The 134,510-nt window shown below is 36.7% G+C and overlaps 15 protein-coding genes and 1 pseudogene across 21 annotated transcripts in view; 8 read left to right on the top strand and 8 right to left on the bottom strand.

The window, feature by feature from the left end:
• Positions 1-3,897: 3,897 nt before the first annotated feature.
• Positions 3,898-10,329, bottom strand: LOC125197532 (transducin family protein / WD-40 repeat family protein). Its single transcript, XM_048096290.2, has 8 exons — positions 10,103-10,329; positions 9,358-9,624; positions 7,239-7,719; positions 6,916-7,072; positions 6,086-6,130; positions 5,774-5,939; positions 5,128-5,498; positions 3,898-4,466 (listed from the first exon to the last, which is right to left on the bottom strand). The coding sequence occupies exons 2-8, from the start codon at positions 9,568-9,570 to the stop codon at positions 4,148-4,150; spliced, it is 1,752 nt and encodes a 583-aa protein (XP_047952247.1). The 5' UTR covers positions 9,571-9,624; positions 10,103-10,329; the 3' UTR covers positions 3,898-4,147.
• A 9,201-nt stretch (positions 10,330-19,530) lies between these two features.
• On the bottom strand, positions 19,531-22,893 carry LOC125195708 (cyclic nucleotide-gated ion channel 2-like). Its single transcript, XM_048093879.2, has 8 exons — positions 22,729-22,893; positions 22,068-22,656; positions 21,572-21,787; positions 21,187-21,494; positions 20,991-21,102; positions 20,640-20,876; positions 20,478-20,564; positions 19,531-20,165 (listed from the first exon to the last, which is right to left on the bottom strand). Exons 1-8 carry the CDS (start codon positions 22,875-22,877, stop codon positions 19,680-19,682), a joined length of 2,184 nt encoding a protein of 727 aa, XP_047949836.1. The 5' UTR covers positions 22,878-22,893; the 3' UTR covers positions 19,531-19,679.
• A 14,053-nt stretch (positions 22,894-36,946) lies between these two features.
• On the top strand, positions 36,947-39,549 carry LOC125196476 (EID1-like F-box protein 2). 2 transcript variants are annotated; one of them, XM_048095008.2, is made up of 4 exons: positions 36,947-37,094; positions 37,168-37,213; positions 38,386-39,156; positions 39,363-39,549. In XM_048095008.2, the coding sequence occupies exon 3, from the start codon at positions 38,395-38,397 to the stop codon at positions 39,136-39,138; it is 744 nt and encodes a 247-aa protein (XP_047950965.1). In that variant the 5' UTR covers positions 36,947-37,094; positions 37,168-37,213; positions 38,386-38,394; the 3' UTR covers positions 39,139-39,156; positions 39,363-39,549. The 2 variants fall into 2 exon arrangements, with proteins under 2 accessions (XP_047950965.1, XP_088925839.1); XM_089069713.1 differs by having other exon boundaries at positions 39,360-39,549.
• A 1,134-nt stretch (positions 39,550-40,683) lies between these two features.
• Positions 40,684-43,107, bottom strand: LOC125192398 (membrane-anchored ubiquitin-fold protein 2-like). Of its 3 annotated transcripts, none has more exons than XM_048089937.2 (5): positions 42,950-43,107; positions 42,232-42,562; positions 41,276-41,440; positions 41,017-41,108; positions 40,684-40,935 (listed from the first exon to the last, which is right to left on the bottom strand). In XM_048089937.2, exons 2-4 carry the CDS (start codon positions 42,362-42,364, stop codon positions 41,053-41,055), a joined length of 354 nt encoding a protein of 117 aa, XP_047945894.1. In that variant the 5' UTR covers positions 42,365-42,562; positions 42,950-43,107; the 3' UTR covers positions 40,684-40,935; positions 41,017-41,052. The 3 variants fall into 3 exon arrangements, with proteins under 3 accessions (XP_047945894.1, XP_047945895.1, XP_047945896.1); XM_048089938.2 differs by having other exon boundaries at positions 42,232-42,383; positions 42,950-43,102; XM_048089939.1 differs by having other exon boundaries at positions 42,232-42,436; positions 42,950-43,097.
• A 4,796-nt stretch (positions 43,108-47,903) lies between these two features.
• LOC125196907 (nuclear transport factor 2-like) lies at positions 47,904-52,269 on the top strand. Of its 3 annotated transcripts, none has more exons than XM_048095572.2 (8): positions 47,904-48,035; positions 48,747-48,934; positions 49,369-49,666; positions 49,746-50,153; positions 50,345-50,466; positions 50,651-50,716; positions 51,801-51,864; positions 51,953-52,269. In XM_048095572.2, exons 2-8 carry the CDS (start codon positions 48,749-48,751, stop codon positions 52,171-52,173), a joined length of 1,365 nt encoding a protein of 454 aa, XP_047951529.1. In that variant the 5' UTR covers positions 47,904-48,035; positions 48,747-48,748; the 3' UTR covers positions 52,174-52,269. The 3 variants fall into 3 exon arrangements, with proteins under 3 accessions (XP_047951529.1, XP_047951527.1, XP_047951528.1); XM_048095570.2 differs by having other exon boundaries at positions 51,950-52,269; XM_048095571.2 differs by having other exon boundaries at positions 48,723-48,934; positions 51,950-52,269.
• Positions 52,270-52,786: 517 nt separating this feature from the next.
• Positions 52,787-56,580, bottom strand: LOC125194251 (LRR receptor-like serine/threonine-protein kinase RPK2). Its single transcript, XM_048092371.2, has one exon. It carries the CDS (start codon positions 56,347-56,349, stop codon positions 52,957-52,959), a length of 3,393 nt encoding a protein of 1,130 aa, XP_047948328.1. The 5' UTR covers positions 56,350-56,580; the 3' UTR covers positions 52,787-52,956.
• A 1,539-nt stretch (positions 56,581-58,119) lies between these two features.
• On the bottom strand, positions 58,120-60,404 carry LOC125193016 (ureide permease 1-like). The gene is made up of 6 exons (XM_089055981.1): positions 60,028-60,404; positions 59,781-59,925; positions 59,149-59,439; positions 58,993-59,081; positions 58,550-58,924; positions 58,120-58,476 (listed from the first exon to the last, which is right to left on the bottom strand). Exons 1-6 carry the CDS (start codon positions 60,262-60,264, stop codon positions 58,309-58,311), a joined length of 1,305 nt encoding a protein of 434 aa, XP_088912107.1. The 5' UTR covers positions 60,265-60,404; the 3' UTR covers positions 58,120-58,308.
• Positions 60,405-69,080: 8,676 nt separating this feature from the next.
• On the top strand, positions 69,081-74,744 carry LOC125196952 (Transducin/WD40 repeat-like superfamily protein). The gene is made up of 13 exons (XM_048095618.2): positions 69,081-69,333; positions 69,482-69,582; positions 70,397-70,503; positions 70,681-70,716; positions 70,814-70,899; positions 71,480-71,544; positions 71,622-71,732; positions 71,830-71,952; positions 72,733-72,876; positions 73,509-73,754; positions 73,834-73,869; positions 73,961-74,057; positions 74,326-74,744. Exons 1-12 carry the CDS (start codon positions 69,177-69,179, stop codon positions 74,051-74,053), a joined length of 1,305 nt encoding a protein of 434 aa, XP_047951575.1. The 5' UTR covers positions 69,081-69,176; the 3' UTR covers positions 74,054-74,057; positions 74,326-74,744.
• Positions 74,745-77,293: 2,549 nt separating this feature from the next.
• Positions 77,294-83,567, top strand: LOC125194258 (uncharacterized). 2 transcript variants are annotated; one of them, XM_048092384.2, is made up of 10 exons: positions 77,294-77,471; positions 78,222-79,597; positions 79,781-79,863; positions 80,125-80,183; positions 80,391-80,583; positions 80,726-81,963; positions 82,131-82,179; positions 82,270-82,499; positions 82,632-82,745; positions 83,039-83,567. In XM_048092384.2, the coding sequence occupies exons 2-10, from the start codon at positions 78,283-78,285 to the stop codon at positions 83,259-83,261; spliced, it is 3,504 nt and encodes a 1,167-aa protein (XP_047948341.1). In that variant the 5' UTR covers positions 77,294-77,471; positions 78,222-78,282; the 3' UTR covers positions 83,262-83,567. The 2 variants fall into 2 exon arrangements, with proteins under 2 accessions (XP_047948341.1, XP_047948340.1); XM_048092383.2 differs by having other exon boundaries at positions 78,219-79,597.
• A 4,490-nt stretch (positions 83,568-88,057) lies between these two features.
• LOC125197054 (UDP-glycosyltransferase 83A1-like) lies at positions 88,058-89,949 on the top strand. The gene is made up of 2 exons (XM_048095753.2): positions 88,058-88,564; positions 88,933-89,949. Exons 1-2 carry the CDS (start codon positions 88,081-88,083, stop codon positions 89,817-89,819), a joined length of 1,371 nt encoding a protein of 456 aa, XP_047951710.1. The 5' UTR covers positions 88,058-88,080; the 3' UTR covers positions 89,820-89,949.
• A 4,269-nt stretch (positions 89,950-94,218) lies between these two features.
• On the bottom strand, positions 94,219-96,896 carry ACOS5 (acyl-CoA synthetase 5). Its single transcript, XM_048091216.2, has 6 exons — positions 95,996-96,896; positions 95,748-95,907; positions 95,019-95,624; positions 94,809-94,954; positions 94,588-94,655; positions 94,219-94,510 (listed from the first exon to the last, which is right to left on the bottom strand). The coding sequence occupies exons 1-6, from the start codon at positions 96,413-96,415 to the stop codon at positions 94,288-94,290; spliced, it is 1,623 nt and encodes a 540-aa protein (XP_047947173.2). The 5' UTR covers positions 96,416-96,896; the 3' UTR covers positions 94,219-94,287.
• Positions 96,897-97,025: 129 nt separating this feature from the next.
• Positions 97,026-101,112, bottom strand: MPPBETA (Insulinase (Peptidase family M16) protein). The gene is made up of 9 exons (XM_048091217.2): positions 100,369-101,112; positions 99,701-99,865; positions 99,437-99,574; positions 99,204-99,355; positions 99,008-99,116; positions 98,572-98,670; positions 98,362-98,427; positions 97,571-97,678; positions 97,026-97,468 (listed from the first exon to the last, which is right to left on the bottom strand). The coding sequence occupies exons 1-9, from the start codon at positions 101,023-101,025 to the stop codon at positions 97,382-97,384; spliced, it is 1,581 nt and encodes a 526-aa protein (XP_047947174.1). The 5' UTR covers positions 101,026-101,112; the 3' UTR covers positions 97,026-97,381.
• Positions 101,113-108,117: 7,005 nt separating this feature from the next.
• LOC148928629 (uncharacterized) lies at positions 108,118-109,979 on the bottom strand (annotated as a pseudogene).
• A 589-nt stretch (positions 109,980-110,568) lies between these two features.
• On the top strand, positions 110,569-112,146 carry LOC125196905 (small ribosomal subunit protein eS19z-like). The gene is made up of 4 exons (XM_048095569.2): positions 110,569-110,703; positions 111,251-111,341; positions 111,513-111,690; positions 111,796-112,146. The coding sequence occupies exons 1-4, from the start codon at positions 110,617-110,619 to the stop codon at positions 111,869-111,871; spliced, it is 432 nt and encodes a 143-aa protein (XP_047951526.1). The 5' UTR covers positions 110,569-110,616; the 3' UTR covers positions 111,872-112,146.
• A 10,595-nt stretch (positions 112,147-122,741) lies between these two features.
• On the top strand, positions 122,742-124,383 carry LOC125192680 (transcription factor TCP2-like). The gene has a single exon (XM_048090308.2). It carries the CDS (start codon positions 122,890-122,892, stop codon positions 123,613-123,615), a length of 726 nt encoding a protein of 241 aa, XP_047946265.1. The 5' UTR covers positions 122,742-122,889; the 3' UTR covers positions 123,616-124,383.
• An 8,442-nt stretch (positions 124,384-132,825) lies between these two features.
• The window catches only part of LOC125193500 (Bromodomain transcription factor), a 1,806-nt gene continuing 121 nt past the window's right edge, over positions 132,826-134,510 (top strand). The window contains exon 1 of the mRNA XM_089057350.1: positions 132,826-134,510. This exon is cut by the window's right edge and continues 121 nt beyond it. Coding sequence (XP_088913476.1) covers positions 133,254-134,414 — 1,161 coding nt within the window. The 5' untranslated portion in view covers positions 132,826-133,253 and the 3' untranslated portion in view covers positions 134,415-134,510.

The following is a 134,510-nucleotide window of genomic DNA, read 5'->3' as shown; positions in this document are numbered from 1 at the left end:
TAGTATGTGATGCTTAGTATATGGTAGTCAATTGCAATTTTATTCCCTGTGTTCGATATCCCGGTACTGACCTTTAGCTATACTAGATCTATCTTGTATGCTTGCAGGTATTTTTAGTGCTAATAAATAGTGCATCAAGTTTTTGGCGCCGTTGCCGGGGAATATTATTGCTTTAAGCTGATATTGTAGAACGGTTGATAATACTAATTTGGAGTGTAATATTTTGTATAGTTTTGTTTTGATTTTTTCTTTTTTTTTTATTTTTTTGAAAGGAGCACGAAGCGCAACAATGGATTACTCTACGCCCGTATGGAAGATGCAATTATCCGCTACAACATTTGATATGTTCCGTAGGGCGTAGGTGAGATATAAACATTTGATTGCTTCCTTGTTTTTATTAGTTTTATCCTCCGTAGAGCTGATGTTTCTCCTCCGTAGAGCTGATTTTTAAAAGAAAAAAAAAACTATAAAAAATTCTTTTCTTTTAACTTTTTTTCTCGTTTATTTTTTTCCTTTTTATTCTTTTTACTTCTTATTTTCGTTTTTTTTTTCCTTAAAAAATCTTTAAAAAAAAGAAGAAGAAAAACTAGAACCTTCTTCCCTCTATTTTTATTTTATTTTCTCCACATAATTCTCCCACACACACTTCAAATTCACATCATTTAATAAAATTCTTTGTACTCTACCGATTATTCATGTGCTTAGCTGTCAATCAATACAAGGTACGTTCTCTTTTAATTTCTGAGCTTTGATCTTGAATTTTTTCATTGAATGAATTTGTTGTTGATATATATTGGGAGTTTGGATAGGAGTTTGATGAGTGACGATTTAATTGGGATTTATTCTTGGTGAATTTGTGAGTTGGATTTTTATAAGAAATAATTGTTGGGTGTGCTTGAGTATGTTTGATCTTTGGTGGATGAAAATTGAATATTACTTTGGTTTGATTGATGATATACATAGTTCATGTTCATAGCATTGCGAAGCTATTTTATCTTGCATGAATTGTGTTTTTTAAGAGCTTAAATTGTTTCGCCGCCGGAAACCGGCGGTTTTGAACCGGCACCGGAACCGGCGGTTTTTTGAACCGGAACCGCCTAGGACCCTGCCGGGCCGGTTCAGGTTCATGAAAATATTGAACCGTGAACCACCGGTTCCGAACCGAAACCGACGGTTTTTGAACCGTGTGCACACCTATCTGGTTCATTTGCTTTTGGGAAACTGAGTAAATTTTGTTGATTCAATAAACTTAATACTCCCTCAGTCATTAACAAAACTGTCAAATCTGCTCACAAAATTCATTCTCATTCACATTTTAGTACTATAAAACTAATTTTTTTCAACTCATTTTTTATTATACTATCTCTTAAAATTCGTGTTAAATTCGTGTTGATCAACATATGACAAAATTTAAGAGATGGAGGATGCAGTACTAAATTTCGTGTCGTCACATGATATCGAAAGTTTACATAGTGATACTAATAAATACTACTCCCTCCATCCCACAAGAGTTATTCGCTTTTGGTTGGACACAATTTTTAATGCATATTTGATAAAGTAAGAGAGGTAGAAGGAAAAAGTACTCCATCCGTCCGAACTAAGTTGAGTCGTATTCCTTTTTGGGATGTCCCAACTAAGTTGAGTCATTTCATTTTTTAATAAAAACAAAACATCCAATTACTCTTACTTTATTTCACTATCTACTTTATTCTCTCTTTATCTCTCCTACTTTATTCATGTCTCCTATTTTTCAATACAATTTCTTAATCTCCGTGCCGTTTTGTCTTAACTTAGTTGGAACGGAGAGAGTAATTAAAGTACTTATTATTAGTAGAAAATGAGTCTCATCTCTTTAGAGAGAAAATAGTTTCCAAATTTAGAAATGATATATTCTTGTGCAACGGATTAGAAAGGAAAGAGTAATACTCTTTTGCGACGGAGGGAGTATAAAAATTCTTCAAAATTATGTAATTAACTGACTACTAAAATTATGTTGTGGTGACCAACAATGCCGATTCAACACAATCGTGGACTATAATAAGAAGAAAAATATGAGTAGTAATTGTTATTAGTTCAACAGATAAAGGAAATCTCCTCAACAGTACCTTTCAGCGAGAAATCTACAGTACATAGCACGAGTGCATCAAACGTATAATTCATTTTCCCCCATATCTCGATTTCTTTATTAGAACTTGCATGAAAACATAGATACAAAATAAAAACCGATTAACAGCAAATTATGTATAACCTCTCACCTTAATAGGACTACTTGTCAATAGTTTCTATATGATTCGTACAACTTATCAGGCATAACGTACTGCGGGTTGAGGCCTTCCATTTCGATTTTCAAAACGTGAAGCACCAAGTGACCAAATAACCTTCTCGGTGGCTTGGATAGAGGCACAACAAACTCCAACATAAATCTCAATAATACCAAAATTATGAATGCTACTATTTGATAGTACCTCCATAATTTCTTCATTTTCTTGAATTTCGAATGTGTGTGATTGAATGGTGTGTGATAAACATGAAAATAGATGAACCTGGAACAAGGGCCACAAATTTTAGTGGACTAGCCTGAGGCCGAAGAGAAATTACACTCATTTGGACACGTGAAAGATGGAGATATGCAATGGCTAAATGTTAAAAGATCATTTGACTCAGCGAGATGGATTGGAGACTTTATTTGTTATAAAAAATGAACTTATTTGGCTAAATGCTCAAAACATCGTTTGACTCGGGGAGATGGACTGGAGACTTTATTTGTTGTTAAACAAAAAAACTTATTTACGACCAAGACTTTGAACGGCCTTGTCGTACCAAAAATACTAAATTTTTGGAATACTGCGATTTTGATACGGTATGATATCGGTAAGGTAACGATATGATTTTTCATATACCGCGACATACTGAAATTTGATATACACCGTGAAAGATAAATATAATTATATACTTAGAAAATAGAATTTTATATATTTATAAATTATAAAATCTATTATGAAATATAAATAAGTATAATTATATATCATATATTTTATAATTTATAATTTATAAATTATATTCTAAAAACTCAATATTCTATTTTCATTGATGATAAAGTAAGGTAAGGTATACCGCAAAAGTATGATATACCGAATTTCATTATGACATACCGGAAATGAGGCACGGTATCGGTATTGAAATTCGTCATACCGAAAATTTTGGTAAGGTATAGGTATGAGTTATTTTCATACCGAATTTTCAGTAATGCATACGATGTCAGTTTCGGTAAGATATATCGTAATTACTCACAACTAACCGCAATAATACCATCACTATTATAATGAGTAGGTTGTTGAAAAAATTATACTACTGTACTTAATTTTATTTAACTTTTAATTTGATGTTGAAAATTAATTATAAAAATAATTAATTTTAATATTTTTTCCAATTTTTCTACTGAGTCTAGCTTTGATGAACTTGTATCATATATGACATTTAAAAAGTTCAACTAAGACAACACTACCCATAAATATTCACTTTTCGAAAAACTTAGCGAATAACTCAACTACCTCTCAATCTGCAAAATCAACAAAATAAGTACTCCATTAAAACCTATTGCAGTTACAGCTAATTTTCAACTTCGTAGGATGGATCAGAATCTAAAATTATGATTTTTTTCTAGTAATTTATCCTATTATAAAAGGGTCAGTATATTAGCGATTCAGGCTATTAGACTTCTTTGGAAAGCAACATAAATACACAAATAAGAAGAGAATAATCCACTAGATACCTTGGCGAATTTTAAGGATTAGTGATAAGACTCTCCTTGTGAAGGAAAATGTAATACCAGTTGATGAGTTGCGAGATTTTGAACCAACATTTATCAATCTAAGAACTGGCTTGTAGCTTGCAAAATGACTGTTCAATTATACTACCTATTCCATACTCATATTCTCATGTAGTAATATTTGTACACAAAAATTGGCACCGCTGCTATGCCCTTACAACTTTGGCTATGGGCTAAAACCTAGACAAAATAAGTGGGACAAACATGCCCAGCATCACATTTAAGAGGAACAGTCACGGTCTAAAATAACACGCACCTGCGGCACATACAACACTTCACCATGTCTAAGCATCGTTGAACAGGTTGTATTTCATTTGCTCAGATGATTTTGTGCAACCCAACGTTCAAGTCTGAAGATATGGAGATGAGGAGAGGGAGGGTATGGTGCCATGCTGCTTTGAAGACTCGTTTGTGATGAGCTCGTATTGACTGCGATGGTTTGCGAGCATTGTATCGAATGTCAAAGACATGGATTACAGGGTCAGCTGACCCGGATGTTATGTACAAACCATCCGGCGACCAAGCCTGATTAACAAGAGCCGACTGTGAATCACTGCGCTCTTGAGACCACCCAAAGGCATGAATCTCCATTTGCCTCAATCTGATGTCAAACAGTCTAAGCTGTCTCTCCGGAGTCCTGTCCAAGTGAAATGCTCAGTCACTTTAGTACGGTCAAATAAACCAGAGCCAAATAGACCTATTTTGACATTAGCAAAAGAATAACTCAGTAAAATCATTGCCTTTGATGTGGTTGACTGTCAAAAATTGCTTGACTAGTGTTAGGCTTTCAAGTGCTAAAGTTTCCATGTTTTTCACTTATTCTGGAAACATGTCCAGAATATGGCTTGCAAAATTTAAATTTCAAGCAATTCTAATCAAAATTTGAAAAGTGAGTGTAGTTTTCTTTAATTTCTACCTATTTCTTCACCTGCAAAATTTGACTTTTGCCTAAACAGTTACCTAGCAGACCTCTCAAATTCTCATCCTTACCTAGCAAACCTCTCAAAATCCACACAAGCCCATCAGCATTTTCATGTAGAACAGTGTCCAAACTTTCTGTTAGCATATTTGAATCACTAAAGTGAAGGGCTAATCTTGAGATAGAGATCTATAATATTATTACAGTATGACAGAGTTGAACTAAGCCAATTGTCTTAGAGTAAGATCTGAAGGACCCCTTAAAAGTTGATGATGACCTTAAAATTACTAAAATTCTAGGTGTATGAATGGAGGCAATACAGATAGACATATCAAGATTACTGAAAATGTGGAAGGAACTCTATAAGGCATAAACTTACCCCGTTTGAACCATAAAGAGGTTGAAGTCGCATGGATTTGGTAGAACACTCATGCATTTGCTTTCTATCTGATGTTTATAATCTGCTCTGGAAGTTGTTACATCATACCCGATAATCCGCTTGTCTACACCAACAGACATCACAATCTTTTTTTGCTTCATTCCGGCAATCCCCATCACAGCAGAGGAGTGAAAAGATTTGTGCAATGTTTTAGGTGTCCATGAGTCTTCTTCGGCTTTCTCAGTCCAAAGAACGACACCATGATCACTTCCACCAGTTACGAACAATTTATCGTCCCAGGGCATGAATGCAATGCTGTTGATAATTCCCTTACTGTGGGGCTTGTCTTCAAGAAAGTGCACACGTGTTCTCTGTCAATTATAATTTTCAGATTAAAGTTAGAATCAATCTAAAATTCAGACTGCCATACAACGTCATGTGAAAATATCTTGCAGCCCATTCATGATCAGCAAGCAAGATAACATAATAGCAAAATTAAAGATATACATATAAAATGAAAATGAAAATAGTAGGATGAAATAAGACGATCTGAACATTAACAACCAGCTTGCAGCAGAAAAAAAGTGAACCAGCAGATTTGTAATCAAATAGTACAAACTACAATAAATTTGAATTAAGATGCTACCTCTTTTCCCTTGTTTAGATTTAAAATCGATATCTGAGAATCACCACCATCCGCACTATAAACTGAAAAAAGTTTTAATCCAAGAGGATGCCATGCTATATCTTCTGGCCATCTCCTCTGCTTGTCAGATAGACAATCAGTACTACTCAAAAGACTTGCACTAGAACTGCAATTTTGTTAAATAAGAGAAAAAAGTCAAATTAAAAAACTCAAGCTAGTCAATCATATTGTTTACAAGAGCATAAAAGGATAGGAAATTCTGAAGCAAATACAAAATAAAGTGCAAACAAATTTCAAACATAAAATACAGACCCTCGGTTTTGTACTTGCCACAGGTTGACTACTCCATCCAAGGCACTGCAAAAGCATTGACTAACGAGGTTAAAACTACAGAGGTTGTCAGGGATACATTCTACTATAACGCATGCCACCTTTCAAAACTATGCAGACCAAAAAAATTGACAAGCCAAATTTTTCGCTATTATGAAATGCCCAGAGCATATGAGAAACAAGCAATGATAATGCCACCCGAAAAAAAATGTTACAGGATATTGAACTGTTTGAACAGTCAAACCCATTAAACGAGAAAAAACAGGGTAATTGTGGTGTACATTTGTATCAAATCAAAGAGGTTTAACAACAAAAGAAAATGAAATAAATGATTAACTAGGCTCGCCCAATGATGTCGTTACTACTAACTCAGGGGAAAAAAGTACAATACCAGAATATTTTGTGATCAAGTAGCATTCTAAAATCAAATGAGCAAATTGGTTTAGCTCATATACTCTATGTGGACCCCAAAACATACCAAGATCCACTAAAATTAGGTATATAGCCAGCAAAGTGATATAGTATACGATGTATTAACTTGGACTAGAAATTTCAACATTCAAACAACAAAAATACTGCACATAGTTATTTAATGATTAAAGTTTAGGATCTGTAAACCATAGAAAAATTATGCAAATATCTGTAAACATTAATTCAAGAAGAGATGACAAGAGTATATGCATGAAAATTAACATCATCCTATATCCTTCCTGGCTAAAGCGCTTAAAGTATAAAAGTATACATGCTACATTTTTCCCTAGTCCTACTTGATAATTCTAATAATTCTCTTACTATATAGGGCATGCAATTACCTGGTAGCAAACAATTGATCATTTGTTGGACAGAGAACAAGAGTTCTTTGCTTTCTTTTGTGTTGACTAGGTAAAAGTGTCCCATGCTGACAGCGTACGGTGACAGGTGAAGAGCTTTTGCCAATCAACTTGATTAGATCTTTAAGTTCAGTCTCCTCTGTAATTTACAGAAATAGTCAGAAGAACAAGATTATTATAAAAATATGAAAATTATTTAATGAAAGCTCAAAATCAATTAATCACTAGGGAACCAATTTCAAAAGAATAAGCATACAGAGCATGAGAATTGATCAATGCAAGAGGATGCAGCAGAGAAGACAAACCATGCTTCCTCTTTGTACTTTTTGGTTGTGTTGTGGAATCCAGCTCAGATGATATTTTAGAAGCTTTTTCTCCCTTGGACTTAGCCGGGGTATTGACTAAAGTTGGTGTCGGTAATGCAGAATTACTGGGATGCTTGTTTGCAGATTCCTTTGTCTTACGTTGGGAAATGTTTGGAGCCACAGAAGGAATTAAAATTTGTGGTCTTGACCGAGTTTGGTCAGGAGAGGAACCTTCGTTTCTGTATGGAGGGCTGGATGGTCTTCTGGTAACATTCAGATTATCTCCAGAGGCCTTTACATCATCCTGGCGTTGAGACTGTTTTTGAGAACTTTCGGGAACCGTCATAGGACTTTTAGATCTTTCAACATCTAGCTCTTTCCTTCCATTAGTTAATTGTTTTGAAGCATTTGAGGTCTTCTGTCCTCGATGGCGCGCCAATTTATTTTGGGTATCCTCCAGCTTCCTCTCTGCTTCTTCAAGCTGCATGCCCATTTGTAGGGATATTAGTCAACGAATTCTACTTCATGGTAGAAGAGCTATTGTAGAACAACATAGACAAATATAGTACTAATACAAACTTGCAAAAAGAGGGGGGCTGTGTTTGTTGGATAGAGTCCCAAGTGCTTGATCTGTTCTTGTTAAATTTTATTTAGCTACATTCGCAACAAGGCCAAGTTATATAAAGAGTTCATCTTCAAGCAGTGTGAAGGTCCATTAGGGTCAGAATGAATAGAAAAGTTGGTTGGGTTCAAGGTGTCAGTGGTGGCTCTCAAGTCTCAACACAATGAACGCATTGAATTCGAAACATTTTTGTACTCTCTTAGGGATTGGAGGAGTATTATGCTGCAGTAAGTAACATGTTCCTCAGAAAACCCCTACAATTTTACCTTTTTTCACTTTTATAATAATAACAGCAATGATAATGGAAGTCTTCTCTACATTATTCTCACTCTTACTTTCCTCTCTCCCAATTTATTAAATAGCATTCTCCTAGAACGAGTGCTTAAAAGAAGCGCCTCGCTTATGGTGGGACGGAGGGAGTATGTTTTATCAACGAAAAAGCAAAACAAAATCTAAACATAATCCACTTTAGTAGAATATGCCATCTAGTAATAAACATAACAGCATTAAATCCAGTCTGCCACAGGAGGTCTTAGAATCAGATGGAATGCTTCCTATGTAAGCAGAGATGTATTCAAGCAACAATACAGGAACATTGAGAAACATGTGTTGAAAAGGTAAAGTTCAAGTTACTATCCCACTTAAACCATTATACAGTGAGTTAGTAAGTTCAACATTAATCCAGACCTACTGTTGAATAGAAGTCTCTTTTGAAAACTAAAGCTGGAGTCTATAAAAAACTCACCCTGAAGAATCCTTCTCACACTCAGGCAAGCTACATAATACTGAAGCTTGCCAGGTGGATTGATAATTTCTATAAATCTGGCGCAGTGAGAGAAGTGTATATAAGTTGAATGCAATCTCTTCAAAAATTTCAGCTATTTGAAGATATCATCATTTAATATTTTCAACAGCAATCAAGAATACACCTCAATAAGGCCATGGTATCATTAAAGTTCCAGAGAAACCAACATACCTCCTTCAAAATCCATGAACATTATATTTTCATTGTCCAAAACGTTTCAGTGTATAGAAATAACTAATTTCCCAACCAACCTACAATATGATATGAGTTCAACACTAAACAATGCAATTGCAAAGTCAAAAGTGGATCCAAGATCAATCCATATTCTTAACTACTCTTTCCACAAAAAAGAAAAAAGCATATCAACTCCTACCACATTGTCAAATCCCACTCTGCAAGCTCAGCCGAAACTACACAATGATTTTTAATCATATCCCAGAATGTCAGTGAAGTGATCCAAATCATTTTTATGTATCATATATATCAAATTTCCAAGGCTCCAAAACAACTTATTCCATGCACATGTAACTGTAAAGTTCATAAATAGAAACAGTATGTTCTTTACCTACATTACCTTTTCGTTATCCTTTGATGTACAAAACAGTCCAATAGAAACTACTAATAAAGTACTAATCTTTTGTGAACATCCACAATATCATACTCTTGAAAAAGTTAGAGGAACAAAGGAAAACCTGAGCGTTGTAGTAAGTAATGCGCTGGCGCAAGTGGTCAACTTCTCTGGTGCGATGTTCTATCAGGGCCACAATCGCTTCTTCCTGCTCATTTCTGATTCGCTCTTTCATTTCTTCATCATTGTTTTCCTCGTCTTCTTCGTCTTGCCCGAGTTTTTGCGCTGTTTCTTGAGGCTCGATTTTGGGCTTCTTCAGAAGGGGATACCCGTCCATACTCTCGATTAAGGCGATTATAATTCTTTGTTTGGTTTCTACTTTAGTGTATCTCTGGATTCTCGGATAAAGCCAATGAGAGAATTGAGTGAGTGGGAGGATACGGTTTGATATTCAATTTGGAGGATTTGTAGGTAGGGTTCAGATTTAGAAGAAACAAAAAAAAAATAACATGTATGAGTGGTGGATTGGGGATTCCTATTAGAAGATTTTCCCTTCCGACCTTTCAGTTTTTGCGATTGTTCCTGAATAATCGGAAGAAATTGGCAATATTGGCACTTTCCCGCCAAGAACAATCCTATCACATTTTCAACTCAAAAAATTCGCTGTTCCGTCTCAGTTCTTTTCAAAACTTGCTGACAAATTCTCGCTCTTTTACTGGAAAGTTGATAGCGCGGAAACGATAACAGCAAAAAAACGAGTTTTAGCAGTTTCAAATTCGATTGAAACTGCTTTTGGATTTAAATCTTTAAATTTGGTTGTCGATAATAAATAACGCACTAGTTAAGAAGATAGAGAGATAATGGCATACTAGGCGGCGGCTGCGTGTTGGCGATGGATGGAGACGCGCAGACGGCGAGAGGTGCCCGCGTAACGAGTTAAGTGAAATGCGATAGGCGGCGGTCGACGAGAAAGAATTGGAAGAAGGACGGAAATGGAAGTAGAGAGGGATGGTGAATTATGTCGCAGAGGCAAAGGATTGGCAATGGCGGACGAAGAATAGAGAAAAAAAGGCACAGGGCTATTTGGGGCTAATATAAAATATTTGTGGGTTTATTTCAGAAAAATTTAGTTGTCTTTAAATTTAAAGAATCAGCACAAATTTAATACTTCCTCTGAGGATCCATAGTAATAGAGTCATTTTGTTATTTTGGTAAGTTTCATAGCAATAGAGTTATTTCCCCTATTAGTAAAAGTCAATACATTTTTCCACACATATTTTACTCTCTCTTACTTTTTTCTCTCTTCATCTCTTTATCTTTTTCATTTTCCACTTTATTCCCCCTTTACTTAACTCACCTAACACAATTTTTCTTAATCTCCATGCCAAAAAAAAACGCATCTATTACTATAGAACGGAGGGAGTAGGAACTAGTATTAACATTAAAAACAAAAACTAATATCTTTATGGTACACCTTAAAAAATGTACTTATCTCTCCATTCAGGGTAAATACGGTATACATTATCGAAACCACCATACCGTATACATTATCGTAAATTCAGTATGCAAAAAAAAATCATACCTTTACCTTACCAAAATTTTCGGTATACTGAACTTCGGTATACCTTATTTTCGGTATGGTGAGTTTCCATACTGATATCGCACATCATTTTCGGTATTAATGTAGCCAGTCGTACCAAAATTCGGTATACCATACTTTTTGCGGTATACCTGACTTTCAACATCAATAAAAATAGAATATTTGAATTTTTAAAATATTATTTATTTTATAATTTAAAAAATTATATATTAAATATATTTTATTCATAATGGTATTTATATTTTACAATAGATTTTATAATTAAAAATATATAAATATATTTTATATATAATTATATTTATATTTTACGCTATATACCTTAATTTACGGTATATAACAAATTTCGGTATACCGGGGTACCTTACTTTTTCCAACTTAAATTTTTCAAACATTTTTTTTAAATCTCATATCCAAAAGAAACGTCTTGCTTATAACTGGATAAAGGAAATTATATCATTATATTTTAAAAATATTCTTAAATTAAGTCTATCAGTTAAATTACTATATATTAATGTATGCCATGAGAGAAAATATTTTCTTGATATTAATTTTACAAAACATAAAATTATTATGAATAAACTATAAATAACTAAACTGGAACTTTCCGGCGGTGCTCATCGGACAAAAGTCAACCTCACATAGGTCTATCACAACCCGACATTCTTGCTTGTCGTTGTTAGACTGACCGTCGCACTTAGTTGCCTTCCCCTCTGCAGAACACAAACCAATCGAAAAAAGAAGAAAAAAAAAAAGAAAGAACATCTCTTCTATTCTCCACCTTTAGCTCTTTGCCACCACCGTTGGCACTTTCTTCAGATCTGCCTCCTCAAGATCCACAATAGTTCTCCTCAAGATCAGCCTTAGTTCAAAGGTAGGATGTATAGCTACCTACCTGCATATTTAGATCTATGTTTAATTCGCTCAGATCTATTTTTTTATTTTAACTATTTTTTCTTTATATTAACCCCCAACACTTTATTAATAATTTATAAAAATTAAATAATTTAATGCAATACACTTATTATTATATTTTGTATGTTAAATTATTAATTTCACATTCTCAATTAGTCAACTGAAATGAGAAAAAATATCATTATATGCATTTTAAGAATTATAAAAAGGGTTGAGGCAAAACACAACATTACATAAATTTGAAAAATAAATTAATCATACAATATTACGTTAAATATAAGTTTATAACAATAATAAAGTTGTATTAAAAAGGCAATCGAACTTATGTTCAAAATATAATGCAAAAATAATTAACCACAAACTATTTTGTTCAAAATAAGAAATAATGATTATAGAATTTTGCTTGAAAAATAAAAACTCATAGATTTTGAAAAACTCTTTTATTAACATTAATATAGTCAATAGAATAATCTTTGACATGAATCTTGTACAGGATACGAGAAGAGTTAAAGAATAAAAATAAGTTATACATACAAAAGTGAGAAGAGTCTATAAGAAAAATAAAGATGGCAGTATATATCTATTATACTTGTGAGATTCACAAATTTGATTTCTTTTTATATGAATGTTCCAGATCAATTGATATAGTGGTATTTTCATATGTATATCACCTATACATTAATGGTATTTTAAATATATATAATTTCATCTTATTTTGTAGTAATGTACACTACATTTAAATAAATATATTTACATACTATATAGCTTTAATATTAAATATAAATAATAAATTTAGTTTTAATATTGCATACGATAATTTTAATATCTAAAGGATTATAAAACATATTTAATAAATCAGTTATTGAATTAAAATAATTTAATTTTAAAAATACATACTATTATAATTGTTCCAAATCTTGATTGGGAAGCTATCATTTAATTGGACCAATTTTCTATCCAATGATTATCATTTCTCAAAATGACCAAAAGGATAAACAAAAGAGCTTTATATTTTCCCTCCAAAAAGGGCAATATTGACTTTCCATCCAACTCTCCCTTTTAGTAGCATAGATGGTTCAAGTTTTATTGGGTTCATGTCCTTATTAGGTTAATTAGTAAAGAACTCGATAATTTCAGGTTGGGTTCCGGTTGGATACGGGTCAGATGTGGATAATCCATTAAAATATTTTTAACAAATTATACATTTCTTAAATTCTTATAAATTGGGTTGAAATCATGTAAAACAAAATTTTATCACCTAGACCAGGTTTTAAAATCAGATTTAATCGTCTAATATCAAGTTCGGGTCGTTATCATGTCGTGTCAACACATGTCGTTAGCAAGTTTGTGTTCGGGTTTGAAGGTAGTAGGTCGGGTTTGTGTTTGGATTGACAGTTTGGTTTGTGTTTGGATTTGTCACCTCTAATCCTCAACTATGAATTTTGTGGGTATGGTTTGTTTTTGGTTGTCTACCAAAATTAGACCACAAAAAATATACTACTAACTATACCATTTTTGGTTGTCTACCAAAATTAGAACAATTCTTAAAAATGAAAAGTTTTAAACACTACTTACACTTTAATAATATGAACCTCATAATTCACTAACACTACTTTCACCATATTTTCGCTCATGGTCTCTTGCGTTACTAATTGCGTATTAAAACTCTTGCCATCTACTACAATTCTATTTATTTTTTATGAACGAAGGTAGCATGTGACAATATGGAGATTTTCTATTCATGTGATCCAGGTTTTTTTTGGCTTGTTTTGTAGTATTCTCGTTGTCCTATCGAAAATGACTTATTTTCCTTTTTGGTTTATCTCAATTAAGATGACGACTCATTACTGAAAATATAAATACTTTTATCTCTACTTTATTATCTATTACTTACCTGATTCTCTCTAATAATATAAAATAAAACTATACTATAAAATTTCATGTCACCTAAATAAAGAATACCTTCCTCAAGGCTGAGGGAGTATATGACAATGGGGAGTTTTCTGTTCATGTGATACTAGTTTTGTGGAAGCAAATACTTGTATAATCTAAATTATAATTGGTATGGAAAACTGGTGGAAAAGTTATGATTTTTTGGCAAATTTTAGGCTTTTCATTTTTATTTTTTTTGTATAATCTAATTATAATTGGTAGGGGAAATTGTCGGAAAAATTCTGAGTTTTTGGCAAATTTTGGTCATTCCCATTGTTTTTTAAAAATTAGTCGTCAACATACCAATTTAACTTTTTTTCTATGACAAAAGATTATGGTTTTTAAGTTGTAATATATATGTTGTTGATTTAATGCACATGTGTTTTAATTTTGAAATTACTGACATGGTTACGCAAGAATTTTGCAAATAATATAGTATTAGATATATTTTCACTCATTTTAACTCTGACGGAAATTTGAAAAATGTTAAATTCATTTTTTTTCCACTGATTTTTAAAATCAAATAACAATCCAAAATTTGACCAAATTCAATATTACAATCCAAAATTTGACCAAATTTATGATTATTCTAATTATTTTCCCTAGAGTTAGATGTAAAAGATGTGTAACTATGAATATCTTTCTTGTCGTGTCTATTTCATATCTAAGATCTTCCATATCGTGTCCATTCCGTGTCAATAATACATTGTTAATAGCATTAATTTTTTCGGATGTATCATCTATCATGTATGTCCTACACATATATGTACCTTCCATTCGCTTTAATGGAACACTTATTTTTCATTATTATTGATTAGTAATCCATTTGTCACATTAAAAATAAATATTTTTCTTTTTGGATTGTCCTATTAATATATAAGATCTCATGTCGAAAAACAAACATTTCATATTGTTATGGATGGGAAGCTATGCGTGGTGTCTAAGATAGCATCTTGAGGGTGCATGAGAAGGAGTCGAAGGGATTAATGCAGCATATCAAGAAGAGTTCAAAAGTTAGTTGGGGAGACTAGCCGTTGGAGCGGTTATCTTCTCGGTTGTAACAGATTTGAGTGAAGCCTCTTTCACTCAATGCTTTTGGTATAAATAGTATAGAGCTTTGATATGAGTTAGTAATTCTAGTAGTTGTATCTCTCTTCTTGAATCTTCAATAAAAGTTTCTCTCCTTCAAGATTCAATTGAGTTCATCTTTTACACTATCAACCTCTTACTTGTTCGATCACTTTCTTGGCTCACTTTCATCAATTGGCGCCGTCCGGTGGGAAGCTAAGATCGATTGAAGGCGATGGTTGCGCGGTTAGAGGCAGAAAAGTTCACGGGCAAAAATGATTACGGATTGTTGAAGATGAAGATGAAGGCGATTCTCATCCAGCAAGGATTGGCTGAGGTGCTCACTGCCACAAAAGCCGACGATAAGGAGAAGTCGCCCGCTCTTGACGAGAAGGCACAAAAGAAGTTCGATGAAATGCAAATGAGAGCTCACAGTGCCGTTATTCTATGTTTGGGTGACAAAGTGTTGCGCGAGGTGCAGACCGAGACCACAGCCGCTGGCATCTTGAAGCGGCTTGATGAGGTTTATATGGCCAAGTCTCTCGCAAACCGTCTCTACATGAAGCGGAGGCTATATTCATACAGCTTTGCGAAAGATAGATCCATTGTTGAGCAGTTAGAAGACTTCAGCAAGTCGATTGATGATCTTGAAGCAGTCGATGTGAAGATCAGTGATGAAGACAAAGCAATCCTAGTCTTGAATGGCTTGCCTAACTCATATGATCAGATGAGGGATGCCATCCTCTATGGGCGTGATAAGCCCATTACATTAGCTGAAGTACATTCTGCTCTCATGGAAAAGGAATTGCAAAAGGGATCAGTGAAGTGCCAAGAGCCCCAACCAGAGTCTCTCATTGTCAAGAAGTTCCACAAGTAAAAACAATTCAAGAAAAGGGTGGAGGACTCAAAGGCTGAAGGATCTGGGATGAAGGAGACCCGCTCTTGTCATTGGTGCAAGAAGCCGGGGCATTTGAAGAAGGATTGCTATGGTTGGAAAAAGAAACAAGCTACTGAAAATCAACCTCACAGCAATGTCATCAGCAGTGAAGGGGAAGAGCCTGCTGAGGTGATGAATGTGATGGAGAGTGGGGAGAAAAGCTTATGGATTCTGGCTGCTCTTTCCATATGTGTCCAAATAAAGGTTGGTTTCTTGATCTTGAGGAATGCAATGGATCTGTGTTGTTGGGTAATAACAACACTTGTGCAATCAGAGGGATTGGAAGCATTAAGCTGAGAATGTATGATGTCTCTGTAAGAATCCTATCTGATGTAAGATTCATTCCTGAGGTTAAGAGGAACCTCATTTCCCTTGGAACTTTGGATTTCTGTTTATTTCAGAAAATGGAGAGATGAAGGTCTGTAAAGGGGGTGAAGTTAAGATGGTGGCCAAGAGAATGGGCAGCCTATACTACTTGCAGGCCAAAACTATCTCTGGAGAGTCTCATGCAGCCACCAAAGATGATCTAAGAAGCTGGCAATACAAGCTAGGACATCCAGCTGAAGGCACCTTGAAAGCACTGGTGCAAAGGAAGCTGATCCATGTTGGAGATCATGCAGAGCTGGGGCCTTGTGAGGATTGCTTGCTGGGAAAGGCCAAGAAACTATCCTTCCCAACAGGTAAACATTCTTCAACCTCTCCACTGGATTATATTCATTCAGATTTATAGGAGCCTGCTCCAGTGAAGAGTTTGGGTGGAGGTAGGTACTATATGTCTATTATTGATGACTTCTCTAGAAAAGTGTGGGTTTATATCTTGAGGAAGAAGTCAGAGGCCTTCACTACTTTCAAGAATTGGTGTAAGGAGATGGAGAATGAGAAGGGAAGATCTCCAATGGTGCTCAGAACAAATAATGGTTTAGAGTACTTGTCTAAAGAGTTTGATGTTTTTTGTCTAGAGAAGGGCATAAGGAGGCACAAGACTGTTCCTGCCAACCCCCAACAGAATGGGGTAGCAGAGAGGATGAATAGAACGTTGCTAGAAAGAGTGAGGTGCTTACTGTCATCCTCTGGTGCTGAGAAACACTTTTGGGCAGAGGCTGCTTCTACTGCAACATTCTTGATCAACAAATGTCCATCTTCAAGCATAGGTGGCTCTATACCAGATGAGATGTGGTATGGTTCAAGCCCTGACTACTCAAGATTAAAGCCATTTGGGTGCAAGGCATTTGCACATCAAAGACAAGGAAAGCTTAATGCAAGGGCAGTACAATGTGTAATGCTAGGATATCAGAAGGGTGTGAAAGGCTATAGGCTCTGGTGTGTTGAGCCTGGGAATCAAAAGATTGTTGTGAGTAGAGATGTGGTCTTCATTGAGGACCAGATGCCCTTCCTGATCAATAAGCAAGCAGTGAGTTCTGGTCAAAAGACTCATTCTGAGGCTAGTTTTGAGGTGGAGTCTGGGATTTCTTCTGATCAAAATGCAGATGGCATATTGGAAGATTATGAGGAGACAGTAGAGCCTCAACAGGATCAGCAACACACTTCTCAAGATTATCAAATTGGCAGAGATAGGCCAAGGAGAGCTAATGTGAAGCCACCAGCAAGGTTTAGTGATTATGAGATGATGTTTTATGCTCTTCACATAGCTGAGCAGATAGAGTTGTCTGAGCCATGTTCTTACACAGAAGCCATTAATGGGCCAGAGAGAAAGCAGTGGTTACAAGCTATGAAAGAAGAAATCCAGTCTCTTTTGAACAATAAAACTTGGATTCTGGTGGACAAAGCAGAGTTCAGGAAAATTATTGGTTGTAAGTGGGTGTTCAAGAAGAAGATAGAAGCTGCAGATTCTCAGAATGTTAGATTCAAGGCTAGACTTGTTGCAAAGGGTTTTAACCAGGTGGAGGGAGTGGATTTCAGTGAAATATATTCCCCTGTGGTCAAGCATAATTCTATCAGAGTGTTACTAGCAATTGCAGCTAAGAAGAACTGGGAGCTAGAGCAGATGGATGTTAAAACGGCCTTCCTAAATGGAGATTTGGAAGAGGCTATTTACATGACCCAGCCTGAGGGTTTTGTTGTGCCTGGTGCAGAGGATAAGGTGTGCTTGCTCAAAAAGAGCATTTATGGTTTGAAACAAAGCAACAGACAGTGGTATCTCAAATTTGGTGAAAGTCTAGCAAGATTGGGATTCTGCATGTCTCTCTATGATAGTTGTGTATTTGTGAAGAAGGAAAAAGGAAGAGCAGCTACATACTTGTTGCTATATGTAGATGATATGCTCATCTCTGGGCCTGATGCTGAGGAGATCAGAAAGATCAAGGCTCAGTTGAAAATGGATTTTGAAATGAAAGACCTTGGAGTTGCCAAAAGAATACTTGGTATGGATATTGTCAGGGATAGAAGCAAGAAGAAGCTATGGCTGTTTCAAACTGACTATATTTAGAAAACATTGAAGAAATTCAAGGTTGAGAACATGAGAAGCACCTCAACCCCTTTGGCAGTTCATTTCAAGCTCCAGAAAGGTCAGAAGGCAGATAGCCCAGAGGAGAAAAAGGAGATGCAGCTGATCCCATACTCCAATATTGTTGGGAGTTTGATGTACATGATGATATGTACTAGGCCTGATATAGCTCATGCTATTAGCCTCACCAGCAGATACATGGCTGAGTTTGGCAGACAACATTGGAGTGCCTTGAAGTGGACCTTGAGGTATCTGAAAGGAGCTGATAAGTTAGCTATTTTGTTCACTGATCAAGGTGGAGCTGATGGGGAAGCTCTGATTGGCTTTTGTGATTCAGATTTTGCAGCAAATCTGGACACAAGAAGATCTCAAACTGGTTACATTTTCACTTTGTTTGGAGCTGCTATATGCTGGAAGTCTAGTTTGCAAAATGTAGTGGCCTTGTCTACCACTGAAGCTGATATATGGCTCTCACTTCAGCTGTGAAAGAGAGTAAGTGGTTGCTTGGGCTGATATCAGAATTCGGGATAGATCAGCAGAGTGTTGCAATCCACTGTGACAACAATGGTGCTTTGTGCTTAGCTAGACATCAGACATTGCATGAGAGAAGCAAGCACATAGATGTCAAGTTACACTTCATCAGAGATGAGGTGGAGAACGGGAAGATTAGGGTGGTGAAGATTGGGACTGCTCACAACCCAGCAGACATGCTCACAAAGCCCTTGAGCAAAGAAAAGTTTGACTACTGCTGCAGATTAGTAGGCTTGCTTCCTACAGGTCTCTGATAGATACTATGCCTTAGACAAGGTGGAGATTGTTATGGATGGGAAGCTATGCGTGGTGTCTAAGATAACATCTTGAGGGTGCATGGGAAGGATTCGAAGGGATTAATGCAGCATATCAAGAAGAGTTCAAAAGATAGTTGGGGTGACTAGCCGTTGGAGCGGTTATCTTCTCGGTTGTAACAGATTTGAGTGAAGCCTCTTTCGCTCAATGCTTTTGGTATAAATAGTATAGAGCTTTGATATGAGTGAGTAATTCTAGTAGTTGTATCTCTCTTCTTGAATCTTCAATAAAAGTTTCTCTCCTTCAAGATTCAATTGAGTTCATCTTCTACACTATCAACCTCTTACTTGTTCGATCACTTTCTTGGCTTACTTTCATCACATATTTAATAGGACGGAGTGAATATATAATTGATTAGTAGTATAATTTTTATCATTATTATTAATTTTTGTATTTTAAAATGGGGATCAATAATACTATTCAAAGTCTTGGGATATATAGGAGTACGCAAGTTCTAAACGCCTCGTAATTTTTAGCTTAAAATTTAAGAAATACTCCGTACTTGATAAAATTTATGTTTTCCAACTCTCCAATTGGATTGTACTTCGAAATACCATATCCATATATAACACCAGAACAATCGGATTTATAAAGTCGAAATCCTTACAAAACAATACTACTTAGTTTCGAAATTCGAATTCATGATACAAGAATGAATCAATTTTCAACTTCTTGAAGCAGTTGGTCTCACTCAAGATGATCGTGAGGCCTGATCGACATAAAGAAGGCGGCATACTGGCGGAGACGCCGATCGCTATCATCTCCGGTGGAGCGAAAGCTCAGCGTCCGCCGCGTTCTGTCAATGTAGCGCCGCCAAGCCAGCTGGATGTTGACGGCGGCCCAAGTCCTCCAGTTGGAGGAGTAGTACCTGGAGGTGCGTGTCAGCCTCTCGTTGGCGAATTTGTAGCGAAAGTGATCGGTTATGTATCTCAGATGTTTGGCTTCCAGGGCGAATGCTTCGGTGGACTCGATGCACGTGAAGGTGGCTGAGGAAGCCGGGAGTCTGTCCATGAAAGGGCGGCGGAGGCACCATGACATGAGCTCGTCCCCAAAGAAGCCTCCGGGCTCTAGCATGCTTGTCGCCACCACTCCCCGGCTTAAGTTTTGGCTGCTCTGCACACGGCCCCGGACAATGAACACCATCCGTGGCACCGGGTCTCCTTCTCTTATGATCTATTTGATGGAAGATGTAACATTTTTAAGACTCTTTTGCTACTATTACTAGGAGCAAAAGTAGAGCAGTACTCACATAAGTTAAGGACATTTTGATCTAGAGTTATATGATAGGCAAAGAATATCCAAGTCATAATGTATCCAACCAAATACGCCAATATTAATGGATTTCATAGTCTCTAAATACTTCTACAATTTGTACTTGATGGATATCAAATTTAATTTGTTTAAGTATCTTATTCTTTAATTATTAATCATCTATACACTGTAGCGAACTTCCAGGATTCGAATATAAGATGGAACGGACGTTACCTTTTCATTTTTGGAGAACACGAGGGGTTGAACACGGTCGCATATGTTGTCGAGGATCAGGTCATCCAAGTTGTGGAATATCGGTACCTAATTAAACATGAATCAAATTGTAAACTGGAATGCTTCAAGAAAATGCAATTGTTTTGTAGTCAAAGAAGTCACCTTTTTAATAAGATCAAGGCAGAGGAAGCGTTTGATGTCTCGCCTAAGCCCTTCAGGCAAGTCTTTAATGAGTTCCATCTCATCATCACACCCCAGAGTTGCCCATTTTTGATGCTCATAACGCCGGACTCTTTGCCTCAGCTCCGAGGGCAGCTGTCTCCGCTTCATCCACCATTCCGTGTCACGGATCCTCAGTTGCATCTTTCGCTTTTTGGCCATCACGGCGTGCAAAAATACCTATGGTACATGAGAGTTGAATAGGTTTGTTAGAAATCCAACAAGTGGGATCCTTTAATTACTAACAATCCAGTCCTACTCAAAATTTATCCAAGGATAGATTTGCACAGTTACCTGAATATTACCAATTAACAAGGTGAATAGCATGAGGCCACTGAGGACAGTGCATATACTGAACATCACTTCCAACCAATGGCTCGTGGGCTCCAAGTCATTTCCGAAGGTGCTGCAATCAAAACACCATTTAATATTTAGCAGCAAATCCTAGTGACTAATTATTTTGTTGTTGCAAGAGCTATTCAATTATCACCTCAGAGTCATCAATCCCCAGAAAATGGGATAGAGGATCTTCACAGCGATGGAGTTGCTCGAGACGACGGGGAGAGCCCACTTGTATATCCCATACTGGAACGGTCCGTTTACATCCAAACACAAGGGCTTTCTCATGGTGGAGTTACCACCACAGGGGATGTCCATACTCCCTGATTTCAGTATCTGATAGCAAACCTCCTCCGAGCAGGACAACGACAGGTTACACGTTTTACTCATATCACAGCGTTTCTTCAGGCACGATGCCACACGCTGTATGGCTAGAACATACCAGCATCCACCAGCAACCTGAAAAATACAGACAATGAATGTATAACATCCTTTTTCAAGTAACTATACAGAATTTTATCTGGATATGAACTTACATGAGAAGCAATGAAGTATGCTATGAGATTAAGGCCAAAGCCCCACCAAATTGTACCAAATATATACCCTGTGACCTTTTGCATTCTTCTCATCAAACATAGGCAGTGATAAACCTTGGGAAGGAACTGGAACAAGAAGATGAGTAGGAGAATGGTCATTATCAGCTTTATCTGCTCGTCTCTTATCAATCGCGGTACGAGTAGCCAAAACGCCGCCTGCATCAAAATCAAAAACCAGATTGTAAGGCCAAGAAGCCAAACATTCAAGGTATAAAACAACGATTTCTGAAACCAAATTTGTCACATCCAACTCAAAGCACAATCTCGTAGAGATTCTCCTCTTGCTGTTAGATTAGATGGGTCATTGAAGCAGAGTTTTCAAAAAGAAAATCTAAAATTATAGAAATGGAAGAGTAGTATATTTCAATATTTGAAATTGATCAATCCTAATCTCGGTATAGTATTTAATTAAAACAAAATGTAGTAGTAGTATGACCTGAGGCAGGGGCAGAATAACAAAGACATCAAACCAGAAGCCTTTGAGGGAGCGGAGGTAGTGTGCGGCGATGACACGTGGGTCCCAGACGAGCTTGCCGCAGCCGATGACGAGCGACTCCCGTGACACGAAGGCGAGGCGGAACTGCAGCCAGAGGTGGACCAGGTGCACAGCGTCGACGCACGTGCGGAGAATGGCGACGGCGGCGGCCAAGCCACCGTCCATGTAGAGGCAGGGCGATCCGCCCCGGCCGATGGAGAGCGCGTAGAAGAAGAGGGGGTCCACCGCCAGCGCCATCCCACGCGCCAGCAGAAACGCCCTGTTCCACCGCTGCACGCGCTTCGTCCGCGGGTCCAGCACACCGCCCTGCCCCTGGCGCCGCTTCTGCTTCTCCGGCCGGTTCTTTATCGGGAGCAGCGAGGAGCCGGCCGAGGCCTCCCACTCCGACTGCCCGGCTCTCTCGCAGCTGGTCGAGTGGAACACCGGAACTCCCACTTGAGTGCATTCGTAGCACTCGCCGGAGCCCGAGAATTGGTAGTCCTCGCCGTATTCTGGCTGGACCGATTTCCGCCGGAATAGTCCAAACCACCTGCGCTGAACAAAGTTGAGTTTAGCTAAATTAAATTAAATTGGGAATTAATTAAATAATGAATTGAAGAACCTTGAGATGGGGAAGGGGAGGTGAGGCATCTTGGTGGGTAGGAAACCATTTAATTTGGTGCAAGAAGAAGCAGAGATAATGAAAGTGGAGATTGGAGGTGTGTGGTAATATGTAGGGAGTGATAGAGTTGATGAATGGATGTGAATCATCCATCGGCCATGTTGTGTTCTGTTATGAGCATGTTTTGATGCTGACAATTGGTAGGAGGCTTTGTGGAGACGAGGTGAACGTGTAGGACATGCATGTCTTTCTCTTTTTTTCTTACACTTTTGTGGGGTTGGCCATTGCTTAATAATACTTCAAGTAAAAAAAAGTTACTGCACTGCAGTTTTTAAATTTGATGTTGCAACTGTCATATAAACACTAGTTCTCGGATGTATTGGCAATTGGCATTGATTTATTTTGACGACTTGTGTGTACATTTTGGACTAGAGGTTAATGACGAAGTACTTCTACCTCATCTATTCAATTCGATATGTGTGATAGCATTTCAAGGTTCACAAACTTATTATGATCTAAATGAACTTTTTATATGTACATATATTATGTTTCAAAATGTATAAATTTTTTTATTGAACACGCATTCTAGTGCATAATTTGTAAAAGAGATATTGGTCCCTAAAATCATGAACTTTGGTCAAAATGTATTTCCCATAAACTTTAAAATTGGTCTAGACTATCACAAACTTTGCACTTTGTTTTATACTATTTCTCACGGCATGTCTATCACCATATTTGACTAATTCATGAGACTTTTTTTTATCATACATGACACAATTAAATCAATGTGGTTTTCTCCGTGACTTTTTATCATACTTACTTGTTATGAACTTAAAAAATGGTTTAAAGAATCATAAAACGTATCATGGTTGTCCACGTAAAATAAGATTTTGATGAAAATATCTTATTTGGATTAGTATTAAAGTGCAAAGTTTGTGATATTCTAGACCAATTTTAAAATCCGTTGGAAATATCAAATTTTGGCCAAAGTTCATGATTTTAGGGACCAATATACCTTTGTAAAATAAGAGAGTAAATAAAATTAAAAGTATTATTAGTAGATAATGATATACGTATTATTAGTAGTCTAATTGGGTATATTAAATTAGAAAGTTTACACTAAATAATAACTGGATAAAAAGAAAATATAGTTCCTACTGACAAAATAAGTATTTTACTATAGTAATGATCTCTTCCACAATAATACATTATTGTATATTACTAATTGGTTTCTTAGTATGAATAAAAAGTGATTAGATCTTTCATCAAATAATAACTGGATAAAAAGAAAATATAGTTCCTACTGACAAAATAAGTATTTTACTATAGTAATGATCTCTTCCACAATAATACATTATTGTATATTACTAATTGGTTTCTTAGTATGAATAAAAAGTGATTAGATCTTTCATCATTTTATTACTAAATGTAGAAAATGTTAGAGTTTCAACTAAATCACTTAACAAATTTAGCCGTGAGATAATAAGTTTACTACCATAATCAAATTTGGTTCAGTTAACTAACAAATTTCACTGAACAAGCTCGAATGAGCTATTTTATGGGATAGGATCCTCTGTGTGCAAAGAGCACAATAAGAAATACTTTAGTGGTTGTTGTTGCATTTCAAGCACAATTTTGAGTATTTTAATCACAGTATTTTCTGTTGTGCTCTTTGGCACAACAGAGGATCCTATCCCGCTATTTTAGCCGTATTTTAAATAACTTGCGTTTATTAACAATCTTCATGTCATGTTTTCGAAATGTTTTCGAAATGCATAGAGCCGTAGAGCCGTCACCCATTGTTTATATTTCAAAATGATACTCTCTATCTTATTTAAAATGGCCATTTTGTAAGATGAGATGAGATTCTATATAGAATTGTTAACTGTATAGTTAAGCAAAAATAAATTAAGTAATTGATACTATTATAATAAATAAATAAAAAAGAAATTTATTCCAAAAACAGAAAATGACCAATTTGGTCTGGACAAATAAGAGCATTCCCAACAGTTTCCCTAAAACCTCCCTTATTTCTCCCTAACTCCTGCCACATCAGCGCCACATCAGCACTATAATTTATCCCCAGTTTTAGCCAACTGCTCCAATGGTTTCTCCCTTATTTATCTCTAACTCAACATTTCATTTTTACATCATCACTAATTTAATTGTTTTATTTTTGTATATAATAAAGCTAGCTAATTTAATTTATAAGACAAAACAAATAATAGTAATAAAGTTCGTTGTATTAAACACGGGTAAACATTACAACGACGAAAATTAATTAAAAAAAAATAGTACAGGAATGGGAAAAAAAAATTCAAAGTAAAAAAATTCAAGGGCGGTGGGCGCGGTTTCTATTTGCCCACAATTCTTCGATCATATCGTGTTGTAGTGCTCGATGGGCCTCCTTCTGGTGTATGTCCATGAACGCCTTGAACCGTTCATGTTCGTTGTACGGTACACCCCGGCGGGCGGACTCGGACTCGGTTGAGCCACCGTGACTCGATGATGCAACACTGGGAGCGGGAGGTACCTCCTCTTCGGAAGAAGAATGAGATATCTCCTCGTCGGACCGAGAATGAGAAGACGATTCAGAATTCATTAAATATAGATGGAGAGAGAGAAAATAAATGAAGAGAGAAAATGGATGAGGATGAGGAGAGAATGAAGAGAGAAAAGGGATGAGGATGGGGAGAGAATGAAGAGAAGGTGTGTATTTATAGGGGGGAAATTAAAAAAAAAAAAACAAAAAATATATTTATCGCCGAATTATCGCCCACAGTGGTCGGCGATAATCTGGCGATTTTTCGCCGGTTGGCGATAAAACGGGAGGAAAAATCGCCGAATTATCGCCGACCTCTCCCATTGGTCGGCGATAACTCGGCGATAGACGGCGAAAAAACGCCGACTTTTAGCCGGCACCATTGGGAGTGCTTTAAAAAAGAAATATAATCATCTTGAGTGAGAAAGGAGAGCGTCAATTATTAGGTCCTTTTGTGATATCATAAGATCTATGATTGAATTTGATTTGAATAACTATGAAACTTTATACTAATTCATTTGGGAGTTATGTTTCACTAGGATGGTGAGATTTATATTGCTCTATCTATTGTTTGGAAGGAAAGATAAATTATCTTGCTAGTTCATGTAATCCCCATTTTCTGCGTATTAAATTACCTCTATATGACTGTATCTTCCGACTTCCTCCATCGGGAATTTTGTGAGATTCTTTTCTTATATCACAATTTAAATTTAAAAATAAAATAATTTATTAAATAAAAAAGTAAAATTATCTGATTTATGTATACAATTAAAACAACCACTCATGTCCACCTATTTATATAAAACTAAATAATTTATCTAATTTATTAACTAATCAACTAAGCTACTAAACATAGGGACGAAACATAACTAAGTTAGTATAACGTTTTTTCTCCGATTAATAAATTGAATGTTAAATCCACCATAAAATAAATAAAAAATAATTAATAACAATTATTAAAAAATTAACTTACGATCATTTAATATAAGTAGTCTATTATAGTACCCATTTAGAAGTACTACGCGGAGCGCACTCGGAGATGACCAAATTTTAAAAATTTAAGTCAATTTTTTAACTCGGGGCCTGCTTTCTTCCCAAATTATACATTTATGCTTTCGAAATGTAGTACATTTAATGAATAATATATTCTTAATGAGGGCAATTATGTATTACAAACATCTCGTCGCTTTCTTCCTATGTTTTTAATTAAGTGTTATATTCTTCATAAGTATATCCAATTGATTCGATTCGACTTATAATTAATTTTGGGAGGCCGAGTATGATTGCCTAATTTATTTCAATAGCATATAGTATCTCTTAATTTTTACAATAATTGAAATTGAAACAATAATGCAATCATTTATAATCTTGGAAAAGATTTTGATGTGCTAAATGACAATTATGAATTATCGGTTATATTATCATGAATTTGAATTATCAATTATGTGATCGATTAGTTTCGATCTCGACCACCAGAAAATAAAAAGGAAAACAAAAAAAAAATTGAATGATAAAAGGAGGAAAAACGGGACACGATATATGCATGTACAGAAATTACTTAAGTCCGGTCCATTGATGTGGATGTCGCACTGATCGGCAGTTAAAAATAAAGATCTAATAACATATGTTATGAGAAACAATATGCTACATATTTTATGTGGGCTTCTTATATGAGCACCACTCTCATTTGACACACATTTAGCGTTGTTCGTTTCGATTTATCTATTTAGTTTTATTCTAATACATTAAAAAATGTTATTACAATTTTTAATTTCACAAAACTCATAAAAATCAAAGCTCGATTTGCTCGATTTCTCTATAATTTAAAACAAATGAATAAAATATTAACTCAAGCTTTGATTTTTATGAATTTTGTGAAACTAAAAATTGCAATAACATTTTTTAATGTATTAGAATTAAACTAAATAGATCACTCGAAACGAACGACGCTAAACGTGTGTCAAATGAGAGTGGTGCTCACATAAGGAGCCCACATAAAGTATGTAGCATATCATTCCTCCTCCATATGTTCTTTTTATTTATTTACTTATTCTTGTACTAGTACTATTTTTCTACGTGAAAAGATATATATTTTTAAAATAAAATATAAGTACACAATACCTCTTAATATTTAAATTGGATCGGGTTGGTTTATTGAGTCGATTCTATTTTTAGTGATATAATAACTAATAGTATATCCTTAATACATAATTTTGGATATTTTTAATACTATTATTTTAAATTAACTCAATATAGTATAACTGTAAAATAATGTTATAACTGTAAAATAATGTTATTACTTAATATAGTACAGTATATACTTACTAGTATATGTTATTTCAAATGAATTTTCATTTAATAATTTTAAATTCTATTTTTTTTTTTTTGTCTTTTGTGTTGTTCTTCGAAAGCATATTTCATTTTATTGTTGAATTTTCTAAAATAATTATAATTTGATAAAATATCCACAAAATATCTCAATATAAGTGAAAATATTTAAAAATTTGAGCATTTTCCTAATCACACGATTGAATTAGTTAGTTAAATAATAATACTAATAATGATTAAGCATTTTTATTTAACGTTACTTTTCTATTTTTTTTTTATCTTAACTTCATTCTTTTTTCATTAAATATACAAAAATAAATTATTTGAATATTTTCATTTTTGTTTATTTAGAGATGAGTATTTTTACATTAAGAAAATCAAAATTCAATTAAAATGGATATCCCAGTATATTCAGAAATGATTATGATATAATTATGTAATTTATAATTATTCTTAATCTTTATTATACTTTGTTTTATTATACTTTGTTCGAATGAAGAAATTAAAGATATGGAAAAGGTTCACATGGTACCTAATATGACACTGTTGTCCAAATTGATTTTAGCAGTGCTCAACGACATTACTGTTGAACTCCGTTCCGACTAAAAGTTTTCGAAACCAATGGAATGTAGTTTTTAATTTTAAATTTCTTGGAATTTTTAATTTTTAAATTATTAACAACATACTCCTCTGTCCCGAAAAATATGAACTATTTCCTTTTTAGTCTAAAAGTACGAATATTCTAATTTTGTAAACTCTTTTATCTATATTGAGGTGTGACTCATTCTCCTCTAATAATACTTTAAAAAAGAATTTCTATCTATCTCTCTCTTCTTTTACCAATTATGCACTAAAATCGATGACAAACCAAATGTTCATACTTTTCATGGACTGAGAGACTGATAGAGTATAAATTTTAGGTCCCGTAATGTTTTCTAATGAAGTAGTTTAGTTATTTATAATATTATATATGTACCTTTAATTTGTAATAAATAAATGAAAATTTTAAATGAAATGAAGGAGGTATGATATGAAGCATAAATTGGGAAGAATGGTGATTGTAAGTGAGAAGACCCATCAAAATTTGTCAGCAAGAGAGAGCCGTATGAAAACTGGCCTTTGTGTATTCATGTGAGCTGTTTCTCAGCCTCACCAATAATTCATTTTTGTATTTATATATTGATTTTGCCTATACATATTGTTATCCATCGAAATCGCGGTTGGCATGTTTCTAGATTTCATAGAATATACTACTTACCATTCTTATATTTACACATGCTACTCCTTAATTAATCATGTTTCGAAAAAATCATCATTCATTAGGAAGAGGTAGGTTGATCGATTTGAAGGTAGCCCCCACTGGAGTCTTTGCCCAACTCAATTATATATGTACGAGTTTCTATTATTCTATTAGCATGTGTAACTAGTATTTTTTTCCATATTTTAAAAGATTGATTGATACTAGTAGTATATCACATTTGTCCCTGACTTTATTCTTATAGGTCTTATCAATAACATGTGATTCATCATTTATATATATGTCCAAGTTATCTTAATTAAATTTTATAATAACATGTGCACAAACAACTCAGACCATCAAGTACTAGTACTCCTATATTGCATTTTTGCTTCACCATTTTTTGCTGTTGCTCTATCTTGTATTCTAGCTAGTATTTTATTTCCATATTCCATGTGCTAGAGGTTTATATTTTGGGCTTGGATATATGAAGAGATTGGACTAGAGATCAGTTTTTTTTAATATAATTAATAGTATTAACGAATGAATATTCTTTTCTTACAAAATAATAAGTGGGCAATAGATGAAGATAGACTGCAATTATTTTTCCTATTTTATCTTTTATTGCAACATTTTACCAGATACAAAACTGAGAAATCCCACTTTAAAAAATATTATACTACCTTGTACTTGAAAAATACTCACTCTGTCCTATGAGAGTATGCATTTTTAGTTGTACACAAGTTTTAATGTACAATTAGTAAAATAAGAGAGAAGAGAAAAAAAAGTAATTGAGTTTACAAAATAAGAAAATGCATATTCTTGTGGGACGGACTAAAAATAAAAGAGTGCATATTCTTATGGGACAGATGAAATATAAACTATTGAAATGACATGAGTTTTAATGCATAGTTGGCAAAGTAAGATAAAATAATTAGTAAAATAAGATAAATGAAGTATAATGGGTGAAGTAATAGAGGGGAAGAGAAAAATAGTGGAAGTAGAGTTAGTGGATTGTGGGGTTTATATCTTAAAATAGAAAGTTTTTATTTTAAGGGATCGCCCAAAATGAAAATAATTCCTATTTTTAAGGGACTGATGTAGTAGTAGAACTTGTGTCCCACTTTTATGGAATATGAATTTATATTTAAAAGGTGTAATAATGTAGTGGAGTGTGGAGTCAACTTAACAAAAATGAAAAAAAAAAGTAAATGAGATTTTGAATCTTCGACAACACGAAACGACAAATGTGAACATTTTTTCATGAACATTATCTTCTATAAAGGTTAGTGATAGTTATATATATAATCAAACCTAATAATCTCCTAACAAAAATATTAAAACCATGGTAATTGAGAAAAGAAAAGTGGTAAATACGTCCCAATAATAAAACAATGATTGAGTAGATTGATTGGGAAAAGTTAAACAACTAGTTGAAAGGGCACCTGTCATTTGGACTGGTCTTTCAAGTTAGCGATCTCCGTACACTTCTTGCAAGTAAACGTACATCTCTTTTCCAATTTATTTTGGACATTTTATAAGTAAATATTGACGGTTAATAGAAATCACACACTATAGAAGTACTCTACGGACTCAATTCTAGATGAATAATCATGGGATAATTAGTTATAGCTAATACTTTATGATTAAAACAATTTCACAACTTAATTCTAGATTGTATCTTAGTATTATTTTATTTTGAAAATCGAACACCACCTACTAGTAATAACTATTTAATGGCTCATGATACGATTTCTTTTTATTGTTTAAACTTCTCTACTAATACTACTACGAATATTATAATACTATTTATTATTATTTCCATGGGAAACAACACGTTATTGTAACTATAGATTGTTTCATTAGAAAAGAGAAATAAAATATCGAGTAACAAATATAGAACCGTCCCTTTTGTCCAACTTGAAGAACGATAAATGCTAAGATGTGAACTACGAAGGTTCCTTCCGATTACGAATATAAATTATACTTCCACTTCAATTAAATTTTGTCAATTTTATTTTTAAAACGAATATTAATAAATACAGTACTATGTAAGGCCATGTTTGGTTGACGGGAAAGTAAAGTTGGCAAGAAAAATGATTCCTGAGAAAATGAATCACGAGAATATGATTCCTAGTAACTTCACTTTGCTGTGTTTGGAAAATATCAAGATTTTAAATTTATATTTAATTTAAACACCAAACTAAAAATATACTTATTATTTTTTATTTATAAAAAAGAATAATAATGTAAAATTCTTAATAAACTATTAATTACAAATAATAATAATTATATTATTATATTTATTATTACAATGAATAGTTTAAATATGGATTATCTATCATAATAGAAAATAATACATATAATTATAGTTTGAAATATTATACTCATTTATAATAATAATAATAATTAGTATTATAATTATAATTATAATATTTAAGGATGTTATAAGTGAATAAATTTAATAAATGAAAATTACACTATAACTTTATTGATTAATTATTAATTTATAAAAATAATAATTATTATTTATTATACGATTTATATTATATAATTATATTTTAATTATTTAATAAATTATTAATTATTATAAAATAAGTTATAATTATGATAATTTTAATCATAGTTATTTATTTCTAAAATTAAGTAGTATGATTTATATTTTTAAATTGTTTTTAAAACATTCTAAATAATAATAATAATAAAAAAAAACTATACTATATTGCATTATATATGTAAGAATCCTAAAACTGGGAAAAAGAATAACTAAGAAAAGTTAGGATTCAGAATCCTGGAAAATTGTACTAACTTTCCTTATTCTCGGATTCTGATTACTTTCCCAGTTTGATTAAAAACTGAAATAAACACATGAATTTAAAATTTAAGGAATCAGATTACTTTTCCAGATAGAATCCTGGCAACCAAACATGAAGTGTATAAAGGAATGGGGAAATAGACTCACATTTATTGTAGAGATATTATATTTAGTGTAAATATTAAAATATTGATATATTTTAATTTTTTTTTGCAAGTTCAATTTGAAGTTTCGCTGTTAGCTCTAATATTTAATTAAATCTACTTCAAAAAATACTTTGATGTTTAGATATTTGGTAGTAGTAGCAGCAGCAGCAGATGCGGACCTAAGTGGTGTTCTGGGGACTCTTGGAACCCCCAACTTTTTATTTTAATTATATATTTCCTCTATCCCATATTTGTAGTAAACATTTAGTTGTGGCACGGGTTGTAAGGAATTGGTGGAGTGTGTAATTAATGAAGTGAGAGATGGAGTGTGTAATAAATGAAGTTAGATGATGAAGTGTGTAATAAATGAAGTGAGATGATGGAGTGTATAATAAATGAAGTGAGTTGGTTGAAGGTGGGTTCCTCTTTGACTTTTTGGTTTTTTATTTTTGTTTTGATTTATTTTAATATAGATAATGGCATTTGAGTGTAATTTTAGTGAATAATAGGGTAAAATTTTATGTGCAAATATGGTAAATTCTAAATGTTACTCCAAATGTGGGACGAACTTTTAGAGCATCTCCAATGCTATTAGGCCAGCCATAGGCCAACCACTCTCTCTCCCTGCCACGTCAGCAGCACTAAAAATCCACCTGCCACATCATATTTAGTCCAGCCATAGGCCAGCCGCAAAAAAAATAATTCAAAATATACTACATTTTACGGAATTAAAATTACGATTAAATTACGAAATTAAATTTACGAGACATATACGGGAAAACTCATTAATTGCATTTAAAAAGGTACATAGATAAAAAAAAAATTACATTTAAAAAGGTACATAATAAAGAAAAAAAACTATCGCTGTGCAGTCCTCCGTGCCCACAACTCTTCAATTATATATCTTTTTGGAGTTGAATATGAGCATCCACTTGGCGCATGTTGGCAAATTCCTTGAGGCGGCCGGCTTCATCGAGAGGTACCCCCTGTCGTACACTAGGGGTGGCCGTTCGTGGCTTGGACCGGCTTCATCGTCATTGGCCCAACTAGTCAGTTGTACGCCTTCGTCTTCGACGATCATGTTGTGCAGGATAATGCAGGCGTACATTATTTGGGATACGCATGTGACATCCCACAAACGCGTTGGACCCTTAATTGCCGCCCATCGAGACTAGAGCACACCAAATGCGCGCTCCACGTCCTTGCGCGCCGACTCCTGTCGTTCCGCAAAGTAGGCCTTCCTTTCATCACTTGTTTTCCTGACCGTCTTCACAAAGACAGGCCACCGAGGGTATATCCCATCCGCCAAGTAGTAGCACATATCATGCCGGTTGCCGTTGGCCACAAATGAGACGGCTGGACCGACGCCCTGGCACTTCTCGTTGAAGAGGGGAGACGAGTTCAGGACGTTGAGGTCGTTGTTCGACCCGGCTATCCCAAAATACGCATGCCAAATCCACAGCCGGTAATCAGCTACGGCCTCGAGGATTATCGTAGGATTTTTTGACTTGTAGCCGGTTGTGTAGGCCCCCTTCCAGGCAGTCGGACAGTTCTTCCACTCCCAATGCATACAATCTATGCTGCCTAACATCCCGGGGAACCCATGCTTCTCCCCGTGCATCTGCATCAAATTCTGACAATCTTCGGGAGTAGGGCTTCGAAGGTACTGCTCACCGAAAATGTTTATCACGCCCCCACAGAAATTCTTCAGACATTCCAGGGTTGTCGACTCATCGATGTGGAGGTACTCATCCCACATGTCTGCCGCGCCTCCGTAGGCTAACTGCCTGATTGCCGCCGTGCACTTTTGAATAGGGGTGTGGCCGGGTCTGCCAACCGCATCGTGCCTGAAGAGGAAACACAGATATCGACGCTTTAATGCGACAACGATACGCATAAACAACTCCCTGCGCATTCTAAAACGCCGCCGGAACATGTTGGCGGGAAACCGCGGGTTCTCTGAAAAGTAGTCGTCGTACAGCCGCTGATGTGCAGCGGCGTGATCCCGATCAATCACTGCTCGACGGTGGATAACCGGTGGAGGGCGAGGTATCGCCTGCTGTTCCACCCTACGCATGTACCGCTCCATCTCGCGATTCATATAGGCCTCCATAGCCTCGTTCATCCTCCGTTCGTACTCCTCAGCATCCCCACCACTACCACCACTGCTACCACCCGCGTTACTCATCGCTCGATGATGCTCTTGTACAGAAAGTTAGAGAGAGAGAAAACTCATTAAAACAAGCGGTGCAAATGAAAATGAAACTAAAATCGCGTTTATATAGGTTTAAAAAAAAATTAAAATTAAAAATCGTCGCTGGCCGATCGGGCCGCCACAATGGCGGCCAGCGCATCGGCCAGCCACACGCAATCGGCTAGCCTTGGCAGGTTTTTTCACCGAAAATCGGCTGGTCTACTCCAATGGTTCGGCTAGCCACGTCAATCAGCTAGCCGGTGGCTAGCCTACCATTGGAGATGCTCTTATGCAAAATGTTACTATAAATCTGGGACAGGGAGAGTATATTAATAGACGAAAATAACAACACATGATGTAGGAGAGTTGGTGGGCAACAATCTCTCGTAAACTTGAGGTCAGCTGTTCGTACTAGAGCTGGGCATTGTGTGCTTATTTCGTGCTCAACAGTTATGTAGTTTATTTTAAATTTTTTCACTTTTAATAAATTTTTTTACTCCTTCATTTATATAAATATTAAGTAATGATATTTATAACCTAAAATAAAAATAGGGAGGCATTGTGGGTGGTTTTTTCATGCTCAACAGTTATGTAGTTAGTTTATTTTATATTTTTTCACTTTTAGTATTTTTTTTACTTCTTTATTTGTATAAATATTAAGTAATGATATTTATAACTTAAAATAAAAATAGTACTCCCTATGTTCTATGTTAATAGAGTACTTCCTTCGTCCCAAGGAAGATGACCCCTTTCTTGGGCGGCACGAGATTTTATGCAATTTTATTTTGTGTGTTGAGAGGAGAGAGTAAAGTAAGATAGAGAGAATAAAGTAAAGATAAAGATGTTTCCATTTTATGTAATGAGTCATTTTAGTTGGGACAAACTAAAATGGAAAGTGGGTCATCTTCAATGGGATGGAGGGAGTAATATTTTTTTTTGAACATTCCAACATAGTATTAAAGTCATTTCTATATTTGGTAAAAATCAATACACTATCCTCATACTTTTTTCATACTATATTTTACTTTATTATTTCTTCATTTCCCTACTTTATTCTCTCCACTTCACATATTTAATATCTATTTCTCAATCTTCGTGCCGAAAGATATTCCCTCTATTAATATAGAATGGGGGAGTAATTATTTAGGGTTCATACATTAATATTAGTAAATATAATTTGAAACTTATATTATTTATTTTAAAATAAATATATTTCTTAATTATTTCGGTGATGCCAATAATATCATATGCAACAATTATTAACTGTAGTTTGCATCTCCCACTAGAAAAATTATGCGTCTGCCACTAAGTAGCAGTATAAAAAATTCTAATAATCGCGTCGGCTATGTATTTGAGGCACCAAAATAAATAGCAGCCCAGCTGCTTGGCCCTCCAGATATAAAAACAACTTGAAATGCAGCCCAACATACGTAAAATGGGCCACCCATTCATTATTTTGCGGCCCAACAACTTAGAGGAAAGCCAGCAGCTTTTCTTCTTCCCGTCACCCTCCGAACGCCGACACGACGTGGGAGGGACGGGCGACGGCGACGTGATGTTGTTGTGATGTTAAAATATACAGAAATATACATTCTTCGATTACTCCCTCCGTCTCAGATAATTTGGGACACTTTGATCCGACACGGGTTTTAAGAAATCTAATGGAAAGTGAGTTGAAAAAGTTGGTGGGCCGTGGGTCCTACTTTTAAAGTATTAGTCTTATAATAAAATGTGAGTAAAAATGAGTTAGTGGAATATGAGGTCTACTACCAAAAATGGTAAAAGTGAAGTGGGACAAATTATATGGGACGGCCCGAAATGAAATACTGGGTCAATTATCTGGGACAGAGGGAGTACTATTTAGGTTTTTCACAAATTGGCTTTTTTCTAATTCATGGCTTCCCCTTTCCTACACGACCTTATTTGGCTGATTGGATATACATTCTTCGTTTTTTGTTTATTTTTAATTTCGTATTTGTGAATTTATTTGCACGGCTAGAACGTTGGTTAGACTATTGTTAATAATCTATTGCTAGGTTGTTGTTTGTTTAGCCTATTACTAAGCTGGGAGGGGTATACTGATGTAGCATGAGGAGTTTTTGGCTAGGCTATTGTTAGGGCTTTCCTATTTGGGATGTTGTAAGGTTCTAAGAGGATCCACAATAGTGGACTAGCGCGCGGACTAGCTACTAGTCCACTATTGCGATCGGCTAGCGGGCGACGGACTAGCGCGAAGGACGACCTCTCGCCGTCACATATGGTGCTAGTCCGCTATTGTGGGCTCCCGACGGATTAGCACACAAACTAGCGATTTTTCATTTTTTTTTTCTTTTCAAAACTCTATATAAACGGCTCATTGCAGTTCATTTTCATTTGCACCACTTGTATTAACGAGTTTCTCTCTCTCTCTACTCTCCTATTCAAGATAAATGGAGCACGACAATGACTCTCCAGCCACGAGCGAATCGCAAACCCCGACGTTCCCCGTGAGTGGTGGGGTGGTCAGGAATCCTACCGGGATGGCCGAACTATTTTTTTTTTAATTACGTATGTTTTTTTTTTAATTTATATAAAATGGTTGCATTTTCCTTATATTCGTGTCGAAATTTTATTTCCTTATTTGTGTGAATTTGTGATTTTGTTTGTTGGGATGTTCTGGTGCTAGTCCCAGTGCTAGTCCACTATTGTAATTTGTGCACTGGAATGTTCTAGTAATGTGACAGTGCAATGACTAGTTTTAATGACGTGGACACGTAGTAGGAGGTATTTTTGGCTAGTCCCTGTGCTGGTCGTCAGTTAGTCCGGTCTACTATTAATACTCTAAACAATTGGTTAGCTATTTTCAGTCAACCTGACTTCGTTAGTAAAAAACAAATGAATTTACAAGTAGACATAGTGAATGCATATACGTGACAGCCTGGTAGAGTTATCATATCCCATAGCTCTTCTAGATATCAACTCCCATTCTCCAAAACCCTTTTATTTACTCCATCCAAATCGCTCAATGCAAAATCTCTTAGCTCAAAATTGATTTCTTCTTCCCATTTATGGGTCAAAACTGTATCCAAGAATCGGCAAGGTTCACCATTTTTGCTCGTTATCAGGTACTGGCAAAATTTTTGTGCTTCAAGATTTGCTTTTCGCAAATCCCTAATTTCTTCTTTCTTATTCATGCAGCTGAGCCCGGGGGAATATGCTAACTCGGGATTGCTTTTGAAGTGAGGTTAGAATATTGCTTTTCATGGAAATGAAGACGTTTGCTTATTTATTTCTGTATTCGATTGATTTACATTTTGAATTTGAGGAAATCTTTTCTACAGTTTTGGATGATGGGTTTGTTTGGGTTTCCTTATGTGGAGTTTGAGGTGGATTTTAGTTCTAAGGACGTTTAGTCTTGTGATTGCTGGTTTCGAATTAGTTGCTACCAATGCAGGTTGTGTTAACAATTCCATGTATTAAGTTTTTTTGGATGGTTGACATTTTTCTTTCAGGATTTTGCACAGACTGGTTTTTTCGTTAAATTCGTGTAAATTACATGTGCAGTGACATGAATCTTTCAATCACCTCGCCAGCCAGTAAGCTTTTTAGGGTTCAAACATATATAGCAGACAAAGCTTTTCCTTCCGGAAAAATTCTAATGTCATCCTTTGGCTTAGAGCTGTTCCAATTTGGTGGTGTGTTGTTAGAGGATAAAGCGCTTGCTCTTGCTCTGTGTCTGTGTATGTCAGACACCAGTCACTTGTGTGACTGGTTGTGGTTGTCTGTTTTCTTGCATGTAGAATGTTCCCATTCTATTACTACTTGTTGGAGTAGTTGGTTTATCAACATTCGGTCTACAAATTGGCAGACCATGAGTCCCTAGGTGGTTTTAAACTTCCAGTTCTTGCTCACTTAGTGTCTGGTTCCAGGGAGGTTTCCTGTTAGCCTCCATTTGTTTAATTAGTTTCTGCTACCTAGAAGAATAGCTGAACTACATGTATAATGAAAGACTGATTTGCTGCTACTATTTATGGAAAGGCAGGAATTGTTCTAGCACTTGTCTAGAACTAGAACTATTTTAGCCAACTTGTTTATCTTGTACCTATAGTTATGGGTCTGGATCTAAAGATACAAGTAAAGGCAAACACTTGTATTCCTTCATGTTTTTGCACACAAATTGCCTTCTTGTTACATTTGATATGTTATGCCGTATTCAGTCTTTATTTTTAAGATGCGGCCTTTGTTCCCTCATAGCTTCTGAATCCTGCTTTTTTGGATATACAACTGGATTCTTCTTGCATATGTTATCAGTGACTGTTGGTTTTTTGGTTACCACTTCCTGGTCAAGGATATTGGTGCCACTGGGACATCTGGCTCCGAACTGGATATTAATCACAATGTCTCTTTTTGTTCCAGGTTAGGAAAATGATCCTGACAAAGCAATACCGCTGCGTACATTCTCCAAGTTGTGCTTGTACAAAAGGTCACCTTAGTGAAGAAATCATATTTTTAGTTTTTAACCATTTAAATTGGAACCCAAAATTGATTGCAGCACTTTCTTGTGCTTGCAAATGGTTTGATGATCTTGCCAAACGTGTTCTTTGGAAGGAATTCTGCAAAACTCGAGCTCCTAAGATGATGCTTGATATGCAGTCAAGTGGGAGTCATAGTGTAGATGGAAACTGGAGAGCTCTTGGTAAGCTGCTCATATATTGTTCTGGATCGCGCAAGGATGGGCTGTTCAGTAGTAGTCACATTCCAGGTCATTTTGTCTACCGTACACGCTTCTCAAGGACATCAGGGAAGAGCTTTTTGCTACCACAATGCAGAACAGATGTCTTGTACGTATCAGATCCTTGTGAGCACCTTGACCAGGGGGATGATGGTGATGTGGGATTCTTTCGTGGAATATTCAAATCTTTTGCTACTTCAAAGGCCAGGAAACTGCTCATAAACAGAAGCGCTCCACTACATCCAACTGAGATCTGCCCTTACTGTAAGGCAAAGCTATGGAACATGCTCGCGGCAAAGATGATACCATCGAGTGCTAGCTGCCGGTTGGGTGCTTATGATGATTGCATCGAGTACTATGTTTGCCTTAACGGACATGTGCTTGGGATTTGTACCCTCTTGCCCTTGTCGGACACCGATGAAGCATCAGAAGAGTGAGGCATGATTAGAGGCCAGGTAGGCTTTGCTACTTGAATCTCATGTTCAGTTCTGTATTAGACAGTTTTGACTTGTTGTTTGTAGCTAATAAGAGTGCATTTTCTTTCATGGTATATAGGGTGGAAAACATATATTTGCTCCTTTTCTACTCTTTCACATATTTTTTAGAGTAAATAAATTGTCCAGAAAATGTGTTTACCGGTATCTCTATTTTATTTCAGCAGGTGTCACAGACTTGATGCGTAATGGTGGCTGCTACAAATTGTATTTGCTCAGCTGGCCACACAAATGATTGTTAACTACTCTATCTAGCCCATTGTTTGTACATTTTAATGGAAGTGCAGCTTGAGAGTTTGTAATATACAAGTGCTTGTCTTCAATTAATTTAAACGACTCTTAACTTGAGGGGAATTATTGGTGTGGCAATAGGGGTGAAAACACTTGGACTTGGCTTCTAGAATCTACGTCGGAGACCGCTCCTGATCCCAACTTTCTAAATACAAGCTTCTGCTGAGGCAACTGGCCATTGAACAATATAGCATGCTCATCTTTCAAGTCTCCTCGCAAAATCCCCTTGGCTAGCTCGTTCTCTACGTATTGTTGGATCACAAGTTTCACTTTGGATCATATCCCAGACAACCCAGCAATTATATTGCACTGTCACTCACCTCTATCAGTATCTTCCGATCTGCTTAGCACTCTATCCAACTGTCGACAACTAAACTAACAGATACTAGTCCAATTTTCATCGCCAAATGAATGAGGGATGTAGCCTTTGGGTTCAACTATAGATAGTGGACTAAGCTCCTCCTTTCAGTAAAATCCTAATGCCATCCTTTGGATTAGAGTTGTTCCAATTTGGTGGTGTGGGCCTAGAAATGACTCCATATCTTGGCATTTCATCGTATTTCATGTTTTCTATAATACACCTATTCCATATATTTTTTATGATAGACAAGTAAAAATTTCATTAAACCAGCATTTTATGGCCTTCATGCCACATTTCTTGACATAAACCACCATTTTTGACGGTTTATTAAATGGACGGAGATGGGCTTACGTTTTTTCACAGGCTTTTAGCTAAATCTTGGTAACTAAACAACTATGAATGTCATAAAAACTCTTTGCTTGGCATTTCATGTCCGCAGTTAATAAGGTGCAAAGTCCACAAATCTATTGCTTGTATAAATACTAATGAAGGGCATTTCTATCTTTTTCTTCTTACAAGGAAATGCTCAACCTGCATAACAGTGTCTAAGATATTGGCTCGACCTATAAAAGCTCAACCTGTGCATCCATTATTGGTTCAATGACAAGCAAGAGAGAGAAAGAGACTTCAGAATCTCTCCACCAAGAACAGCTGTGGCAGCTGCCACACCTGACCTATTGAAATAGTGCAAGAAAAACAATATCCGCCCACCTTTTTGTACGCAACTACAAAGGCACATCGTGCACATGGATAGCTATGCTGCCCTGTGCTAAATAGTATTGTGGCCAGTTCAAGGAACAACTAAAACTTACAGCACATACAAAGCAAAAATGAAATTGGATCCAAGAACTAAACCATTTGCCCATTCAGCAACTGTAAATGTCTTATTTCCAAAAGACAGTGTATAAATCCTCAAACGAATTAAGACAGTGATATCAGCAACTATAATGGTTGCGAGAAATGCCTGATATCTGAACACCTGAATCTAGACTGAGTATGATTTATGAGGACTTCACATTTGACCATCTGCTTTCTAAGAACCAAGAATTTCACATGTCTCCTTGTTGTTCCTAACTCCATTCCCTTATCTGTATTCAATCATTAAACAAGAATCAAGTTTTCCATCAACAGAACATTTTTGTAAGTGAATAAAAACGTTACTAACCAACCTGGAATACGTGGAATTTTGCTTCCGGAGCTGCATCTCATAATATCACACAGCCACATTTATTCTGCTTTGAATCACTTAGCATTTTCTTCTCTGTGCCAAGATGAAAACAGTGACATACTTTAACGAGACGTGACATGGAAAAGTGGAAGGAAGAGAAGGCAAATGAGAGTGATTTTTCGCACAAATTGCAAACTGATCAAATGTTATTATTGTATTTGTACTCCATTTATGAATTCTCAAACAATGTTAGACCGAACCTTTCTCCTTGGCCGGAGGTTGAACAACGACATGCATGGTCGTTACTCCACCTGGAATATCATATAATGGGCCCCTGCATTCTCCTAAAGTTATGCTGTTCTCTAATATTCTCCCTCCGCTAATCAACTTGATGTCTTTCACTGTAAGTGGACCATTTTGTTTATCTGTTTCAAAGATACATATTAATATCAGTAGTAATATGATAGCTAGAAATTATTAGAATTGCCAACATTCATAACACTTCATATTATCATTTTGAGACAGATCAAACTTTTTTACAGCATTGTGAGATGCTTACAACATAATGACTATGGTGTTATTACAATGCAAATGCAAGTGACAAGATGCATTCCCTCATATCTCTAACTGTATTTGTTCATCAACTATATTGTCGACACTTCCAGGAGTCATAAATATGAATTTTTGGGTGCATTCATGCACATCTTTTACGATAATAAAGAGGTCCCTATAGGCTAGGCTTTATCTATATCTAGAGCCATACACATTTTTGGAAGGTCCAAACTCTAGACCTTAATCATAAAATATCAGTCCGGTAATAAAGGCATACAAGGCTTATCATATCATGACTAGAGTTACTAAATTCCTGATCTTTTAAAGTAAATAAGATATAAATCATTCTCTAGTCTTAATTGAAAAGACTGAGGAAGTCATAGATCAAGATTTCAGTTTCTCCTTGAGGGATACAGAATATGAGGTTAACTACTACACATACATAACTATCTCAACTTTGGAAACAACCCACATTAAAGATTTGCAGCTACATGCCCCATCAAGTGCACATGTAAATTCCAAATTCTAGCACAACCGCAACCAAAAAAAAAGGGTAAAGTGGGCTCTTAATTTCAATCGTAGGAGCAACATAGCTAAAAAGCAAATCAATGGAAACCACAAATACACACATAGAGAATCATATCTATTTGAAAGCTTTATCTACCTTTAGGCCACTGAGATATGATATTTTCCTTCATGGTGGCAACATTCGTTGCTATTGGAAAGCTTTTTGGGCCAATATCTGATCCATCGATCAGCCTAAACTTGATCTCTAACTGTTCTTGTGCTCCAGACATCTCCAGATCAGACCCCACTCTTGTAGTTGAGAATTAACACCAATTATTCACTCCACGAAATCACGAAGCAATCTATCAAGAATTAACTATAGGTATTGAAATATTTGCTTCTCCTGCTGATTCACAACAGCAGCACCCCCAATTCTGGGCAGCTGATATTGGATTATTCGATTAAACGCAGGAACATTATATCAATCCCTATCAAAGAATGTCAATGCATGATTAACTGAATGCACTAATTCATCACTTCGATTCAAAATAGCAAATTCAAGAATACGTAAAACTAAACTGACACATAAAAGCTAAATAAAACCGAAGCTAATTAACTGACACCAGAATCTAAACCAGCTCTTTTACAATAAACCCTTTGGGATCAAGATTATTTGCTCTTTCTATGTCCAGATTCAACAAAGATCGTGGAAATCTTTATTTTAATTCCACTTTAAGATCGAATTTATCGAAAAGTCGAAACCCCAAAACTAATGAAGAAAAAAAAATTAAATTCTACTGGATTTCCATATATCATCAGAATCCCAAAATTCAAATTCATATGTAGTAGAAAAAAGAATTGCAAAAGCAACGTACTTGATGTGGGATCTGCTTCCTTTGAAATTGGTGTAGAAGAAATTTAGTTTCCAAGAAACAACGAATCCAGTAAGTGGGAAAGGAAGAAGAACAAGTTGCAGTAGGTTCTCAACATATGGAAAAGGAGAAGCGGCCAATGGATTAAATGTTAATGAAGTAATTAAATGTTTCTATTCAACTTTAATTGGTGGAAGTTTGACAATTGACATGGATGTGGATCTATGAATATAACCTATCAAATTCATTTCTAAATTTTCATTTATGTTAATATTACCAAATTTTATATTTTAATTTTGATTTAATTTTCTTTATAATATTTTCTTCACATGGAAATTAAAGCCACATATGTTTCCTTTTTAACTTTTAGAAGATTGTCATATGATTATCTATTAAAGTGCCTTTGCTATAATTATTTATTATAAGATTAGTTGCGATATTATTTAGTTGAAGGGATAATTATAATTTTTCAAACTAAAGAGGATAAGTGGTTATGAATATTGTTAGGGCGTGTTTGATAAGTTAATAATATCAAGATAGAGAATTATATATGGACATTTTGAATTGTTTGATATCATAGTTAAGCTTAACTCAAAGCCCAATATAAGATAAGGGTTCTTTCCAATCTTACCAAAATTATAACTTTAACCATGTTTATGTAACCCACCAATTTATCAAGTTAAGAGCATCCACAATGGATGCCCGATCGCGCGTCCGATCGGCCGAGATCGGGCTCCGGCGTGGTCGGGCATCCATTGCAGGCCTCGGTCACGACCAATCGCCCGCCCGATCGATCGGGCGTGAGATTGGGCACCCATTGCAGAGGCTCGCCCGAGCCTGAGCCCGATTTTTTTTTTTTTTTATAAATTATTTAACCCTAATTTAAACCACTATAAATACTCCATTTTCGTCACTTTTCACACACCAAACCTTTCACTTTCTCTTCTATATTCTCTCAATATCCACACTTTCAACAATGGATCTGAGTTAATGCCCAAGCCCGAATAATGTCGACGACGATATGCCGATGTTTGGAGGAGGCGGCGGTGGCAGCGGCGCCCGGTGGCCCGGCCACGAAGACTACCGGGTTGAGACGCCCGGATCTGTAGGATCCACTTTCGTCTCCGACTCTGAGTTCGATCCGTTCTTCAGCACCGAGGAGTATCGGGTTGAGGATATGGAGCCTAGTTGTGGGCAACCTCCTGCCCCTGTGCGGCCCCCGCCGAAGAAAGGGAGGAAGAAGATGGCGCAGAAAGAAAAGGCGCCATCGGTCCTAGTCCCACTCCCACACGACGAGCCGAACGAGGAGTACGCAACAGGGCGTACTGACTACGAGTTGGATGAGTACCTGAAGGTGGCTCAGTGTTTGGTCGATGTATCGGAGGATTCGATAGCCTCCAACAACCAGACTTCGGCCAGGATGTGGGATCGCATTGAGGAACACTACAACGAGGTGAAACCGAAGTGGGCGTTCAAGGTTCAGCTGCGCAAGTGTTGGGATCGGACATTCGTTCCTTCGTCCAGAGAATGTGGGAAAAACTCCGAGCACATTTGTCTTGATATCAATAGACCTCCGGCGCGGGTTTGAGACTATGGCATGGGCCGGCTCGCCGTCTAGATGCGCGGTGAGCGAACCTATCTCCGGATCGGGGTCCACTATGTGTGCCATATTCACGTCCTCCTCTTCCTCAGTCTCGGATTGCTCTGTTTCGGTGGACGACTTCGGGTCCTCTTCTCCTGATGAGTTCCACTCCTTCTCACTTTTTGATTCGAACGGAAATGAGTCCTTCGTCCTTAAACCTGATCTGGTGGTGATGGTAGGCGTAGACTCCTTGACTCGCCACTTGTATTGACCGCTCCCTGACCCAGATGAACTAGCCCAACTTCCTGAATGGAAGCCTGCGTTCATAAATTGTCAAGGAGAACAAAAATAACAAAAATTAAATCATTTACACCAAATCTTTAAACGCAATAACAATATACGCCATACTTCCCCGGCAACGGCGCCATTTGAAGATACGTAGTGTGGGTCACTGTGTGCACAGAAAGAAATAACAGGTTTCCTAGGTCCAGCAAATCCGCTAGATCACACGGTCTAGGAACTCACTGGTCGTTGGAAAATCCTGATCGTCGGACACACAGAGCACTTCTTCAAAAACCCTCAACCACTTATACTAAAACCTAGCACAGGGAAGTAGGGATCGATCCCACAGAGATGGATGCGTAATAATCATGCTCAAGGATTTGGGAATTGTTTTTGGGTTGGCTGCTGCCACGCATTTTTTTTGGGTTGAAGAAATCAAACTAAACTTGGAATTTTAAACTGCTACGCTAACAGCCAGATCTAGGCGAAACAACAAAAGCATGCACGTAAACTAGAACCGAAACAATCACTAGATCTGAGAGACTATTCTAAATTACCTAGATCTGGGAAATAAACCGACGGTGGGGACCATAACTGAAAAAGCAGAGTACGGACGAAAAGCTAGAAAAACAACTAACTAAGGTACTAACTAACAGCGACATCATCTTCTTCAACCAATTTGCATAAAAACTCAGAAGAAACAGGTATGAGCATAATCGGAAACAGAGCAGACTGGATTTTAACGATTAAATAAAGAACAATTAAGAACTAAACAGATCTACGGATGCTAGACGAAGTAAAACAGAAAGTAAACAGAAAACTCAAAATCCATGCATAACTCGACTTCCCCTGTTCAAATCCAACCTTGGATGCTAAATCCACTCCGGATCCAAGCATCCGACACAAACTCCAGCAAAAAAAAAACATTCCATAACTTCAGATTCAACCAACAACCTCCGATCAACAACAACACCGCAGATCTACAGCCAAATTCCCCAGATCGAGCACCAAAGTGACAGAAACAGAGATCAACATGCAACTCGCCGAAATAAAAACTCTTAACAGCAGGATCAACGTAGATCAACACGAAATAACACAAATATAACGAAAACTAAGAAATGCATGGATAATTAGTAATATCAACAACCAAATCGACTTCCAAAAGTGAAGTTCGAACGAAATAGAGTGCAAAAGAACCGAAAGTAAATAGATTGTGTCTTCGCCCTCACGTGGACGGTGTTACGACGGAATTTCTCTGAAGATTTGACCCCTTGAAACCTAAACTACCCCAGAACTCCCATTTCCAAGTGTGTGTGTGTGTGAGCTAAGAGTGAAAAAGTTCTTCTTTTTTTTGTGTGTTGCATGCTCCTCTATTTATGGGCGTTGAAGTGGGGCCCAGCGAGGTATAGATAGACTTTGTTGCCCTCAGCTATTGACTCCCTTCTTCTAGCCTTCTTTTCCTTAAATTCTGCCCACTTCTCCTTCATTCTTTCGCTAGTCCGTTCCCTCCAGCATCTCCTAGATCTAGTGATTCTGTCAAACACCTGGCTTAGAAACTGTGTTAGACCCAGAAAAATATAGTGCTTTTCACATATAACCGATGCATGAAATTAGCCTTATCAGTCCACATCAACAACTTCTGCTATATCTACAACAGGAACAGGGACGGAAGAGCTAGCGGTAAGAGCATGGAGGATGTCCTCAACAAGTCGTTGTCCGAGTACCAACGGCAGTTCGGGCAGTTCAAGCTGTACAATGTTTGGCTGATCTTGAAGGACAAGGGGAAGTTCAACGGAGGGATACGGGTTGGATCCTCGGCTCCGAAGCGGACGAAGAACACCGCCGCTGGCGATTACACGAGCAGCGGCCCATCTCCTCTGGATCTGAACGCTGAGCCGGAAGGGAGTTCCGGCATGCCTACGTCTACTTTTAGACGTCCCATTGGTACCAAGGCTGCCAAAGCCCAGGCCAAAGGGAAGGCGAAGCCGGGCGCGTCTGGATCAGCGGCCCCCCAGCAGGCTGCGCCTCCTCCATCTGTTCAGCTCATGGACAGGGCGATCGAGGAGTTTGGAGGTTATCGCGAGGTGGTTAAGTATAGGTTTATACTTGACGCCCAAAACAGCCTTCGTGAAGAAACCGATCCGGAAGCCTGACAGAGGACTAAGAATATGATCAAGAATTTGGCGCAGAGGTTGAATTTAGATGACTAGTTTGGTTTTTTCTTTTTTTAGTATTTTAGTTTTAATGTAGTTTTTTTTTATCTAAGTATGATGTAGTTCCAATTTTCTATTAAGTAATGTAGTTTTTTTTTTTTTTTTTTTTTTTTTTTTTTTTTTGCATTTGTGGTGTTTAAAATAATATATTTTGATATTTTATAGTAATTAAAAACAAAATTAAAAAACAATGATTTAAAATTGAAATGAAAAATGGATAAGAGATAGGGCATGCACTAGGGCTCCACCATTGCAGAAAGATAGGGCAAGCTGACGTGGCAACCACTAGGGCTCTCACTAGGGCTTCCACTAGGGCATCCATTGTAGATGCTCTAAGCCATATTATTTAATATGCTATACAAATTTAGATTATTTCTGTTCTATTAAACAACAACGAAAAAAAACCACATCTTTGCATAACTTGTCATGAAACCCATATTTTTTATCTTATTTTATATATCTTCTCATATCTCATCTTTTTTATCAAACGAGTCTTATATGAGATGGGATACAAGTTATACAACAACTCATTAGAGAATAGACCTAGGTGATGTTCAGTTAATACAACACAGTACTATACTTCCTCCGTACATGAAATATTGTTCAAATTTGATTCGGTATAGGTTTAAGAATGTATAGAAATTTTTTTTAAAAGTTACTGGAAGGGGGGTTCCATATTTATATATTAATTTTATAATATAACGTTGATAACTTTTTACGGATGGATAAAAGTAATAAAGCTGGAAAATATGTTACTAACAGAGTGAATATTGATTACCTATTTATAATGAAAATTTAAAATTATTTTAATTAGAGGGAGGAGTATGATAATATTTCAAATAAATTAGACTAATCTTGGTTGACTGCTACTTTGAATCTCCTTCCACTCTATATGGTCTTGTGTGCCTCGTTCGCCAACCAAAATTCGCTTCTCATCTCCTTCACTTCATACTCATTTTCTCCGCATTCGTGTCTGTCACCATCTGCTCCTAAATCGAGTTCCTTCAATCAGGTAATAGTCGATTTTATCCAACGAATTCAGATCATGCGACCTCATTTCATGATTTTGCTTTGCAACCTGATCAGTGGAAAAATGCCAACTTATTGCTCGCTTTTTTTTGATTGATCAGAAACTGTGCTTGTTTAATTGTTAGATTTTCCTAATGAGCTCTCCATTCGCTGTTACTGTTGCTTCCTAAGGTTTGCTTTTGATTTTTTTCACGGTTAGATCTGCTGGTTGAATCAGTAAAGCTGTCCATTTTTGGTTACTTTTTTATCTTCTACTATGAGATTTATGTGAAGCTGAGATATGTAGTCGCACATTTATGGTGAAACTATTATTAGGGTTTACGGTATGACAGAAAATTAAGTGATGGAAATATGATTTTTGTTCGATTCTTTTTTATTTTTATTGATTATTTTTTGCACTTTTACATGCTATCTATTTTGATGTTGATTTTTTGTTGTTGCACTAGCATGTGGTATTCCGCCAGTAATTAATTACGAATTTTTGTTTGTGGATATGTGCTTTATTGTTCGGTTTGGAGTTTGGTTGGGTTTTAGTTATTGCCGATATTTATTCCATTCACTTTCTGGTTCAGTAAACACTTGTAGAAAGTTAAATTTATAGGACTCTTCTCTACTTATTTTTTCATGGTAATCTTGAATGGAACATTTCCAAGTGATGTTTTTTCCTTAGTTTTCTTTTTTGAGCCCTCCTCAGGAATGACAACGCAAACTGAGAGTTCTCCGCGAGCTCCGAGTGCTCAAATGATTGGAGATGCCTTTGTTGAGCAGTATTACCATATTCTCCACCGTTCTCCTGAGCTGGTTTATCGGTTTTACCAAGATGCAAGTATGTTGAGTCGACCGGATCTTAATGGTGACATGAAAACTGTGACAACCATGAAAGTGAGTCAAGCTTTCATTTTCATTACTTGCTACATATCTCAGATATCTGAGTTAAGTCCCCTTACTCCTCTCTCTTTTGAATACAGCACAGCTGTTCCACTAATTCTTGCTGTGTCCATATAATATCCTATACTATATGAGATCGATTTCAGGTTTTTCCATGCATCATATAAGAGAAAAAGATTCTTACATTCTTGTAAAAATTGAGTGGAGATCAGATAACTGAAACGTGGAATCAATTAGGCTAGCCTTCACATCCTCTGTTTTCACCTACCTGAATTGCTATGACCTATGACTCAAGGCCCTTCTTTTGATCAATAAGTTTAGTTCTAGATAACCTAATTTAGTTATACTGTTTTTTAAGTTTAGCTTCTGATCAGCATGGGAGGTTTACTGAAGAGTATGGTGTTAATGCCAGTCTCATTTTTTACCAGTGCATAAATGACGAGATATGTAACTTAGACTACAAGAACAACAAGCCAGAGATAAAAACTGCTGATGCTCAGAGTTCTTTTAAGGAGGGTGTCATAGTCCTTGTGACTGGGTGCTTGACTGGAAAGGACAACATGAGAAGGAAATTCACGCAAACATTTTTCCTTGCTCCTCAAGACAAGGGATACTATGTTTTTAATGATGTTTTCAGATACGTGGATGAGAGTAAATCAGATGCTGTCTCAGATGTGGCTACTGTAGCTGATGACATCCCATCAAGTTCTTTGACACAACATCCAGGTTTTCACTTCTCATTCTAAAATCTGAGCAAAGATGACTTTTCAGGATGACTTTCTTATCTTTGCCAATTTGTTTTCAGAGCCTGTGCAGGTGGTTGATCTCCCCAAAGAAGAAAATATAACTTACACTGAGGGAACTAAGACTGTTAAGGAGAAAGTTAATGACCTAGTGATTGAAGAGAGAGTATCTAGCCACCCTAGAGACATTGTGGTGGAAGCTGAATCTTGTTCAAATGAGAATCATGCATTAGCAGAAGAACCAATTATTTCTGCATTCCACGAGGACGCTCCAAAAAAGTCATATGCTTCAATAGTTAGTTCAAAAACAAAGGGACCTGCCAAAGTTTATGTTCCTACTAAAGCAAGAGTAGCTTCTACAAAGACTGAGCAGCAATCTATTATTCCTGCTGCGGAGGCTTCAGTTTCTGAAGCATCAGAGAACCATGCAACTGTTAATGCCCCAGAAATTGATGATGCCCGGGATGAAGGTATTTTATCCTTTTTGGAGCTCTTTTGCAACATTCAAATGCAAGAGCATATAAAATGAGAAATCGGGATTAGGAAAACTTGATGGAAGCAAAGACCTCCATGATGTGTAGCCAACAGTTCAATAGCTGTCAATTCTTACTTGTGCCCTTATTTGATGAATCCATTGATTTTTTACGTTTGTTTCTTACAGTTGAAGGTCATTCCATATACATCCGGAATTTGCCTCTATATGTGACTGTTGCTCAACTTGAAACCGAATTTGCAAAATTTGGACCTATCAAGCAGAATGGGGTCCAAGTCCGCAGTAAAGAGGTTAGCCATAATGCAGGTTTTACTGCATTATTCTTTTCTTGAGCTAATACTGATGTTAGTATGTAGTATGTTAGTATGTTATTACCTATCTGGCATACATGCCACAGGGTGTTTCTTACCCCTGGAATCCATTTTACATCTATTTTTGGACAGTTTGTATAATATCTTACTCCTATCTTTGCAGCTACAAGGATTCTGTTTTGGCTTTGTTGAGTTTCAAGAATTCAGCTCCATGCAAAGTGCAATCAAGGTCTGTCTCTACAATTCTAGTTATTGTCAACAGTCCTCAAGAAAGCTTTTGCTCTTCAAAAACCAGCCTCCTTGGAGCTCTTATGTTGACATTTAATTTTGTTCTGGACCACAAAGGCATCGTTAGACTCTTTCTGCTATCCTTTTCTTACTAATGCAGTTATGCCTTTCTATCTCACGGCGTCATGATTTGAGGGTTTGAGCCATCTTATTCAATGAGAATCATGCAATTCTGACCTGGCAAAGAAGCTGTCTATATCAATCATCTTTACATCAACTCTTTATCTTATTGCCGTGATTTTTAGCTTCTGAACTTTTTCCCTTTTCATCGTTGCTTGTTCTGCGTTTAGCTTTAAGCATTGGAGCAGATATCGGGACTATAGAACATCTCCATCTTATCGTATCTCATTTCAAAACCCTATAGATGGAACTTACTAACTCTGCATGAAGTGAGATCCTAGTTATTTGGTGAAATAATTGATTAGTGATTTTCAAAGATTGCCAATTTAAAAAATCTATGCTAGAATGATTTTAATTCTCATTTAATCAGGAGTTGCAGCACACAGCACACTCATGAATTGAAAACAATGTGATGTTTTTTCCTCCTAGAAATGAGTACAATGGATGGGGGTTGTTGCAACATTAAATTAAAATACTGCATCACAGTGCTTTTCTTGTTGATGTACAATTTTGTCTACTTTTGTTTTTTATTTCACCTTATACGTGCATTCTATGCAACAATTTTGCATATTCTCCGATCATTACACTCAATTGATCTGATGATTTTGTCCATGCTGTTAACAATTGGCGATCCTTCTAAGAATGGGAGAGGCTGAAGTGTTTGCATTCTATTATTCTTTCCTCTGAATGCTTCAAATGCACACTTGTTTATGATTTGGAAATTTTCTGAAGAAGAGTTAGCTTAACTTCTCTGTATTTGATGCTCATATTTTGCTTAGCTCTCCAATCAGTGGCCTATCATATACTATTAGTTATAGTGTGTTTTTTTGTTCTGGTAATTCATAATAAGAACTTGTAGATGATCTTTATAGTCCATGTTATAATGTTAACTATTCACATTTCAGGCTTCTCCTATAACTATTGGGGACCATCAAGCTACTGTGGAGATAAAGAGAACTACGACTCGAGGTGAGCCAGAACCATTAACTTTATATATTCTTCTAGTTCTATGCATGTGATACTTAATAAACTGAGATTGACATATTTCCTGTAGTAGGCAGCGCGAGGGGCCGTTTTAGTTCGTCCAGGGGAGGGTTTCGTAATGAAAATTTCAAGGGCCGTGGCAACTTCAGTGGTGGTCGGACCTATGTGAGGAGTGATAGCATCAGGGGTCGAGGAAATTTCAGCAGTGGGCGGAGTGGAGAAAGTTATCACCAACAGGGAAGAGGACAAGGCAGCCGTCGCCTCAGTCCAATTCAGAATGTAGCTTCAGCGTAGATTGAATGTGAGATATATGCCTGAAATATCAGATGTTACTAGTCCTTTTGACTCAGATTTAATCATAAATCAATTATCTTCTTGATTTGTTTGATATGAGTGTGGGGGCATGTTAGGGTGCCACCATCCCTTAAAATAACACCATACCACCCTTCCTAGCCAATCATTTGTACACGTGGATGAATAATAAGCTGCCACGTGGCAAAAAAATAAAATAAAAAAATCTGAAAAAGACGGCCAACAATTTGTTGGTCTTTATTCAGCAATTTTTCTTGTCCAGCAATATCCGACACAATATACAACAATCTATAGATTGTTGTGTAGTGTTTGTAATATTGTTGTGTAGCGTTTATAATATTGATGTATAAATGATGTCATGATGTCACTTTAAGAGGGATTGTCATTTTAACACAAATCTATATGAGTGTGTCTACAATTAATAATTCGATTAATATATCGTCAATACTTAACTACTACTACAATAAATTAATCAGTACTAGTATTACCATAAGTTGGGACAATTTCGTTAAAAATGCTATAACGACGGGACATTATAAAGTTGAATTGTACGAATATTTATATGTGGTACTAGTTAGAATTGTAAGAATCGTGATGTAGGAAGCTTGTGCATTGATATTATTTGAACAGCATATTCATATTTGGAAATTGGAAACGAATTCTTCTAACCCTAAACTAGGACAGCAGGGGAAAAATGGGGCAAGGAAGCTATACTTCTCATTTACAATTACAAGTAGCTACAGATTACATCCCTAAACCACCTTCCTAACAAGACGGCGGCTGCAGCTGTTTCAACCGCCGTACCACCTGCTTCATGGTTGGCCTCGTTGATAGCGACTCCACCGTGCACACCACTGCCAAGTGCAACACTTCCACCAGATCGTCATGTGGGCCCGCATCCCACAATCCGGCTGTGAAGAACTCCTTCGCCCTCCCCTGCCTCAGTAGCATACACCCCCAAGCCACAATGTTGAATCCGTTCCCATAGGAAGAAAACGAGGGATCTAGTGCTTTCTTGTCCGAGATCAGCTCCAGCAGCACAACCCCGTAGCTGTAAACATCCGCCTTGTCTGATACACGGCAGGTCATGGCATATTCTGGGGCCACGTACCCAAATGTTCCAGCCACGCCAGTGGTGGCGTGAGTCTCCGAAGTCCCGAGAAGCCTGGCCAGTCCAAAATCCGAGAGATAAGCATTGTACTCGTCGTCCAACAGTATGTTGCTAGGCTTGACATCGCGATGGAGAACGCGTGGCACACACTGATCGTGCAGGTAGGCCAGTGCCCGAGCGATGTCCAGAGCAATCTTGTGCAGTATCCTCCAATCAACAGCTCTTGTGGATCTCTCCTGTATGAACTTCTCCAGATTGCCTCCCGGTAGATAGTTATATATCAGAAACATCTCTGTTTCACTGGCGTGGTATCCGATCAGGGTCACAAGGTTCGGATGTCGGAGCCTGCCCAGAGTCTTGATCTCTGCATCGAATTGCTGAACTCCTTGGAAGCGGCCAACTGCAAGGCGTTTGATGGCCACCAAGTGACCGGGTGCGATTTCTGCCTTGTATGTCGCCCCAAAACCTCCATTGCCTATGCAGTTGCTCGCATTGAAGCTGCTCGTGGCACGCACCACGTTCTCAAAGGTCAGTGGGACTCCAATGTCGTTGAAGACTATCACTTCCTTTCTGGCAGTTCCACTGACTCTGGACCTCGGTTTCCATTTCCTGGTGTAAAAGAAAAGCACGACAAGGGCAAGGAAAACTGAAAACACTGCTGCTGCTGATGTGATAGAAGCAATTTCAACTGAGTTTAGGCTGCCGTTGCCTCCTTGTTGCCTTGAAGTTGATGGTGGCGAAGAAGCTGTGTCTGGCGAGTTTCCCACTGTTCCTTGTTGCTCTGCAGCTGATGACGACAATGAGGACAGAGGGCAGTGCAAAAAAGGATTCCCAAGAAAGCTGTTGCACTGATTCATATTACTGTTGAGAGGAAGTGGCCCAGACAGATTATTGAATGACACATTAAACGCTGAGATAGAGGATACATTTCCCAGTTCGGAAGGGAGCTGCCCCGATAGTTTATTGTTGTTCAGGAGGAGAACCGTCAAGTTTTTCAAATCTGCAAGACCTTTTGGAATTTCACCGGATAGAGAGTTTGATGACAACTCAAGAACCTCAAGAGAGTATAGCTGCCCCAAACTTGCAGGGATTGAACCATCCAGATTATTTCCAGCCAAAGAGAGAGTTTTGATATCCTTTAGCTGGCCAAGGCTGCTCGGAATCGAACCTTGCAAAGGATTCCAGCTTAAATTAAGAAGAACAAGTGAACTCAAGTTGCCGATGCTGGGAGGTAGAGTTCCAGAAAACTGATTCTTGGAAGCATCTAGCAGTACCATGGACTTGCACACTGTGGCCATCTCAGTTGGGACTCGGCCCGATAACCCATTGTCACTTACGTTCACTATGACACCTCTAAATTGATCACACTTATCCAACAACGCTCCGGGAAAAGCCCCTGAGAGCTTGTTGCTTCCTGCAAGAAAGGCATAAACAGTTTGCTTTCCTACTCTTTCAGGTGCAATAGGCATCGGTGGCAGGGGCCCACTGAGATTGTTCGAACCAAAGTTATGCAATACCAATAAACTATCTACATCTCCAGAAAGTGGTAACGAGGATTCGAGCTGAGCTCTATATCTGAAATACGACAGGTATGCATAAGCAGGATCATAAGTTCCGGTAGAATCTCCATACAAGGACTTTACAGGAGCACATGATTCGTAACTGAATCTGGGTATTGAACCCGAAAAATGATTCCCACTGATATCGAACACTTCCATACAAGGTACAGGAACTTTGTCGCTGATCTCCCCACCAAGCCGGTTGGAGCTCAAATCAAGAAACTGCAGCTTCTTGCAGTTGCTGAAGCTGACAGGCATTTTCCCCGAGTAATAGTTTTCAGCCAAATTCAGCATCTCCAAGTTACTGCAGGAACCCCAACTATCAGGAAGGTCCCCATCCAACATTGCTCTAGGCACCCACACCATCTTCAAGCTTGAGAGACGAGTAATTTCATTTGGAAGGGTACCCTCATAGAAATTGTACTCATCAGCGGGCAATGCCAGCTTTTCCATCGAATAACCACCACCTAAACTCGAAACATTTGGTAGAGGATTCCACGAGTTTGCCAATACAAGAACTGAAAGACTTGTACAGTTACCAATCTGAGGTGGAATAGGACCCCCAAAATTGTTCCTTGACACGTCCATGACTTGAAGTTGACTCAACTGACCCAGCTCACTAGGAAGAACCTCCTCCAACAGATTCGAGTACAATAGAAGGGTCTTCAGCCCACTGCATTTTGCAATTTCTCTCGGAATACCATCAGTCAAAAAATTCCCAGAGAGCTCCAAATGCTGGAGCTTCCCACAATTATCACCAATCTCAACTGGAATAGATCCACCAAGCATATTAAACGACAAATGAAGCCCGCTCAAATCCCTAAATCCGCCCACAAACCCCGGAATTGATCCATTCAACTGATTCCCAGCTAAATTCAGTACTTGAAGGCCCATACAATTTGACAAAGAACTTGGCAGCCCTCCAGCAATTTTATTGAATCCCAAATTAAGAACTTTCAAATTTCTCAACCCACTAAATCGAGAGGGCAAAGCGCCCGAGATCAAATTCCCTTCAAGATCAAGCACTTCAAGCTTTTCCATGCCCCAAATTTCAGCAGGAATTTCACCACTCAATTCATTGAAAGGCAGTGATAAAATCTTGAGTTCGCTAAGCTTAGCAGCAGAAGCCGACAATTTACCCAAAATTTTACGATCCCTACCCAAACAATTCCTTCTAATCCCAAACCCATAGAGCGGAAACTGAGCAATTCGAGCACAAGATAAAGAATTACCTCCGCCGGTTATATTGAGCGCCACGACCCGCGAACCCGGCCCGCACGAAACCCCGGCCCATGAGCAGTGATTCGGGTTGTCCGAACCCCAGCTGCTCAGCACTCTATAGGGGTCGGAAATTGAGGCCTTGAGCTCCAAAAGCGCAGATTTATCCAAATCGGAGCCCCAAACAGCTCCATTTTGAGCTGAGAAGAAAACGAAGAGCAGAATCAAGAGCTTCAACGGCTTGTGGTTGCGGAGATGGTGCCATTTCATGATGAAAGAACAACGTCAAAGCCCGGCCCGGACCCTTCCTTGTTTCCCCTCCCCTTCTCTATTGAAAACACGTCAAAGCCTTCAACCCTAGCCCTAATTTTGGGGCTGCTTTTGGTGCAATTTTTAATTGAAGTCGTGACACAGAGTCTACGAGGAGTAAAGAGGAGAGAGTGACAGGAAAAGAGAGAGAGAAAGAGGAACAGTGAGTTGTTTCTTGGTTTGAGAAAACGCGTTGGTCTTCCTATTTCCTTTTCTCTTTAAAAAATATTATTATTTTCTATTTTCTTTGGTTTTACCAATTGTTTAAATTCCACATAATTTTGGTCTTAAGCTGGACGACAATATAATTCGTTGCACTAATTGGTGATTCTTATATCCACACCACTAATTTACTCTTTTTTAATTTGTTTTATATGTTTATTGATGGTATACACATTTTAACATTGTTGAAATCGAAACTATCAGAATCTGGAGTAATTGGTTAGTTAAAACCTCGATTACATTGAGGATATAGAGAATCAGGTTTAATAGTTTTCTTTTTATTACGATATATCTAGTTGGATAAGCAAGTTTTTTGAATTGAATATGATTATGAACTAAACAATTTGACATGCTTTGGAAACAGTATTTTAAATGCCATTCTAAAAATTAAACATGTTGATATTTATTCTCTATATGATTATATCCACTTAAAAAAAAAAAAACTGACGATATATATCTGTAGTAGCATATATTCATACGAGAATCAATCTTTGATGAAGAAAAAATATTCGATCTAATGGGCATAATAAAACTATGTGGAGATAGTATTTCATAAAATAAATGAAACGAAAGCGGTGAGGAAGGAAGATACGAACGTTATTTTAAACATGATATAGTATAACATATAATGCAATTTGAATTCAAATTGAAAAAATAGTACATTTACCAGTATATTATGATCGAATCTACCCATTTAGAACTGGTTTACTGCTTAACTAGTATATTTTTACTATCTATATACTCCCTCCGTCCCGGGTTAGTCGCACGTTTACTGTTGGGCACGGAGGTTAAGAAATTATATTAAATAAATAGGAGAGATGAAAAAAGTAGGAAAGATAAGAGAGAGTAAAGTAAATGATAGAATAAAAAAAGAGTGATTAGATGTTTTGTCTTTTGTTAAAAAAAGGAAAGAGTGCAAATAACTTGGGACGCCCTAAAGAGAAACTATTGCAAGTAACGCGGGACGGAGTTGTATGCAGGAGATAAATACTCCTTATCCACATTTTTATTCACTATACATGATTAAGCAAATCACTGGCATTAAACGATGAGTTTTCATATTTGAATTCTGTTAACCAACAGGCAACAGCAATAAATATCCTTCGAATGGGACATCCAATAATGACATGACAAATAATATTGGACTCTATTTTTCTAAGAGTTACTATAATATACCAGCCATGAGTTTAATTGATTAGATACATGGCTGTTTAATCAATTTATTTATTGAGTTCTGGGTTTTTATATTTGTATATAGTGGTAGATGAGAGAGAGGTGGGGTTGAGGAATGGGTGCCAGAACATGGTCAATAAGTAAATAGGCCCAAATGTAGGCCCAGTGGTCATAGAATTGATTTTTGATGGGCTTCCATTATTTCCTTTACTATTGTCCGAATGTGCATGATATTTTATTCACTCCAATGTAAATTGAAAAGAATGGCTAAAGAGAGATTTTATTTTAATTGAACACCATGATTATTATTTCTAAACATTTTAGAAAATGTACCTATTCTTTAAGGAATTCTTTATTGTGCCTAAATAATACAAGCACATGATATACATAGAACCAAACTACAGGATGTAAGTGTAACCCCTGGGTGTGGGGAATGAAAATGCAAGAATCAACATATTTGATTTCACTAATTCTAAATTCAACACACAAAACATTTAATCTAACACACACCAACTCTGTTGTAGGTCACTGGGTATACGAAAGCCTTCGCTGCCCGGACGAGGCAATAAGAACTCCGATAGCCACAACAAACATAACCAACATGCTCACTAGCAACACATAGGTCCGTCGCGACGATCTCCAGTACTCTCCAAACAACAGCACCCCCCAAAATGTACTCACCAGTGGCAGAGCCTGCACCATTTATATTAGCATACTAAGTACACCATTTTACTCAAGTAAACAATTTTTTCACAAACTAACTAACCTGAACGCAATCAGCGGCGGCATATCCAGCAGCCTGCCCTCCCACAAACTGCAGCCCGTTGCCTAACCCACAGAGCAGACCGGCCAAAAAGGCGAGCCATCTCCCGTCCCAATCCCTAAGGTACTGCATTATGGAGGATCTTGGCAGCTTTAGGACGGGGCGGTAGAGAAAGATGATGTTTATGAGTGCTGCAACGACGAAGAATGAGAGGGAGAAGTAGAAGAAGGCTGCGTAGACGACTAGCTTTGGGACGCCCGGGCTCAGCACGTGCCACTGGTCGTTTGTGGCTAAGTTGAATGCCGGGGAGAAGAGAGCGTAGCACACACCGGCGAAGAAAGTGATGCTCAACCCTAACCAGATGCTCTTTCCAAAAACCTGTTGCAATGCAACATGCTTAAAGCTTAACTACAAATTTAACGCATCTTCGTCTAGGGACTAATAACCTTGATGGCTCTGTTGTTCTCAAGCTGGATCAGATGTTGCGCTGAGCCGGTTCTTGCTTTGCCCTCTTGGCTATTTGCGCGCTCCATGTCTGTATATGTGAGTTCAGTTGCAGAAATTCAAAAGGATTATATATGTAGTACTCCTACTATATATACCTTTGTGTTGATCTGTTTCTTGGTTATTGGATGTGACAACACCCCTGGTAAATTGATGATAAAGTGATTCCCTATTGCAGAATCCATATATAAGAAGCAAATTGGGAGAGCAAGTAGAGGTTGTAGGATCATACTGTGCATCAATATGAGAGAGTTTTGCTGCATTGTCAGCAGCGTTGGAGGAATGAACGGCAGAGCCCAAAAAAACTGCAATCAGGAAACATCCCACTCCTGGGAAAAGTATTTCTGCTCTGTTGATTTTATCATCCAGAAAATAGTTCATGCTTGTGCCTGTTGCCAAATGAAACAAAAATAACTATATAACAATATCTCACGTAGGTATACAATAAGTCTTACATACCATTCCTTTTTATCACCAATTAATTTTTTACAATAAAATATGGAGTATTTCTATCATTGTGTTTTAATTGCTCTCTTACAACAATTCCCCGCATCTTTATTAAAATTAAAAAGAGAACTAAAACTATTGTGTTATAAAAATTAAAAAGAGAAGTACAATTATTGTATATAAGTTTCATGAACCACTCTTCCTATTACTATTAGTCTTTTATTTTTCACATTTTTCATACAAACATTAATTAATTAATGTGTTTGAAGTAGTAGTTAGTTACCTAAGACAACTGCTAAGCTTGATGTGATGACCTCCGTGACTGACAGCCCTACAAAGGGCCAAGCATACTGCGTCGCCAAGTTGCCCAGCCCAAGGAATACTCCGCCGGACATGGCAATCAAAACACAACCCCAATTCTTCTCAATCTGAAAACAATTTATTCACTCAAACTTGATAAATACTGTATGTTACCTGAGAGAAGTCCTGGCTAGATTCCAAGTCCAAAATAAAAGAGTTGATGATGGTACCTGAGAAAGTTGAGTGATGAAATTGGGCATGTTAGGTTTGGTATCGCCAATCTGACCAAGCGTTAAAGCGATGAGGATAGCGGTCAAGAAATTGGTGATAGAATAATCGAGATAGGTATGCTGAGGAAGGCGGCCGCGCCGCTCCAACTGCGCCAGGAACGCCGGCCATGTCCCGAGAAACACCAGCGCAACAAGCATGCACCCTATCGCTCCACTCTTACTCTCCACCAAATACATTTTTATTTTATGCTGCAAATCTCAAACATAAACTTATATATCAAGAACACGGAAACACAACTTTCCATACAAACAATTAAACTCTAGATTTCGTCAAGTGTTGGTGTTTTAGAATGTCACTCTCACTACCATCAGGCGTAACATATTCAACAACTGGAATATAGTACAATGTTATCTATTAGAAATGTGGGACAAGATATTAGAATTTTAACACGCCCCCTCACGTGTGGGCCGGAATGACACATCGGACTTCCATCACGTGGATAGGCAAGGGAAGAGATAAAGAAATAAACCATCATCGACTTGGGTCTTGCTCTGATACCATATTAGAAATGGGCCACTCACCCCTTAAAAGGCCTCATAAGAGGGAGGGTTATCCACACTTATATAGAGAAGCTAGGATCATCACCAAGCCGTTGTGGGACGAGATATTAGAATTTTAACATTATCCAAATACATATTGTATGTATTTTAAAAGCTCTATTAAAATGTACATTATTCAGTTATTATAATTCCTTTTTCTCCTCTTGTTTTACTCTTTATAACTCAAACACAAAATTGTATCAAATCATAAAATTTCATGTTGAATAAAAAATATTCCAATTAAATAGGATGGAAGGAGTAGTACTTAACTATCTTCAACTTAAAGAAATTCAAATGTACTTATTTTAATATATAGGGTACACGGTGCGTGATCAAATACTAACTAAGTTACAATAATAACTAATACTACCTCTGTCCCTGAAAATTTGATACATATTACCATTTCGGTCCGTCCCAGAAAATTTGATACATTTCACTTTTACCATTTTTGGTAGTGGACCTCATATTCCACTAACTTATTCCTACTCACATTTTATTATAAAATAATACTTTAAAAGTAGGACCCACATCCCACCAACTTTTTCAACTCACTTTCCATTACATTTCTTAAAATCCGTGTCGGGTCAAAGTGTAGCAAATTTTGGGGGACGGAGGTAGTAACTAATATCAACTTTGTTTGTTAAAAATATCAACATAGAGACATAAATTTATCAATCTTCTTGTGCTGATAAACTTATGTCTTTGTGTTGATATTTAAATTTTACACTTTGTATTGATATAATTATGTCTTTGTATTGATATTTTTAATACACAATATTGAAAGTTATTAGTTATTACCGTAAATTAGTTAGCACACTAACGCAACCCGATGGTACACAATTCATGTACTATTAGCTTACTCTCACATTTTATTTGCAAGCTACTTATATAAAATCGAAATATTTTACCTAAAATGCCTGAAAATAATAATTCTAAGTTTCGGATCGATCATTCATACACTTTTATATCCATTGAGAATATTGCGTTATTCAAATGAAATAATTATGTATGAATGTTTTTATAGTGTATGTTTTAAGAACAATGTAATCATTTTAATGCTCTAAAAGTCTAAATATAAGAAAAATACAAAGAAGCATGTAGATCCAAAAGTGAGATAATGTGGTGGAGTCGGTTGAGAGGTGGGATAGAAATTGGAATTAAGGTATCTGATTAGGATTTAGATATACAGATGGCAACACTGCCATCATATGATGACAAACTAATTATTGATTCATAAAATTCTTATTGAACTCGTGTAACCTAATCTTTATGACGAGGTACTTCACTTAAAAAAACACGTTGATTACCAACGGTAAAATCCATGGGTAAAATCAAATTATCCGTTGAAAAATGTGATACTAAGGGATTACCAAGGGACACCAGACGTAAGGAAAAGGCACGTCGCAAATTTTTTTTACCAAGGAATATTTGCCGTTGGAAAAATTCCCAACGGCAAATCCCTTGGTAAATCTTGGGTTATGGTTGAGGGAATTTCCAACGGCAGTTGTCCGTTGGTAACTGATGATTATGGTTTAGAGAATTACCAACGGCAATTGACCGTTGGTAATAATGCAGAAATTTTATACAGCTCCATTTCACTTTTCATCATGCCTGTACACAATATCATGTTTCTAGCTATATAATAAAATCTATAACAAACAAATAATGACCAACAAAATAAGAATCACAATAGATAAAATTCACCAAAACATAACCAATATTGTACGAATCAAAAAGAAGCATAGAGTATCAAGTTTAGAAGTTAGTTTGTGAGACATCAATTCTAATAACTAATAGCAGCAACATCATCATCATCATCATCATCAATTCTAGCTAGTAGCATCATCATCATCAACAACAGGAGTGTGACTTGATTGTTGGGGTAGCTTGGACATAAACCGCTTCATCATCTCTTCCATCTCCAGTTTTCACTCGCGTCTTTCCTTAAGCAATTCTAGCTCCATTTTAGCCATCATTTCTTGTTGCAATCCATCTCGTATTCGGTCCACAATGGAGGGATCCAAGCCAACTGAGGGGTTTTGTGTCGAGTTGTTACACATAAGGCGTTTTGCAAAGTTCCCTGCCCCTATCATCCTATTTTTCTTGTCGAGCTTGCCTCCAAGAACATCATCTATGAAAATCTTGCTCAAATTTGGATTGTCACCATTTGTTGCAGCAATAGCTTTCACTTTCGCCTAAATAATAACAAATTTATACGTGTAAAATTAGCATTCAAGGATATTCTGACATGAACAGCAGCCCTTCGCCACAAGCAAACAGATATTCAGACCTCCATCACTCTCTCACTCTCTCACACTCTCACACACACTGTGACTTGTATACGTGTAACTCCCATCCTCGTAAGTGTGTAGTGCGTGGAACGAGTCATAAGTAAAAAAAGCAGTAAGTCCAAAGGGAAATAGTAAACATATGCTAGCAGGTAGAAACACATGTTGCCATGTAATATTGAAAAATATAGGACATATTTTCATTGAAGTTCCAGAAAAAATAAATGAGCTTGCACGAGCAGTAGGAAGCAGAAAATTGGTCCTTCTAGCTAAAACTTTTGGTTACTCGGTTACTCTGCTCAAATTGCAAAGAAGTAAACAACACAGTGGATCCTTCATTCATCCAATAAGCAATAAAAAAATCATACCTTATCCAGAAAATCAGACAGGAATCCGGTAAGCAGTCAGCGATCAAATAAATATTAAGTAGGATTTATCGGATCCTTGGTTTATCAATAAGATTCAATATCAGCAAACTTGAGGTAAACCAGAACAACAGAAAATCATCAATGTCAGTTAATTCCTCACCATTGAAAGAAGAAGAAAACGATTGGAAATCAAAGGTAAACCAAGATCTAATGAGAGGAATACCCATAAATGAAAACACAAGGTATGCTCATCCTCTCACATAAAAGAAATGGAATTTCTTTGCTTTGTTGTGATGAGAAGAAATGGAAGCAGATTAGTGGCATGACTATTCTACCTTATTATATATAATTGTGTTATAAGTTACATGTCAAAAGACAAATGCAGCTAGAAATAAAAAAGCAGCCTGAAATATTCTGATGATTGTTACTTTAACTACAAGAATTATACTAGTACTCCGTATGAGTATCATAAATCTCTCTTTCAAGGGAAATGGAATGTCGTCTCAAATATTAGTTAACAATCGCTGGAACGTAATAAAAGTCAGTATTTTGCAATAGTGTTCCTCACCGTGGAAGTTGCATAAGTAGGCCCCGATCCTTCTATCAGAATTAAGCCTTGCTCCGAAGCCTGGTCCATTGCCTATAGAGCATAAGCAAGTAGCAGATGAGCACAAAATAAAATGGTACTACATTTGTTCGTCACTGTCCATTTATTTTGACATGTAACTAATAACACCAAAACCAAAAGAAATCATAGAATGAACCATCTATATTTGATCAAACAACTAGCATTTTCTCCCCATTCATTCTTCGCTGCATCAAAGAGTTCAAATAAAAGCAAGCAAAAGCAAGAATATCTGCCAACATAATTAAAGTTAATGATTAGCAACAACAAATAATCAATAGTACAAAAAGAGTTTATTTATCAAAGCATGAAACTAGAAAAGACCGACTCGGCTATCAAGTTTATTTAGTTTACACGGGAATGGTGGTCTATTAAACCCATATTTCTGCGTGATATATTTCGGCAAATGTTTTTCTTCCGTGAAATATGTATATTCCATATTTCATCTACTAGACTGTACAAATGCATTTTGCAGCTATTAGTCCATAACTTCTTATCATTACCGATGTCCTTTCCTCCTCAGTGGCAGCCTTGCGAATGTATTTGGACAGAAAAAGGGTTACACATGAGAAGTATAAAGAAGCTCAACTGAACAATGAGTTTAACTTATATATAAAGAAGCTCTTAGCAGTAATAACTCTCAATAAGAATGAATGCAAACACCACAATTTTTAAGTCCCGGCCAAAGCAATGCTACATACAGAGATCGCTAGAACATGAAGGTCATACAAATATGCTCTTTTGTTTTCCACTGAGAAGTTTCTCCGCTATCCACAAATCAAAGTATCAAACGCAGAGATATAGCAGATGATAGTCACATCAATGTGAAATAATTTCCATAGCCTTGATGGATTCTACTAGTTTGAGAGTTTTTCATAAACTAACGCAATGAAAAAAGGGCATTCTACTGTCAACTGAGAAATGTTTGTGAACACCACAACCTTCTAATGCAATGTATACTAGTAGTTCATAGTTTAACCCAAAACCAACACTAATTCTGAACTAAAAATCAGATGCATCAAACTATAGTTGAATGACAGAGTTGAATATAGAGAATGAGAAAATGCACACCAACACTTAGGGACGAAAATTGACAGAGTTGGACTGATAGAAAAAAATGCATAAATAAAGCAGAAAAATGTGGAGAATTCCTAAAGTAAACCGCAGAAAAGAAGAGAGAAATCACCGAATCAGTGTGGGAAAAAACGACAGCTCTCTCTCTCCTTCTCTCTCCTTCCTCGCAGTTAAAATGCACAAGCTTCAAAGCAATTTTCACATATTGGAGATAGAGAACCGAACAATTTTCACAGATTGGAGATATCAATTTTCGCAGATTGGAGGAGAATCGAGCAATTTTTGATTTCACAGAGCTGAGGAAGTAGAACTGTCGAAACGGTAGAAAGAGCTAGGGTTAAAGTAAAAAACGGAATAGTGCATTTTAATTTCCCACGGATAATGGCCCTCGGAAATTAAATTCATAAATTAATGATTAAAAATGGAATATAGCATTTTAATTTTCCCACGGATGTTCCCCTCGGAAATTAATTCCTAAATTAATGATTATTAAAATAATAGCTTTACCCACGGAAATCTTCCGTTGGTAAAATAAAATGCCAAACTCCGTCCCAGATACGTTGGAAATGACGTCAGGAAAGTTACTAACGACAAATCCCTTGGTAATCCATCGGTAAATTCCTACGGATATTGTGTTCTCAGTAAATCCCTTGGTAATTAGTGATTTTTTTGTAGTGCTTGACGAAGTAATATTGTGGTCGTTCTCATAGACCAAATCACATCACAAAGATATTTCAGCCTTCTGTTAGTCAAAGAAAATTTATTTTTCTTATAAGGGAGGAAAATGGAAAGCCGCCAGTGTTTATCGTTTAGAATTATGTACACACATTCATCAATAAATCGGAGTAAACTTTTTTCTAGATTTGCTTATTTCTCTTAATTTGTTTTTACTCTAAGTGATTTAGATAGGAATCCCAGTCATCTAGGTGTATTATATCAATCAAATATATCCATGTATATATAAGTAGCGATTTCAATCCTCGATTTATTAATTTTGTGAACTGTAAAGCTTCAATTGATCATCCAAATGGTTGAAAATGACACATTGTGTGATCATTTGACTATGGTGTTCTATTTGGAATTGAAACAAAATAAGAGATTTAACATGTGTTTCGATCACAATAAAGCTGCTTACGGCTACTATCATGGCCGGTTGCCAAATCTCTATTTAAGATAAATGATTATAATACACATACAAATTAAGTCGACAACTTTTTTTTTATTATTACAAGTCGACAACTTAAAATATTAAAAGTGTGAATATGGTAGATGTGAAACTAAGTATATTCCATATTTAAAGAATAATCAATTACGCAAATCTAAACACATTATAATAATTGACATCATATGATCATAGCATAATAATCTCGGGTGTCCCGTTAGTATTTGGATCCCCTTGTGGCTGAATGCACATTAGGGGTATTTTTGCTCGTACTTCAATACATATACTCGCTTGAGTCATAGTCTTTTTTATTAATCCTAATATAGTTGAATTATTTTCTTTTTTGACAAAAATTCTATCTTCACTTATTATTCTCTTTTATTTTATCCACTCTCTTATCTTACTCTGGTCTCTTTAATTTTTAACACCTCTATTTATTAGTCCCCGCGTCCAAAAAAATGCTTCAGCCACCTTGAAACAAATGGAGTATTAAAAAAATACTTTAAATTATAATTAATGAATAAAATATTATGATGTGAGAAACACCGTCCCGTGTTGTGCATCCAGCCACAACAGATAGGGCTGACAATTTTTGACATGACACGATAATCCAACACGAATTCGTACGAAATAAATGGGTTTGAGTCAAAGCTTGTTGGGTTCATGTTACCCGTTAAGAAATAATATTATAATAATATTAATTTTTAATATTTTAAAAATGATATTTTTTTGTTGGATTTTGTTGCTATGAATCTGTTGATGTTGTTGTTCATCAGATCAAATTGTGTAATCAAATTTTAGGTTTTTAATCTGATCAGATTCAAGGTTCTGTAACTTTTGTTAATCAAGAACAATTGTTATCAAGTTCTTACCGTGTTATCAGGTTGTGTTGTTATAGTGTCGTGTCATGTACGTGTTGTTATCGTGTCATGTTGACCTAAGGTGGTTAGTGTTGTTAATAGGTTCGTGTCATGTTCGGGTTTGAGGGTAGCAAGTCGGGTTCGTGTTCAGGCTTGGAGTTTTCTTAACATGTATTTGTCCTTATTGGGTCAGGTCGTTAACAGGTTGACCCGATAAAGACCCAACACGCACGATTTGCCACCCCTAACAGTAGGGGATCCAATCCCGTCCCGTTAGGCATGAAAATTTAATCCGCGGGTTTCGGGTATTCCCGCCCCAGTCCCAATACCCAATGGGTTTTGGGTACCCGAAACCCGAAGTTATGGGTTCGGGTACGGGTTTGGGTGGTTAATGTTAGGATTCTTCGGGTTTAGGGTACCCGAAACCCGTATTAGAGTACCCGACTAATACCCGATTAAACCCGATTAATTATGTACTTGTGATAAATATTTTGGGTTATAAAGTTCTTAGTTTAATATTTGGATTATGTTTGGTTGTTTTGACAATTTAGATTATATGTTTGGTTGCTTTGACATTTCATTGTTCTATTATCTCGATTTTAATACTTTTTTACATTCGTGTTCGGTTCATGTTGCATTATTTATGTTCTTACTTGCTATCTTTTGAAAATATATAGTTAATTAGTTATGCTTTCTCCATTTTATTTACATGTTCAGTTAATGTCTTAAAAAATTTATCTCTTTTATATTTTAATTTATACCAATTTTTTTTTATTTTAAAATTAAGTAGTGCCTATTTGTCTAATGTCTATTTTATAGTATAATATAGGAGTAGAATTATAGTCAATAAATAGTATAAGTATTGTGTTATTTTAATAATTTATATTCTCACAATTTAATTTATATAAAAGAATAAATTTCAAATATAATAATTTCGGGTTTATGGGTACCGATTAGTTGGGTTCGGGTACCCGCATCGGGTATTAGGGTACCCGAATTCACATACGGGTCGGGTATTGGATATGATATTTTTGAGATTTCGGGTTCGGGTACCCGAATTTTCGGGTTTGGGTTCCCACGGGTACCCGAATTTACACCCCTACGTCCCGTCATGGTGGATCCTAGTTTTGCTCGTCTCGTTGGGCGCTTAGATGCGGATTTTCAATAAATGTACTCTGCAGAATGATGCTTGATTTTAATAAGGTTGGTGGTTAGGTCTGAGAGTGGCCTTACGATTATATTGTAATTGTAATCGAGTAAGAAAACTGTTGGGCTTATATTCTGTTAACAATTGAAACTACCGTATAACTATTTAAGATTGATGTCAAAAGAAAACTAAAACCATTATATAAATTTCTTGGGCTAATCCTCCAACCACCCAATGGTTTGGGATAAATTTATGAATTTGTATCATGATATCATAGTGAGTTGTCGAATGTTAGTTAAATTTAATTGACCTAGATCGAAATCAAAAAAATGAATGCGCCATAAGTATATATGGACTTTAAATTTGTGCCTTCGGTCTTTTCTTTTTTTCCGTTTTCTGTTAGAGTTTCTTGGTCTTTTGGCAATTGAGTCTGTAATTCGCCTTATAATTATACAATATACTAATAATATTGATTCACATCCTTTTGCAGGTCAAAGAGCTGATTCTGATTAATGCTAATGAATACACAATTGACACCGAAGTTCTTACGAAACTACCAAAATAAGTTCACCATGATGCAGTCTTCATATTTCATATTTAAATTCATTTGTTTCGCTTATATAATCAAACACAATTAAAAAGCCGATTCTGATTAATGCTAATATATATACAATTGACACCAAAGCTCTTAAGAAACTACCAAAATAAGTTCACCATGATGCGGTCTTCATATTTAAATTCATTTGTTTATGTAAAAAACGCTTATATAATCGAACACAATCAATACTGCATCATATTTAAATTCATTTGTTTATATAAAAAAACGCTAATATAATCGAACACAATTAAATACTGCATCATATTTAAATTCATTTGTTTATATAAAAAACGCTAATATAATGGAACACAATGTATATTTCTCATAGATTATTACTACACTTCTTACCCAATAAAAACAACTAAACCCTCTTCTCCCTTAAACCCTAGCTGCGCCGCGCGCCCTTTTCTCTGCATCAACGAGAGCAATGGATATTGACGGAGACGGAGAAGCTAGGCAAGTTCAGGTGCGCTTCGTAACGAAGCTACCACAGTCGTACAAAGTGCAGCAAGCTTCTATCTCCATACCTGCCAATCTCACTCGCTTTGGCCTCTCTGCACTCATCAACAATCTCCTCCTTACAAGTATTTATTTTCTTTGATTGTGTATTTGTTTGATTTTTTTATGAATTTTGAAATTTGAGAGGAACCTTGTTAGCTCCGAGATTATAAGCCTTGTTTGTATAATGCGGTGTTAAATTGCTTGTTGATTGATTATGATTTAATGTATCAGCGGATGAGGATTGGACAACAGAGCCCTTTGATTTTCTTATTGATGGAGAGCTGGTTCGCATGTCACTTGAAGAGTTCCTCCTTGCCAAAGGCATTTCTGCTGTAAGTTCAGTTTTTGCCTTTTTGCCCTTAATTTACTTCAGATGTACTATACACTGCCAATTTTGATATTTGAGATATGCTTTACAGTTTAGGAATAAAAAGATATTGTGACAATTTGGAGTTCTGGATTGATTCCTTTACTGGCACCAAGTTGTTTCATCAGACTGGATGTCCTCTCATTTCATCAGTGTGTATTTGGCAGTTTAAATAAGTGGAGTAGTATAGTAGTAGTAACTTATTTTGGGGGCTGATCAACCATAGATGTCCTCATTTGAAAAAAAAATTCGCTCAACTTTTGAGGTTTTAGAAAATCACCTTCACGACCCTTCACGATTTTTCTGATACAGGCAGTCCACTTTAGAATGATATACGGCAGTGTAGGCCCTACAAGTACGTTATGTTTTGTGGAAGACTAATTTTTAAAAGCTAGATAAAAAATGATAGTATCTTCTTTTGAGTGCAGAAAAAATTATACTACCTCTGTCCAAAAAAATGTACAAGTTTTATCATTTTGAGCTTAGACTAATTCTAATAATGGAAAGTTTTAAACCAATGCTAACCCTACACATCATTCTAAATATGGACCTCATAATCCACTAACACTACTTTCACCACATTTTCCCTCCCTCTCTCTTACTTTACCAACTGCGCATTAAAACCCGTGTCATTTACAACTTTGTCAATTTTTTTGTTGACGGATGTATTATTACCCATTTTCTTAAATGAGTGATTATTTCCCTGTGAGACTGCATGATAAAATATTACAGATTTCGATAATGGTAAATAAATGTATGTTCTGTGTTCTTTTTTATAGGAAAAAGTACTTGAGATTGAATACATTAAAGCTGTAGCTCCTAGGAAACAGGAGGAGCCTTCTTTGCATGATGACTGGGTCAGTGCGCTTGATGGTTCCAGTGATGGGTATGAATCTCTAAGTCATAGAAGAGTGTTCATTACGTGTTATAGTTGCACTAAATGTTCCTGTAACACACAAATTTTAGTATTTTTATTTATCCACCTTAATGAAGTGATATGATTTTGAGAATTGTACACATCTATAAACATGAGCAATGATTTGACTATTGCTCAATCAAATAGGTACATTTTGACCGGATGCTATGATGGTTTTGGAAGGTAACTTAATAAAATTGCCAACTATACCGATTATTGTCTTTACCAATTTGTTCACTATAATTCCCTAATAGAATATTTTTTTGTCTATTGATTCTAGAATATGGAAGGCTGGTGGAATATGTACACATGTATTAGATGGGCATTCAGCCCCTGTCACCTCTGTGTGTAATTTGATGCCCAAAGGTACTAAGGGAGGCTCTTTCTTGTCCAGGACATTATTTCTTTGTGAATATTTTCAGATGAGCTTAGTTTTTCTCCTCTTTTACTTTTTTACTTTTTTTTACTTTTACAGTTTAACAGTACATTACAGAAAATTCTGATCACGTCTATGTTGTAAGTGCATTAGTTGAAACCTCCTATATAGGATTAATATTAATGTCTTTACACAACAGTTATTAAAAGTTACTTCCAGAGCTGTATATAGGATCCTCCTTCAGATCCCTACTAACTCTTTTTTCTGCTCAATGCTCATCACCACTGTATTTGAGAATTTTGAGTGGTATAATCAAGCTTCTGGTATAAAAGCACTACAAAGTTATTTAAACGACTTCCAGTTTTACTGTTAAGGCTTGAAATCACACCCTATGTATAATCTTCTACTTCCTGTGCCCCTTCATATATAATACATCAGCAACATTTAAATTTTGAAAACTAGATCTATAGGATATGGAAGGATTCTTTATGACAATCATGGTGATTTATTTAGAACCATACCTATTTTATATTTTTATGATCATTGAAAATGCTGTTTTCTTCTCCATAGCTGACACTATTGTTGATCAAGTTGTTGCTACTGGTTCGAAGGACAAAACGTTGAGGTTGTGGAAGGTATTAATCCATCTTCTACTCTGTCTCATATATGCTATTTTCTGTGAATGATTGCTGATCATTTCTCTTGCTGAAAGTTTGGCGAAGAGGATCCAATTGATCAACCAAAGAAGATAACATCAGTTAAGATATTGCGGGGTCATACTTGTGCTGTTCAGAGCATTTCAGGGAAACCCTCTGGTGATATGGTATTCTTTTTTTGCTTCTTAGTTTTTCTTATCCATAATGATATATTGCTTCCAATGACTTTGATCATTTCCCATGGTCTTCTTATTTTCTCCATAGGTGTGTTCTGGTTCTTGGGATTGTACTATCAACTTATGGAACACAAGTGCTAACGACACTGATGACTCAGTTTCAGTGAAGAAGAGGAAAAAGGGTGGTCAAGATGAGGAGGCTCTATCAGAGGTAGAATTGTCTAGATAATATAGTGCTTGAAAAGCTACTGACTTGAACAGTTGTTGTGGAAAAAGTGTCTATATGTTAACGACATGAACTTACCTCCACCTCATTAACCATCCTTCCCTGCTGAATTACTTAAGATTTGATCAGGGAATTGCTAAAAAATGTGAATTGATGATGGTAGGTCGTGTATATGGCGGGAGGTTATCTGAACCAGAAAATCTTATTAGCAATTTTGTTATGCAGTGGTGTTTATCTGTATTTACCTATAAATTTATTGTCATTTTAGGTGTTGGTTTGAACAGTTTTTGTCCCATCTGCTGTCCTTAAGTTGGCAATTACTAGTATTTTTGGAATAGATGAAAAGGATGGCCATTTAATAGGTTGGTTTAAACAGTATCTATCAGTCCTCATGTTCGCATAACTGTGGGTGCTGAGTTCAAATTATTCAATGGCAATGGTAATTATCATCATTGAGGGAGTGTGTAATAAATGGAATTAATAATTTTAATGGGGTTGGGGTAGTGAATGAAAATAGATGAATCATTATCCTATTTTGATTTTGGGGACTTTCAAAATATACATTAATGAGATTGATTTTCTCTTGATCCCAGTTCCCTAGTTTGATTACATGCAAATAACCACTAGCCTTAGTAAATGCCTTCTAGCGGCGACCCCCCAAAATATATGATCATCTTCAAAAATTTAAGAACTCTTGTATATATCATGCGTTGAGTTATCCCACGCCTCACTGCATGTGATGTAGTTTGTCATATTTCTGTACAGGGTGAAGCGTTAACTACACTGGTGGGACATACGCAGTGTGTATCTTCTGTTGTCTGGCCGCAACATGAAACAATTTATTCAGGCTCTTGGGATCATTCTATCAGAAGATGGGATGTTGAGACAGGGAAAGATACTTTCAACATGGTGAGTGAGACTTTACTATTCCCAACCTCTATTTGCCTCTATTAGTCTGGTAATTATGTTGATAGTCTTAAATCTTAATAAATGTAGTACTTATACAAAATTATGTTCATTTTAAAGGCCTGTCTATTTTTCATTCAATTCTTCTGTAGTACTAGTATCTAGCTTAATGTGGCTAATGGTTCTTATTATTTACTCCCTCCGTCCCTGAAATTTTGTCACATTTTTCCATTTCTGGCCGCCTCACAAAATTTGTCACATTTCACTTTTTACTACCATGTTTGGTAGTGGACCCCACATTCCACGAACTTATTCTCACTCACATTTTATTATAAAACTGATCCTACCAACTTTTCAATCCGCTTTCCATTTCATTTCTTAAAACCCGTGCCTGATTGTGACAAAATTTGGGGGACGGAGGAGTACTATTTAATACTGTATCTCATGTCACTTGAGAAACTATATTGCAAGACATTTGCACTATTTGTTTGCATGGAAAAAGGTGTTCTGTTGGCAGAACCTTTTGTAAATCTTTTGTGCAATGGGTTCAACATTTTTCAAATAAGATATTGTCTGCAAATGGATTCATTATTGTCAAATAATCCAATTGATAGCATTTTGCTTTTTCTGCTTAGTCCTGTGGCAAGGCTATAAACTGTCTTAGTATTGGAGGTGAGAGTTCGGCCCTTATTGCTGCTGGTGGTTCTGATCCTGTTCTTCGAGTATGGGATCCTCGCAAACCTGGAACTTTGTCTCCTATATTCCAATTCTCATCACATAATTCTTGGATATCTTCTTGCAAATGGCATGATAAATCATGGTATCACTTAGTCTCTGCATCATTTGATGGAAAAGTGATGCTGTGGGATCTGAGAACTGCGGTACGTTGTCACTTATGTTCCTTCTATATCATGCTAGTAGTATTTCACACTTAGATTCTGAATCATCTATCTTCTGCAGTGGCCATTGGCTGTAATAGACTCACATGGAGACAAGGTACTTCTTCAAATCTTGGGTTCATTTACGAATCTTGTTTTCATTAAAAGTATATATTTAATAGTTTCTAAATGATACATTATCAATTCAGGTTTTGTGTGCTGATTGGTGGAAAGGTGATAGTGTGATTAGTGGTGGTGCTGACTCCAAGCTTTGCATTTCCTCTGGAGTACCAGTTCTGTGATCAGGTATTTCTTTGTTCATTTCCAAAGTGGACTGTGTACCTGATGCAATTATATATTATTCTGATGGTACCATGATTCCAAACCAAACTAAATAGCTGCAGGCTGGGTCGTTACTGATGCACATCTATTCTCCGACCCCTTGTGTATTTGTTTTGGAAAGAACCATGTCTTGAATACGACTCCTGAAAACACAATCTATGATATAGTTTGTATGAAGAGTTCATATTTGCAACATTGTTGAGCTAATCTTAAGCAAATTTATATATTTCAGGCCCGCATTGTTCTCTTTGCATCCAGAACCATCTAATTCCTCCCTAAATCCTAAGAAAGAATTGTATGGCTGTACTCAGCAATCATGGTAAACTGATTGCAGAGTTCTTGCAGAAAGAAGTCGAAACTTGTGCTCTCAGCAGTCATGATGCTGGACTAGTTGAGCTGCAATGCAATTAGTTTGCCAGGGTGCACTGTGTCACAAGTCATGCGTGTACCATGGCGCTACTGAATGAGATAGTATTCTCTAATTATGTTGATGTAAACTAGACAATAACTTATTTGAACTTTATTTAAGACTCCCCAATCATATAAATGTGCTATACTGTTCAAAACGATTTTGAGTAGGAATACAAGATAGGAGAAGCCTTAATCCATTACTATACTGCTTTTGAATATAGGACCCTTTTCCTTATTTCATTTTTGGATCGCACATTGTGTTGCAGAAGCCTGATTTATTGCTAATTTTGCATTACTATTTGTAGTAGTAGATGTTACATGTGGCATATTTCATTTGGTTTCTGCATGATTGTTACACGATGAACTGGTGTTGGATTTGTAACAAGTTTTTTTGGAACTAGAATTAAATTATTTCTACTCTAATTAAACTATAACCGTGGGATGGGGCTGTTGTTTTACTGAAAACTACCAGTCTACCAGTAACAAAATTCATGTAACGGCTTGTTTAGACTTTAGAATAGGCCCATTGTTTAGATTGTCTACGTTTACGTTTATATATTATAATATCCAACTAGCAATTTTTCCAGTTGTTTTACAACGTTCAATTCACATAATCATCAAAACAATAATAAAATCATATAGAAATACGAAAAATCAAATTTTCCTCTTTTTCTTGAGCTGGTAAAAAAATTTATACTACAAAAATAGTACAAAGAACGTGGAGAATCCGCAGTAAAGCAGAAGTGTTGCGAATTATAACACGCATCGGAGATGGAGCATTACCCTGAACCGTAGACATACATATCCAAATCAATGTATACAGCATAAGGTGTTATTTATCCACAAAAATAAAATCAGATTTGTGTTCACCATAATGGTCTTTATTAATGATGTCATTTATGTCGATGCAAGCAATTTAGTACACCACTCTTCGTGTGGATGTATCAACTTGTTTGAACTCAACAAACAATATGTTGGAATCTACATCAGGAGTATATAATTATTATCTCTGTTCTCAAATAGTATGAACATTTTGTTCAGCATGAATTTTAATGCATAATTAGAAAAGTATGAGAGAAATAAAAAGAATATTTTTTTAAAGTAATATTGGTGGAGAATGAGCCTCAGCTCATTTAGAGAGAAAAAAATATTCTAAAATTAGAAAGTTCATACTTTTCAGGGACGGATGAAGTATGTAATTTTATAGAAGTTGGCAACATGACTTTTAGTATTAATTTGCTTTTGATACCTTCTTTTTGGGACCACATCGTAGATTTATATCGATTGACGATTATTGGTGGTTGTGTCTTAGATGACCAAAGGAGCATACTTCCTGCTAGAAACATGGAAGCCACTGTTTTACTCGATGATTATTAAACAAAGTGGACAAGTGAAAACATAAGCCATATTTCGATTTCTGTGTGGAGAATGATTGTGAAAAGATTACTGATGATGAGACCTGAGACCTACCTCGGAGAATGATGACAATGAGAGGCAAGCATGGCCAAACTAAAAAGGTAAGTCAAGTAAGAGAACTATGTGAACTTTGAAAAGTCTAAATTTAGAAGTTTAAGATGAGCTCAAGTTCTTTCGATTTATTTCTCTTTCCCCATCATTTAATGTACGGTAGAATCGAACAACTCTAATTTAGTAAAATTGGTCTTATTCTTCTTTATTGTCTTACTTTCAATTTACTTTATGCATTGTCTTGTTCAAATTTATTTTGTACGCATTTTAATTGCATACTCAAAAACTTCAAAATTATTAGTAAAAACATAAAAAAAATTCCGGAAAATCGTTGAAATCGGAACTGCCAATACGTAAAATTGGCGATTTCGAACCGAAACCAAAACCTCCACTTTGCTTAACGGGCGATTACGGTTCAACAATCGCCAGAACCGGAATCCTGAACGGTGGGTATCTAGGTATAACCCGATAAAAAAGATAATAATTGCATTGTGACCCTATATATTACGTTACTATTCAACTTGTTGTGTAATTATTATTGATTAAATTCTAATTATGAATTACTGTTGTACTACTACTTTCTAACTAGCTTGATTAAATGAGTGCCTCATATTTTAAAATCCATATGAACACCATTATAATCAAACCGATTTCAGTTCCTTTAATACTAGGAGTAGTATATAAAAATGCAAGCTGAACTCAAATGATCTATTAACTTATAGATCAGTTAGTACTTTTATTCTGAAATAATAAAAAATACACTGAATTAATGAAAGAGTACTAGGTACTATAAGTTTCTGTTTTTTAGTAACTGCTCTAGCTAACAGCTGCAAACGGTGGCGGGAAAAATACAAAATCAGAAAACCCCTCAATTAGTAAAAGTAATACTTCTACTACTTTATTTATTACTCCATATTTTACCATAGAAATTATATTCTAGAAATTAGAAATTAGAAATTAGAAAACTCCCAATAAAAGCAAACTTGTGCTTTTTTGGACAAAAAGTTGAAAAATGCACACACCACGCGCTTAAGTCAAGCGCGTTCCATTAGCACTTTTCCTCTATTCATCAATTCAATTGCATAATTTAAACGCACCCATGCTCATTCACTAAATCACAACCGTTGATATCCTCAAATATCTTTATCAGCGGCTGGAATCCTACCTCAATCCTAGACCCGGCTGCACAGGGAAATCTCTCGGCTTGGTAAAACCGACCCTATGAGGCTTGGAACTGGGGCAAGTTGCTAATTTACTTAAAAAGAGTTATTTATTTTTTATTATTGGCTTTATATCCGAGAGACATGACTGAAAAAAAAAAAAACTACTCCTGGAGAGAGAAAATAAGCAGTGAACAGTGGAGCGCATATACATATACATTCATTATATATATGTATTTTTATGTATATTCAGGGGGAGAAAGTCGTTAGCAAATTTGATGAGAGTTGAAGCTGAGCCAAATTTGCAGTATTTGATCTTCCATTTCATGTATTACCCGGAGTAAGTTGCAAGGAAATTCACACACACACACACACACACACACGCACGCACTTGTACTCAATTATTTTAGCTCAGATCACTCTGTAAACGGCTGAAGTAGCTGTGCTGTGTGTAATTTGAGCTTAGATTGCGTTGCTCCTAATTTCTGTCGAAATGGGTTTGGTGTGAATTGTAGTTATTTATTGTTTTGGGGGGTCTGTTGACATGCTAGAATCTTTAGGGTTTCTTCTGTTTCTGGAATTCGGGTTCCTCAAGGAAAAATGTAGTTGTTGATGCATGTTTAATTCTGTCGCTGTAGTTGCTTCCTTTTGAACGAGAGGGAGAGCTGAATTAAGTTGATTTTTGAATGAGTGTGTGCCTGTGATTTTCTGTTTTCCGTTTCATTTTTCTTTCCCACTTTTCTTTTCATATGACTCAATTAGGTAATTGTAATTAGGGAAAGTAGTGCATATTTCTGATTTTAGTTTCAGTGAAGTATAACAGCATTTAAGGTTGGCTATGGTTGCCTTTGTTATTGGAGAATGTCTTGTTTGGGGGGTTGGATATCAAACAATTGTTCAGTGATTGGAACAACCACGCTTGTGTTTTTCGGTGTCAATGTAACCAATTGAGCAACCTTATTTTAGCTGTAATTGATTTTAATGACTTTTGGGGAATTACTTGTTTTTCCCTCCGCATCCATCAGTTTAAAGCAGTCTGTAAGTTAGCAGTCTCCATTTGTCTCAACGTAATTGTATTTCGGTGCAGTAGGCTCTTCCGAACAAGTTACCAGGTTCCTGTGTCTGGAGAAGCCTAATTTTTGAATGAAAAGATGTTGCAGCGCCAAATCATGTTCAAACAGTTGCAAGAAATGCAGCGAAGACAACAGCTCCAGGAGTTGAGCAACGCTAGAAACCAGAATTATGTAAATCAACTATCATCACTGAAACAGGCATCAGGTGGACAATTTTCTCCGACGGTCAATGGGACACCAATGCAGGATCCGCGAGGGATATTTATGACGGGTAACATGATGCAACACAGTGGACCAAATGAATTAGTACTTGGACAAAGTCCGTCTGGCCTGACTCAGCCTCATTTAGACATATCTTTATATGGGAATCATACTCCAACCCCCGACAAGAATTTGAATCAATATTCTCACCTTCAGGACCCGTCTAATCTTTCAACCAATCAGCTGACCAAGAATAATAGTAGCCCTCTGGGAATGGTCACCATGCAGCCTTCAGCTTTCAGTAACTCTTTCATGAGTCAACATTGTAATTTTCCTGCTGATCAAACTAACATGTTTCATTCTAATCAAGAGAAGAACTTGTTTGGGCAAGTCCACGCCGAAGGTTTACATAGTGCAGTTTTGCCTGGAAACTACTCTGAGCAAGGAATAGCAGCTCAGGAATTTGAAGGGAGGCATGAAGATGCAGACTTTGGCATGTCTGTGGTGGATGATTCCCTAGACCCATTGGAACAGAAGATATTGTATAATACAGATGACGACAGCTGGGGATCATTCAGCAGATGCAGCAAAGGGAGTACAGGAGGCTTTGCGGGTATGATGGAAAACATGTCTGACATAGATGGATTGCCTTCTATACAAAGTGGCAGCTGGAGCGCTCTAATGCAATCTGCCCTTGAAGAAACATCTGGAAATGATCCCGGGGTACAGGAAGAATGGAGTGGATTGAGTTTCCAGAATCCAGAACCATCAAATGACAACCAGCACATGAAGTCCAATGATAGCAAAAGGTTGCAAAATAGTTGGGTTAACAGAAACTTGCCAAATACCGTCTCTCCAAGTTGTAAGCCACAGCAATTGGCCCAGAATTTCAATTTGAACTCCAGCTTTGCTAATTTTCAGCAACCAGGTTACCAGTATCAGAACCAGAAAGAGGAATATCACTCTGAGTCTTCTCATGCCACTACTCAGAACTCTCCTAGAAGTACGAGCCTGCTGGCTGACTATAACTCTCAACAGAAGTGCCCTAGTGGAAGGGCACCGGTGATTCAGACATCTTTGCCATTGCCACATATTTGGCCTGTTAAACATAAGGAGAACCCAAATAATGACACACATGAGCCTAGCCTGTTGTCATGCACTGATAACAACCGGCTGTTCAATGAATTATCTGGTAATAATATGCTACCCTCATCTTTAGATATGCTCTTTTCATACTCAAACTCATAAGCAACTAGAATGTACCGAATTTGATTGGTTGTTATGAAGGAGAGATGTTGATCTAGATACATTATTGAAGTTAAGATGCATAAGATAATCTCACCGGAGAATTGCATTGAAATTTAACTTTTTCCAGGTCAAGAATTCAAAGGTGCTTTTTGGCTTCAAGGAAGTGCATCACATCATGTGCCTGGTGGCATTCAAAAGCCATACGATCAGGTTAGCCCGAAAGTCCTTTTTCTGTGCCCTGTTGTATCTCTTCTCCCTCAGCTGAATGTACTTTTTTTCTCTCTTTGATGTCTTTGTAGTTGAGTGGCAAAGCAAGAAAATGCTTAGATGGTCTTACTAGGTCAATATGTTTTTACTTGCATAGACCTAGATTACCGACCACATTCAATGGCATATTAAGTTCATTAAAAATCTATATCAGCTGTCGTTCTCTTCTTTCCTGAAAGTTCAGTGATTATTATGTTCTTACAGGTGAACCAGATAAATTCTCATGGGTACTCGGTTGATCCAGAGAATATGACTGCTCCAAGGTAGTTACTGCTTAAAGATTTTGTGTGCTATCTGAAATTCTCAAGTATCTGAAATCACCACATTATGTGGAAAAACCGATTACATTCTCAATCTATTTTTTATTCATTTTGTACTCCTGGTTCAGTGACATTTGCATCTTGGCTCTTTTTCTCTGGTGTAAACCTCATATTATCGTTTGGGGAACACTCGCCCTTCTTTCATTGCAGTGAAAGTATGATTGAGCTACTTAACAAGGAGGATACATCCAACGATCAAGCATCAGTGATGCAATTGAACTTGAAAGACTCAAATCCTACAGAATTTGGTTCAAGTAACACTTCTGGTGCAATTTTCGCCAGACCATGCAGGCCTTCAGATCCTCAAACTTCGACACACTCAGTTTTCCCATCCTCATCCATGGTGGGTAAAGTAAATATTTGTCATGTAAATCTTGACCTTATCAGGTCCTCCAAGATGGAGATTCTATTTTTCAGATTGCTCATTGTTAGATGTAACACACTCTTACATTTACCTAAATATACAGCATTATCTCTCTTTGCAGGTCGCCTCTAGTGCAACGTCTCTATCAAGTCATATTGTGAACAATCATGTTGAAAACCAACATCCAACTTCACCTTTTCCTAGTCACATGACTCTCAGAAATGCTGAAGCCCCACTTTCTGGTCAACCCTCTTTGATGTCAGATAGGCTGCAGCATGTGGAATTTCAGATGGGGAAACATACTCAATGGCAGGGTATGTCCTCTCAGCAAGACACAACTTCCCCGAAACCTCTCATATTTTCGTCTAGTTTGTTTGGGTCGCCTAATTCAGCATCTAGCAGTATAAGGACTAGCTCAGAAGCTCCAAATGAACAGCACTATCAGAATTATCCTGAACATGCATACAATGCAAAACAATATTCAGGGAATTTAGCTGGGCTTGATCAGCGATTAGAGAAAGGAAGCTCTATTAATGAAGGGTCAACTGATATAAATAGCTCCACATCCCTCAGCAGTGAACTTCAAAAGCAAGAACTTAGAGAGCATGGCTCGGAAGCAGGTGCTATTGGGTCTGGTTCATTGACTACTGATGATGGTAAGAGCTTCGTTCCTAAACATGATGGTGTAAACTATCAGCATCCAAGTGCCAATCTAGAGGGGCTGCTTTTGAGTGGACATGATTCTAGAAACGAAGGTGTACCAAAAACTGACTCGAATGCAGCATCATGTCTTGGCGCGTATTCATCTGGAGATAATGAGGGATGTAAACTCTCCCAAGGGGTCCAAGGCGATCAGTCTGGCAAAGCTTTGTTGACATCTTACCCTCAGAATTTCCAGCAGAATATTCTTTCCCAAAATGATATGCTGACATGTTCAGGAGGTAGTAACGGAGCTTCTAATGCGGTACATGCATCACAGATCAGTTTGCCAATGGTCCAATCCTGGTTTAAGCAGTATGAGACCTTGAAGAACGGACAGAGGTTTCCAATTTATGATTCAAGAGCTGCAATTCATGCCACACAACTATCCTCGGATACGACTCTGGGAAACTTGCAGGATAACAGTTTAAGTATGCAAGTAAATTTGGCTAATGCCAGTCAAGGAAGTGGCTTACTTTCACCTGCCTCTGCAAACCCTGTCCTGTATAAACATTTAAACCCCCCTTCTATGTTGCCATCAAATGCCAATCACCAAAGTTTAGCTGTTACATTGGAGAAGAAACGGAAACTTATTGCATTGACCATGATACCCTGGCACAAGGAAGTTTATTGTGATGAGTCGAAGCCCCAAGATATCAGGTATGTAGACCTACTAACAGCTATATCAGTGAAGCATCGATTTCTGCTAATTGGAATCTTCTACTTCTTTTCCTTTTTCTACAATCTTTAGAATAAATGGCTGAAGTAGGTTTCTTTCTGTGATAAATATGAACATATAATCACTGAACTTTCCTTCTATATGGCAGCACCGCTGAGTTATCATGGGCACAAGCTGCAAACAGAAGAGAAGAAGAGGTGAGGTCTTTTTGCTTATAATTACTAAAATGTTTGGTATGTTTATGGATCATTATCTAGTAGTAATGCCATTACTCTCCAATATCTTAGGTGATATCTGAGGCTGAAATTATAGAGGAGTTGCACCCAGTGATTCAAGCCAAAAGACGGCTGATTTGCTGTACACAACTTATGCAGCAAGTCTTTCGACCTGCACCATCAGTTATTATTTGTATGGATTCCAGTTCAAATTGTGATTATATAGCATATTATGCTGCTAGATTAGCATTAGGAGATGCATGTAGCTTGACCAGCCAATTGCCTCTCAACTCCATGGATGTGTAAGAGTTGCACTTGTTTTTATGTTTGTCCCTTTCTTTCTTAATGAAAATCACTTCCATTCTCTAATCCCAAAACGGTTGAGTTTGTATTGGCTATTAACTTACTTATTTCTTGTCGATTGTTATATTCAGGTCAGATTCACTTGACAAACCTAAAACTTCAAGGAGAGCAGATGGTTGCAAGTTCTCTAAAGTCGTGGAAGGTATTATTTGTCGAGCAAAGAAGCTTCAAGATGATTTAACGAGGTAGGGGCATAATCTACTCTTCATTACATCTTTATCCTTTGATACTACATAAATGTAGACCATGTGAGCAATATTTTAACTGGCCTGGTGCTGAAAATGACTGATGATGCCAGATAGAATTAGTATGTATGTTGATTTGTAACCTTGTGAGTGCACCTCATGTGATAAACGTGATGTTTATGTGCCTTATAACATTCAGGGATTAGATAAGCTGTGTATGTGAAAAGCTTGTTTAGCCGATTTAATGCATATTTTTAGTTGGTATGCTATTGAATGCAAATTTGATGATGCAGGCTGGAAAAAAGTCTATCGAGTGTAGACATCAAAGTGGAAACCCAGGAACTGGAGAAATTTTCTACCATCAACCGCTTCGCGAAGTTCCACATCAGGGCACATCCGAGTTCAGCAGCCTCCTCTGGCACATCAACTTTGCACAAAATGCTCCCTCAAAGATTCGTAGTAGGGCGTCCAATGCCTGAGATATTACCAGAAGGCATGGACTGTCTTTCCTTGTAATCCGAAACGAAATAGAAACATCCGCTCCTGCCATGTTTCCTCTTCTACACAAGTTGCTCCTTATACGAAGATCTGTGGTTGTGACCAATTAAAATCGACCGGAGGAGACAAAATTCCCTGGAGATGAATACAATTTAGACCAGGTGACCTCTAATCTAAGGTGGATCCTTTCACAATTTTTGAGGAAGTATATAATATGTATTGATGTTGTTATGTCTGCATAAAAAATTTAGGTGGATGATGTAGCGGGCTATTGTACGGATTTAGTAGTGATTTGTATGAATGCACTTTTGTTATACCGTTAAATTTTAGCCCTATCTATATTCCAATTCGCACTTAAAACTCTTCCCATTTTAGTTTAGTTTCAATCAAAATGTACTACTCCATGTATACAGATGGAATTCATGATGTTTATTTTGTTTGAAGTTGTTTCCGACAGAGATTTTGTGGGCCCAGAACCTGAATCCAAATGTTATTGTCAGCATAAAGATATAGTCTTCACATAAAAGAATTCTTCTTTAGTTGGATTTCGCTGTAGTAGATTCTATTTCTCTCTCTCACTAAAGATACTCATAGATTTCGGTGCTGATGAAACAAAGATTTTCTCCACTCTTGTCAGCATCACAGGAGCATCTGATTGGGTCGTATGTGAGAGAAAGAGCTTTTTTGGCATTCTCTTGTAACTACCAAATACGAGCATCATTGTTTATCCTATTGGAATCTGCGGAGTTATGAAAATCAAGAAGACAAATGTTTGGTCAATTTTGTGCATGAAAATAATGTTTTTGTGATTGGTGGGCACAGGTTGTCTTGTAATAATTCTGCAATCCTACGCTTTTGGCGGCTTACAGCAGCCAGTTACGATGTTGTCTCAACTCCACAAACATCAAAATTCACTAAAAAATTATTTTTAATTTGCTTTTGTTTCCCGCCACTTATTAATAATTTCATATTTTCATATACCAAAATCGTAGTAGTAGTATCTTTCCTTTTATCTAATACTATCAGTCAGTCAAATATTATGTACCATGTCATGTTTCTATTTGGAAGATATCCTAATTATCTAGTACTATCAAACATGATTTACCATATCACTTTTTAATTATTGAAATAGTATCTTATTTCAACATGCTTATTTGATCTTAAGTTAGATTTCGTCAAACATGATAGATATACCAAGTCTATTTTTACTTTTTTCTATTACAACTTCAATAGGAGTACTATTTTATTATGTACTTGATTATGTTCCAGCATGCGTTCAATGTAATGTGATATATGTTCTTCAGAAAGTACAAGTGCACGTATTGTTCATTATTTGTATTTAAAATGTCCATTGCATGTCCAATATGTGTGCAAACATATGTATATTACAGAATGAAATGCAATATTGTCCTCCGTGTTGAAAAAACGTGTTAAATATGGAGGCTTTTCACTTGGCCTAAGACTTATGATTTTGTACCTCCGAGTGTCCACAATAAGGCGGAACAGCCGCGCCACAACTATAAAAATTTGTCCAGCCCAATAAACAGTCACGCCACAGTCACGAATCACATTATTTTTTCAATTGTTAGTATATTTTAATTGGATTAGAAGGGATGAAAATAATTAGATCAAAAAACCACAATTAATTTTTAAAAAAATCAAATCAAATCTTCGATGTATTATAAAAATTGAAAAATTAAGAAAATTTTTAGATTGGAGATTGGAATAGAATCAAATTAAAAAAAAAAGAGGAATAGGTGGTCTCTATAGAAAATAATTAAGAAACTAAAAAAAAATTAAAAACTCGCCAGCGCTGCCGCCCCCTCCCCCCGCCCCTATTGTGGTTACTCTAAGGTAACCTCCAAATGCTTCATGAGGTGCCTTAATTCAATGACCTTTCATGTGGTCTCCACTATCCTATAAATAGGTGGATTTGATAGATGAGAAACATACCCAACAAAAGTATTCTCTCTTTGCATTGCTTGGTTATTGCCCTTCAAGTTCGCGGATGCCTACTAGCTAGAGGTGCTTCTATTTGATAGGAGTAAAGTCATTTCATCTTCGGAAACGTGGCGCCAATCCATGAGCTTCTACCGATTCATGTCCATTATACATGTAAGAAACTCTCACATCATACAGAAACATTTAGTACTGTTAGTTAAAGTTTATTTTCCGCGGACGGTGCCCACGTACACAGCTAAAACTTAAATTAATAGCGAATTAATAAATACTTTAATCTTTGTCGGAGTTAATTGAGCTCAATTAAACCTCATTAATATCAGTTAAAATTTAGTCCTCTTACTTATGAAAACTTAATTAACTTAATCTATTAATTATAAATAAATAATTGCGTCTTCATCCGCACCAGAGAGGAAAATGTGTTAGGAAAGTTATGAGATTTATATAATATTTTCTATTTAGAATTGTTGATCAAAAGAATTACTCAAAAGACACATCTAGAGAATGATTAACAAAATATCTTCTACTTTTAAAATGGTTGATCGAAAAAATTACTAAAAAGACACATCTAGAGAATGTTAAATATAGGGATGCATATAAGCTTGATATATAGACTCTTCATTGGATTGGATTGGATATGACAACGCGTATTATAGAATCTAATGTTTTACAATAGAAAACCCAAGTAGTTAGGCCTAAAATTTTAATTCTGACCTTTCAGTATAAAAGAAGCCCATCTCATCAATTGGATCCGGTAAATGTATTGATAACTCGAGCCCAACTTGATTAATCTGGAGTGGCATTTTAAGAGTGTTTTTTTTTTTTTTTTTTTTTTTTTTTTTTTTTTTTTAATTGAGAATTCATATACTCCATATAGGAGTTTTAATACCCAAGATGAATCTTAATTAAAATTTATAATGAACTGTCTTGATTTACTTTATCTATAATATATACAAGTGCCCCAGAGTAGAGTAGTGATATAGGACAATCACTATTTAATTGTATAACTAGAGATGGGTTGGGTAAATATACCGCAATACCGCACTTATCGTACTGAAGTTATACCGGAAAATACTGAATTTGCGGTAAGGTATGATACCTTACCGATAGACTATGGTACGGTAAAGGTATAGAATTTTGTATACCGCGGTATACCGTGGGATACCGCACATTCGGTATACATCGAAAATGAGGTATCATACCGTTATTAATTTATACCGAACTTACGGTACATATCAAAAAATAAGGTATTTACCTTATATGTATTTATATGTTTCAAAGAAATAAGGTATTTCTTTTGGTTTGGAGTTTGTGCATTGTGATTATGCTTGACTATTAATAAAATTATCAAATGCAGGATAGCATCTTCAAGGCTTCCTTGTGAGGGTGTGAGAGGAAGATGAAAGAAATGAAGATGAAAGAAAAGAAGACTATGTTGGTTATGATCAGAAACTGTTTTGGATTTGATGGTTGATGTTTTATTAATTTGAATGTTATGACCAATATTTGTCTCTGAGGGAGTTTTAGGGCTTGTACTTTATTTAAATAGTTGAACCGACAATTTTAATATTTTGGGTATGAAACATGTTTCTTGCGAAATGAACACAGGTATATGGTAGTCGTACCTTATTTAATATATCGTAACAATGTGGTATACCATAAACATGCGGTATATCCCATTTACCGCAAAAATGCGGTATACCGTAGTAACAATATGGTAACGGTATTAGAAATATACCATACCGAATATTCGGTATACCGAAACATGCGGTAAGGTATAGGTATGAGATTTTCGCATACCACATTTTGAGGTAAGGTATGGGGTATGGTATAATCGATGCGGTATACCTTACCTTTCCACCCCTACTAGAGAATATAAATTTAGTTCATTGTAAGAGTGATATAGTTCACTATAAAGATGTTTTAGTTCACAACACGAATTTGAAAATACAGGGTGAACAACAAATCCATAATAATAAACTAAATATTTCACGGAGTAAATACTTCAACGTAGTAGTAAACTAAATTTGTATTCTCTAATTATTTAAGATTGGATATACTTTTGATCTTTCTTTTGGCCAGGAGTGTTTAATATTGCTTTATTGTTCCAAATATATTGATAGTGAATACAATAAAGCAATCATTTGTCAGAAACAAAATCGACCGGACCACCTGAAACACATTTTATTAAAAAAATATATCATGCATAGGAAAAAACAAGGGTTGCAAGAATTAATAATAATTTACGAGGGACTAAATTATTGCAAAACAACAATATAGGAAAGCAACACGCATATGTCACAATAATTAAATACTTGTTTTTTAGGGCCTAGTTTTATACTAGTACATGACAATGATTCAATGCAAAATATTCGAATGAAATCGACCTTAATGGTTGCATCTTAAAATCAATTAGTAATAGGAGAAGTAACCTATTAGACTTATAGGAGCGCACTATAATCCATAAGGCAAATTCTGTCAAAAATCAAAGCAGATCTCAGTCCTTGGATCCTTAGATTGGATGGTTGTGATCATAATATTCAGGCTACATTATTACACTAAAAGCGTTACATTATAGCCGAACTACATTATTAGACTGCACAATCTACATTATTAGACTAAAACACGTTACATTATTAGTCGAGCTACATTATTAGACTGCACAATCTACATTATTATATGACGTGACATTAATCTAACGGTTATATCACAAGATCCAATGACTGAAATTTGCTTTGATATTTGACAGAGTTTCACTTATTGACCTGATCGCACCCCTAGACTGTATATATACAATGGTTTTAGTTTTTTTATATAGCATCAAACTCTGAGGTCTTGTTTTATAAAAACTCACACACACTCACTCTCTCTGTCTAAAATGGGGAAGTCTCATGCTCAGGCTCACATAATGATGGTAGCATTCCCCATGCAAGGGCATGTAATACCTCTGTTAGAGCTGGCGCAGGTTCTAGCCACGCACGGTATCAGAACCACGTTCGTGAACACCGACATGGTCCACGATCGTGTTGTTAACTCCTTAGCAGGGGAGAGTCTGGTCGGGTTCGTGTCGGTGCCCGATGGCCTCGAGCCACACGAGAGATACGTTCCAGGGAAGTTGACAGAGGCGGTCTACACGATCCTACCCGGCAAAGTCCAAGCCTTGATTCGAGAGATCAATGATGGTGAGGACCGCCACATCAAAGTCAGTTGTCTGGTTTATGATCAGTCCATTGGCAGCCTTCACCAAGTTGCTCGAGACACCGGGATTCGGTCAGTAGCCTTCTTGCCAGCCGCCGCGGCCTTGCTTGTGTTGGGGCTTCATATTCCTCAGCTGCTCCGTGATGGGATTATTGATGACCAAGGTCACATTCTCGACCAAACTTCCTATTTTTTTTGGCAATTTGTCCTATATATTGAATTATACTATTACTTAATTGGGACTTTGACTAATAGTGACCTTTTTGTTTCGATTTGACAAATAATACAAATATGGTCCATACTAATTAGTGAATTATTAGTACATGTCACAGCTCACCAGGAAATGATTTGGGATGTACCAAAAAGGAAAACGATTCACTTGGACTGAGACTATTCAATGTTTTAATTGCTACGAGTCAATTCAACCGTTAATAGACCTGAAACCTAATGTGCGTGTAAATTATGTTTATAATGAATTTAAATATAATTTCATAGCAAAACAAATGGAATAAGTTGAAATCAAAAGTTGCAGGAAATCCGCTTGATAGCAGTCCACTTCAATTGGCACCAACAATGCCCATCGTGAATCCGACACACTTCGTCTGGCACACTGTCCGAAACACGACACTCCAGAAACTTATTCTGGACGTGATGAGACAGAACAACCATTCAATCAACTCTGCTGATTGGGTGATATGCAACTCGGCTCGTGATCTCGAGCCGGGTGCATCCACCCTAGCCCCACAAATCACTTTCGTGGGGCCACTTCTGGCAAGCAATAGGCTAGCGGATTCCGCTGGCCAGTTCTACCAACACGACAAAGATTCCCTCGAATGGCTCGATCAACAGCCGCCCTCCTCGGTCATATACGTGTCATTTGGGAGCTATGCAATACTCGGTCCAGCTCAATTCCAAAAATTAGCTCTCGGGCTAGAGCTCACCAACCGGCCTTTCCTGTGGGTTGTGAGGCCCGATGCTATGCCCGAGGTTGGGAAACCGGAGTTTCCCAATGGCTTTTTGGAGAGAACCAAGAGCCAGGGGAGGATTGTGGGTTGGGCGAACCAACAAAAGGTGCTGAGCCACCCTTCGGTTGCTTGTTTTGTGAGTCACTGTGGTTGGAACTCGACTTTGGAGAGTGTGAGTAATGGGGTCCCTATGCTATGTTGGCCTTGTTATGCGGATCAATTCATTAACCAGAGTTACATTTGTGATATTTGGAGAGTTGGGCTACAATTGGGGCGTGATAACGGTGTTATTTTCCCGTTCGATGAGATTAAGGAAAAGATCGATCGAGTGGTCGGTGACGAGGAGTTGAAGGGAAGGGCATTGCAGCTCAAGGAAGTGATGGGGCATGGTGCAAGAGAAGGTGGAACTTCTTACCAAAATCTCAAGAACTTTATAACTTGGCTACATGAATGAATACCAGGTATGATTTATGTCATGTAACCATGGGTTGTATTTTAATTTAAATATGATATAATATGATATGATATGATATGATATGCCCTCTCAATAATACTTTGATAAATAAATATTCAAAATTTTCATATCTTGCTTGCCTATGTCTGTTTCTAGCTAGAGGTAGGCCCATGTATATATTTATTTATCAAAATATATGGGATTTTTTTTTATTTCCTTCAATTTGCTATGGACTATTCAAGTCGGATATAGTGATAAAAGTGGGATGAAATCATGAAATTAGATAAGGTAAATTTAGGAATGAGATAGAGTACTGAATACAGATAAATAAAATGGATTGCAATCAAATATTCTAAGATAAGTAGATGTCAAAACAAAGAACATTCTTATTGATTCGTGTTAGCACCTTTTGATTGAAAAAAAGAAAAGAAAATATATTTTCACTTCTGTCAATTGACAATTGTGTGAATACATAATCTTTTAGATATAATACTATGTTAAGCAAATAACTGAATGATAACATGTGATCATAGGCAACTTAAGAAGGCAGAAGAATTACATGGTTGGATTGTAAGATCTATGTATACAAACAAAGAAGGATGATGTTTTTCTTATTGTTGGAATTGGAATCTATGCCCGGTCAATGAACTTTGACCAATTATAATTTCAACGAGATATTTAATTTTGTGAAATTAAATGATATAGCGTCGATCTATGTTCGGAGTAGATGACCGTGGTATATTCATTTTCTCAAATCCGATTCCCGGTGAGTGAGAAATAAAGGATTAAAGTTGTGCAAAATTGTAAACTTAATAAGCTATGAGAGAAGCTTAGGGAATAATTAAGAGAGTTAATTATCCCATATTGGAAGTTAAAACCTTATTAAACTAGTATTTAATAAGAAGGATTATTACATGGAATAATTATAGTGGACTAAGATTGGCTGTAGAGCCCACACGCGCGTTGCCGCCGCGAGCCCGAGCCCGTGCCCTTGGACTTGGACTTGGACTTTTACCTTTTAGACCACCACCGTTTCCACGTCAGCGAGCCAAGCGGGATGCCACCTCGTTAGTATGACGCGGTAAGCCAACGTGGCTAACGCGTGATAGTCCACGTCATGAACGAATCTAGAAGCTTCTAGATTCAGACTCTCAGCTCTGTAACGTTTTGTAACGCTTCGTAACCGACGACCGTTACGGTCTAGCATTGATGACAGCCATTATGGCCGTTGACCCCCTGCAGTGGACCGAGCCTATAAATAGGCTAGCCATTCTAGCATTCTACATACCAGAAACTAGAATTCACATAGCATTTGCATCATACGCTCTCTTCTCCCTCTGCATTGTTCTTCTGTCGAAGCTCTACCCTCTCCTCCATCCAGTTCGCCGGAGCTCTGTTGATTGCGGTGCTGCTTCATCAGAGACGCTAGCCGTTTTATCTTTGGGGACGAAACGTCAATCCGAAGAGCACTACCGGGGCGTATCTCGTCTTGCGGAAAGAGGCCTCCTCGACTCGGCTAAATTCCTTTTCAGTTTATTTGTTTCGAATCTTCCTTTGTAATTTCGATTCAGTTAGTTCTTTGTATTCCTTCTTTTGGGTTGTATTACGCCCGGCTTATATCTTGTAAATCCAGAAATCAACACTTATTACTCTCTATTGATATATCAAAACTACAAAAGAAACGAGCTATAAAAACTGAAACAAGATGATCTCATAACACAAGATAGTTACTCTCTCTTGCCTCATTTCAGTTGAATTGGCACAACCATATACTACTGATATTATCATGAATATTGACTAATTAAGTGAGTCATTTAGAATATTTTGGTAATTTTGGTAACAAGTATATATTGTGCATACAATATTAAAATTTATTGGTTTACCAAAATGGATATGTCTAAGGGTTTCTTTAAATCGAAGCAATTTTAAACACTTGATCAAAATTCCACTATACTTGTGAAAAATATACTTGATGTGGTTATATGAATCCATATGCGTGTCACGGTGAGACAAAATAGGTCAACCAGAAAGATACATTTATATGTCTACTTTAATGAAATTCCAAAATTTAAATAGTAATCAGAAAACAAATTCCAGCTTGTCCGGGAGCCTGCTGGCAGCACACTCAGAAAACCCAAGTTATTGTCTTCAAATATGGGGGCACAGCTTTGAGCCTTTCATGTGATTAATTCGTAATAAATTATAAACAATTGATATACAATACTAATGCAAATGAGAGATACTGCACTCTATCAAGAAATCAAATTATACTGCTTATTTGTTTACTTCGACCTTTAGACTTAAAGACATATATACCTCGAGTAGTTTATCCACTTTTTTATCGATCTAATTTAATTTCTAGTTCATACCAATTAAAGTTGGTAATTGGCATCCAGTTAATCTAATTTACATATGCGATTTTTTGTTGATGTTTAAAAAGTAGTGAAGATTAGTATTTTCCAAAATGACCGTTCGATAATCATAAGTTTGAGAGGCTTGAAGTATGATAATTGCTCTTAATAAAAGTGAAAGCGTAATGGATAAAATTAATAGCAGTAGTTAGTTTATACGTATAAACTTGTAAATAGGAAAATGCTAGTAAGTGAATTGATAAATTAACAGGATAGATCAAAGAAGATATAGTGCTACTTCTTTACTCGAACATAGCTTGAAAAGATGAAAAAGCATGTTGGCAGCTCATTTCAAAAGAAGAAGAAGAAGCCTAATATTTGATTTAAACAAACAAAAGTTTTAAGGTTAAACAAATATGGAGAGACCTACCTACTAGCTACCATATAGTACAAAGTTTATGGGGGAAGTGGGCAAAATCAAACTGGATTTCAAGAATCACACAAATCTTGTTTCACTAATATTCTACAGTACATATCTCTGCCATGAAAACTAGGAGTAATTACTTCATTATACAAGGCCAAAAAAATCAAAATTCTCGACAAAATAAAGAAAAAAGAAATCGCCGGATTCTTTTTGTGTTGAAATAAACAGCAACTTTACTAGTAGTATACTATACAGCATTTGGGTTTGAATGCGACTGAGATCCGGAAAAATCAATCAATTTCTGCAAAACAAAAACCTGAGTTTTGAGAAGCACAATGTAGTTGGCTGTTTCTTCATAAAGTTGGTCGGGCTTTATCTCATCGGTATCGGAGGGTATGAGGCTCTTTAAGGCCTCCAGCTTGTCGGAAATGGAGGAGGCACTGCGGTGGCAGCTCTCTTGAGGTTTGCGCAATCTCCGGCTTGATTTGGCAGAATATTGCCTCCGCGTGGGCTTTGAGGCCATTATGTCGGTGGGAGGCGGAGAAAGGGGTTGTTCGGTTGGCAAGGTGATGAGAAATTGAGTTCAAGGGATATAAGTAGGGGCATGCCACTGCCCTCTGTTGGGGAAAGACCATTTTGCAAACATGAGTAGCGTTACTTAATTTGTTTATGAAAATACTTGGGAGTGGAAACATGTTATGGAGGGCATTGTAGACATTTGAAGTGCATGGAGGGAGCACATGGAGAGCACATGGATTTAGGGAGAGGAGTAGCATAGCATGTGACAAAGTTAAAACACTGAAACTGTACACCACATTCCCTGCCCTGCATGCTTCCTCGATCCTTCTTCTTCTATTCTCAACACATTTAATCAAGGAAATTTAAATTACAACTAAAAAAAAAGCAGGATAAGTATTCACTTATTTAAAATAATCTGGACAGAATCCACATATCCACTATTGTCATTTGATGTGCAACTCAATCATGTCACATGTTTCCATGACTAATGCACGTGAATGGATTTCAATAGTCAAAATTTGATTTCCTAGTATTTAAATCTCATTTGAACCCATCTCCCAACAACAATTACTAATAATCTTTAACTATTTACGTATTTGTTAATCGCATTTGAATCCATTTCCCAACAAATTAAATATACTGAATGGCCGATTTCTTCCACATTTGGCGATCGTCGATTGGCTGGACTATGGAGGCCCAATTTGTGGCCCACGTCCAAAGCCCATACGTCCTATAACCCAACTACCCAGCCGCCCAACCCAACGACGTCATTTCTCTCTATTTGTATTCAAAATGACAATGTGTTATACTCCTAGTTGCAAATATATTAAAAAAAGTAGTCAAAAATTTAATTCAGAATATATATTGCCCATTGCAATTTTTACGAAGAGTGATATTGTAATTCTCATTAATATTTGATTAGTAAAGAAATTAATAATATGGGCTAGCTAAATGTATGTATCCATCTTCATTATGGTACTCCATACTTTTACCTCTTATGATATGTTGCTGTGAAGTTGTGTACAACAATGCTAAATCATAAGGACCTTGGTCCAAATATAAAGATCGATCATCGTTTTCTCGTATGCCATTTGCCAAAGCAAAGTAAGGAAAAAGTCTTTATTTTATTTGTAAAACATAAAGAGTAACATGATGATTAATTTATAGTATAAAATTAATTGTGCAGATCTTTGAGCATATTTTCCCTGATAAGTCTCCTCAATATCTTGCCAGATGGTGATTTAGGTATGGCGCTAACAAATTGCACAATCCTAACTCTCTTGTAGGTTGCTGAATTTGATGAAACGTACTTTATTATGTCTTCCTCACTTTCTTTTGCTTCTCTTTTTATCACTACGCATGCTGCTGGAATTTCTCCTGCTTCTTCATCTGGTAATCTGCCACAAATTAAACCCATGCACATTAGTACTATTTTTTTTAATTCAAAACAAAAGTATGATGCAACATTAATTACCCCACAACTGCAGCATCTTCTACCGAAGGGTGAGTTAGTAGTATTGCCTCTAATTCAGCAGGAGCAACCTGTATGTCATAACACATTTTAGAAAATTTCGTGTTATGGTCCATTCATCTCGCGAGTATCAAACATATTGTACATAAAATGTTAACGAATTAAAAACAAACTAATAATGAAACATATTAGTTCAGCATTGATTAGAGTCCTAGTGTATATACCTGGAAACCTTTGAATTTGATTAGTTCTTTGATACGATCAACGAGGAAAACATCGCCATCATCATCAATATACCCTATGTCCCCGGTGTGGAGCCATCCGTCTTTATCGATGGTGATGGCTGTTTCCCGCTCGTTTTTATAATACCCTGAAAATTAAACCACAGTTTATGAGAAAAGCAACCAAAAAACATATGAGAAGAGAGGCTCTACCTTTCATGACACACTTGCTCCTCACACAAATCTCCCCCGGGGAGTTCTTGGGAAGGGAACGCCCCGTGTTGGGATCGACAAACTTGACTTCCAGATTTGGGAGGATGAATCCCACCGAGTTCCTCTTGGCAACCACAGTTGCATGGCTCAGCGTTATGCAACTGTGCTCCGTCATCCCATACGCCTCTTGAACTTGAACGCCTGGGAATTTCCTCTCGAATGCGTTCAAGATCTCGGGGGCGAGGGGGGCTGCCGCGGTCATGACGGAGCGGAGGGCGAGCTTGGTGAGGTCGAACTCGTCCACGATGGGGTTCTTGACGAGGCCGAGCATGATGGGAGGGACGATGGGCGCGAAGGTGACGCCGTGGCTGATGAGGGCGCTCAGGAAGAGACGGAGCTCGTACCGCTGCATCACCACCACCTTGCCCTTGTTCTTGATGGTGGCGCAGCAGATTCCGGTCAGCCCGTAGATGTGGAAGAAGGGTATCAGCCCCAGCGTCGACACCTGCCCGATCAGCTCTGGCCCTACGCTGAACAGTGTCGAGCACAGGTTCGCCACCAGGTTCTCGTGGCTCAGCATCACGCCTTTCGACAACCCCGTTGTACCTATCCAAATCAAAAAAGAGAAATTGTTGAAAAATCTTATTTTTGTCTTACATTGTCTTGATAATAATTCCGTCTCATCTATATATTTTTGTTTCTACGGAAATAAAGAACAAAAAAATTGACCTGATGAAAAAGGAAGGGCGCAGAGATCAGTCTGCAGCAGTTTTTCTTGAATGAAGAGAGTGTTAGCCTTATCGGTGGCTTCAAGCAGTTCTTCGCAGTTTATAGTTCCCTCTATTCTATCTTCGCCTTGTATTATAACAGGCACTCCCAAATCTTTCACCTGCACTTTCATACATATATATATTTGATCATGGAATCATAATCATATATATATATAGCACTATTTGATCGAGAATAAAATAAAAAACCTTATGATAGGTTGATCCATCAGTGACAATTAACTTGGCATCCGCAGCCTCAACTTGGCTCTTGATCTCCGATGCATGGCCGTTGGGGTTGGCGCCAGAGAAGACTCCCCCTGCCGCCATGATGCCCAGAGCGAGGGTGGCATACTCCGCCACGTTAGGGAGGAGGACCACCACCACGCGGCCTTTCCTCAGCCCCAGTGACCTTAAGGCCTTGGAGAATCTGTAAACATTCCTCTTCACTTCTCTGTAGGTGTACCCTTTTCCCGTTATCGAGTCCACCACCGCCACATTGTCCAGATACGGTTCGATGCCCGAGAGCACAAACTCCGGCAGGGTAACATCTTTAGGGACTTCAACTGCTGGAAATTTGCTTCTGAAAATGATCTCTTCATTTACTAAGCTTTTACCATCAGTTCCCATATTAGTTCTTTCCTGTTTTTTGATTAGGCATAGTTTTAGAGCTTTTATAGGAGATGCATTTTGTGTCGATCATAACATACTCGTGTGTTAGATTAATTTGTGTTTTTAGGTTAGAATTAGTCGGGAAGAAACTATTATAGATTACTGAGTGACAAATACAGAATTATTTTACAAAACAAGATATCTTGTCTGGGTGAATTAAGAAAGATGTCACAAGTTTGCCGTTCATACCAAACTTTCATCTACATCTTTTGTCACAAACATCTTTACTCGTTTATTTCAACCATATTTGTGTTGGTATCGACTAACGAGGCACGCTCCAGTTACGCAAATGCAATGTACATCTACCTCAGTTGCAATTATTAAATTATAGTAGTTGAAACATAACAAAACCTAGTTAAGACATCCTAATTATGACAGATCCTATTGAAATTATTGAGTCATTGTTGATTAACAAATCCTGATTGAAGATTATTGATTTCTAATTGAATTTTAGTTTGAACAATTCTACTATTGGCATGTAATACACGAAAGAGCCCATTATATTACGCTCAATATCAATAACTGCAACAGTGATATTTCCTCCAAGTCGACCAGAAAAAAACGATAGTTATGAAAAAATTCATCCACTTAATTGTGGGATCTTATGTAATTAGTGTATGCAACCCAAAAATCTCTTCAAGGGAACTGGGTGCACATACACTTTTCTTATCTCAATGAAAGGAACAGTAGCTTAAACCACCCAAAAATCAGACAATACGGTCACTGGATAAAAGAAAGTCTACTGTATGCTTCGGTGTGCCTTCATCTCGAAGGATATCACTGAGCTCTTTCTTGCAGATAAATAGACATATCCCCTCATCACTGCTTCATTATTTTGACGACTAACCAGAAATTATACAGGAAACAGCAAAGCAAATGGAAAAATGAGAACCACATAGAAGAGCCAAGTTTGAAGCGAGGAACCTAGTAGCGGAGCCAGTAGGTCCTGCGCCTGAACCAGTTGTAGTCGGGCAGGCCCTGGACAGGCCCTACGGCACTAATGGCAACATCCTGCAAGGCAGCGCATTTACATAAGCAACTTAAAAGATATTGAGAAAAAGTAGATACACTAAAGGCATCAGAGCTGATAAAGCATTCTGAACTCCATCATACCCTATCAAATATAAATCGGTTTGCAACACGTTTGATAGTGCTGGTATCTACAGCATCTATTCTGGCAAATAGTTCAGCATAAGGAATCCTCCTGCCATAAGTAATCATCTGCAAACACGAAATCAATAAATTTGAACAAGACTGTTGCTCGCCACTAAAGTGTCAAAATTAAAAACAAACTTTACCCATGAGTAAACATGCCCACTCTTTACATCAGTTAAAACAATTTATAAAGCATCAGCTTTCACAGTATTTATTTATAAATCTAATTCCCCAGCTCACCCACTTCTCCCTTTTATAATAATTCAAAAGCCATATGCTAATCCTTAGGGAAATCCAATATAAAAAGCTAAAAGTCCTTTTAAATCAAGATCTACAGGAAGTCTAACAGGGAGTTCAAATGACTAGCTCTAAAGATACTAAGTGGAGTAGCTATTATCTTATAGGGGCTATGACAGCACCTCATCAAAAGATTGGGGCGTCATTACCTACCACAGGCATTGATAACTCACAAGGAATTAATATTGATATTTTTCTGGCAATATGAACATTTCACTTTAAGAAGAATATTAGACCAGTTACCTACAACATGTCAGAAAATAACAGAGACGAAGAAGACAAGAAAAAGATTACGAATCTAGTAAAAGACACTTGCAGTGCAGCCATTCAGTCCCCACCCACCCCCCCAAAAAAAGAGATGTGCACCCATTCAGGAATGTAAATGCATGCTTCATCAGATTTTGCTATTGAATCATTATATACTAGTACTAGATTACTACTCAGAATTATACCTGACGTCCAATATCTTCAGCAACAGGGCTGCTTCCGTCAATGTGAAGCAGCAGAGAAGATTTCAACTGCGGATGACCATGTGGTGAGTTATAGCAGATGCAAATTACGAAAAACTACTCAGAAATACAAGGCTTCCATGAAAAAAGTTAAATAGATGGTAATCCCACAATTTAAGGTCAACTCGCTTCACATTTGACTTGAGCAAATACCTGGTTACGAGCACGAATAACATCTGCTTCTGATACTCGGTAACATAGTTTGGTTAACTCATACATAATGGCATAGGCCAAATCATCCAAGCAGTCAGGCTGCATAAGAGAATGCAAAGTAAAATCAGTCTATAAAGTCATAGAACAGAAGAGCAAAATGTAAGACCAATTCCGTAGATGCAGGACAATTATAAAAAATTAGCAAAAACAGAAAGGCTATATACAATAAAAAGTTCAGCACAAAGAAGTGACAGATGGTTGCCAATCACATTGCCAAAAAAATAAATGTACAAGAAAAGGGACTAGAAATTCAGACTAGAAATGATGATGTGTAAAGAAAACAGAAAATAAAAGGTCCACGGATCTTTAAAACCAGAAACAAGCAACAGGTCAGGTTGAGAGTCAAAGACACTGTGCGCTTTAGGGGCAAACCCACCTTAGCAACAGCATAAACGCCAAACAAGCCAGTGTCTTTGTAGTTGGTATTGAAAGCCATCATGCTCTCCGCTATTTCATTAATCCCGACCCTCTGGGCAAGCTCAGAACTGCATCCAACATTAAGAAAAAGGTTTTGAACATGGGGCACAAGTGACACAGCAGAACTATATAAATCAAGTGTAGCAAATAAATACCCCATATGCTTTCCACCACCAGCACTTTTATTCCAAGAGCCCAGCATCGACTGCATAACCATTAAAGCAATCGAATCTGGATCTGTCCAAGAAGCTCCTTCAAAGGCAACTGCGAACTGGGCTAGTGGGATGTCATCATCACGCATCCTAACCTATATATATTTTGAAAATGCAGAAATTAAGTTAAAAGCCCAAATTATCACAACCACCACTCGAACAAAAGAAAAGCATACCTCAGACCCCGTAAAAATTGATGGCTCTTTAGCAACCAGCTCGGAAGTTGTTATTGGGTTTGATGACAACTTTGTGAACAGTTTCTTCACTTCCTCTACAAATTCTTCATGCTTCACAGCACCAGAACCAACAAGAACCTAGAAATGGAAACCACAATGACAAAATACAACATTATAAGTCATAAGAAAAAATATGAGAAAAGGCAAAAACATGCTACCAAACAAGCACATTCAATGATTAAAAACCCAGTGATGAATAATTACCGTTCTTGGAGCAGTGTAGTGAGTGGCTATGTAATCTTGTATATCTTTTTTGCCAATTCTCCTCACATTTTCAGCAGGTCCAAGTATTGTCCTACCCAGAGGAGTGTACTGGAAAGCTGTGGCATGTAGATGATCAAAGATAACTTCTTCCGTTTGTCCTTCTACCTGCAATTAGTTATGACAAGGAAAAGACTGAACATGTCAATGTAAAAAAGGGTCTGAAAAAAATAACAATTAAGGATGCAACATAAAGCGCTTCTTTACAAATTTTGAGAGGAAATATTCACTGTAGAGTAATGCAGGAAGCAGCTTTGTGAACTAAAAGTGTGGTTCCCATGGAAAAAGTCATCCATTTGAATTAAGACTGTTTAGCTAGCATTCTAATTAGGAAGTGATGGACAAAGTTTGAATGAATCTCCTTAATTACTCATGTTTGGAGTCTAAAAGAAGATCCTAAGAGAATGTCTTACTTTAGTATACATGGAACCAAGAAAGACACTTCCCTATAAATCAACCAAAAATTTCAAAAAAATCACCTAAAGCATATACAAACACAACACAAAATAAAAAATGAAAACAATTTCGACAATATCAAACACGCATAAACAAGAAGATGTAAAACAGTAATCGATCAAAAAAGTAAGATCACTCAAAATTCAATATAATACCTCCTCCATCTCGCGAAGAATCACATCTCTCTCCCTGATAATTCTGTTCTCTTCAAACTTCGAATTCTGGAGAATATCAGACAAAATATCTAGAGCACGGGGCACGTCCTTATCGAACACCTTGGCGTAGTACGTTGTCTGCTCCCTTGAAGTATAAGCATTCAAATGGCCGCCCATATTCTCAATCTCCTCCTCCAGTTGTCTCGCGGTCCTCTTCTCCGTCCCCTTGAATATCATATGCTCCAGAAAATGCGCTGTTCCGTTGGACTCTTCGTTCTCGAACCTCGATCCGGCGTCAATGAAAACACCAACGGTAGCCGTGGTCGTGGCGAGATTCGACTCCGTTGCGATGCGCAAGCCATTAGGAAGGGTTGTGACTTTCGTGAGCGGTGCGGATAAGATCTCATCGTGAGAATCCACCGTCGGATGCGGCGAGTTGTAGCGGAGGAAACGAGGGTCGGGGTCCTCCAGCCTTTTCAGCTTCTCCTGCACGGCTAACGCCAATCGGTCGTAGATCATGGCGGTTGGTGGCGGAGGAGATGGAAGGGGTGCATCGGCGGATGTGGCGACGGCGGTGGAGTGAGATCGAGCGGCGGTGAATGGGCGGATTGGTCTCCGATTGCGGAGACCGAGGTTTATTAGCTGGCGGATCGTCATGGCCGCGGCTGAGGCGGTAGCGGTGGTGGCGGTGGTGAAATTTGGATTCAATGTGATTAGGGTTTGGTGGTGGAGAAGAGTAAGGTCAGGGTAATAAAAGCGAAGCCTCGATTCATTTCATACTTGCAGATCCGAAAACGACGTCGTTGCACTTGAATCTTACTCATTCTTTTCCTTCACATTCGGCCCAAGCCTTAAGCTAGTCCAATACACAAAATAACAAAAATAACAAAATATAGGTTGTGCTCAAATTATACTACATTCATGAAATTATGTAAATTACTACCAGTACATTTTTAATTATTTTCTTTACGATATACTTCACTCTGATTACACAGTCGCATTGTTTGGATTAACATATATCGGGCCCTTTTATTAGCTTTGATTTTTTTTTTTTATCAAAGGGGTAATTCATTCGCCTTCTAATTAAATCCATTTTCACATGTTATCTTAACAAACGTTATAGTGGAAAACTAAGGATTCGAGCTACAAAACTCGATATTATACACATTAAACGGCCAATCAAATAGATAAAAATATGAGTTTATCATTATGAATTATGGCTTAATGTTGATTGAATTAGTCGGGTTGACATACTTAATAAATACTCGTTGATACATGTTAAGATTTTTTTTGAGACACTGAGCAAGCATATCACTAAGATCTTCGACAATTATGCTACATCATCTAATTTAGTTGAAGCCTTAGTGAACCTAATACCTCTTATAGCAAATACTATCATATTTGATTTGGACTCGCTCGTTCATGAGGGTATATCAGAACTTATGTTGTGACAATTCTTCAATAGATTATGAAGTGATGTAAACTCGGGTGTTCAACATCAAGTGTCAGGTTGAATCTACGACCCACGGATTGATTAAGGCCAAGGATGAGGGATGAGAGATTGGAGTCCATGTCGAAAATTTGGGCCAAAATGGCAAGCCAGAAGGTGTTACTCGACTGACTAGCACCATGAACATCTGGGAATAATGACGCAATCCAGAGGGCTCTACTCAACTGAGTTGTGAAGGGACATAATCCCACTCGGCCGAGTGAGGAAGCGACAAAGGACTCTCGTGAGCTCTACTCGGCCGAGTGACAACCGACCAAAACACCACTCGACCGAGTGCCTTATCCCAGGATTTGTGACTTAACTTTTATCCAGATTTTCTAATTTGCCTATGTTTTAGCACTACTGTTAAATAGCTCACTTTATACTTAGTTGATTGTTGAATTTTGTAAAGACTCTTATGATCAAACTCATCTCCTTTAATGATATTTTTATCTAATTCGCTCATTGAAAATTGCTAGTTTAATTCTAGTGATTAGTTTTTTTTTTAACTCCTATATAAAGGAGGAAATTAGAAATGAAATCAAGAGGGATTGAACTCGACACCTCAAACAATAATGTCTAAGATCCATGCCGCTAGGACAAAGACTCTGGACTATTGATTAGTTAAGTACATGTATGCTTTATGGTTAGTGTACCTATGATTCTTCATCTTCTTGGAGAGAATCTAAAGTCTAAAATATGACCTCCACTTCAATACATCTTCTCTATTCTTTTTCTTCCATTCAATTCCTTGAAATCTAATTTTTAAATTAGCTCATATGATATGGATCTCCATTGATTGATCTATCTAATATTTCCAAGATGTTCCCAATGACAAATAACACAAAAGATAAGTGGATCTAGCCACAAAAACTAGATCCAAAATAATTAGATGAAAAGTGTATGAGACCTTAAGACCTCTTCTAAAACAATGAAGACAACCCTAGATAACTCTCACCGAAACAAAATCTCAATTAGCAGCAGTATTCTCTAGATATATAAACCATAGGTGCATATCTCTACTTGATTCGATCTAATTAGAAGAAATCAAGAAACCTAATTAAATTTAGAATTAGATAAAAATCTCACTCGAGTAGATTACACTAACATTCATCAAAAGTCAATTCTAATGTTTCACAAACTAGAATTTATAGGTAGGTTGAATACTGACAAACTCATAGTTTAGGCTTGTTTTATGGGTGATTAGAGAGTGCTTTTGATGATTTAAGGTGTTTAATATAGGTTTTTCACCACATATACACAATTAGGTGAGTTAATGGGTTTGTCGTAGTTTTGTGATGAAATCAGGTTGAAACGAGCCGAAGCTGAATTTTGAGAAGAATTCCAGAGAGAAAACCCGACCAGGTGTTTTCCATTTCCCGGAAAACCCGGTCTGGTGTTTTGCAGAAACTGTGCGGGCTCTAGAAGAAAAACCCGACCGGGTGTTTCCCATTTTCCGGAAAACCCGGTCGGGTGTTCTGCAGAAACTGTGCGGGCTCCAGAAGAAAAACTCGACCGGGTGTTTCCCATTTCCAGGAAAAACCGGTCGGGTGTTTTGAAGAAGTCGAGCTTCAGGGGAGAAAACCCGGTCGGGTGTTTCTCTACTTATGGATCACTCGGCCGAGTGTTTTGAATACTTCATCACTTAATCCTGATTTTCACTCCGAGTATAAAAGGGTTCTCACTCATTTTCGAACCCTAACTTCTCCCACTACAAAATTGAGAGAGAAATCGAGAGATTCAAGAAGATTGAAGGCAAGGAGGCTTCCATCTTCAAGAGATTGAAGAAGAAGATTCTCCCCAACATCAAGTCCACCTTAGGGAGTTCTATTTTCCATTTCTACTATGTTTTCCTTTGTTGTTCTTGTATTTTCTTTTGTTTTAGCTTTCACTATGAGTAGCTAAGTCTTTATTAGGGATATTGGTGAAGTTTGTATGGAATCCATGGGTTAAACCTTGATTTATGCTTATCTAACTCTTTTGTGGTGGTTTTGTTGGTTATTGGGTTTTTTCATTGTCTAATTGCTTAGCTACCAATTGGATGTCTTGTTCTAATAATTGTCATTGAGAGATGCTTGGTTAGATTGTTAAATAATCAACAACTCCGTGCGTTTTATGTTATCGAGAGATGCATAGCTAGAGAGAGGGCTTGGGTCCGTAGGTTTTAGGAGTCTGTCTTGAAGTGTAGGGAGGAGACTCCGACATTAGAGGCCGATCAACGCGTTAGATGCACCCGAGAGGGGGTCTAACCAATTAACCCGACTTTTCTAGCCACACATGAGACTCGATAGATGAGCATGATCCCTAGGTGAACACCCGTGATCCATACCAACGGATCCATATCCCTACCTTCCCAATTTGTGTGAAAACTACCTTTTATTTGCTTTAGTTTCCTAATTTGCTCTTATTTTCTTACTTGTTGTTTGATCTTAGTTAAGAAAAACCAAAAACCCATTCTATTAGTCTAGATAGTGTTCAAAGTTGCATCGTAGTACTCAAGCCGGCATTTAGTCTTCGAGGATCGATAATTTCAACTTGCTGCTACATACCTCATACACCAGAGCGGATCACTCCCCCATATCCTACAACATTTGTTACCCCACCAATAAAATAGTGACACGTGTTTACTCTTTAAAATATTAAAAAACAAGCAAAATCCTATGTGGAACCATTCCTCACAAAATATTGTCAACGCATTCATCTTCCTTTTTTTTTACTGATAATCTCACCTCTTTAAGAAGTTGGGCTGCACGACGGAGGACCAGGCGGCAGCGTGTGCGGGGCGATGAATTGGAGTTGCTGTTTGGAACTGTGACCGGATAGAAGCGTGAACGACCGACACTGGCGAGTGAACTCTGAGAGCTGGAGGTTGACGGCGCAAGAAATAAAAAAATAAGAGAGTAGGCGGAGATTTCACTAATTCGAGGAATTATGGTCGAGAGAGAGAAGTGCAAGAGGTTGTGTCAAATTTGAGAAGGAATGGTGAGTTAGAAATTGCTGTAAGAACGAATTTGAAGAGGGAGAGAATCACGAAGAAGTTGTTGTTGTTCACTTTTGGAAAATGAATTGGACTTGTGGCTTTACATATTTGGATTTTAATGGAGGTTGGGGAAGATGGCAACTAGATTGGTCCTTTGCATTTTTTAGGGCGTCAATTTGATGTTCACAGAATAAGTCAGTGAAAATGAAGATAAGAATGTGCCACATAGGATTTTGCTTGTTTTTTACTCCATCCGTCCGCCATTAGGAGTCCCAGTTATTTTTGCACTCTCGTTTTGTAAAAATGATACTCCCTCCGTCCCGGAGTATTAGACTCACTTCTTTTGGGCACATGATTTAAGGAATTGATATTTAAATAGTTAAAGTGGAGAGAGTAAAGTATGAGAGAAGGAAAAAGTAGGGGAGAGAAGAGAGAAAAAAGTAGGTGAAGAATAAAATAAGATAGATGCTTTTTGCTAAAAAGGAAATGAGTCTAATATGTTGGGACATCCCAAAAGGGAAAGTTGGTCTAATACCTTGGGACGGAGGAAGTAATAAATAGTTAAAGTGGAGAAATGGTAAAGTAAGAGAGAGAATAATGTAGATAAGAGTCTTATCTAAGTTATTTTCTCGCTTGTTTTACCATTTCTCCATTTTAACTATTTATTATAATTTTTACAAAACAAGTGCGCAAAAGTGACCGGGACTCCTAATGGCGGACGGAGGGAGTAATATTTTAAAGAGTAAATACGTGTCGCTATTTTATTGGTGGGGTAGCAAATGTTGTAGGATATGGGGGAGGTGATCCGCTCCGTTACAGTTGTGGGTGACATATTGATTGCAAATTTAGCATGAGTCAAATACCCAAGAAAAAACCTTAAAAATCGATAAATTCGGCAGATTCCCACAACTAATTTCATTTGGCCTGGAAAAACACTCTAAAGTCACTTACAAATATTGGGCAAAACGCTCGGGCGTTTGCCACCCCTCATTTATCCTGGGCTGCGCAATTCATCTGGAGTCACCTGCTCTTCAATGCGCAATTTTCGTTTAACGACCATAAATCACTTCACCGGACTCCTATTAAAGCGTGCAAGGTAATCACACGGAGTTATTTTGAAGGCTAAGACAATAGTAGTTTTAGAAGAGCATTTGGAAGTAATCTCGATAGGCTGATTACTACTTGAATCCTGCTCTAGCTACAATTTCGCTCATCGACATAGTTGTGCCCTATTCTTGGGACCCCAATTTATCCATGGTTCACGTCTTGAGTGATTTTTTTAATGCACAACATCCATTATCGTATCCTTGATGTCAATTGAATTAGATCATAGTTAGGCATGTCTTGGAAAGCATAATTATGGATCTACACATGAAAATTCATATCATCGTGGAGTATTATTTTGTAGAACTATTCTAGATGATTTTTTGTGAATCATCCTAATGAGATACTCAGAAATGGGGTTATTCGATATATCCTCAACAATATAAATTGACATAAGTTGTGAAGATTGAGATATACTCCCTCCATCCCGTATAATTCGTCTCAGTTTTCCATTGCAGTCTGTCCCACATAATTTGTTCCACTTCAAATTATCCATTTATGGAAAAAAATTACTCACCTCCTAATTATGTTTTCGCCTACCCCATTTCACACATTTAATTCTTTCACCCCTTCCAAATTACTCCACCCAACAGTCTCTTCTCATTCAATCGCCAACCACACAAATCAACTCCCCTTCCACTCCAAATACTCCCTCTGAAAACCCTAAATCTACACCGTCACCTCCACAATTTCCGCCGCCTCCACACAAATCGACTCTCCTTCCACTCCAAATACTCCCTCTAAAACCCTCAATTTATACACACGCCGCCTCCAAATCTACATCCACCTCCACTAGTTATACCGCCTCGAGAGCTCCCACTACGATGGCTGCTTATCCCGACTCTCCTCCTAGGTTTTCATCGGTCGATCTGGACGATCTCGTCGTCCCAGACACACCGGAGGATCTATGGGGTTCTGACTCCGCCATCGATGACTCTTTCGTCGCCGGAACCCTAATTGACACCGTTGTCCCTGAAATCCAACCTGATTCCTTCATTCTCGTAGATGTTTGGCATTCTCACTCCACCATCAACTACGTTGGTTGTGGTTGCCCCTGCTACGGGCCACCACCAACAGCCACCCCCTACAAGGCTACAACGGGCCACCACCACTAGCCACCCCCTCTCACGGTCCACCAGCCTCCCCCGCCGATCCAGCTCAAGCCCCCCCTCGTGTATTTTGACTTTGAGAGGCAGATTCTTGCTATTTTGCTGCATGGGATTTTAGAACTAATCTAAGTATGTTGTCCCTCAATTTTGTTGTTTTTTCGATTGGGTTAGAGGCTGTGGTTGTTTGTTTGGGTTGGAGGTTGGTGGTTTTTAGTTGGGTTGGAGGTTGTGGTTGATTGTTTGGGTTGGAGGCTGTGGTTTTTAGTTGGGTTGGAGGCTGCGGTTGTTTTTTTGGATTGGAGGCCGTGGTTTTTAGTTGGGTTGGAGGTTGTGATTGTTTGTTTGGGTTTGAGGTTGTGGTTTGATGTTGTGTTTGAGGCTGTGGTTGTTTGTGTGGGTTGGAGGCTATGGTTTTTACTTGGGTTGAAGGTTGTGGTTGTTTGTTTAGGGAGGAGTCTGTGGTTTGATGTTGGGTTGGAGGTTGTGGTTGTTTGTTTGGGGGAGAGTCTGTGGTTGTTGGTGTTTATATTTGTGCAGGTTGGAGGTTGTGTGTATTAGTAATTGATGATTGAATGTTGTTCCTTGTGATCTGTTCTATGCAACTATTGAGATGATTCTAATTGTGTTGCTGCTAACTGATCTGTTCCATGTAGACTGCATAACCCTATGATGATTTGTTGTGTGTTGCTATTACTGATATGTGTTGATTACTAAGTCACCCATCTTGTTAGGTTAGGAGGCTTATTTGTGAGTTTATATAAACGCCAATATCTGAGGGAAAATGTTTCATAAACACCATACACTGACATTACAAAAGCCACCCCTTTACATGGTTAGGAGGTTGTTTTGTTAGTTAGGCAGCCTTAGAAGCCACCCCTTACACATGTATGGTTTGGAGGCTGCCTTATGATGACAAGTTTCTGAGGGATTAGGATTTTAGAAGCCACCTCTACACATGTAGGTTTGGAGGCTTTACAAAAGATGACAAAAAACAGTTGATAGCAAGCCACACCTAATCTTGAGGCTTCCACACCCAACTGCCAAAAAATGTTTCCTACTAACTGAACTTAGAAGCCTACAGCTCTACTGATACCTGAGATGTCATATGATGTGCTAACATCATTTTATAGGCTGTTGGAGGTATGCCACTGCAGCTTTCACAAGATGTTCTTCAACCTGCAATGTGTTTAGAAGTATCCCCAGCCTTGATAACATGTCTTTGTTTATGTGTGGAGTTTGTAGTCATTTCCCCCTTCCACCTTCAAAATATCAGTAAAACAACCTTGAAGAGTCAGAAAAACATTGTTGAGTGTTTGTGCACTAAGTTCTTCAAAAGAGCTTTGCACATTACTCAACAAGTCATCCACTCCCCTAGCCAATTTGTCATCTTGTATAGACTGGATGGCTCTGAAAAAACTTAAATCCAACTCATTACAATTAGGGGAATTAGCTGGTTGGCAAATGATATGGAATTCGAACCCATCTGTGTTTGCAACTGACTGAAATTCTGCATCATTATGCATGATGTGAGGTCTGACATTGTCTTGTTGAATGAATATCTCCTTCCTTATGTTCTCTGGCCATTTAGCCTTGATTGCTGGTATGAAAAATGGAACAAAAAACAGCGTACCTTTTGAATAAGGCATTCTCTCATGACTGCCTTGTTCACTGATTGAATGTGCTTTGTCTCCAAGGTTCCTCTTGGTCTGTTCTTTGATTTTCTCTTTGCTGGCTCTTTTGTTGTCAATGGAAAGATGCCTATTTTTCCATCAAATATGACATCTCCATCTCCTGCAAAGTATGGTCTACACATAGCACACATAAACATAAGCTTTGTGATGAACCGCTTAGACTTACATGACCTATATGGTTCTTCCTCATCTGGCCGCAGGTAGTATCTATTCATAGTCTTAGTCATGAAAAACCATTTTTCATCAATGTGCACTACATTGTACATTGTGTGATATTTGAGCATACCATTGTGCACCACAGGCTGAACATGAGTGAGACCCCATATCATTCTTGCTAACTTGTTTGAGGTAGTAAGTAGGGGCTTCACAACATTTGTGTGTGGCCTCAGATGATTTGCTTTCACCATCCTGTCTACTGTACTCTTACTTAAATCAAGCTTGAAAACCATCTTGCGGATAATAGATCTTTCGAGGAATGAAAGAGCTCTTACCCAGTTTTCATCAAGCTGAATTTCATCCTTGCATTTGAAGCCTTTAACACGATCTTTTATACTCACGGGTACTCCACTCTGGATTTGTTTTATGGCCTCTGCCCATATTTTATGCACTGTCTTCCTGCTCACTCCAAATTCCTTTGCTGCCTTGACAAAACCTCCATATGGTACTTTACCTAAATGGCTCGATTGTAGCAGACTTTGAGCTACCAGATTTTTGGTGTCCACTCCTATGATGCGCGAGTCCGTGTCTCCGGCAATGTCTCCAGCAGTGTCTAGCAGACTCCATAGCCCTATGATGAAAATTTTATGAGGGCAATACTTCTAAAAATCTCCTTTTGTTGTGTAGGTAGTCCTTTTATAGCTAGTGGTAGTTGGCATTTCCCTCCAAAAAAATTGGTTTAAGTATTGTGGGATTTGGGATTTCCCTCCAAAAATCCCCAAATGTAATTTGATTAATTACATTAAACTCTCCTTGAGAATTTCTATTTTGTGGAGTTGTATGAAAGAGGCAATTTGTTTTCTAATTTGTGTAGATTTGTATTTTCAGAATTTTTGAGCAGCAGAATTTTGAGCTGCAAAATAGAGAAGCAAATTTAAATGTTGTGCAGATTATAACTCTAATTACAATTAAAAAATTGAACAAAATTTTTAATTATACTCAAATTATCACTGATTCAAGATTTCCATAAAAATAGAAGAAAAAAAAATAAGGTGGGACCCCTTTTCACTACCTATCTTCATTTAAATCAAAGTCAAACAACATTTATTAAAACCCGTGCCAAGTCAAACTGACCCGAATTATCTAGGACGGACGGAATAATTATTAAGTTGAAAAATATTACTCCCTCCGTCCCATAAAAGTTGAGTCGTATTCCTTTTTAGTCCGTCCCAACAAAGTTGAGTCATTTCCTTTTTTAACAAAAAACAAAACATCTAATCACTGTTACTTTATTCCATCATTTACTTTACTCTCTCTTATCTTTCCTACTTTTTTCATCTCTCCTATTTATTTACTATAAATTCTTAATCTCCGTGCCCAAAAGTTTTGTCTAAATTCTTAATCTCCGTGCCCAAAAATTTTGTCTCAACTTTTATAGGACGGAGGGAGTATCATTTAATAATCATAGATATATTTAATAAATTTTAAATGTTAGGATAAAATGACTTGAAGATTCGTTTAGTAACCCAGTCCCAAAATGAAAATTTAGGCCGTTGGTCTACTTATAACGGGCCAAGCCCAAGAAAAGGATTCTGGGTCCATGAAGTCCATTAATATTTTAGTATATATTTATTGGCACTGCGATAAACCCTAACCATTCTGCTCCAGCGCTGCTGCTTCAAATTCGGCGTACAGGTGAGCTGCAAGGTTTTCGAAAAGATGGCGGCGGCGGCTAAAACTGTTAAGGATGTGTCTTCTCACGAGTTCGTCAAATCTTACGCCGCTCACCTCAAGCGGTCCGGCAAGGTCACACTTAATTTGCGATTTCGTTTTTGTTTTCTTCTTTTCTTTTTTTAAGGTTGATTGTATGGAAAATTATGCTCGCACAGTTATCCCCCTTTTTTTTATGGCGTTACAATTGATGTTTCTCAATCTTGTTGTTTGCCTCCTTTTATCGGATATATTAATTGAAGATGATTGCGTACTAATTTTCGTGCTGATAATTGATTTGGGGAATTACATATTGTTAGGTTATCCAAATTCTCCCTTACAAATTTGAATCATGTTCATTTAGATTTGTGAATGTTTTATGTCGCAATTAAGCTGTAGTGTTTTTTCAGAACTTATCGCTTCAATTAAACGAGTAAAGATTTTGTATCTTATGATGGGTTGTTACCATTAAAAGTTCGTTGCCCTCTGTTGTGGGATTGTTATGTTAATTGCTGTACTAGTTTATCTGGTAATGCACTTTATAATAATTTCTTAAAGTTACAGTTTAATGCTGCTCTAACTAATAATTCAGGTTGGTATAACTGATTATTTGCTTTGCCTTTGAACTTTTTAAAACAAATAGATGGAGCTTCCGGAGTGGACTGACATAGTGAAAACTGGTGTCCTCAAAGAGCTTGCTCCTTATGATCCCGACTGGTACTACATCAGGGCCGGTAATGATCTAATTTCCTGTCTCTTTCTATTTATATTTATACACCTTTTTATACTATATCATCTTATGCTTGTGTCGTCTTACTCTTTTGCACTGTGTTTGAATATGGAAGCTTTGTAATGGTAGTTTCATGGTGAGAAGTATTTGATAAATTCATTGGTGGATTGTACAGCTTCCATGGCCAGGAAGATATACCTCAGGGGAGGTATTGGAGTTGGCTCCTTCAGGAGAATATATGGTGGCAGCAAGGGGAATGGAAGTCGCCCACGTCACTTTGGCAAGGGTTCTGTTGCTCGTCACATCCTTCAGCAGTTGGAGAAGATGAACATCATTGAGATGGAACCAAGGGGGTAAGCTCATGATATATATCTTGCTTGGCCCCATACCATTCATTGGTTAGCTTATGTTTGGGAAATAGCTGCAAACTTATTGCAACCCTTTTCAATTTTTTGCAGTGGAAGAAGAATCACATCCAATGGCAGGAGGGATCTTGATCAAGTTTCTGGGAGAATCGTTGTTGTTGCACCTTGAGTTGGGCTTGCTTCTTTAGCTTGTGCGGTTTGTTCTCAAAGTAAAAAAAGATGGTTCCACCATGATTTTGGGTTGAAATAGAAATCTTTCCATGTTTGATCAAATTTTGGTTCCTGCTTATCTTTTCTGGATTTTTGTTAAGTGATATTTAAACGTGGTTTAATTTCTTTCCAGTTTCTGAGGTATCTTAGTGGACACTGTACTTCTTTTTGTGGAATTTGTCTTGTCTTTGTTTTTAATTTAACATAATGAATAATTTTAATTCTGGTAGTGTTTTCTCGTTTAATGTCTGTTGTGGAATTAATTTGCTAGCGTCTATCGCATAAGTGGGCGTATGTCTTTTCATAAAAAATTGACTTGGTAGAATATTTATCTTCAAATAGTTTAAAAGGTTTTCGACAATCGAAAATTGAATTTTCTAAAATAATTTTTTATTATTGAATTAGTGCTAGTTTTATTTTGCTTGGATAATGGTATTTATCTTAGCTCAAACTTAGCTACCAAATGAGACCTAAATTAGAATTTTGTTCTTAATCGTGTCTGGTACGTGGATATCTGAAGTTCAAAATAGACACAAATATTTCTTTTTCTTTTAACCAAATGTCAGCAAAATAGATCTGTGAATACACAAAACCTAGACATACGATGCATTAAAATTGGACTACTACGTTAACTTTTGGTCAGTTCAATTCTTTTCCATGAACTTTGAATGTGCTGGAAAAACACACACTTTTCACGTATAGTCAATTTCCCACGAAATTCAATTTTCCCAAATCGTATCTTCTATAGTACACCTGAATATCATGTCATCCAATCGTTGATTAGCCGACGTAGTTTATGGAGGTTTAAACGACATTGTTTTGTCTACTAGAATGATTTTCTTCTTTCTTTTTTTTTCTCTTTCTTGTGCTCTTAATTTTTAGAAATTGTTGTCCCATTCCACAAAATAATATCTAGTCCTGAAATGCAGTTGACGAAACATCATATGGGGAACCTCAATCGACTCACCTGGCTGTTAACACACCATAGGCTAAAAGGATCCAATCGTTCACTTAGTATGTATAATGGTCAATATTAGTCACAAAAAGTTAGCCAAAAATAAGACAACTGAATTTTATACAAAACAAAACCATATTTCTAACATAGATACTTTATCGGGGTATGGATTCCTTGTGGTGCATAGCAAGGGTTGCGCCAATATATACACATATAATAACTTATTTTAGAATAAAGTAAATCAATATTTTAATATTATAATTTAAAAAGATAATAGTAATAGAATGAGTGTAAGAAATATCCCTTGATGTGCTATCAGCAAGGGGATCCAAATCCTACTGTATCGTGTAAATGAGGTAAGTATATAGTAGTAGTCCTTGTTTTTGGCTTCATGTAAGGTCTAATCATAATGGTCTAATCCTAATAATTATGTGAAAGCAATGAAGTTCTTGAAATATAATGCAGGGTGTTGCTGCTGCTATAGTCCGTGAGTTAGCATTCTAATTTCACATTTGTGTCACATGTACTATGATATGAGCTGGCTTTGTATTTACTCTTCTTCATTTTGACACTAATTTATTTGGTCCGTGAGTTAGCATTCTAATTTCACATTTGTGTCACATGTACTATGATATGAGCTGGCTTTGTATTTACTCTTCTTCATTTTGACACTAATTTATTTTTACAGCCCCATCAAATATTGACTACTCTGGTGTGCACAAGCCGGGCTCTAATTACAAAATGACATTGTTGAAATCTCCGAAAAAATCCTACACAATATGTGACGATCAAATGCAATTAAGTGGTAAGATGATTATTCTTCATCCAATAGATCGAAGGTTCAAATCATGGGCTAAAATAGACTTGTTTACTTATTTTCAGGCTTCATATTCAATAATTCACTGCAAATGACACGAAATCCTTAAAATATTTCAATAGTCTTTCAATTTATGTAGGAGTTTGTAGCTTAAATATTCACCCAACAATGAAACCTAAAATTGAATGATGAATATTAATTAAAGGTATGTACTTGCTCTCCTATGTTCTCAATTTCCTTATCAGGCGTTCATACTCACAACATGAATCATTCAAAAACTCGAACTTTTCCGCGCAAGCCAAATCACGAGTCAATTTTCAGTCGTCATACGTACGACTGGGAGATTGACAACAACACAACCAAGATAAGGCTTTGAAAGTCTTCTATTTTGAATTACAATGTTCGACAAATGTTTAAATCTCTTGAAAGACCATGACCAAATTTGAGTTCCAACATCATATGCATATATAACTCTTAGCTCCAAACTCATGTAAAAGAAGAAAGGCTAGATCTGTGAAAAAAAAACAAAAGATCGATACAATATTGCAACAATTCCTCTCTTCGTACGCAAGTAGGTGATTTCTTGCAAGCCAACTAGGCACTAGCTACAATGAATGAGGGCCAATCATTACACCTCAAGGACATACTGAAACTCAAATCCATATAGTTTGTTCGAATATATACCAAACTAACAAACAACATTGTTCATATTATTGCTAGACTGTCCCAACGATGTAACATCTCATTGTACTGCAGAACTTCCATTTGTCACAATGTTTGATACCCTTTTCCAAAATTAACAACAATTTACCCATCATTTTTACTTTACTCTCCGACATATCCTTAAACTTTCACATGTTAACTTTAAGTACAAATCAGCTTACATATCTCAAGTCTCAACCATGCTCATGTCTGCCTAGCTATTGATTGCCAACAAGCTAAAGCTCAAAAGGGGGCATAGTACATTCAATAATGCTTCATCATTGGTCCTTTATGTTCTTTGAATATGGAGTAGTATAATTTTATTTTTTTCTTAACCGTTCGTAAATTTCAAGATAATTGTCACATTTGAGCATCACATGATGTATTCTTGTATATATGTGGTGTGGAAGCTAATTAAGTAGAGATGACAAAATGCACAAGTCCATAACTGCAATATTGATGTCTTCTACTTTGGTGAAGAAACAGTTTGTAAGAGGGATGACAACTTGATTCTATATTTATACACACATATAAATATATAGGTACATAAAGAGTCTTCCTTTATAATATTTGATTTTTCTCTTATATCTCCCTTGTATGTATAACGTACTACTAAGCAGTAGCGAATCCATGATTTTTTATTTGGGAGTACGATAATAATAAGAACACTTTGAAGCTTCAGATAACCAATTATTTTTTATTTTCTTTAATTTGTTTTCTCACTCAAAATCTATAATTTTATTTTTATTAGAAGAAAGTCAGAAAGATAAAAAAAAATTTAATTATATATAATAATAAATCAATATGCATTGCAAGAGAATTAAAACTTACTAGAATGTTAAACAACTAAATTGATAAAGATATAAAAAATGTGTCTTATTTTGTAAAAATAGAAAAAATTGAATATGTGTGTGAATTGTGTAGGAGTATTACGTTGACCAACTACCCCTTTGTCCCACATGAATCCACAAGTCCACAACTGGTAATACGTAGGAGTATTGATGATAATGTGATAGAAAAGATGGTTTAAACTTTAAATATTATAAATGAAAAATGATACGCATCTTAATTAGTGAAAAAATTTACTACTATTAAATACTAGAAAAACTTCAGGATCTTTACTGTTTGCTCGTAAATGGAACTTATCCCTTCTTATAAATCAAAACAAATGCACATATGTATAATTTCTTTTAACAATTACTACTATATATATTAGCACAAAGATGCTCATGCACTATTTTTAACCCATTCCTCCAAAGATATTAAAATATGCTAAGCGATCACCCTATGTCGAAATTATGCAAATGTAATATATCCTTTGTAATAGATACATTTTTTTTTATGTACGAGATTTAAGAAAATTATGCTAAGTGAGTTAAGTGGAAACAGAATAAAATAGTGAGATGGAAAGGGAATAAAATAAGAAAAGAGATATGCTATTTTTTGCTAAACAGAAAATGACTCAATTATAGTGGGACAATAAAAAGAGGAATATGACCTAACTTCATTGAGACGGATGAAGTACTTGCTTGTTGATAGTTTTAGTTTATATAACAAAACACCAAACGAAAATTTATTGCGTTTGAAAGAAGACTAATATTGATTTCATAACATTCGAGTAATAGCTGAATTAAACACGAACTCGAACTCGAGCATTAAGGTCCTATTGCCCCCTTAGTATCTATTTCCTTCTTAATATCAACCATTAGATTGATGGAATGGACGGACTAGATTAAAAGGAGATGATTGGTTCCGCGTTGCATTATTTGATATCTGTTGTGCATTATAGGGGTATACCTGTAAACACACATCTAATTTCACACGTTTCAGAACTGCTGGTCCGCTAATTGAGCGGTATTTTTGGAGAAACTGATTCACAGACCATTCCCACTCTCTTTCTCTCTCTCACTCCAGACGTCTCCCATCTAAATCTTCTCCCCAAATTTCAACCCCATTCAAAACCCTAGCAGCCGGAAAACTCATTTCACTCCGTCGATAAATCAATCGCACACGGCGTTTCACAGTCGAAACCTCACTCCCTTCGCGCGCGACCATCAAGTCGACAACAAGGTAGGGTTTAAATGCTTCAATTTTTCGTAATACCCACTCTTAATCGGTGATTATCACCACCGATTAACAACCTAATTGTCGATTCAATGTTTTCTCCCAAACAAGATCAAGTTTTTCGTACTTGTTTCGGTCGAGATTTTCGTAAATCGTAAAATCGTATTCATTGTTGTTAGGGTTCTGTCCATTATTGAAGTATGTAGTTAATGACTGGTTTACAATTGTGTATTGGGCGATTTGGGAGAGAAAATTATATCCGATTTGATTTTTTGTTTGTCTCACAGATCTAGGATGATGAAACGAGGCAGGCCTTTCAAAAGCTAACCAACCCAGACTGCCGGTGAGTAATTTTGACAGCCTAATATGCCTGTAATTGAGTGAATGTTGTATTTATTCGTGCATTGTTTGATGCAATGTTTACATTATTGTAGGGATTGTTGTGCATTTTATTTTATTTGAAGCTACATAAATCCGTTGGATAAAAAGCCTGTAAATGAGTGAATGTTGTTATCATTTGTGCATTATTTGCATTTATTTGTTCAGATTGTAGGGGGCTGTTTTAACAAATTTGTGCATTATTTGCATTATTTGTATTATTTGTTCTGTACATTTATGGATTGGTATACATTCTGGTTTCTGGTTGGGTGATTGTTATATTATTTCGTACATCATTTGACGAAATGTATACATTATTTTAATATGTTTTGTGCATTATGTTCTTGATGGAAGCTACATCCATCTGTTTGATATCCTGCTTATAAATGAGTGATTTTTTTATTCATTTTTGCATTATTTGCTAACATTTGTACATAGAGGTCACCAAACCGAACCGGCCCGGGACCGTCACCGGCGGTTCAGAACCGGGACAAGGTTCGGCGGTTCCGATGGGCCGGTTCAGGTTCTCAAAAAATGAAGAACCGTAACCGGCGATTCGAAAGCGCCGGTTCACCGGAAACCGCCGGTTTGCCGGTTCCGGTCCTTTTCCTTTATTTCTTTTATTTTCAATTGTTTCAACTCTAAAATATACAAATACAATTATATAATTGTATTTGTATATACTCTAATCGGTGAAGAAGACTTCTTTATAAGACTAAATCCGGGAGACTTTTGACAATTCTACCATGATTGTTGATGGTTAAATTAAACTCAACAATTAAGGTTGAATTGCTAAAGGTATCCTCAATTTAGTTATCTAGAAACATCTCCTTCGCCGACTAAGAGTATATATATATACTATCTATTTACATTTATAATTTATGGTTTTTTACTTCAAGTTTTTTTATTTAAATTGTTATACAAGCTAACAAGCATGTATTATGTTATGTATATAATATATTTACAAATTACATTCATCATTCATTTATTAATTATTATTGTTCAAGTCTTTTGACTCTTTTGTAATTTCAATTTTCAACATTTGTATTTATAATATCGACATATTGACATACTTGGATTTTACATGGTTTTAGAGGGTGATTTTATATCTACTTTTCTATTATGTTGGTATGTTGACCATTTTGTTAAGAATGTGTAGAAAAAGGTGCAAAATATGTGGTAGTGCAGCAGCCTTGGTTTGAGACAATATTTACTGGAGATTTTGAAGTCCAATCAGCCTTTAATTCATACCAATCTCTTCGTCTTCGAAAGAGCTTCGCGTAGGTATCTCTCACGCCTCAATCGGAGTTCGGTAGAAGAAGTTATGGCTGTTATACGAACACTGCGCTGTCCAGAAAATCTCACCCGGCCGGGTGAATTATTACCCTATAATTCCACCCGGCCGGGTGGCGTAATTATGCCTGCGAGATTCCAGAGAGTACCAAAGAATTCCCACCCGGCCGGGTGAATTTCCAGTGGATTAATTCCACCCGGCCGGGTCCGTCAGTTTGGCATTTTTTAGAGCTGAAACGCAATTTTTTGAAGAAAAAAAATAAGAAGGAAGAATTAGGTCAATTCGATTCATTCTCGACAAGCGAAAAAACACACATTCTCTCTTTGTGAAGAACTCTTGGAAGAAGATTGAAGATCCAAGCTTCAATTCCTCCGCCAATTGCGATTCACATCATGATTTCCACTGTTTTTCCTTGTTTCTATTTGTTTTCTACCATGAACATGAGTAGCTAAACATCTTTTATGTAGAATTCTTGGTGAAGATGCATTGATTTATAGTTTTAATCCATTGACTTCGTTTTTATCTTGCTCTTGCAATTGTTTGAATTATTCTTGTGCTTTTTCCTAACAATTGCTTGATCACCAATTGGGAGTGTAGGGTTTCTTAGAATAATCGGGAGATGAAATATTTAACCTTGAAAGAAGAATTATTCACACCTTAATTCAATAAAACTCAGGAGAGTTGAGGTTTTGAGTGGGATCTTTAATCTAATTGAACTATTAGGAGTTAGGTCTAAGAATTAGAAGGGGACTTCAATTATTATACCTAATCTACGGATTTCTCACCTCGGGAGGGGGTTTAATCTATATTTGTGATTGATTCAACAATTCTGGAGACTTTAAATGGTAAATCGGTTTCAATTGGGTTAGGCTATGAGTTGCGCATCGGATCCTTGAATTCTGCATATTTCTCTATCATTTTCTACAACTTGCTTAATTGCTTTCTTGTTTAAGTGCTTATTTTAATCTCTGATTTTATATGCTTTTAGTAGTGTTAGTTTAAAACCAAAATTCTCGATCGTCTGGATAGTAGTTAAAATTTGTTCGTGGTACTTAGGTTTACACTAAATTGTCTCTGTGGGATACGATATACTCTTGCTTGCTATTTGTTACGATAACCCCGTACACTTGCGGGTATTAATTGGGTAAAATAAAGTTGAGTCACATATCGTTCAAATTTGTATAATTGTATCAATAAAATTCCAATTGTCCAACTCCAATGTGGACTTCTACTACATTTGTCAGTTGTCATTCTCGTTTTATTTATTTATTCGATAGTACAAGACTCAACTACAAGGTGTAATTTGTAATTAGTACTATAAATGAATAATTTTTTTTTTAAAAAAAAACGAACTTGAACCGGCGGTCTAAACCGGAACCGGCCCAGAACCGTCTGGAAACCGCCGGTCTTGAACCGGCATTGAACCGTGGCTGAACCGGTTCAAGACCCTGGAACCGCCGGAACCTAGGCGGGCCGATTCAGGTTCGGAATTTTTTCGAACCTGAACCGCCGGTTCCGAACCGGAAACCGGCGGTTCTTGAACCGTGGTGACCTCTATTTGTACATTATAGTAGGGAGTGGTGTACAAAAGTTTTTTGGGGTTTTAATTTTCATTTGTGAATTATTTGCTGCTATATGTACATTATTGTAGGGAGTGGTGTACATTATGATTTTAGGTTTAATATGGATGCTTCTGATTTTAAAAAGGTCAATGGTTGAGAGAATGTAATATTCATCAATGCATTATTTGATCAACTTTGCACATTATACAGTTAGTGTTGTGCATTAATGTGATACATTACTGATTTTTGGACAGCAGCGAAGCAGCCAAGGTTGGATATTGACGAAGCAGTGGATGATGTTCTTCCACTTGCAATTGCGCAAAAATTCAGGGAGATATTGGTTGTACATCAAAGGGCTGAGGCTAGTACCTCTCATGAAGATGCAGAGAAGAGGAAGCCGAGTAATGAATTTTATTTACTCAGTAATGGACGATTTGTGTCCTGTAATGTATATGTTTCTGAGACGTTTTTCTTCTGATTTTATGAGTAGTTTTAACTTATAAACATAATATGAAAATATTTCAATGTAATGGATTTTATTTACTCAGTAATGGACGATTTGTGTCTTGTAATGTATATGTTTATAAACATAATGTACAAATATTTCAGTGTAATGGATTTTATTTACCCAATAATGGACGATTTGTGTCCTGTAGTAATGGACGATATGTACATTATTCACTGATCTGTGCACATTATTTGATACTATTTGTACATTATTTACTGTATCGGATCTTAAACGCATTTAAAAATAAAATTTAATTCATGTTGTGGTGCTATAACCTAGCCCCATGGGTTGCTAAACCCAAGGGGAATGATTCAAACTCTCTGCTATTTGTGATGGTTCCGTTTGTGATTGGTACTACAACCTAGCCCCATGGATTGCTAAACCCAAAGGGCATGAATTCAATTTCCTTTCAACATTATTCTATTCAATCTGTACATTATCCACTGATTCGTGATCCGTGCACATTATTAGATATTATTGGTACATTATTTACTGTACTGAATCTTAAACGCATTAAAAAATAAAATTTAATTCATGTGGTGGTGCTATAGCCTAGCCCTATGGGTTGCTAAACCCAAGGGAATGATTCAAACTCTATGCCCTTTGTGATGGTTCCGTTTGTGAGTGGGTACTACAACCTAGCCCCATGGATTGCTAAACCCAATGGAGAATGGATTTAACTTCTGTCACATATTAAACCCATTGCAATGTACATTATTCAAAGCTGGGATATACATTATACAACTATAATCGTACAATAATACAATCTACATTATACACTTAATATAGTACATTACTTGTCGAAAATTTATAAGTTGTAACTGATGAAAAGAAAACACGAAAATCTATAAGCAATGAATGATTTCATGAAAATAAAACGACAATTGATGCAAAATAAAACTAAATACAAGAACGAATTAATCATAAACCAATACAAAAAACCATGGATCTCAACCGTTGCGCGAAGAGATCGGAAATGCAATTGTGGATGAATTGGAAATCCGCGTTGTGATTGAATCTCTCCACCACTCTACTCGCTCTCTCAATCCTCTTCTCTTCAGGCGTCGTGAATGAATACTCCAACAATTTGGTTTTGTGACGAAAACCCTAAACACCAGACGTCTTCAATTGAAAAAAGACGACAACAATTTCTTGAGAAAGTCTTCAATGGAGAAAAAATGATGAGGGAGAGAAAAAAAAAGAAGAAAAAACGATGAGGGAGGGAAGAAAACAGAAGAAGTGCGTGTAATCTATAGAAAAAGAATCGTGATATTTGCTAGAGAGATAATCAAGGAACTTACCATAACTAATTGATTTGTGTATACCAACAAAGCTCTTTTCGATTTTTTTTTAATATTTTAATTAAACACAAGTGGCCCTATTTTTGGCCATTAGATCTTCAAATTGTGAGATTGAGATTGATAAGAAAAAGGAACAATATATATAAAAAGGATATGAATACATCCCCTCAACTATATATGTACACATAGAAATAAAACTCCTTTTCTGGGGTATTAAATATAAAAACATTGCGGTCATTTCCTAACTATAACTATTAAACACCTCAAGAGGATATAATGAACATTAACGTTGCTCATGACATGATTTCATGCCACAACAATCTTAGCACATCTAGTCAGTAATTATATATTACTACCTCCGTCCTCGAAAAATATGAATATTTGGTTCGATTTGGATTTTAAAAATAATTGGTAAATTAAAAGAGGGATAGAAATAAAAAGTACTATTATTAAAATATTTTTAGTGGAAAATGAGTCACATCTCATTAAAAAGAAAAAAAAGAGTTAACAAAATTAGAAAATTCATACTTTTGAGGGACGGAATTCTTAGTTATGAATTATGATACATACTGCATTTGGTAGATTATGAAACCAAAAAATCCCCACAATCACCACCAACATTTTGTTTCCCCTCGGATTATTGGCATAAGAGTCTTGCAATAGCATTATCAGTAGTTCACATCCAACAACTACTCATGAACTAGCACTCTATATATGCAAATCTAGTGTGGTCCTCTCTCTATCTTTGATTCGGACTAAGTGAGTGAGTGAGTGACGACTCTTCAAGGAGATAAATAGATCATTCGCTTGCTTCTTCATCATCACCAAGCTGGTCATGTACGTTTTTTTGGGTGTGATTCCCTGCAGCTTTTCAAGCCTTTTTTGTGCAATTATATTTAGTTGAAAAGTCTGCCCTCATTTTTTATTATTTCAGCAAATAATGACAAGAGAAGTAAGTAATTAAAGAAACTTGAGTTAAATAGTGTCATTAAATTAGCAGGCGTACAAGCACGTGCGACGCGTTTTGTAGTGTGAAATGTGCATACAAAATACTAAGCTTAGTTATGACTTATGAAACCCCAGAGAAGGGTAATTTGATAGACATACTCCACATGCACTAAATAGTAAAGAATCATTGATATGCAATTGGAATTTGATAAGATTTTGAGTGGCCCTAATACACGTGGCTGCGTCTCTGCCTTTCTTTCTTTCTTTCTTTCCTTTCTTTCTAATGGGTCGGCTGAAGCATTGATTTTAGTTTTGTACTATTAACACACCGTTGTATAACATCTATCTTTCACTCTCTATTTTCATCATTTAGCTCTTCCAATTCAACTGCAACAAAACTGCTCTACATTACACTAAATGGATTGACAGCTGAATTCAATAGTAGAAGATGATTGGAAAGGATGATTTGGAAGAGAAGAGGGAGGGCAAGGCGACATCAACATCAACATCGACATGGTCGAGACTAAATGACCCTCGAATAGTCCGAGTGGCGAGAGCCATGGGCGGCAAGGACAGGCACAGCAAGGTCTGCACCGTCCGAGGTCTGAGAGACCGACGTGTGAGGCTGTCCGTCCCCACCGCTATACAGCTCTACGATCTGCAAGACAGATTAGGCCTCAACCAGCCCAGCAAAGTCGTGGACTGGCTCCTCGACGCTGCCAAAAACGAGATCGACGACCTGCCTCCGCTGCAGATCCCTCCCCATATGCTCAACCAATCTTGGATAAGGAACCAAGAACAACATGATGATCAACAATTCCACCTCCAAAATCCTTCCTCTTTTGCAAACTCCAGCGGCAGCAGCAGCTCCTTTGGGAGATGGGATCCTTCCAATTTAACCCTTTCCCAAACTCCCATTAGCCTCGGATTGCCTTCTCACCAACACCAAGATTTTCAGTCACACCACCACCAGCTGCTGGTGTATCAAGCCGCGCACCCCTATTTCGTGCCTCAAATCAATGCTGCCTCCCACACGAAGCACCCGAGCTTCCACACCTCCGACTTGTCAAGTTCTTCGCATATTATTAGACCGGTCGATTTCAACATGACTGCGGATCTTCTCCCCTCACAAAATAGTGAGGTGGAAGACCTGAACAAGCGCGGCCATCTCTAAACTTACTGTGATAATTTCATGATTGATTCGAGCTTCTTGACTGGTAAGGCGTCTGATATTAAGGTCATACTATATATGATTGTTTTTTGGGGAATTTTCTTCTACTATATATATGTGCTATGTAGATTTTTCTGGAAATTTTCATGGAGTTACAAAGTGCATTACTTCTTTGGTTTCATCTTAAATCCAGAGGTTCTATATATTCTCTTGTGTGTGTATGTATAGTCTAGCCTTCTCATTCATTAAATTCTAATTTTTTTTTCTCTGCAAACCTAGACCTGAATCCCTTCTCTCACTTTTCCTAACAAAAACCCTAGAATGGTCCCAGATAAATTTCAATTTTCTTTATTTTATGTAAAGGGGGAAGGGTGGAAATAAAAGGGTTTGTTATGAGTCATGAGGTGAGTAAGACAGGAACAGTTATGGCAGCTTTGCACAAGATCCAACAAAGTAAATCCAAAGAGTAATCTTGAAGGGCTAGCTCCTCCCATGATGGAATAAGAGAAAAATGAATAAATTTTTGCGTAGCGTGAGTGGTCCAAATTCAGAAAAAGATACAGAGAGATAGGGCAAGGTAAGTAAAGTTAGTAAATTAGGGTTCTTTTATTATTCTCAGTGTTGTGTGTGCCAGTGTGGGTATTGATCATATGTAAGGACCACATGTACTCAAGTTCCTATAGGAGGTCCCCATTGGGTAAGTGTTGTATTTATCATCATCAACACATTCATTGAGTTATTTCATTTTTTACCCTTCCAGCAGTTTCATAATTTCCTCTTTTACTATTTTCTTCAACGAGCTTAAATAAATGTAATGAAGGACTAATGGATTCAATGCTCATTAATTACTACTACATATTAATTGTATTGATCTATCATTTTCTTGCAACCTTCTTGCAAAAGGTTGAAATCCCAACCTCAAGGGACCCCATATCTCGGCCCAACAGTAATGTAAGGAGTAGTGTTCAATCAGGGTACGCAGTGGCCCGTTAAGGGAGAAAGTTGTTAACTCACTGTCCTATCTGAAACCCACCTCCTAAGGCCTCATACTCGTGTTTGAGAAATGTTATAACTACACGGCAATAATGAGAATTGATCCTTGCTCATTCTTGCAACTATGCCCCTCCAGAACTAACTGCGCTGCCCCTACATGCCGATCTATCATTTTCCATTTTCACGGATTTGAAAGTAGATAGAATTACCAATAAGAATTAGATACTCTAGTGTGAGCTGGCATGCATAGAAATATACTAGTCCCTGGAAACCAAAACTATCGAATTCAAGTCTATAATGTTGCTGTTTTTATGTTCAATGTTGCAATTAGCCAGAAAAAAAAAAATCAAATACTACTCTATCTAAGTTAAATTTCAGTACATATAAGTATACGTGTATTACGCATTGGAATAGTTTGTATGCCAAGACGAAACCTGCACCTTAATGAAAGCCTATTTGTATATCTTAACAAATAAAACCAATTTTTAACAAATTAAACGATTATAGTGCGTATTGTTCCATTCTCCTTTACTTTATTAAAAATTAAATGTCATAGTTTTACATATAAAAGAAATCAGATTAGGGATGTCAATCGGGTCAATTTAGTGGGTTTTGGATCAATCCTTTTTAAGTTGCGGGTTAATGAGTTACATGCTAATCGGACTGTGATTTTATCGGGTTAGAAAAATTTCATTTCTAACCCTATATGTTCGAGTTTTGGGCTAGCTCGACGAACTAATCTGACTACTAGCCATAAAATTAACATATGATCAATTCAATGCATAATGATGAAACTTATTCATATTTATAAAATGTAAAATATTCAAACATGAGAATTTTGGGATGCATATTTAAACTGGCATAAAATTATAGTAATAATGTTTGATAAATCTTGGGTTAGTTGAATGGTTTAACATATAAGAATAGGTTATGTTAGATCATGACATTGAAATTGAACATCTAATTTATGATTTTAAAATTAAAACGAAAAAATATACACATCCAAAAAAATTTCAAAGCATGTTTTAGAATTAAGTATGTTTCTTATAGAGAATTTGAATTTAACAAATATCTAACTGTATATTATACATTTAACATGGAAATTTATTTTTTTATAATTATTTATATTCAGAATAATAGAAATTGGTTTACCCAGGTCCAATCCCGATTTTCTAAATGGCATGTAATGCAGGTTCGTCAGAGATGTGTCAAATAGAGGATCAAGAGGCCGATGAATATAGCCGAAAACTTACATATATTGGGAAAGATAAACGGATGTCTAATCATATATTGGGAAAGAGAAACGGATGACTAATCAAATATAATTTCATCGAAAGTCCACGATGGGGGCTGGGAACACCAGTACCGTATGAGGCGTTATTTATTCATGCACAAAGCCAATCTTGTTGAAGCATATGTAGCAGTCATTCTCAACTTAGATAGATGTGGACATGCTAGCGAAGCTAGAAGTTTTACAATACGGGACCCAAATTATTTTTAGTAGTTATAGGCTTTTTTTATGTTCACCGTCAGAAGCTTGATTATTTGATATTTTCAATTTTAATATAAGTATAATAGATGGAAACGATTTTTTATGATGTTTACCATAAAATATATCAATGAACATATAAATTATAACAAATAGAAACAATAATTATTTTTAAATTTTTTTTATTATGATTATAATATAGAAGAAAACAATTACGAAATGACGAAAAATTAAAACTAACATAATTACCTGTGTAAAAGATAATCCGTCCCAAGATATTAGACCCTTATTCTACTTTGGAGTGTCCCATACACTTGAACCATTTCTATTTATGGTAAAAATTTACTCTACTACCAACTCCACTTACACCACTAAATAACTATCTCCTAAATTCCTGTGCCCAAAAGAAATGAGTCTAATATCTTGGGACGGAGGGAGTAACAAATATAGGAATTATGTTCAAAAAAATAAAAGACAAAGAAAAATAAAATATACACACATTATATGCATAAATAGAAAAAAGAATAAGAAAAGTTGCATAAAGTAGAATAGAAGAGAAAAAAAAAAGTTGTATAAATATTAAATATTCTCTCCGTCCCACTTTAGGAGTCCCGGTTGAAATATTCCATAAATGGTATTAGGCTCTACATTCCACTCGGTGAGGATCACCTACGGCAATTCATAATTCATCTTCTAATACATACATATATACATGAGGGATGGATCCACCATCATTTATTAGGTATGTTTGTATGTATTAGGAGATGGATTAGGATTTATCACATTTTATTATAAAACTAATATATAAAAGTAGGACCCACATTCAACTATCTTTTTTCACTAACTTTTCTTTACATTTCTTAAAACTCGCGCCGAACTCAACCGGGACTCCTAAAGTAGGGCGGATGGAGTACAAAATACAGGGAAAAAAAAAAGAAAAACGTCACCAGGGGAAATCAATCTCGGGACAATCAGACCTGGGACACGGTTTCACACCAACTGCGCCATTATCTTCACATGTAAACTACGTCAAAGGAAAATTGATGGGGGGACTAGGGGCCCTGGCCCCATCGTGGCTTTGTCACTGTTATCATGAACTGCTGCTGGTGTTAATCAGAGATCACTTTGTATTTTGGATGATTGATTAGACGTATAGAATTGAAGATCACTAAAATAAAATTAGCTTATACGTATACATTGATCTTATGTCAAGCAACACATAAATAAAAGCAAAGCTGTTAAAATGGTGAGTACTGAATATGGAACTTGTAAAGCTAAAGAATTTTACGGCAAAATGATGATTAAATCATGCTAAGAACAAACACAAATGCAAAGAGTGCATATGTATATTCAACAACTTACCTTCGTTTTCTTTTATCAACACCAGCTGGTTAACTCAAGGTAGCCTTGTCACACCTCAAGTTGGGGATGACTCCACTACATCTGGTCATCTGGATTTTTTTCATGAGATGAGGAAAATGCATATCACAAAATACAACAAAAATTATTCTCTATTATCAAATGATTTTATCAAAAATTCAAATTAAGGTAATCTGTCAATTACTTTTTCTGTTTGCAAAATTAATTTAACCTAATTGATAGAACTAAAACGCATATCTTAGATAAAATTAAAAAACCTAGAACAAAAAGTAAACAATCCAACTTAAAATCATGAAATCTCCACTACCAATAAAGTAATTGAATAGAAACCGCAAAAATCCTTAATAAAAAAACATACAAATATTAAATTTAAGTTAATCCAAATATCTAATATCCCAAGTAGGAAAAATCTCTACAATCAATATAAGTTAATATTAAAATTTTCTTTTTCCTGCTTATTAGACACCTATAAATTAAATGCTAGTGGGGCACCCTATAGTCTATCCTATGTATCGCCACGTCAGTATTTTATCCTCCTATCCTTTCCACCTACAGTGGTATGCCCTAAAGTCTGCCCTAAGCATTTTATTTATTTGAATATTTAAAACACTACAAAAATTGGAAAAAAAAAACAACTTCATTTCATTGAAAATGAGAACATTACAGTACGAAATAAAATAACTACAAATTCTCAATAGCCGTTACGCTTCCAAACTTCTTCAATCATGTCGTTCATGAGCTGAGCATGGTCTTGTTGGCTGCGCATTGAGGTCTGTCTAGATAGAACCTCATTGAAGCCCATCGGTAATCCTCGAACGTGAGGCGGTCGTCGTGCTGGAGCTAGATCCACCTTCATCATCGCCCCAATCAGTGACACTTCCACCTTAATGTTCGACTATCTTGTTATGCAAGATGATGCACGCATACATGACATCGGCGATGACTTCCTTGAACCAGAAACGCGTCGGACCTTTCACTATTGCCCACCGCGATTGGAGCACACCAAAAGCCCGCTCCACATCCTTCCGCGCAGCCTCCTGCTTTGCCGCAAATAACACTCTCCTGTCACCCATTGGGCAACTGATTGTCTTCAAAAAAACAGGCCACCTTAGGTATATGCCATCGGCCAAGTAGTACCCCATACGATATTGACGTCCGTTGGCAGTGAACTCGATGGCCGGGCCACGACCCCTGCATTGATCGGCGAAGAGGTTGGATGAGTTGAGGACGTTGATGTCGTTGTTTGACTCTGCTACACCGAAGTAAGCATGTCAGATCCAGAGTTGATGGCCATCGACGACTTCGAGGATCATCGTCGGTTGGCTGCCCTTGTATCCACTGTAAATTGACCTCTTCACGCCGTCGGACAATTCTTCCACTCCCAGTGCATACAATCGATGCTCCCTAGCATTCCAGGAAAGTCGTGCGCCGTCTCGTGCATCTTCATCAGTGCCTGGCAATCCTCAGCAGTCGGCCTTCACAAATATGTGTTGCTATAAGCCTCCACAATTCCCCTACAAAAATTCTTCAGGCAATCGCGGCCAATTGTCTACCCAACGTGAAGGTACTCGTCGAACATATCCGCCGTGGTGTCGTAGGCCAACTGCCGGAGCACAACCGTGCACTTCTGCAACGGCGTAAGTCCGGGTCTGCAGATGCCTTCTTCCCGATACTGGAAGTATTCATCACGTGCCTCCAACGTCTGGACAATGCTGACAAAAAGATCTCGCCGCATTCTAAAACGGCGGTGAAAAACCGTCGGGCCCCACCGTGGTTGCTCGGCAAAATAGTCTGTGAATAGACGTTGGTGAGCTACGTCGTGCTCGCGACAGACAAACGTCCGACGTCGAATCGGCCGAGGGATCTGTTTCGCCGCCGCCGCCTGCTCCACCACTTCACGCTCGCGCTCCATTTCCGCCAAGCATTCCGCCGCACCCTCATGAACGCAATCGAATAAGGCTCGAGTCAAGGCCTGAGTAATGCCTTCCGATGTACTTCAGTCATCGCCGGGGTTCATTTTTTTAGTGAGAAAGTTGGAAAGTTTTGAGAGATGGGAGAAAGGGAAAAGAATAAATTGGGAGATGGGAGAATAAATTGGTAATGAGAATTTGGTGTTTAAATAGAATAAAAATTCAAATAAAAAATAAAAAATGCGTCGCATCGTCCGCGGTATCATCCGCGTCGCCCACAGTGGGGCGAACGATGCGACGTCGACGCGTATCGTCCGCGGACGATGGATAACCCATTGTCCGCATTGCTGCGGTGGCGGATGATAGTCCACCCCATTATGGATGCCCTTAGTATCTTGTTATGTATTACTCCATCCGTACCTAAAAATTTGTCACATATTTCCTTTTTCGTCCGTCCCTAAAAATTTATCACATTTCACTTTTACCATTTTTGGTAGTGGACCCCATATTCCACTAACTCATTTCTACTCACATTTTATTATAAAACTAATATATAAAAGTAGGACCCGCATGCCATTAACTTTTTCAACCCACTTTCTATTATATTTCTTAAAACCCGTGCCGGATCAAATGGTAACAAATTATGGGGGACAGAGGAAGTATATAAATTATTCATACTTTAGTAATGTTGAGGCCTTAATGTGCATTGAAATTGAATAAATGTGGTACTATTATTATTTCTTTTATATATTTTTTTAAAAAGTATTACTCCCTCTTCCAAAAAAAAATAGAGCACATTTATAATTTTTGGCTGTCCATAAAAAATAGAACACATTCATTTATGGAAAGTTTTCAACAAATAATAACCCTACACATTATTCCACTAACACTACTTCTCACTTACTGTACTTTTTTGTCTTCTCTCTTACTTCAATTCTACTTTAAAACTCATACTATACACCAATTGCTCTATTTTTTTGGACCGAGGGATATATTGTATGCAATCCAAAATTCGTTCTTTTTTGATCCGTACTTTTTGACTTGTACTAATGGCAGTTCGAACCGATGTTAATAATTCAATTTTTATTAGAAACAAATTCAAACCATATGCATAAATTTAGAAAGAACAATCATGTTCATATTTCCGAATTTATTCAGTTCGATTATTCGAAGTCTTATCTTCTCAGTATTTTGCTCGTCTTTTATAATTACTAGTGTTAGCCCACACGCTATGCGCGACACATAATATTTTTATTTCATTAATTAGACATTGTGAATAAACTTAATAAAAAATAACATCATTACATAAGATTAAAAAATAAAAAATATATAGTACTATATAGTAACAATATGTTAAATAGTTATAGATATAAAATTAAATAAATTTAAACTAAACTAATACTCTATGAAAATATTTGTTAATTACGACACTTATAGGTTTCTACAATAAATAAAAACATCATCATTAAAACATACATACTTTAAATCTAAAATACTATCAATACTAATTTGATAGTACAAACTATTTAACATACAACCAAAAAGTATAATGAGAACAATAATATCATCATAAAAGATAAAATAATGTACAAAACAAATAAAAAAACACACAAATATAAATATTAGAAAGTTTCTATTTTAAGGGATGACCCAAAATGGAAATAGTTTCTATTTTTAAGGGATGACCCAAAATTGAAATAGTTTCTATTTTTAAGATGGAGGGGTAGTTCATAAGACATGAAAAAACTTATATGCGAATACTCTTAATTATACAATAATACGAATAGCAAAATAAAGAAAAAATAAATAAAAAACTTTAATATTACGCTTGACTCTTCCTCCGCCTTATTTTCCTCATTAATCTCCAAATTAATGATTTATGCATATGCGCGAAAACAAATGTGATAGTTTATGATCTTCATCTTCTTTGCTTCCTTTCGTCATTTTGTTGCTTTAGGTGTTTTCTTTGCATAAAAACTATGGAGTGACGAAGTTGGCGACGAATGTGTAAAGATATAGTTTCAAAATATTATAGACAGATAGTCAGAAACTTAGGTGATTTCTATATTTGTGAAAAAAATAACTATTATAGACTGGACAGAAAAATTAAAACAAAATTAACAAAAATTAAAACAAACTAACATAAAAAAAAATTAAAAAAAAAAAAACTTAAATGAACTAAGATCACTGAAACAAATCTCATATAAATGTACTACTATGGGTAAAGAGTAATAACCATACTATGAAAAATTCTTCTTTTTGCGAGAATTCGTGATGCAATAAGAAATGAACTATAAGCTAGCAAGTAGTAATACATATTTACAGACAAAAAGTTACAAGGATTCTGTAAATTCCTTGGAACCGTGTCTTAAATCCTTGTTCCCTGCATGGAAAAATTAACAATGAATGATTTTAGTTTTAGATAAATAACTAAAATATATAGTACTCCGATTGTGGAACACACATTCCAGGGAGATTACAGTGGTTTGTCCACGTTTAATGAATTCATAAACACGCACGCACTGCACTCAAATCATTGACGAAGTTTTATTAGGTTATAGATCATTAAGAAATGTAAATTCCATGATGTGAACAAACTTTTATTTTTGCGAAAATTTGTGATGGAGTGAGGAAAGACAATAAAAAAGTGAAATAGAATATTGCAAATGATACGTATTTATAGATATAAAGTATTGAAAAAGAATCGAGCCGTTACAAATTAATAAGGAACCATTATGTTTCATCCGATCACTAATTTAAATATTTGGATAGGAAAAATGTTATAGCAATAACTAATTTGTAAATTGTAAGTCAACAAAGTAACTTCCGATAATAATCTATCGAATTAATCCTAATTAAATGGTATGGTTAGATATCAACATGGCAAGCGTTTTTTAAGAATGACTGGCCAATCTAACTATATAATAATGTCATTAAAGATAATTAATTAATTAATAATGGATTAAGAAAATGAAACTAATACGATTATTCTATTGATGCTTTAGAACGCCATAATATCCTATTGATGCTTTGGAACACCATAATGTGTATTAATATATTATAACAGTAATGGCTAGAATTTCTTACCATGCATATTTACAAAAATTAAAAATTGAATTAATAATCTAAACTTTATGTTAAAAATTAACTATATTAGAGCTCAAAACATAAATATTCAAATTAATCTTATAACTTATAAATATTCTAAATATTCTAAGTTAAAGGACAAAACTTATAAATATTTAAAAAAAAAATCAAAATTCGCCTTTCATATGTATAGATTTAAGTAATTTATAAAAAAAACTTTTAATAGTTAGTAATACAGTACAAAATTATTTCCAACAGGCCCACGCCCATCTCCTGCAGTGACGAATAATGCAAATTTCTAAAGTAAAAGCGTCATATATGAACAGCGACTTTACCGAATTTGCGGACTGAATTGGCTCTCCAAACTCCTACGCCGACTCACCTCAAATCAGTTCCCCCCACTTCGATTTTTCTCTGGAACTAGTGGGTTCAGGGATTTTGATTAGTTGTTATAGGGATCAAACATTCACAATTTTTTGTCAGTTGAATAAATCCATCCTAATTTCTCTTCTGCCGGAGCTCAATTGGATTTTATTCTGTTTCTTTACATTGGGCCTGGCTTACACCCTAGAAATTCCAGGTACGGATTGATTTCGCTGTGAATTTTCGTTTTCTTTAGCTCATAGGATCGATCGTTTATTGTGCAACTGAGTGCGAGAATCAGGGTTTTACTATAATGTTGGTTCGATGAATTGTGATCGGAAATGTGGTTTCTTGGTCTAAATCGGTCAAGATTTTGTTCTATCAAGGTTATCCAATTTGATTATGGTGTGATATTATGAATGTTGCCTAATATGAGCAATGGAGAGGGGAAAGATAAGTTCTTGAGTGAGAAAGAGAATCCGCAGGCAATGAGGAAGAAAAAGAAGTTGGGGGAAGACGAATTTGCGCAGGCCATTGCCAAGAATGTGGTGGCGCAGGTTTGTGAAAGTTTAGGTTTTCAGAGCTTTCAGCAGTCTGCATTGGATAATCTTGCCGATGTGGCGATGAGGTATGTTCGGGAAATAGGGAAAACTGCGTCTTCTTATGCAAATTTAGCTAATAGGACGCAGTGTAATGTCTTCGATGTGATTCAAGGGTTGGAGCATTTGGGCTCAGTTCAGGGCTTTTCCGGTGCTTCTGATGTTAGGCATTGCCTTACAAGATCAAGCGTTGTTAAGGATATTATTCGATATGTTAGTCTAGCAGATGAAATCCCATTTGTATATCCGATCCCTGCTTTTCCCGTTGTGAAAGAAAAGGTATTGGACCTTAGAGTTTCTCAGTCAGAGGAAATCCCCCGTGACGAACATATACCTTCCTGGTTGCCCATGTTTCCAGATCCTGCTACTTATGCAGAGTTAAGTTCTGGAAATGAGAAAGACTCAGAAACAGAGGCGGTTAAGATTCAGCAGGTTGAACAGCAGAACAGGAGGGCTGAGAGGTCTTTACTGAATTTGCAGCAGAAATTTATGTGTAATGGAACTGAAGCAGGAGTAGTTGTTGAACAAGGGGATGCTGCAAAGGCACAACGAGCAGCAGAAAACAATCCATTTCTTGCTACTCCTCTTCAATTCGGGGAAAAGGAGGTATCTTTGCCCACTCTGCCAGCTAGAATTATTGATGAATCTATGGAGTATGGTTATCATCAAAGTCACAAAATTATGGAAAACCAAGTCTCAGTTATGGAGCCATCTTCGCAAACCAATGAAGCTGCAAGGAATGGTCCTTGTGAACCCGAGGACAGGAGAATGATTCCCGTAAATGGGAGGCCCAATGTACAATTCAAGTTTGGGAATGTGAAGAAATCGTTAAGCATGGTAACAAACCCTCGAAACAACAGCACGGGGAGAACTTCTCCTTGGTTTGATGATGATCATGATGGAGCATATGAGAAGAAAGATAGGGCTGAGATGATCCTTTGGGAAAATACGGAGAATCCACCAGAAATGTCTAATGTGTAACTTAGAATGTTTGATTAGAGACTGTATAATTCTTTTTGGAGCTAGCATCCAATGCTTGCTTCATGGTAGTCATAGTCGAGGAGCTAGGTTTTCTCT

This window comes from Salvia hispanica, chromosome 4 (genome assembly GCF_029641045.1).
Source record: "Salvia hispanica isolate PSC_SH4W2 chromosome 4, Shi_PSC_v1, whole genome shotgun sequence".
In the NCBI taxonomy this organism is placed as follows: domain Eukaryota; kingdom Viridiplantae; phylum Streptophyta; class Magnoliopsida; order Lamiales; family Lamiaceae; genus Salvia; species Salvia hispanica.
This window is presented reverse-complemented; position numbering and strand designations above follow the sequence as displayed.

What these genes read in the sequence shown, in the direction of transcription:
- LOC125197532 (XM_048096290.2), bottom strand. Translation starts at nt 9,570, where the DNA reads ATGGACGGGTATCCCCTTCTGAAGAAGCCCAAAATCGAGCCTCAAGAA. An exon ending in AAGTACAAAGAGGAAGCATG is followed by an intron (nt 7,073 to 7,238) that starts GTTTGTCTTCTC and finishes TGTAAATTACAG; the next exon opens with AGGAGACTGAACTTAAAGAT. An exon ending in GATCAATTGTTTGCTACCAG is followed by an intron (nt 6,131 to 6,915) that starts GTAATTGCATGC and finishes ATGCTTTTGCAG; the next exon opens with TGCCTTGGATGGAGTAGTCA.
- LOC125195708 (XM_048093879.2), bottom strand. Translation starts at nt 22,877, where the DNA reads ATGATTCACATCCATTCATCAACTCTATCACTCCCTACATATTACCAC. An exon ending in CTCCCCTTCCCCATCTCAAG is followed by an intron (nt 22,657 to 22,728) that starts GTTCTTCAATTC and finishes TGTTCAGCGCAG; the next exon opens with GTGGTTTGGACTATTCCGGC. An exon ending in CATACTTCATTGCTTCTCAT is followed by an intron (nt 21,495 to 21,571) that starts GTAAGTTCATAT and finishes TGTATTTTTCAG; the next exon opens with GTTGCTGGTGGATGCTGGTA.
- LOC125196476 (XM_048095008.2), top strand. Translation starts at nt 38,395, where the DNA reads ATGATCCTGACAAAGCAATACCGCTGCGTACATTCTCCAAGTTGTGCT.
- LOC125192398 (XM_048089937.2), bottom strand. Translation starts at nt 42,364, where the DNA reads ATGTCTGGAGCACAAGAACAGTTAGAGATCAAGTTTAGGCTGATCGAT. An exon ending in CATATCTCAGTGGCCTAAAG is followed by an intron (nt 41,441 to 42,231) that starts GTAGATAAAGCT and finishes TCTTTGAAACAG; the next exon opens with ATAAACAAAATGGTCCACTT. An exon ending in ACCTCCGGCCAAGGAGAAAG is followed by an intron (nt 41,109 to 41,275) that starts GTTCGGTCTAAC and finishes ATCTTGGCACAG; the next exon opens with AGAAGAAAATGCTAAGTGAT.
- LOC125196907 (XM_048095570.2), top strand. Translation starts at nt 48,749, where the DNA reads ATGACAACGCAAACTGAGAGTTCTCCGCGAGCTCCGAGTGCTCAAATG. An exon ending in AAACTGTGACAACCATGAAA is followed by an intron (nt 48,935 to 49,368) that starts GTGAGTCAAGCT and finishes ATTTTTTACCAG; the next exon opens with TGCATAAATGACGAGATATG. An exon ending in TCCAAGTCCGCAGTAAAGAG is followed by an intron (nt 50,467 to 50,650) that starts GTTAGCCATAAT and finishes CTATCTTTGCAG; the next exon opens with CTACAAGGATTCTGTTTTGG.
- LOC125194251 (XM_048092371.2), bottom strand. Translation starts at nt 56,349, where the DNA reads ATGAAATGGCACCATCTCCGCAACCACAAGCCGTTGAAGCTCTTGATT.
- LOC125193016 (XM_089055981.1), bottom strand. Translation starts at nt 60,264, where the DNA reads ATGTATTTGGTGGAGAGTAAGAGTGGAGCGATAGGGTGCATGCTTGTT. An exon ending in TCATCACTCAACTTTCTCAG is followed by an intron (nt 59,926 to 60,027) that starts GTACCATCATCA and finishes AATTGTTTTCAG; the next exon opens with ATTGAGAAGAATTGGGGTTG. An exon ending in AGAACAACAGAGCCATCAAG is followed by an intron (nt 58,925 to 58,992) that starts GTTATTAGTCCC and finishes GCATTGCAACAG; the next exon opens with GTTTTTGGAAAGAGCATCTG.
- LOC125196952 (XM_048095618.2), top strand. Translation starts at nt 69,177, where the DNA reads ATGGATATTGACGGAGACGGAGAAGCTAGGCAAGTTCAGGTGCGCTTC. An exon ending in GGAAACCCTCTGGTGATATG is followed by an intron (nt 71,733 to 71,829) that starts GTATTCTTTTTT and finishes TTTTCTCCATAG; the next exon opens with GTGTGTTCTGGTTCTTGGGA. An exon ending in TAGACTCACATGGAGACAAG is followed by an intron (nt 73,870 to 73,960) that starts GTACTTCTTCAA and finishes TTATCAATTCAG; the next exon opens with GTTTTGTGTGCTGATTGGTG.
- LOC125194258 (XM_048092384.2), top strand. Translation starts at nt 78,283, where the DNA reads ATGTTGCAGCGCCAAATCATGTTCAAACAGTTGCAAGAAATGCAGCGA. An exon ending in GAGAATATGACTGCTCCAAG is followed by an intron (nt 80,184 to 80,390) that starts GTAGTTACTGCT and finishes CTTTCATTGCAG; the next exon opens with TGAAAGTATGATTGAGCTAC. An exon ending in CTTCAAGATGATTTAACGAG is followed by an intron (nt 82,746 to 83,038) that starts GTAGGGGCATAA and finishes TTGATGATGCAG; the next exon opens with GCTGGAAAAAAGTCTATCGA.
- LOC125197054 (XM_048095753.2), top strand. Translation starts at nt 88,081, where the DNA reads ATGGGGAAGTCTCATGCTCAGGCTCACATAATGATGGTAGCATTCCCC. An exon ending in TGGGATTATTGATGACCAAG is followed by an intron (nt 88,565 to 88,932) that starts GTCACATTCTCG and finishes CAAAAGTTGCAG; the next exon opens with GAAATCCGCTTGATAGCAGT.
- ACOS5 (XM_048091216.2), bottom strand. Translation starts at nt 96,415, where the DNA reads ATGGGAACTGATGGTAAAAGCTTAGTAAATGAAGAGATCATTTTCAGA. An exon ending in TCAAATTCAAAGGTTTCCAG is followed by an intron (nt 94,656 to 94,808) that starts GTATATACACTA and finishes TATGACATACAG; the next exon opens with GTTGCTCCTGCTGAATTAGA. An exon ending in GAAGATGCTGCAGTTGTGGG is followed by an intron (nt 94,511 to 94,587) that starts GTAATTAATGTT and finishes AATTTGTGGCAG; the next exon opens with ATTACCAGATGAAGAAGCAG.
- MPPBETA (XM_048091217.2), bottom strand. Translation starts at nt 101,025, where the DNA reads ATGACGATCCGCCAGCTAATAAACCTCGGTCTCCGCAATCGGAGACCA. An exon ending in TTCTTCGCGAGATGGAGGAG is followed by an intron (nt 99,866 to 100,368) that starts GTATTATATTGA and finishes AACTAATTGCAG; the next exon opens with GTAGAAGGACAAACGGAAGA. An exon ending in CAATTTTTACGGGGTCTGAG is followed by an intron (nt 99,356 to 99,436) that starts GTATGCTTTTCT and finishes AAATATATATAG; the next exon opens with GTTAGGATGCGTGATGATGA.
- LOC125196905 (XM_048095569.2), top strand. Translation starts at nt 110,617, where the DNA reads ATGGCGGCGGCGGCTAAAACTGTTAAGGATGTGTCTTCTCACGAGTTC. An exon ending in CTGGTACTACATCAGGGCCG is followed by an intron (nt 111,342 to 111,512) that starts GTAATGATCTAA and finishes TGGATTGTACAG; the next exon opens with CTTCCATGGCCAGGAAGATA. An exon ending in ATTGAGATGGAACCAAGGGG is followed by an intron (nt 111,691 to 111,795) that starts GTAAGCTCATGA and finishes AATTTTTTGCAG; the next exon opens with TGGAAGAAGAATCACATCCA.
- LOC125192680 (XM_048090308.2), top strand. Translation starts at nt 122,890, where the DNA reads ATGATTGGAAAGGATGATTTGGAAGAGAAGAGGGAGGGCAAGGCGACA.